Here is a 144,179-nt window from a genome sequence, read left to right as displayed (position 1 = left end):
ATTGGGCATAATTTTGTTGTTGCTGCCTGGTGAAGCAGTCATTAAAAGAGACGATCCCAAAATAACCTTGCTGAAGTAATTAGGACAAGTATCACCATATTGGTCTAAAAACAAGCAATTTATTTCCCAAAATCTGACTTGTAAAAACTTTAACATTGGTGTTATTTTTCCTCACATGACTACATTCATCCTTGCAAAGAGATTTCATTTTACAGCTATGGACTCTGTTTGGGAATGGACTATATTTGAACCAATATGGTATAAGGGTTTTACAGATGAGGAAACATATATAAAGAATAAATGACTTGGCCAGAGTCACAAATCTGGCTTATTTAATTTAATGAAAGAACAAGGCTTTAGATCTCCTGACTCAACTCCTATATACATACATACACATATATAGATAGATAGATAACTTGCCCAACATAATTGGCTTCTTTGTAATTCTATGCATTTTATTTTCTGTAAATGTTCCAAGAGTTGCCCACAGGTTTCACTAGACTGCCAAAGGAGTCCATGACCCAGAAAAGATGAAAAATTCCTGGTCTCCAGCATCATCTGTGGCAGAAATGACACTGGCAGCTGAGTCGGTGCCCTTAGCATGATGTATGACAGCACTGAGCAGGATTGATATAAAATGATGGCTTTCATTGGGTGACTTTGCAATTATACATAAATGTATATGTACATATATAAATAATGTATGTGTATATGTGTATATATAGGAATGATTGATTAACTTAGAAAATCAGATCATTCTCATGATCAGAATTTGTGTTCAGCAGTCTTCTCTACATTTGGTAACAAAAACACTTTAATTCTATAATTTTCTTATTGCAGCTGTTGGAAAGGTCTTAGAAATTACTGAACTACCTGATGGGATAACCCGTGTAGAAGCTGAGAAGCTTTTTGGAGAACTCTTTAAAATTGGTGCCAAGATCCGCTGGCTCCGGGATCCCCAGTCTCAGACACCGCTGCGCCACCATTCTCTTTACTGTGGCAGTGGAGATGGCACAGTGAAGACAGAACAATCTAAACCTAGTGACTTGGCCTCCACATACACAGTTCTAGCAACATTCCCCTCCATTTCAGCTGCCCAAAATGCATTGAAGAAACAAATTAACTCAGTTAACAAGTTTAAGCTGAGGACAAGCAAGAAGCGCTATGACTTTCATATCCTAGAAAGGGCAAGTTCTCAGTAGCAGATCTACTACTGGACCGTCAGCCTTTATGACACCTCTGTCTTCTGCCGTCCTTGATTAGCTTGATGTTTGGAGCTTCTATTAACATTATGGAGGCTCCTGGGACAATTGGTCATGGTGTGATAGCATTCGAAGAAAGGCCAGTGATCCAGTAAGGGGGACAGAAAGAGATACACAGTCGACCCCAAATGACCAGAATTCATACCAACCTGATACAGAGTAGCAGCTTTCTCTGAGAAATGCTGTTAAAATGCCGCTAACTTTTATAGTTGTTTTGTTTTATATTTCTGAATTCTTGTATCAGATCCAAAGCTCTATTGTACAGCAAATTTTTCTTCACAACAAATAGCCGTATTGGAAGCTGAATTTCTTCTCCTTTTTGCAGCCAGGACACTGTGACCTCTCTTGGATGTGGGAAGGATGCAAGAAGTAGACTATCTGAGCCAAAACTATTCGTTCTTTTTTTCTTGGTGGGTGAATGAGAAGAATCCTCACATAGAAGATTCCTGTTCCTCTGAATTTCCAACCACACATTTTTCAGTAATGATAGAATTTGTTCACAAAGTCCTTTCCTTATTCAATATATTCAGACAATGTGAATGTTAATTGTAAATAAATTATGTTCTTAACTCATTTTAATCAAACCATTTAGCAGAGAGATTCTCTAAGGGGAATAGGAATCCTTCTTAAACAGGAAGAAAGTAAACTAAAATCATTTCTATTTTTCTTTTTTTTTAAGTCAGAGAGTAAAAATGATGAATCTTAAATATATGTCCCCCAGATAACTGTGCCACTTATTTGCCTTCCCCTCCATATGGATCTTATCTCTGGTCACTGTAAGGAAATACATTTGTCAAGTGCTAGAAAATCCTTCAATGGTTTAAATTTGTTTTCATTGTTTGCAGAGAATCACTGGACATCAAAGATTCATTGCACTGCAGAACGAGAAACCTTTTTTTCAATTTCTGTGTAATTTGCAAGGCTGTACAATGTGTGCTGATGCAAGCCTTTTTCAGTTCAGAAGAATAAATGTTTACAAATATAAAAGTACTGTGCATTTTAATGAGGATAGCCATAACCTCCTAATAGCATTAATGAATCTAATTTTTATAAAACATATGCCATACATTTTGGAAACTACCTCAAAAATCATCTTTTTCTTGTTTCTTTGTATGTCATTTAAGTATCACCTCCTGCAATATGATTCATGTAACTTCTTGTCCTCAGCAAATGAATTCTAATCAAAAGTGGAAAATTACAGGGCTTCCTCAGTGCTCCTGTGATTCTGTAATAGGAACTCCCTACAGAGGTAAAGGATGCAGTCCAGCCATGCCATTTGCATCCTGTGGTCTCCTCTCCATGTCCTCCCCTATATCTTCCACTAGAAGTACCAACGAGACAGAGTCCATCCATTCATTGTCCCTCATGGTCACTACATAACCACCTCATCTCCTTTTTTGAGTCATAAAATATGTTTAACACCACTTCTATTGTACAGTCCTTTACCAATAAATATACACATGTGCATGCACACACGCACATTTTATCCCCAGTGGGTGTCTTTCCCTTCCCATTTGCGTAGCCTGCAACTTGTAATTCTTCAGATGCTCTCTAGCAACCCAGCGAAAGAACAATATTAAAAAGATAGAAATCGTGTGAAGACCAAAAAAAAATTTTTTTTGTTTTGTTATTTTGTTTTTTGTTTTTAAGAATTTGGTGTTTGCACACAATCTCTTTTGGGTTAATTATTTCATTTGTAAATTATTTGCTCCATTTGTAAATATGTTGACACATGCCTTTTAGCTATTTCACTACTTGTTCTTAAAGTAATTTAGATATCACTAACATAGAAGATCAATTATTGCCCACCCTAACTTCCCTGGGGACTAGTTTGGTTCCAGGCCATTCTAGGGGGTTCAGATTATGAAGTCACATGTTCTTCTCTAGTTCAGAATATCAGATTCATACTATGGCAGGCCTGAGGTGACTCAAACAAACTGACTCACATCTGAGCAGAAGCAGACCTAAATGAAAGGTAGCCCAGAAACTACCTTGATCCCAGGAATCCCTTGAATGTAGACTGATGATAAATATTGACCTCCCAGCATCTAGAGAGTAGGATCTCTAAATGTTAGCTATCATGTATAAACTTGAAATCTTCAAAGGATTTGGAAGGGAACCACTCCAAGAGGAAGGATTTGGAATAAAAATCATGGTAATCATTTATTGATCTTATACTTGCGGGGAACACTTTTATTCCATTCTGTCCTGTATTTGTATGGTCATTTAAGCTCTGACATTAATCTTTCAGTTGCAAGGACAAGAGGTGGGAGCTTAGATAGAAGACAGCAAGAATCATAACTGTAAGGCCAACAAAACAGACTTGAGTTCCCCTATGACCTCCAGCCAGCACATGAGATACATGATTCTGTTTTATTTTAGTACCTTTCTCTGAATATTCTCTTTAATCCCTCTTTCCCAGAGTCAGCCCTTCTGAAAAGTCTTAGGATTATAAAAATCAGCAATTTTATAAACATTTATCCTCAAATCATAGATTCAGAGCTAGGAGAGGCTTTGGGGATCATCTGGTATAACTCCTTCATTTTACAGATGACCCTCCCCAAGGCCCAGAGAAAGGAAGGAACTTGACTATGGTCATATAAGAGGTAAGTAGCAAATCCAGATACTCCCAATTTCAGATCCATTGCTTTTCCCACTATAATACAGTACCTCCATGCTTTAGGAACTCCCATGGAGCAATTATTCAAGGGGCCAGATGGTCCTGGAAAAAATGGCTCTACTGATGATTAGTGCTTGAGAAAATGTGTTAAAACACCTGAGGTTTTTATACAATTAAGTCATAGCACCCAGCCTCATTAAATAAAGCAACTAAGACTTTCTCTTATCTCACTGTAAGCATATGGACAGTGCATTAGCAGTAGAGAGTAGGCACACAGTGTGACCTATTCAAAGCCCCTGACCTCTAGGAAACACCAGAGCAAACTTCCAACACTTCCACTATCTACCTTTACCAAAGTCTCCACTACTTTCTCACAAACTAAGATCTTTTACCCACAAGCATGCAGTCTCCCAGATCTGTTTACCACATTGATTTATTTTGGAGTCAGTGTTGTGTTTATCATTAAAGCAGTCACTTCCCTAACATCTCAAGCATATATCAATTGACTGGCCTCTTCCTTAGGCTAAAAGACTGAATAATAAGCAGAATGTTTTAACATCCTTTTTAAACAGCACTTAATATTTTTTAACCAGTCAATGGTTTTAAGAAACATCACTGATTACTTGTTTCAAGCCTTTAGTATGTTTATTCATTAAATATTTATTGAACACTTAATATGTGCAAAGTGCTATGAGCAATGCACAGGTGAAAAATGCACTCCATGCCCCAGTAGAGGTAATAGTCTAGTGGAAAAGGTAAGATACTGAACAGAATATGAAAGTACATTAGAGGATTATAAAGCATTATGAGAGTTCTGGTGAAAGACTATTTGTAGTTATGGGCGCATCAAAGAAAGCTTTTGCTGATTATCTCCAATTTATCCCGGATATATCTTATCTGTACAAAATTGTCTGAGTGTTGTTTCTCCGCTAGACTCAGCTTTCTTGAGAGCCTTTCTTTGTATCCCCAGTGCTTAGCACAGTGCCTCACTCATGGTTGGCACTTAATAAACACGTATTGACTAACTTTGGGAAAAGGTGACATTTGAACTGAGTTTTTTTGTATAGCTAGAAATTACACAGGTGGAGCTGAAGGCATTCTATAGAGGTTATAAGGACCTGGAACAGATCTAGGATGAGAATGGAAGTGGAGAGTTACTGTAGAGGTAGAATCAAAAGGCCTTGGGAACTGACTGGATGAGTCCCTTTTGTCAGTATTGATTTACCTTGATTTTGCTACATTTGATACTACTGACCAGTGATGCTTGTTAATTGATTGGCCCTGCTTCTTTCTGTATGCCCTGCTCCATTGGCTTCCATGATCAGATTCTTTCCTGGTTCTCCTATTGCTTTTTTCTCTTTGCTGGTTTCTTCCCCAAAAAACATAGGTGTCATACACACCCCCTCCCCACCTCAGTCAAGATTCTGTCCGTGGCCCCTGTCTCTCTACACTTTCTCCTTCGCCCATATAATCTCCAATGATTTAAATTATCAATATGTGCACCTGACTCCCAAATATATATTTATCTCTAGCCCCTTCTTCCCATCAGTGCCAGTCCTACATTTCCAGTTGCCTGTTTAACATCACCTAGATAGATGTCCTGCCACACCTGACACTCCAATGTGACCCAAACTGAATTCTCTCCCTCCACTTAGTCCTGGTTCTTTTCCTGGCTTCTATATTACTGTTGATGGTACCATCATATTCCCAGTCATTCAAGGCTGACATCTCATCTTTTGACTTTTTCGTCTTCACTCCCACATCCAATCAATTGCCAACTCCTCTATTTTATCTCCACAGCATGTCTGCCATCATTCTACTCCTCTTTCCTCATACTGCCACCAACCTAGGTCAGGCCCTCACTACCTTTTAGTTCAAGCATTGTTATAGACTCAGTGACTGCTCTGTTTCCAGTTTCTTGTCTCTCTAATCCATCCCTCACACAGCTGCCTAAATAATCTTCTAATGCACAGGCCTGACCTTGTTACTCCTCTGTTTAAAAAAAAGAAAAAGAACATTATTAGCTCCCTGTTGCATAATGAGCTTGAAGCGCCACTGTCTAACAGGCAGTTAGAAATAAGGACTGTAATTTTGAAAAAAGGCTCAGGGCTGGAAATAAAATGATTTAGGATTAGTCAGACAATAAAAAATTATTACGTTCTTACCATGTGCTTGTCACTGTGCTAAATGCTGGGGATGTAAAGATGACCATCATTGAATGAGAGAGACAACACACAAAAAATCACGCATGTAAGTTGTACACGATGTAAATGAAAGGTGATGTCCACATAGAAATGGTTTAAGAGACCATGGAGAGAGATGAAATGGTCAAGAGATAAAGATCAGTGAGAGAAGAGCCTTAGGGAACATTTTATCTACATTTAAGGTATGCAGCAAGAAGGAGGAGCCTGTCAAAGAAGTAAAAGGATAACCAAGAAAGTGTAACTAGAAGTTGGAAAGTTTCAAGAAGGGAGATCAGTGTCAGAGGCCACAAAGAGAAATGGAAGCAAAAGGACTGAAAAAAAGTCTAGTGATCTGGCAACCAAGAAGTCTATGGTGACCTAGGAGGGAACTATTTCAATAGAGTAATAGGCATGCAAAAGGTTGAATAGAGGAAAGGTTGAATTAAAACACCAGAAGACAAACATAGACCACAACCCTGTAGTTATGGACAACAGAAATAAAATCACATTATACACACAGTAAAGAAAGCCAGGAGGGGCAGCTAGGTGGCACAGTGGATACAGTACCAGCCCTGAAGTCAGGAGGACCTGAGTTCAAATTAGGCCTCAGACCAAACACTTGACACTAGCTGTGTGACCCTGGGGAAGTCACTTAACCCCAATTGCCTAAAAAAAGAAAGCCAGGAAAACAAGAGAAATACGGTCTTCTACCTTCCCTACCAATCCATATAGTCCTAGCCCTACTCTGGGTGGGGCACCTTCTCAATTGGAGAAAATAAAGGAGGAGAAGGGTTTCCCCACCCTCCCTGTATCTGCAAAATTCACCTGATAATACTAGTGAAAGATGGGATCTTTGCTCCTTTTAGTGACTACCTCATAGTTTTTTTTCCCTCTCCAGCAGCTCCTAGTTTGAAGCAGGTCCATGGCTCATTTTCTGGTTTTGTTTTGTTTCTGTGTGTGTCACTAGCACCTAACAGTGTCCTGCATGTCCTAGGTACCTAATAATTACTTATAGTATTATACTGATCCAAGAACCCCAACTCTGGCAGCTCATGTTCTGTAGTGCCCAACTTGAACCAGGAGCTTATCACTGTCTTCATCTCTGTCCACTGCTTCCCTGGGACTAAAAGCTTCCATGTTATGGAGAGGAGGAAAACTACTGTATGATTATGCAGTTTTCTTTCCAGGAAATGGCATCCATGTCTGTATCTCCTCTCTCCTATGTCTGAACTCCTTTTTCTCCATCTCTTTCAGTCTTTCTTCTCTCCATTTCCTGGAAGGATATAACTCAGGTATAGAGACTAGCCATGAACTTGTTGGTTCAACAAGTTCATGTTGGTTCAGCAACTAAGACTGTATCAGGAGGAGACAGAGTCAAGATGGCAGGGTAAAGGTAGGAACTCACCTAACCTCTCCCAAATTCCCCTCCAAACAACTTTAAAGTAACTCCTCAAAACAAATTCTTCCCAGCAAACCAGATGTGAGGCCCCACACCACAGTGCAAGCCTGCAACAGGCCTTGGGGGCAACTAAATCTGTAGCAACTACTTCTGGAGCTCTCAGCCCACAGATAGTAAGGAGGTCGACAACTGCTCAGGAGAATACGAGAGACCTTTTGCTGGCACTGGGTGCAGGGCTCTATTGCATTGCCTCTATTGCATCCTCAGTTCCAGGTCACAGTCACAGGGTGAGGAGGAACACTAGCACACTAGAGATCCTAGCTGCAGGAAAGCAGAAACTGGTCACAGTTACAGAGCAGAAAACAGTATTTGTGCTTGCTCACAGACCCAGAGAGCAGTTACTACAGCTTTCCCAGCATAGCATCACTTTGGAACTAACTCTGAAAGCAACAGCATGAAAAAACCTGAACTTGGCACAGTGCCTCCACACCCTGAGGTGAGCAGAGTCCAACTTTAACATAAAGTTAAAAGTAAAGAAAGAGGCTGGAAAGATGAGTAAGCAATAACAACAACAACAAAGAACCTGACCATAAAAAGTTACTGTGATGACAGGGAAGATCAAAACAAAGACTGCATCAATGGGGCAAACACATTGTCTAGGACACGCAAGGAGGAAAAGGGTTCCTGGGTCCATTTGGACCTAATTTTTTCCCTGACCATTTTCTGCCCATCTGCCTACAAATTACCAAAGATGATGACTGAATGGGCAGCTACTAAGTGCTGATTATGTGTCAGGCATTGTGCTAAGCAAAGGAGTTGCAATAAAATTTTTTTAAAGAGTTGCAATAATAAGATAGTTCCTATGCTCAAAGAGAATATATTCTAATAGGCAAAGACAACACCATAAAGGGAAGCTAGCATTGGAAGAGGGTAGTGGTATAAGAATACATCCATTTGCATGGCTTGATCTGAAATAACTACAATCCAGGGGAAATAACATGGGAGAGAAGCAAATGTCAGACATGTCATTCATGCCACAAATTACTTGGAGTCAAACCCTCGGAGGTTGTAACCTCATTAACACCAACTCCTCCATAAGTGCTCACATCCTGAACTTTTTATAACCATGTCAGTGGCTGGAGGCAGCTGGGTAGCACAGTAGATACAGCACTGGGCCTAGAGTCCAAAACACCTGGTTTAAAATGAGCCTCGGACTCTTACAAGTTATGTGACCCTGGGCAAGTCACTCAATCTCTGTTAGACACAGTAACTTCATCTGTAAAATGGCGGTAATATCACCTATCTTGCAGTTGTCGTGAGGATCAGTGAGATGATATTTGTAAAGTGCTTAGCACAGTGCTATATAAATACTTATTCCTTTTCCCTTTCCTCATCTGTTCCCCAGTGTACCAGTATTCCTCTTGTGCACATGAAAAAAACAAAAAAGGCAAGGAAGCAGGCAATGTTTGCCCCACTTGGTGCAGCCTTTGTTTTGAGCTTCCCTGTCATCACCATAACTTTTTACGGTCAGGTTCTTTGTTGTTGTTGTTATTGCCTAGTCATCTTTCCAGCCTCTTTCTTGACTTTTAACTTTATGTTAAGTTGGTCTCTGCTCACCTCAGGGTGGGGAGGCACTGTCCCAAGTTCAGGCTTTTTCATACTGTGCTTTCAGAATTAGTTTTGAGGGTCTGCAAGTTTTCAGTGCTTCCAAAGTGGTGCTATGCTGGGAGAGGTGTAGTAACTGCTCTCTGGCTCAGTGTCTTTTTTTTTTTTCAATAAGATAATATAGTTCTTCAGTTATGTGTTCTACAAGGTCGGCTATTGGGCAAGTCACTTAACCCCAACTGCCTAATTAAAAAAAAAAAGAATACTCCATGTCCCCACCTATATTATAAACTCTTTGAGGGCAGAGATTGTGTTATTCATATTTTTGTCTTCAATGCCTAGAACATAGTAGACTTTCAATAAATGTTATTGATGACCTTCCTCCAAACACTCCAGTGTCTAATTGGAGGTGATCCTGGGTTTCCTGAAAGCTTTGTCATCAGAGCTCAGGTTCTAACATGTTAATCCTAAAGCTGAAAAGGATTGAAATGCAGCCCTAACAGGGAGAGTGGCTGGCTCTTGTCCAAAGAGCAACTAAGTTAAATTTGAAAAAGCCACAGAGGGATCAGTGTTTTTACCCACAGAGGTTCATTAATCCATTCATTTGTCAGAGTGTGGAGGGGTTGTAGTTATGTTCAGGAAAGGGAATATCCACACAAAGTCACAAATCATTTGAAGTGTTAAAGGAATTAAGGTAATAATAATGCATGCTGTTCTTCTATAATTTATTGGCAAAACCAACCACTCTACAATGTTTTTAACTCAGGGTTACTCAGGTAACTCAGGGGATAGAGCCTTGGACTTGGAGTCTGGAAGACCTGAAAGTCAAATTCTACCTCAGACAATTGGGGTTAAGTGACTTGCCCAGAGTCACACAGCTAGTGAGTGTTATGTGTCTGAGGTCGAATTTGAACTCAAGTCCTCCTGACTCCAGGGCTGGTGCTCTATCCACAGTGCCACCTAGCTGCCCTCCATTTAGCTCAAACATTTTACCAGCTATGTGACCCTGAGTAAGTCACTTAACCTTTAGGTGCCTCAGTTTCTTCATCTGTAAAATAATAGCACCTACCTCATAGGATTGTTGTGAGGATCAAATGAGATAATGTTGTAAAGTACTTTGCAAAACTTAAATGGCCTCAGTTTTTTCTGTAAAATATGAGGCAATGTTCTCAGCTGAGAGGATGGGGGAAGGGGAAGCCATGGTAGTTTTGAGAAGGGATGAAAAGGTTTGGAAGAGCTATTGTGAAGAGTGGGATAATAAGTTGATGAGGGAGATTTTGCCTGCTATTTATTCTACCCACTCATTACAATCTTCTGAGTTCTTCCTGGAGTTTATTTCCATGAATGAGACATTCACTGCTTGGAAAAATTGGTAGAGAAAGGTGGCAACTCCAAAGGGGCAAGACTGAAGCCATAATGCAATCTTGATCATGTAAGATCATGTTTTTTGCCATCTTGACTCCTTGGTGAACTAATTCAACTCTGCTGTCCTCTTCTCTTGAATCTCTAATCCCTTCATCGTTCTGATCATTACTCCCTGCCAAGTGCCAGGCTTGGATCACTCCCACCATCGGCCTCCTTTGCTCCTATACATATGTTGCTGAACAAAGGTGGAGAAAATCATGCAACCATTCTGACTAGGTCCACTACAAATTAACATTACAGCCTCAACTGGGCCCTCCCTCTTGCTAGGCAATCCTTCTACATCCCCCTCATCATCTCATTATCCCCCTCTCCACAGGGGCTCTTCCAAACCTTTCTATCCATCCTCAAAGCTACCAGGCTCTCTATTCCCCGATTCTCTCAGCGGAGATTCTTGCCTAATATTTTACAGACAAAGTTAAGGTCTGCACCCTGAGCTCTTCCTCCTTTCATATTAGTCTTATGCCTCAAATCTCCTACTGCCTTTCAGACATCTCCAACTGGATGTCCAGTAGACATCTTAAACTGAACATGTCCAAAACAGAACTCATTATCTTTTCCCCTGAGCCATTCTCACCTCCTAACTTCCCTATTAGTGTAGGAGGTAACACTATCTTCCCAGTTATTTAGGCTCACAACTGAGGTGTCATCCTACCTCCTCACAATCTCTCACCCTCCCCATCCATATTCAACCTGTTGCCAAGGCTTGTTGATTTCATCTTTGCAATTTCTGCCAAATATGCCACCTTCTCTCCTCTGACACTGCCGCGAGTCCGATGCAGGCCTCCATCACCTCTTGCCTACACTACTGCAATAGCCTGTTGGCGGGTCTGCCTGCCTCCAGGTTCCCCCCATCCATCCAATTTGTCATCCATTCGGCCACCAAAACTATTTTCCCAAGATCTTTCCAAGATCTTGTCACCCTAAACTCCAGTGGGTCCATATTGCCTTCAGGATCAAATATAAAATCCTGTTTGGCATTCAAAGCCCTTCAGAACCTAGTCCTACCTTTCCAGTCTTCTTATACCTTAATCCCTGCCATGTGCTCTTTGATCCAGTGATAGTGACCTCCTTACTATTCCAAACAAGGTACTCCATCTCTTGGCTCTGGTCATTTTCTCTGGTTATTCCCCCCCTGCCTGGAATGTTCTCCTTCCTGATCTCCACTCACTTCCTTTAAGTCCCAGCTAAAGTGCCATCTTCTATAGGAAACCTTTCCAAACCCCTCTTCATCCTAGTTCGTTCCCTCTCTTAATTATTTCCTATTTATTCTGTATAACTTGTTTGATGATAACAATGATAAATAATATGTCTCAGAGTCCGCTGCTGGTGGCTCCTTCACAGTTTATGCTGGAGCTGGTGAGCCCATGAGTCAGGGCAGCAACATCTTGCATCTGGAAGAAGGCCAAGGGATGTATCAAAAAGGCTGTAAAGAAGCACTCACTTATCGGCTGTCTCTTCACACTCTAACTGGAGAAAGAACAAAAGAGAAATCAATGATGAACAAACAGATAAAAAAGGAAGAATCAGTTAAAGAAGATGTAGTTGATCTGAGGTACCACATTACACCTATCAGAGTGGCTAACATGACAAAATAGGAACATGACAAATATTGGAGAAGATGTGGGAAAATTGGAATATCAATGCATTGTTGGTGGAGTTGTGAACTGATCCAACCATTCTGGAGAGCCATTTGGAACTATGCTCAAAGGGCTATAAAAATGTTCATATCCTTTGACCCAGCAATGGCACTTCTAGGGCTGTATCCCAAAGAGATCATAAAATTGGGGAAAGGACCCACATGTACAAAAATATTTATAGCAGCTCTTTCTGTGGTGGCAAAGAATTGGAAATTGAGGGGATGCCCATCAACTGGGGAATGGCTGAACAAGTTGTGGTATATGAATGTAATGGAATACTATTGTGCTATAAGAAATGATAAGCAGGCAGACTTCAGAAAGACTTATATGGACTAATGCTGAGTAAAGTGAGCAGAACCAGGAGAATGTTGTACACGGTAACAGCCATGTTGTGCAATGACTAACTTTGATAGACTTAGCCCTTCTCAGCAATGAAAGGATCTAAGACAACTCCAAAAGTCTTAATGATAGAAAATGCTATCCACATCCAAAGAAAGAACTATGGAGTTTGAATGCAGATTGAAGCATACTATTTGCTCTTTTTTTTCTTCTGCTTTATTTTGTTTCTTCTTTCTTGTGGTTCCTCCTATTGGTTCTAATTCTTCTTTACAACATGACTAACATGAAAATATGCTTAATAGGAATGTACATGTGGAGCCTATATCAGATTGCACACCATTGTGGGGAGGGAAGCAGGGAAAGACGGGGAGAGAATTTAAAACTCAAAAGCTTATGGAAGTGATTGTTGAAAACTAAAAATAAATCAATTAAAAAAAAAGAAGTTGTAGTTGAGGAAGGTGAAAGCAACGAAAACAAGAAGAAAACCAAGATCAAAATGAAATCTATCAATAAGGAAGAGCTATGCAGGACCAGACCTATCTGAAGCTGCAACCATGATGGTATCAGGCAGGAGGACACCAGTGGGTAAATACGAGCTTCACCAATGATTGGGAAGACAGCAAAGTACAGTTCCCTGAAGGGCTACCTGGAATCCAAGATTCTATTGCTCATGTCTCGCTGAAGTCCCTCTGACCTGTTGGATTCAGCCCAAATCCCACCTATTGGGGAAATACAGGAGGCTTTTCCCAGTGTACCCCTTCCAACTCTCACCACCACTGTCAGTTCCTTCTCTCTGAGATTACACTGTATATATCTTGTATGCACAATTTCTTCATATGGTGTCTCTCCCATTAGAATATGAACACCTTGATGACAGATGTCTTTTTGTGCCTATATCCCCAGACCTTAGTGCAGTGCCTGACTCATAGGAAGAATTTCATAATGCTCGTTGATAGATTGGTTAATTTAAAACAAGCAAAAAATCAAGTTGTATGTACTAGGTGTGCCCATTGTGAGCAATTGCATTGAGCTTCTTTCTGAGTATCTCAACTTTATCCGTGATATGGTGGACTCTAAGAATCTTTCCCTTAACCAAAGGACCAAAGGAACATCAATTTAGAGGTGGCAGGGACCTTCAAGGTCCTCTAATCTAATCTCTAAACACCTTTGTTCTAAAGATATAGTAAATGTCCTTCTGGGCATCCTTCACTTGGGACATAAATTCTGACCATGAGCTATCTTGTGATGTGTGATAACAGGAGATCAGACAGGCACCACCAGTTGGTTGAGTCTTCATTAATTACAAGCTTGAGGATTTTTAGAAAGGACACACAGCACTCGTGGTTCTCTTTGTCTCCAGCCAGCTCAGAGAAGAGCTGTAGGTACCTCCTAAGATCTACTCTGTAGGATCATCTCTCCTCACACAATGTGGTACAGATTCAGAGGCAGAGGAGACTACCTTTAGAGTCACAGGACCTAGGTTCAAATCTTGACTGCTTCTTACTACCTATATAACCTTGGGCAAGGCATTTTTTCTCTCTGGGCCTCAGATTCTCTAACTGTAAAAATGGCTAAATGAAGAGGACACTGTGTAGCATCTCAAGGAATTGGATGGGTAGACTTTTGTGTCTGTCACTAAAAAGGGGCCAGAACGCCAAAAGTTGAAGAAGAGAAAAATAAAGGGCAGCAAGGTAAAATTTTAATTCCTGTGCAGCTAATGAAGGCAATCCAGGATAAAAAGGTGGAGAAAGTGACAGTGTCCAACCAGTTTCTCCTTGTGACTGGAATATGTGACTATATATCATGAAGATACAGGCAATGAGGGACAACTATTGGGTTACATTTTGGGTAAGAAGAACCTGGAGATGAACCCTGGCCATCCCATTGAAGAGTCTCTTAGAAGGCTGGTGATACCAGGAATGACAAAACTGTTGACAATCTAGTGTTGCTGCTCTTTGAGACAGCTTACTCTCTTCTGGTTTCTCCCTTGTGGATCTCTAGACCCACTCAAACCGCATTCACAAATGATTAATCTGGGTCTTGGCAATGACTAGAATGAGGTGACAATGGAGGAGCCCAGTTCCTGATAAGATTGTCCCAAAGGAAGGAGATAAGGTTGTGTCCAGCATGGCGGAGATAGGCTGGGCCGCCCTGCATTACCCTCCATCCTTACCTAACCACGCTTTCCTTGTATAGTCTCTCACAGCAGCAGTGGTGCGCATTCCTGGCCTAACTCCACTTGTCATTGTCTAGTATCTTGCCCTCAAGGGTGTAGAGAAGGGTTCTCTGTCCCATCCCTTTTTCTAGGAAGTAAGGTATTATGTTTTTTGGGTTATTTATTTTTGGAGGACTGGCCTATGGAAAGCACAATCCTGGTAGTGTGCACATAGGGGTTTGGTGAGCCTGCTTTGGGAACTATATAATGATGTAGAATGGAAGGACCTGGCTCTCTGCTTCACAGCACGTGCAGGTATCCTGTCAATTCATTGCTTGGGAAGAAAAGACCTCTTCAATTGGCTCCTGAGCCAGAACTGAGCATAAATACCAAAAGACTCTCTTTTGGGGGCCAGGGATAGGGAGATGGAAGGAAGGAAACAATGTGAGTCTCTTTTTCCTAGTGATGGCTAAAGGAAGACATGACATGTTTATCTGGGTGGGGAGAGAGGCTTCTGGCCTTTCTCTCAGCCGCTCTTGACTCCGGAGAACACCTAGAACACTAGTGTTTCATTCTCTATCGTATCTATTCTTTCTGCTCTGAGGTGAAGGAATATTAGCAACTGCTATGATCTTGTGAGCTTTTATTAGGGTTTTTTGTTTGTTTGCTTTGGACTAGGCAATGGGGCCAAGTGACTTGCCCAAGGTCACACAGCTAGTAAGTGTTATGTGTCTGAGGCTGGATTTGAACTCAGGTCCTCCTGAATCCAGGGGTGAGCTTTTAAAGGAAAATCCACACTAGAGTTGGAAAGCAGCCAAGTCACTTGAGGCAAAAATCAACCTGCTTGAAGACTGAAATGCAAACGCTCAGGAACTAGGGTTCATAGCAAAATTTGCTAGCAGCTACACCCAGGGAAAAATAATCAGTGGCAGAAAGTCCAGAAAAGAATCAGATGTAGAAGAAATGCTGGTTTCTTCAAGCAAGGGAGTGATTTGTCCATCAGCTATGCTGCATTCAGATGTAAACTTGGTGGAATGAATGTTTTGTGGTAACCACTTTAAGCTTAAGCTCATTCTCCCCAGAAACTGAGGTGGAGAGGAGACAATGTGTGCTCCCAGCTCGGGTGAATCTGTCTATATGTATGTTCTTGCAATATCTTCTCAGTAAATATCTCTTCATAAAAGCTAATTGATGTCACTTGGTTAAATGTGAGAACTAATCCATATTATTGATGATACTGAAGAAATATTAATGGGCACTGGTTAGATGATATTAAAGAGATAAATGGTGATTAATATTGGGGAGAACCCACCAGAATGGAAATTTGAACCAACCCCCAACTACTCAAGGGTACTGAAAACCCAAGAGAGAAATGTAGTCTCACTCTGGGGAATCAAGTTACGAGTGAGAGTGAGAATTTAGCCATTACACTAAAATTAAAGTGTGTAAAATAAAGAGCTCACAAATATGAATTGTAATCTTGGGAGATTTAGGAGTTAACTTCATAGAGTTAAGCCCTGAAGTCATGGAGGGAGGGTTGCAGAATTACACCACTAGGAAACTGAAAATAGAGAAAAAGGCCAAAAACAGACCCCTAGGGAACACACATTTGGGATATGGGAGGAAGATGATGAAGCCAGGGAAGAAGGGCTCAGATTGGAAGGAGGACCAGAGAACATTGCCATGGATGCCAGGGGAGGAGAGCATTTCAGAAAGGTCTGGTTGGTAGGGAGCTGCAGAAAGGTCAAGGGACATGTTCTCTTGAAGAGAACAACTTCAGTACAGTAATGGAGTTCAAAGCCGCAGACTGCAGGGTTTGAGGAGTGAGTGGGTGATGATAGCATCAATTATTATATTTAGAAGTCTGTCAACAGAGGAGAAAGATAGGATGATAACCTGAAAGGTGAGCGGGGGAGGAAGGTGTTTGCAGACTAGGTGAAACTTGAACATATTTCACAGGCAGAATGGAAGTAGCCAATAAAGAGGGAGAGGGTAAAGATGAAAGAAAGTAAGAGAGTGATTGATGTAGCAAGTTCTGGGGGGGGAGGGGGTTGGCAAGGGATAAGATGAGGGGCATGGATGGAGGGCCAGTTTTGGCAAGGTAGAACTCAAGAGGGTCATAGGATTATACAGCGAGAGCTAGAAGGAACTCAGAAGCTGCTTCATCCAACCTCCTCATTTTATAAATTAGATGAGGAAAATGAAACTTAAGGTTAAATGATACCCCTGCCCTAGGTCATACACATGGTTGTTGTCCTTCGTTCTAGAAGAGGACCAAAATGGCACCACTTATGCTAGTGTCAAGTTTCAGTGTGTCCAACTGTGGCTGATCAGATCAATATGAGCTTGGAATGCTCTACCACAGGTCGGGCATGAATAGTCTATGTGAACATTTGGGGTGGATTCTTTAAATTTGAGCATCTTGTGTTTCTCTTGCAGTATTTCAATTCTGCTTGGCTCATACGGCACAGCACCTTCTCTGATGAGGGTATGCCATGCTGAGCAGTCCTGTGCCAGTGTCTCCTATGTCATGCAATCAATTCCAAAGTTCTTAAGAGAGACCTTGAGAGGGTCCTTGGATTACTTCTGACCACCATGTGAATGCTTGCCCTGTGTGAGTTCTCCACAAAATAGTCTTTTTGGCAAGCGTATGTTTTGCATTCAAACAATGTGGCCAGCCCATTGGAGCTGCGCTCTCTGAAGCAGAGTTTGAATGCTTGGCAGTTTAGTTCGAGAAAGGACCTCAGTCTCTGGTATCGGATCCTGCCAGGTGATCTTCAGAATCTTCCTAAGACCATTCAAATGGAAGCGATTCAGTTTCCTGGCATGGCACTGGTAGACTGTCCAGGTTTCACAGGCATACAGCAATGAGGTTAGCCCAACAGCTCTGTAGACCTTCAGTGTGGTAGTCAGTTTAATACCTCTTCTACTTTCCTTCAGAGCCTCTCAAACACTGAGCCAGCTTTGGCAATGCATGCGTCAACCTCGTTATGAATGTGTACATCCCTGGAAAGTACACTTCCAAGGTAAGAGAACTTATCCACAGCATTCAAAACTTCTCCATTTGCTGTAACCAATGGTTCCACGTATGGACGGTGTGGTGATGACTGATGGAGCACCTGTATTTTCTTGGTGCTAATTGTTAGGCCAGAATTAGCACAAGCAGCAGAAAACTGATCCATACTTTGTTGCATCTCAGCTTCAGAGGCTGCATTAAGTGCACAATCATCTGCAAATAGAAAACCATGCACCAACACTCCCTCCACTTTGGTCTTGGCTTGTAGTCTTTTCAAGTTGAAGAATTTACCATCAGTGCGATAGCTGACCTTAATGCCATGTTCATCTTCATTGAAAGTATTTGACAACATGGCTGAAAACATCAAGCTAAAAAGCATGGGAGCAAGCACTCAGCCTTGTTTCACTCCACTGGTGACTGGGAAAGCACGAGAGCACTGTGCATTATCCAGAACCTGCGCCAGCATGCCATCATGAAATTGAAGTACAATGCTGATGAACTTCACCGGACAACCAAATTTTGACATAATTCTCCATGAGCCCTCATGATTGACAGTATCAAAAGCCTTGGTCAGATCTACAAACATTGTGTACAAACCTCTGTTCTGCTCCTGGCATTTCTCCTGGACTTGTTGGGCAGCAAACACCGTATTAATTGAGGCCATATACATAGTTATATATCAAAGATGGACTTTGAACTCAAGTCCACTGATTCCAGAGCCAGTGATCTCCCCTGTACCAGGTTTCAGGTTTGTAGGAAAAGAGATGAGGAAAATGTTGAAATCTGAGAAAGATATTGGGGAAAAAATCTTCAGGAATAGAAAACTAAAGCATTGGGTATGCAGCTAGGTGGTACAGTGGATAATGTACCAGCCCTGGAATCAGAAGAACCTGAGTTCAAATCTGACCTCAGACATTAGCTGTATGACCCTGGGCAAGTCACTTAACCCTGTTTGCTTCAGTTTCCTCATGTATAAAATGAGCTGGAGAAGGAAATGGCAAACTTCTCCAGTATCTTTGCCAAGAAAACCCCAAATGGGATCACAAAGAGTTGGACACAACTGAAAAGAAGATGTTTATTTTTAGCTTAGGGAGACCTAAAAGAAAGGTGCTTCAAGGGACAGAGCTTAAATTTACAGAGGACAAAGAGGTCTTTGCCCAAAGGCACTGACTTGGGCAGGGGGCATGCTTTCCTCTCCAGGAAAGGCACAATTCCATGCTTCTTCCCCATGGTGATTGCCAGCTCTTCCCCTTGGGGTCCTCTTAACCTTTTTTTGTGCCATGCACTCCTTTGGCAATCTGGTCCAGCCTACGGATCCCTTCTCAGATTATTATTTTTAAATACATAACATAAATACATAGAATTATAAAGGAAACCACTTATGATGAAACACAGTTATAAAAATATTTTTGAAAAACAAGTTCACAGATGAAAGTAAAGAACTCCTCTAGAGGCAGAAGTGCAACTTCGACCATCAGGACACTCTGTCCCTTCCTGGCACAACTGTACCTAAGGTAGAACTGTCCTATATGCCACCTTACCCACCCGTCCTCTCCCCTGGACTCTCCCCCAGACAACCCACTTGTTTAATGGTACGATTTTAGCTAACTTTGACTGAGTAAGGATGGTGAAGACAAATGATGTGTGCCACCACACTGGGTGAGATGGGAGTGGGCCTTAGGAGCCCTCTTTACTTTTCTGTAGCCCTCCATACTCCTGGGTGGCAGGGACCTATCTTATCCTTCTTTGATTTCTGAAGTATCCTGTACTACATGCCTACTCCATAGTAAGTACTCAATAAAATATGATTAGCTGATAGGACACAGCTAAAAGGCAGTATATAATTAAGTGCTACCAGCATTATAATTTTGCAAAGGAAAGCAGTGAGAATGGAGTGAAAAGAGCTTACCTAGGGTAGTTGTGAGGATCAAATGAGATAATATTTATAAAGCATTTAGCATAGTACCTGGCACATAGTAAGTACTATATAAATGTTGTTGTTGTTGAGTTGTTTCTAGTCATGTCTGACTTCCTAACCCCATTTGGGGTTTTCTTAGCAAAAATACTGCAGTGGTTTGCCACTTCCTTCTCTAGGTCCTCTTACAGATGAGGAAACTGAGGCAAACAGGGTTAAGTGACTTGTCCAGAGTCACACAGTTAGCATCTGAGGTCACATTTGAACTCAAGTCTTACTGACTCCAGGCCTGGAGCTGTATCCACTACACTGCCTAGCTTCCCTATGTAAATATTAGCTATTACTATTATGTAAATATCATCATCATCATCATCATTATCACCATCATCGTTAGTTCATTTGGAATCAGAAGACCTGGGTTTGAATTTCAGCTCTTTCTACCTGTGTGATCTCTGAGGCCAAATTTCCTTATCTACATAATGAGGACAGTTGGACTAGATGACCTATTCCAGCTCTAACTCTCCTGGTTCTTTGTCTGAAAGGACTAGACTGATCTCACACCCCCCCTTAGCTGTTGGCATGTGTGAGTGGTGCCACTGTCAAACTCTACAGATCTAGCAGGTCCTAAGGCGCACACATTCTAAGGGGATATTCACCTGGCAGTCTGGAAAACCTTTCTGGACTTCCAGTGCCAAGATGGCGGAACAAGGAAGGAACTCTCCGAAGCCCTCCCCAAATCCCTTCCAAACAACTAGAAAAATGCCTCAGAATTGATCTAGGAGCAGGGAAGCAGTTTACCAGCATAGCAGGAAAGGCCGGCCTTACTGAGTGGGAGGGGAGCAAGGTCTAGGAGCAGCAGCAGCAGCAGCAGCAGCAGCCAGCCTCACAGCAGGGGGCCTGCATCAAGGCTCCAAGCCTGGGCAATACACTAGTGAAGCCCCGCACTGCAGCAGGCCAGCAGTCCCCTAGGCAGGTGAGCAGTCTGTGCTGCTCAGCAAGGCCCCACCCCAGCGACCCCACCCCTAGCACAAGCCACCACAGAGGCCTTGACCCCACTGCTGACCTGTAGTGAAGCCCCGCCCCAGGGCTGGCCATCAGTAAGACCTCACCCCTAGGACCTACCCGCAAAGAGACCCTGTTTCCGTAGCAACCCAGCAGGAGGGCCCCACCCCTGGAATAAACCAGCACCAGGATTGCTTCTCCAGGGCCAGCCACCAGAAACTCTGTAACCATAGCAACCCAGCAGCAAGGCCCCACATAAGAGAGGTCAACAGGGAGACCCCACCCCCTAGTCCAAGCCATAAGGGAATTCTACCCATACAAAGAAAGCAAGCAGCTAAACCCTGAAACCCAGTGAAAGCCAGCAGTAAGACCCAGAGCCCCAGCACAAAAAGCCTGGTACAGTGCAAGACCAGAGCCCAACTCTCACATAAAAACACCAAATCACAAAAAGGGCAGAAAAAATGAGCAAAACCAAAAAAGAGCTTGCCTATTGAAAATTAATATACTGATAGGGAGGATCAAGGCATAAACATAAAAGAGGACAGTAGTGTCAAAATGGCTACATGTGAAGACTCAAAGAAAAATGTAATTTGGTCTCAGGCTCAAAAAGAATTCCTGAAAGAACTTTAAAAGCATTTTAAAAAGCAAATTAGAGAAATAAAAGAAAAATTGGGAAAAGAAATGGGAGTAATGCAAAAGAATCATGAAAGACGGACTGGCATGGGAAAAGATATATAAAAATTTACCAAGGAAAACAATTCCCTGAAAAATAGAATTGGCCAAATGGAAAAGGCGATACAAAAGCTAACTGAAGAAAATCATTCCTTAAAAATTAGAATTGAACAAGTGGAAAATAATGACTCTAGGAGACATCAAGATACAACAAAACAAAATTAAAAAAGTAAAAAATAGAAGAAAAGGTGAAAATTCTTATTGGAAAAACAAATAGAAAATAGATTCAGGAGAGATTATATGAGAATTATTGGACTACCTCAAAGCAAAAAAACTTGGACAACATCTTTCAAGAAATTATCAAGGAAAACTGCCCTGATATTCTAGACTCAGAGGGTAAAATAGAAACTAAAAGAATCCACCATCACCTCCTGAAAGAGATCCTAAAAGGAAAACTTCTAGGAATATTATAGCCAAATTCCAGAGTTCCCAAGTCACGGAGAAAATATTACAAGTAGCCAGAAATAAACAATTCAAGTATTGTGGAAACACAATCAAGATAACACAAGATTTAGAGGCAGCTAGGTGGCGCAGTGGATAGAGCACCAGCCCTGAAGTCAGGAGGACCTGAGTTCAAACCCAGCCTCAGACCAAACACTTAACACTTACTAGCTGTGTGACCCTGGGCAAGTCACTTAATCCCAATTGCCTAAAAATTTTAAAAAAAGATAAGATTTAACAGCTTTTACATTAAGGAATCAGAAGACTTGGAATATGATATTCCAGAGGTCAAAGGAGATAGGATTAAAACCAACAATCACCTACTCAGCAAAACTGAGTGTAATCAATGAGGGGGAAAAATTGATATTCAATGATGTAGAGGAATTTAATGCATTCCTGAGAAGCCAGAGTTAAATAGAAAAATTGCCTTTCAAATACAAGACTCAAGAGAAGCATGAAAAGGTAAACAGGAAAGAGAAATCATAAGGGACTTATTAAAGTTGAACTGTTTACATTCCTACTTGGAAAGATGATATTTGTAACTCATGAGACCTTTCTCATTATTAGGGTAGTTGGAGGGAATATATATAGACAGAGGGCACAGGGTGAGTCGAATATGAAGGGATGATATCTAAAAAATAAAATTAAGGGGTGAGAGAGAAATGAACTGGGAGAAGAAGAAAGGAAGAAGTAGAATGGGGTAAATTATCTCACATAAAAGAGGCAAGAAAAAGCTTTTACAGTGGAGGGGGAGATGAGAGGGAAATGAATGAATCTTACTCTCATCAGATTTGGCTAAAGGAGGGAATAACATGCACACCCAATTGGATATGGAAATCTATCTTACCCTATGGGAAAGTAGGGGGAAGGGGATAAGAGAGGGAGGGGTGATAAAAGGGAGGGCAGACTGGGGGAGGGGGTAATCAGAAGCAAACACTTTTCATTTTTTTTTTGGCGAGGCAATTGGGGTTATGTGACTTGTCCAGCGTCACACAGCTAGTAAGTGTCAAGTGTCTGGTCTGAGACTGGATTTGAACTCAGGTCCTCCTGACTCCAGGGCCAGTGCTCTATCCATTGCATCACCTAGCCACCCCAGCAAACGCTTTTGGAAAGCGACAGGGACAAAGGAGGGAATAGAATAAATTGGAGCCGGGATAGTCTGAAGGGAAATATAGTTAGTCTTTCACAACATAACTATTATGGAAGTGTTTTGCATGACTACACATGTATAACCTAAGTCGAATTGCTTGTCTTCTCAATGAGGGTGGGTAGGGAGAGAGGAAGGGAGAGAATTTGGAACTCAAAGTTTTAGAAACAAATGTTAGAAATTGTTTCTGTATGCAACTGGGAAATAAGATTCACAGGCAAAGGGGTATAGAAATCTATCTTACCCTACAGGAAAATAGAAGGGTAAGGGGATAAGAGAAGATGGAGGGGGAGCAGTGTGATAGAAGGGAGAACAGATTGGGTGAAGGGGGAATCAGAATGAAGGCTGTCATGGGGTGGAGGGAGGGAAGAGATAGGGAGAAAATTTGGAACTCAAGATCTTGTGGACGTGAATGTTGAAAACTAAAAATAAATAAATCAGGGAAAACAAAAACAAAAGCAAAAAAAGAAATTATCAAAGAAAACTGCCTTGATCTATTAGAACTAGAGGGCAAAATAGAAATTGGAAGAATCCACCAATCACCTCCTGAAAGAGATCCCAAAATGAAAACTCCCAAGAATTTCATAGCCAAATTCCACAGCTCACAGATCAAGAAGAAAATAATTGCAAGCAGTCAAAAAGAACAATTTAAATATCATGGAGCTGCAGTCAGGATTACACAGGATTTGGCAGCTTCCACATAAAAGAACCAGAGGGCTTGGAATATGATATACAGCAAGGCAAAGGAGTTAGGATTACAACCAAGAATCACCTACCCAGCAAAACTGAATATAATCTTTCAGGGGGGGAAATGGACATTTAACAAAATAGAGAACTTTCAAGCACTTCTAACCAAAAGACAATAGCGGAATAAAAAATTTGACCTCCAAATACAAGATTGAGGTGAAACATAAAAAGATAAAAAAGAAACAAGAAAGAGAAAACATAAGAAATTCAATCAGGTTAAACTGCTTGTATTTCTATATGGCAAGATAATATTTGTAATTCTTAACAACTTTATATATATAAGAGCAATTAGAAGGAGTATATGTAGACAGAGGGTATGGACATAAGGTGACTTTGATGGGATGATACCCCCAAAAAACAAAATAAAGGGGTGAGAAAGAAAATTGCACTTAGGAGAAGGAGGCGGGAGATTGAGTGGGGTAAATTATTCCATGCAGAAGCGGCATGAAAGAACTGTTATAATGGAGAGGAAGATGGGGGGGGGGGCAAAGCTTAAACCTTACCTTCATCAAAATTGGCTCAAAGAAGGAATAACATACACACTCCATTGGATAAAAAAAAATCTATCTTACCCTACAAGGAAATAAAAAAGAATGGGGATCATAGAAGAGGGAGGAGGGACTGATAAAAGGGAGGGCATATGGGGAAGATGGTGATCAGAAGTAAAACACTTGTGAGGAGGGAAAGGGGGATAGGTAAGAGAGAGGGCAGGGATAAACAAGGAAAAAAAATAGCATGGAGAGAAATACACAGTTAGCTATCACAACTATAAATGTGAATGGGATAAACTCACCCATAAAATGGAAGCGGATAGCAGAATGGATTAAAAAACCTGAATGTGACCCACCATCATGCTTTTAGTAGTGTACAGTATCAAAGATGACCAACTGTGAGACTAGAAGAAAGAGAATGACAGCTAAAATGAGAAGACATAGCCAATAGCAAAGAAATCCATTTATCCCAATCATAGTAGAACAGAGGAGGGCGATCCTTGCTGGCAGGCCATGTCACACACTATTTGATCATAAGATCAGAGATTTTAGATTTAGAGGGACCTTAGAGGTCACCTACTCCAACCCCTTCATTGTACTTTAAAAATTATTATGACCTTGACAAGTATAAAAAACCTGAACATTTCCGTGTACGTAGAAGAGCCCCAAAAGAGGATTGTATATGAAACCATGACTCTCTATTATTTCCAACCCCCTCACTTTATAGCCAAGATCCAGAAAAGTTAATAACTTATCCAAAGTCACACAGATCACAAGTAGAAGCTCTCTCAGCTTTAAATGCTTTTGCTGTTTTGACTACACCCTGTTCATGCCTTGGACTTTTATTGCCAGCTCCTGGAGCAGTCTCACAATACACAGGTTTTGTAAGAGTGGTTAGACCTAATCTCCTATGTGCAAAGGATCCCTGGGGCAGTGACAGTAATTCAACCTGCCATTTATTAACTGCTTTCACTGCCTGTGGTGTAAGTGGCAATCTGGCCCATGTGACATTTAATTTCCCTAGTCATTGACTATGAGGATTATGACATGCAGTGTGAGGCAAAGGAAAAAGACAGGAATGAAAAATCATAGTTACCTTTGAACTGCATCATGATAGAATTCCAGAGTGAGCATTAATTTTGATAACAAGATGCTGTTCTATTAGGTGTCCAAATTCTAATTTTTGCAACCCAGCATCTGTTCACAGATTGCAGTATTCTGGAATATAAGTGATGGTGAAGTTCCTTCTATTAATAGTTAGCATTTATATAGTTCTTTAAGATTTGAAAAGCTCTATCCACTGCGTCACCTCGCTGTCACGTCACTGCCCCCTCCATTCTAATTTTTAAACAAGTATATTCTTCAATGAACTTTTGGACTTCCTTTTCCATTTGGCTAATTCTGCTTTTTAAGGCATTCTTCTCCTCATTGGCTTTTTGGACCTCTTTTATTATTTGGGTTAGTCTGAAATAGATAATTTCAAAGATAAATAGAAAGACTTGTGGGAACTGTTATAGAGTGAAGTTAGCAAAACCAGATTAATTTATATTATAACATCAATATTATAAAGTTGAACAATTTTGGGGCAGCTAGGTGGCGCAATGGATAGAGCACCAGCCCTGAAGTCAGGAGGACCTGAGTTCAAATCCAGATCAAACACTGGACACTTACAATGTGTGTGACCCTGGGCAAGTCATAACCCCAATTGCCTTAAAAAAAAAAAATTGAACAATTTTGATCATTTATATAAACTAATCAGGAATGAAATGAGCAGAACCAGATAATATTTACAGTGACAACGTTGTAAAGATAAACAATATTGAAAGCAAATATGAATACAATGGCCATTGATGATTTCAGAGACTAAGAGACTAATAATGAAATATAGTATCCTCCTCACAACAGAGATGATGGCTTTAGGGACAGAAGAAGCATATTTTTGAATTCAGCTGATGAGGGAATTTGTTTTGCTTCACTGTAAATATTTATTAAAAAAGGAATTTTGTTTTCCCCCTTTTTTTCAATCAGGTTGAGGTGCTTTTTTTTTTCAGTTGTTTCAGTCATCTCTGGCTCTTCATGACCCTATTTGGGATTTTCTTGGCAAAGACACTGGAGTGGTTTGCCACTTCCTTCTCCAGATGAGGAAACTGAGGCAAACGAGGTTAAGTGACTTGTCCAGGGTCACACTGCTAATAAGTATCTGAGGCCAGATTTAAACTCAGGTCTTCCTGACTCTTGGTCTATTGCTCTATCCACTGTACCACCTAGCTATCCCGGGGTGGGGGTAGAAGGAGAGAAAATAAACTTCTGTTAATTAAATTTTTTTTTTAGAAAAACATTGAGGTGGGTAGGTTCTACAGATGTTGGATGTTGCATATACTTCCAAATGAGGTAACTGGGTTGTTAGTTTTGCTTAATTGCTTTATTTTGTCACAAGAAACTTCTCAAGGAGTGGGAGTAATAAGTAAATGTTTGTAATATAAAATCAATAAGACTTTTTTTTAAAAATTCAGTTGGGGCAGGCAGGTGGCACAGTGGATAGAGCACCAGCCCTGAAGGCAGGAGGACCTGAGTTCAAATCCAGCCTCAGACCAAACACTTGATACTTACTAGCTGTGTGACCTTGGGCAAGTCACTTAACCCCAATTGCCAAAAGTAAAAAAAGATTCAGTCACTCCTTCAGGTTGATGTTACTTTGTTCTATTTGCTTTAGGTTTTTCTCTTCCTCCTTTAGTGCTGCCTGAATCACTTTTCTTGGATACTTTATGAACAAGGTTGACCAGTAATACCTCAAAAGTCATTTAAGTACTTGAAGGTCTTCTAGAACAGAGGTGTCCAACATGCAATCTGTGGGCTCCCAATATAGCCTCAACCAGATTAAAATGTAATTGAGAGGCTCAGATTCTTAAAATCTAGCCAAAGGCTCAGATTTTTACAGTCTAGCCAATAACTCACAGATGTTCGGATTCCTTAAGAGTCTGGCTGATATGGTGAATCTTTAATAAACTTTGTCTCTGGCTGAAAGAAGACTTGGATCGAATTCTTTCAGGTAGGACCTGCGTTTTTTTTTGTGATTTTAGGGCCCCAGCACTCCTAAACCTCAAAACTTCAACATTTTGGTGGCCCATACGGGAAAGCTGCCTAACCCCAAGTTCTTCTCCAGCCAAGACTGGAAGTTATGTAAGCTCCCCCCTCTTTCTTGCCCTGAAGTTGGAGTCACTCTCCAAGCACCTAGGAAGGCTTGGAGGTGCTTTTTGGGCAGACAGGGCAAGGCTGTCTTGCATTTGGCCTGATACTCTCAGGTTCTCAGTCCACTGGTTCAGTTCAAGGCCATAGACCTGGGTACACTTTCCACAGCAGAGAGGACAAGGATGGATGCCCTTCCTGGAAGCATATGCCCAATTCTGTCAATTCTCTCAGTGCTTGGGAATTGACAAAAGTGTAGATACTTTTTGGTTCCCTGAGGCTTACTTACTCCCTTCCCTCTACACCCCTGAATCCTCCTTCATGGTGGTTACAGGGAAAAGTTAGAAGAGCTAAAAACATCTTAGCAGATTCTGGAAGTTTTGTGATTGATCATTAAGGAATTTTGAAACACCTCCTTACAACCCTGGTCATTCCCTTCTCCTACTCCCTCCCCTTGAGTTAAGAGGGTAGGTGTTAATCCTTCTCATAGGAGAAGGGAGTTTCACCCTCCCCCCACCTCTGAATTTGCCCTCTACAGTATGGGCCCCACTGGAAATGGCCTTGAGCCCTGGGGCAACCTTTGCCTGGAAGCATCACCCAGGTTCAGCACATCCTGCTCAAGGTAAAGAAGCTAGCCTCCAAATTTGGGTAAGCACACTCTTTTAAAGTAGGAGTTTTAGGGGCAGCTAGGTAGCCCAGTGGATAGAGCACTAGCCCTAGAGTCAGAAGGACCTGAGTTCAAATCTGGCCTTAGACACATAATACTTCTTAGCTGTGTGACTCTGGGCAAATCACTTAACCCCAATCACCTCAGAAATAAAATAAAGTTGTAGTTTTAACTGTTAATGATGAGATGTTGATTTTCTGTGTAAAGTAATTTGGAAATACATTTAACAAAATTGAAGTCACCTGATTGGTAATGGGTTTGTTTCAAATTGGTCAACTTTTTGTATCAGTTATGTCAAGCAACTTTTCATAATTTGGTTACAGCTAAAACAATTTGGCTATTGTTGGTTATTGTTTTAATGTATAAACTTGCCAAAAAGCTTGTTTGGGTTACGGCTTGCTGAGAATTTGCAAGTGTATGTAAATCTCTGATGACTGGCTTTTTACACTAGGACAAATGTAAATTTGAGAAGTAAATCCTGGAAAAGTTTTTCCTAAGCTGTGATTAGTGAAACTTGCTGTTTGAGGTAAAAGCTCATGGGACCATAAATATTTTATTTTGAGTTGTCTGATGGATCATAATAATCCATCAATAATCAATAAACCACCATGTGAGAGAAATGCCACAAGCCACTCAGAGAGAATGTGATACTGGTGTGAAGTCAGCATTGGGAAAGGCTGAGAGGACAATTTTAGCCTCAGTCTAAGATGGGATCCTCCTGGCTCAGTTTCCCCATTATGTTCCTTTGAAAAGAAATGCTACCCACCTGGCTATTCCTGAGTCTGGCCATGAGGTGGATTTCATCCTGCATGGTTGGAAAACTGTGAATTATCTCCTGAAATATTTGGGCCCTAAATCTAGTCCCTGCTTTATCCTTTTATAGCAAATTTCTATAATCAGAGCAAGTGGTCAGTAAAAGATCAATGCAAGTGTGTGAGATCTTGCTGTTTTGAACTGAATGTGTAGTCATTCAATACCCCCAAACAACTGAAATTAAATCAGAAACATCCTCGGTTTGGGAAGGAGAGTTTGAGAAATAATTGAAGTGAAAGTCAGCCTCTGGCAAATTCATTTGTATAGCTATTGAACCCAGGGGTAGAAAACTTCTACCTGCAAAAGTGTTACTTAAACTTTAGAAAAAGTAACAAGTTCAGATAATCCTGCAGGTCAAATGTAAATGATTTTAAGGGGGCTCTTACACTTTTACTTCTCCCTTTATCTGGGTCCTGCAGATTTGTGTCTTCCAGACTACAAGCCATTCACCTACAGTTGGTAGCAAACAGTGGGTACCAGCCAATGTCCCCCCATCATCTGCTGGATCAACCTCTTTGGGACCCCGTCCAGGCAGGGACAGTTTCAGAAGCCAAGACTTTCGTCCCTTACCCCAAAAGAATTTGGGTACCATTTGTTTGAGGGGGGAATGATGGGGATGGAATCTGAACCCCTAAAAGGAAAAGACCATGACTTTGGGATCTGGACCCCAAAACAGAAAAACCCTGAACTATCCCACCTGGCCAAATCTCTGGCATTCACCTGAGGCTATATTCTTATCAACTGGCCTTTCAGCATGGGTACACTCAATCTCCCAATTCTATTCTGTTACCTCCCAATTGCCCTTGGCCACTTCCCACCCTTAATCCTATCTAGACTCCATTTTCCCTTGGCCACATAGGTGTTCTGTTTACCCCAGTTTACTGGCCACTCCCATCTAGATCCTCCTTGGACCCCTCCTCCAGTCACTCTAAACTGCTTAGCCACTCCTAGATCCCTCCCTCAGTCTTTCTGTATATAAGGTCCATCTTGTCTCTATTAAGGTGTTCAGATTCTTAAATATCTAACCAAAGGCTCAGATTTTTACAATCTAGCCAATAGCTCACAGATGTTCAGATTCCTTAAGAATCTGGCTAATATGGTGGATCTTTAATAAACCTTGTCTCTGGCTGAAAAAAAAAGTAATTGAAAAATATTTAATAATAAAAATATAATACAACATAGATAATAGTATTGTGTTGTCCCAAGTCAATATGCTGTACATAGGAATCTTTATGTACAGTTTACTGGCCATATTTCAATTTGAGTGTGACACAACTGGTCCAGAAGATGTTACCACCCAGAGGTGGAGTGTGATAGAAATAATTATCCTATTTCCCTCATGTAAATTAGGTTGTTTTTTCATTAAAAAGTATTGAGACCATCTTCAAGAATTTGGTTGACTGAGAGGATTAAAGGCTCAGGCTGCTGACACCACTTCCTGGTTACCTGAGAATAAAATGGTCACAAGTTGCTCCAGGAATTCTCTTTGATGCTTGGCTGGTGTTTGCAATGGGAACCTTAGGCCAGGGTGCTTCACTCATCTGAATCAACTCCAGGTGTCTTCAATGCTGATCCTTGTTGAATATTCCTCTCTTGCTATGGCTAAGGAAATCTTTTAACTGTTGAATGACCTATAAATGTCTCACTTTGTTCTAATATAAAATCAAAATTACCAAGGGACTGGAATGAATCAGGGCCAGCCCAGAATAGTGATTTATAGGTTGAAATTTCTCTTGAAAAGCTGTTTAGTTTTTATGACCATTTATCTATTGAGCAATGGCTTTTGAAGAACCAAAAGGACAATCTACCTAATTACAACTATGTAAATAAAAATAAGGTTAAATAGCAACAAAACTCAAACAAAAAAACAATGGACAACACTGGCACTAGCTTATTTTTGAATAAATCATTAATTTTTAAGTAAATTATCTTTCATTTTTGCATTGCCTAAGTTTCCTCCTATATCCCTTCTCCTCCCTCCTCCTCAAGAGCCATCCCATATAACAAAGAATATACAACTTTGTTCCCAGTTCTTTGCTCTAAATGTACATATAGTTTAATGTATATAAAGACTTTCTTTTTTTCAATGATCTCTTTGGGATTTATGCATTAAAGTGGAATATCTGGGTCATAGGGTATGGGCATTTTAGTCACTTTATTTGCATAATTCCCAAATGCTTTCTAAAATGGTTGTATTAAATCACAGCTCCACTAACAATACACTAGTGTGCCTATCTCCTGAAACACACTAACTTATAAAATACATACCCATCCTTTCTTTGTAACAAACAGAAAAGTATTAAAGTCTATTAATTCTACTATGTCACAATTACTTCTTTTGTATTTGTTTTATTGATTTATTTTTGAAGTGTTGCACAAAGATTTAACAGGGAACACACTAGAGGTTTGTATAATATATCAAAGCAAAATTTGTCAATAAAATTTTTTTAAATAAATAAAGTGTTAGGTACATGGGAATCCCTAACAACCTGAATCAGCTCCCCTGTCAGGAAGGACTGCCACTGTGTAATATCACTAGCTTCTAAAATATCCTTAGAATGTACAAATGGCTCAGTCTGTAGACTCTATAACATCAGACATATATATCCCCGGCTGATATTCCATCCTTCACACTCTAACCTTATCAGGTTTATCTGGGCCACAAAAAATAAATCTATGTTATCACTCGCACTATTCTATGAAGATGTGTGTGCTGCCCCTTAGTTGAACCAAACATCAGCTCTTAGGTGTTATGACATATGTTAGCTTCACGCCCAACTTATTGTCACATCCTAGTCCAAGAGCTGAATTAATTATTCCAGATATTATATCTCTGTAGATACTAATTTTATATCCCTAACCAATCTAAATCCTACTTTGGCAGTAATACTAGGTATAACCAAAGTCCCAAAGTCCATTGAAGTGGGACTCTTTCCTTATCGGTGGAGATCAATACCCTGTGCCTGTGTGAAGAGAGGGGCAGAATTGATGAAGGGAGATACGAGCTTTGGTCTCTTCACTCATAGCAGTCTATTCATGTTTCTTGACTCTCCTCTCTTGGAGGCTCTTCCGGCTCTTTGGGTTCTGCAGCCACTTTGGAATTTTCTGGCTGGATCCAAGTTGGATATATAGCCTCCATACATTATGGAGGCTATTAATTAATGTAATTAGATTTCCTGTTGAATTAAAACCAAAAGTAGAGTCTCCATACAATTGATACTCAATAGCACTTCACATCTGCTTAAGGTCATCTTCAAGGGTAATCCTCAGACATTCCTCCATACTGGGGGTGGTCACCTATATGATGTGGCAACTCAAACTCCAACAACCAGAGTAGTTCTCTTGCTATAGAGGAATTAAAAGAGGGGACCAGATCCAACTCCATCATCCATGGAATGCCCCAGTGATTTTCTTCTTTGTTTCCTTTCCAAGGGGCCTAACTACTACTTTTAACCCATCAACTGTCCAGTCTAGAGCCATTTGGAACATAGACTAAGAACCTTGGCACCCAGTATGATTTTATCCCTGGATACCACAAGAGGATCTTGTATAGCTGCAGAATCTTCTTCTCTTTGAGATGCCCATAGTTCTTGTTAATTGTATAGCAGAGATTTAGTGATTGTGAACTGAGGCTTTTAGTTATTTATTGGGCCTTACAAAAGCTGACATTTCTCTGTACTGGCCAGCATACCATTGAGTGAATGCGGCACAATCTGCCAGTTTTAATCTGGAGTCAGGATTGCCTTCTCATGAGTCAGCTAATAGTCAACAGTGTTTATAACCAGTAATCCATTTGGAGTCACTTTAAATTCTTAAAGCCATCTTAATACCACAGGTTGATAGATTTCAGATATGGTGAATAAGTCAAATTTCTGTGGTAGGCTTCACTGATTATGAAAATCAGTAATATGTCCTCATGGTCTTTAAAAACAAACTAGCACCAGCCCTGAAGTCAGGAGGACCTGAGTTCAAATCTGGTCTCAGACCAGATACTTGACACTTACTAGCTGTGCTACCCTAGGCAAGTCACCTAACCCCAACTGCCTCACACAAAAAAAGGCAAACTGAACCCAGTTTTCAGAAATGGACTTGGATAGTTGATATAAATAATGATTGGTAACCTCCCCTTGATTAAAGCCAGTATTAGAGACTTTAACTTGTTCTAGGCAACTCGACCTTCTATTAATAATAATAACAGCTAACATTTATAAAGCTCTTACTCTGTTCCAGGTACTGTTCCAGGTACTGTGCTAAAGCACTTCACAATTAATATCTCATTTAATCCTTACAACAACCTTGTGCGATAGGTGTTATTATTCCCCCGTTTTACAGATGAGGAAACAGAGGCAAATAGGGGTTAAGTGATTTGCCCAGGGTTACACAGCTAGCAAATGTCTGAGACCAGATTTTAATTCAGGTCTTCCTGACTTCAGGACCAACACTCTATCTACTTCACCACCTAGCTGTCCCTCTCTACCAATTGAGAGTTCTCTTCAGTCAGATGGGCAGCTTTGCAGATACTAATGAAAGTAAAATTCTCCAGACTGAAGCCAATAAACCCCAACAGTGATTATAATACTTTGACTAAGGAAGATAAGGGTGATAAATTTTGTGGTGTCACTACAATTCCCTCCAGACATTACCACTCCTAGAAAGGTGATAGAATCTAGACTCTATTGATTCTTATTCCTATACAACTTTAATCCAGAATGAGCCAGGATGTTATCATCCTTACCCATTTGATTGCTATGGCTCCAGGTAAGAATGTTTTCAATATAGTGAACATGTAGAATTGTACAGAGTTTTAAACTCATATTGTGGATCTGATGGAATAACCCTGAAGTAGATATGATCATGTAAATAGTTCATTTTTTATGTGAAAATGCTTGTTGATTGATCTTATCCTAAGATTCAGGTGTCAAAGGGATACTGTTACCTCAAGAGCCATTAGCAACTCCAGGACCAATCCAATTAATCAATCAGCATTTAAGGTACTTTATGGTACTTGTATCCAAAATGTCTAGCACAATGCCAGCACATAGTGGATGGTTAATAAAATATTGATTGATTGATTGACTGGTAATTCAAGCTATATGGACTCATTCACCATCCTTCATTTCTTGGGGAGAAACCTCAATCTATAATATAGTTAATCAAGTCCAGGATAAAGTGTCTCAAAATTAGTGCTGTCATTGCCTGACAGGTAGCTCCCAGTAACATTAGAAAGGCAGCACGGTACAGTGGATAGAGTACTAAATTTCACATCAGGAAGACCTTAGTTTGAATCGCACCTCTAATACATTAGCTCTGTGACCATGAGCAAATCATTTATTGCTTTGAGACTCGTTACTCATCTGTAAAAACAGAGATAATATCTGTAGTATCTATCTCATTGGGTTGTCGAAAGGCTTAAGTGAGATAATGCATGCAGAACACTTTGCAATTTTTCAAGTCCTCATTATTGTCAGTGGTGATTAGACAGTCACTCATTATTTACATAGCTTATGGCTCTACTGGGTGACTTATATGTGGCTTCCTTCCTCCTGTTCAGTCCTGTTGCCCTACTATTCTCTGAGCATGTGGATTGGATGAGTCAGTATGAGCACTACCAATCAAAATGAAATAGGGTCATCTGACCCATCTGACCCTTGGATCTGAATCCAAGACTCACAGATAATCCGAGAGGCCTCAAGTGGTGGGCTGGGTCTCCCTTTGACAAATTATTTGGGGTGATTAAGACTTTCTTCTCTTCAAATTGCCAGTGCACCCAATTTTCAGCCAGCCATTCAACAAGCATTTATTAAACATCTATTATGTGCTAGACATCATGCTAAGGGCAGTTTTGAACTGTCATACTTAAATACTTAATGTATCATGACTCCCTAGCAAAATGGCTAGTGACACACTGCCCCATGGGACATAACACCTAATCAAGAGATCATGGGACCCTTCCTCAGGAATTTTGCCTGAAGGTTGTCAGTCTCTTCTGGCTGATCTCAGAAAATATCACAGGATGTACCCCCATTGTCTGCATATCAAACTTCTCATTATATACCACTCCCTACTGGAACAGGACAAAGGACTCCCTTCTGGAAAGAGAATAGTAACTCATGCCCAACCCTAGCCAAATAATAAATTGGCCATAGGCCAACTTCTTAGGTTTCCATTTCCATGACTTGGACTCCTCTGCCAAATCAAAACTGCACATAAGAGGTCAATTGCATCTTCAGGGCTCTCTCCCTTAATGAGATCAATCTGGGGCTAGCTCTGTAATAGTCAATCAGACAACAAGCATTAAGTGCCTACCACGTGCTAGGCATTGTGATAGGTGCTAGCAATTTCCAAAAAAAAAATTCCTAGATGAAAAGGAAACAGGAATGGAGATGTGGGAATCTGTTCTAAATTAGAACTGCCCATGTCATCTTCACCCCTGATCAGTCTTAGTGAGGATAAGTTTTTTTTTAATGGGTCTTATCTTTCATCCCTGAAGTTTTGCACATCATTCCCCTTCATACGTGCTCTGGCCCAGTCAGTCTGGCCTTCTTACTGTTTCTCATATATGGATGGCATCCATTTCCTGTCTCCACATCTTTGCACTAGACAATCCTCACACGTGGAACACCTTCCCTCCCTCATCTTGGGCTCTCAGAATCCCTAGCTTTGTTTTAGAATCTGCTCGAGTGGCACATTCTAGATTAAGCCTTTTTTGATCCCCTCCTCCAAATCACCTTGTATCCTCCCCTAACAGAATGTAAGCCTCTTGAGGATGAAGTCTATCTCACATTTGCCTTTGGATCCCAAGTGCCTAGTACAGTGCACACAGTAAACCTTTAATAAATAAATGCTTGTTGATTGATTGGCCCACCTAGCCTTCCAGCGGAGCAACTTCATGTGACTGATGAGTCAAAGCCTGGTTTTAATCCTCCATATATCTCAAGGAAGTGTTCTCCCACATGAAAGATAGCTCAGTCCATAGGGCTTCTGTGCTTCCTACCTAACGTTAGAGAATCACCCCTTTCCTTTTCAGCTGATCTTGGGATCAAAAATGTTCTAATCTATTCCAACCCCCACCCCAAGCTCTTTTCAAGTAACTTGTAACTACTTCTCAATAAAGGAGCTCAGATACTTTCCAACACTCACCAAATATATCATCACACTAGTGAGCAATCTATGACGCTAGCAGGAGTTTCCCCTAGACAATATGGCATTCCATGAACACACATATTGACCAGATATCCTGCCAACTGTACCAGGATGTTGATCCTAGCTCATCCCTTAAATCATGGTCACTGGAATTATGGAGTAACATATGAATACCTGTAATTATCTAAGTGTAGTCTTCCCTCCACCTTTGGCATATGCTCAGCTGGTATTCCAGACAAACTATGTAAACTTAGGCTGGGTCTGCTTCTGGGCATGTGTAATGGAAACTCCCTCCTTTGTCCCCCACTTCCCATCCCCCCACTTGAGTGCAGGCACAGATATCCTCTGATTGCTTCTTGGTGTCCATGAATTCTCAAGGATTCATTATATGATGACAAAAGAAAATTCTTTTAATTGCTTGCTAATCCAAACCTCTGTAATAATATACTAAGGGATTGTCCCTGCCCACTGGATTTCTGGGATGAAAGAATATATACACACTTTTAAGTTTAATAGGCATTATTAACATTTTCTATCACTTTCTGGTCTACACAACCAACCAAACAATAAATCAAACCTTGATTGTAGTGTTTGACAATTTCCAAGGTACAAGTGCTCACATTGAAAATTTAACAATTGGTTCTGTTGAGCTAGCTCAAGGTGGCTCCACCACACTCTTGCCCCTACCCTCTAGTTCTCATCTTCGTTCTAGCCTTTTTAAGGACAACTCTGAGCTCTCTTGGAGAAAACTGTGGGAGATGTACTTCCCCTAGGGGCAATAGAGCACTGGGCCTGGAATCAGAAAGACCTGAAATCAAATTTAGTTCCAGCCTAGCTGTATAACCCTAGTCTCTCAACTGCTGCCTGCCTCAGTTTCCTCAACTATAAAATGAGGAAAATAATAGCACCTGCCTGCTAGACAAATAAACATACCAACTATGCCATTTCTTAGGTAGAAAACACAGGAGGGCTTCTAGTACCTCTCTCACTAGCGGGTTAGCTTTTGATCCCATTGGACAGGAAGACAGGAATGGAGTCACAATAAACGGTTAAATAAGCTCACTTTATTCTAGTCTAGTCTTCTCAAAGGGAGTTTGCTGATAATGGCAGCACCAACTCTTACAGCACTCCCTAACAACCCTTCTTGCAGGGGCTGGCTTGAAGGGGGGACAACTACCCCTCCTTCTAGATGGGGTCAATCGAGATGGCACAACTTATGCACTCCCCTAAATCCCCTCAAGCCTCAGTGGGGGCCAATTGAGGCAAACACACAGATTCCCCCTCCCAAGCCTTGATGGGGGCCGATCAAGGCATGCACAGCATTCCAGCTTGTGCATTCACCCCTAAGGGGGTCCCCAGTCACTGACCAGTGCCCACTTGCTTTGTAGGGCAACAGACAAAGAAGGCATGTTGCCAGCAACAGCCTCACAATTCTACATCACTTCATCCCTACATCTACTTCGACTTCCCAGTAGAAACTGTTTTGAACCATACTCATGATAACTCATATCTAACACCTGGGAAGTAGAGATGGTTATGGCTATGGATCCTGGGAAGAAAACTCTTAAAAAAGAATAACAACAATCCACCTTACGCACACTAAAATTCACCTTACTTACACTACCTCATGGGGTTGTTGTGAGGATCAAAGTACATAATATTTGTAAAGACTTAGCATACTGTAGGGGTTTAATAAATGATTATTCCTTTCCTCCTCTCCACCCAGATGCAAATCATGAGTTAATGGCTTCCTAGATAAACCTAAGCTTCCAACAGGGCAACCTCCCACTTGTGTCTTTTTTCCTGTGGTCCTAGGCCTGGGTGGGGAACCATTAGGCCTAGTGAGATCTCAAAAGGTAGCTGGCATCTTCCCCCCAAGCAGCAGGGTGATAGCCACTGGAGCAGTGTTGGTAGCAATAGCAGAAGAGGGAGACTAACTAAAAGGCAGAGAATGGCCCATGAAGAGAAAGAGGCCATCAGAAAGATTCCACTTGACTATATTCAGTAAAATATAAAATAGATAATTAATATCCTTTCCAAAGAAACTCTTTGCAAATGTCCCAACAAGGCCTGAATATTAACCTGTCAACTGAAATGACTATACTAATAACCACAAGTTACTGGATTCTGTTCTAATCATTTTATAATACTTTATGGCTTAGTATTCCATTTTCTTCATAGGAATAAAATTACCTGTTCCAGACCTGATTCATATTTGTACTCTGAGGGTCTTTTTACTTTCTGGGGAGAACTTTTAGACTAGAACCAAAAATAGAATTATTGAATGGAAATACAAGGTGCAGTAGAACTGACACACTGAGGAGCCTAGTTCTTCTATTGAGAAAATAGACAACTCCAGAACACTGAACCCAGGGCAAATAGAAAGGGTAGGGTAAAGGATAGGGATTGTCACAAGCTGTTAGCTCCTGTGGCCTCACCAGAATCACCTGGAGAGTACTTGCACTAGATAACCATTTTATTAAGTTTGCATAGCACTGGCTTAAAGCTATGGGGAATAAACAAGCATACCTGTGTATGCTTATACATACACAACTTAGGTCTAGCTTCTTATATGGTATAGGCCAGCTAGTGTACCTTGTATTCAATAAGCCACAACTTCCTAGCCTTCCACTCCCTTAATTATATATGTGTGTGTATGTGTGTATATGTTTCTCCTTCCTTCCCCTTCTCTAAATGTCATTGAACAGTCCCAGATATTTTGCATCTGTTGTTTATTGTAATTTGTAGCCTTAAACATGTTAGTTCTAGGTGATGGTGTTGGGGGCTGTGGGAAAAGAGTGGGGCGTGGGGAGAGATGTTCTCTTGTTTAGGTAACAATTCTAGTATGCTTATAAATCAGTGACTCAGTCTATTCTGCCCACTGAACTAAGATGTTGTTCCCCTGAAGTTTGAGAAATCATCTCTTCTGCTGTGGCCAAGAGGGTTTCTGATAAACAAAGAGGTTTAGACTTACAAACATATAAAAAACTAATATTGAGCTTGCATAGATCTGGCAAAGAACTATAAAAAGTGTTTGCTGCATTTTGCAGCCCAAATGTAGCTTCTCCTCTGGTCAAAAAACATTATATTCACTAGGTCATATACTTCCTGATCTATACAGGCATTGTTTCTCCTCAATCCCTTCCCAAATGTCACTCAATAATCAGTTGAAAGTATCATTGTTATTTACTCTCATTATGATATCATTAGCATGTATTAGCATAGTCCCTGTTAGTATAGCCTTTAATAATCAGGGTCCATTTTTCAAATATCTCTTCTTTCCATGGTCTATTGCTGCTTCTTTTTATTTAATCAGAAACTGTACTGCATTGAAATAACATGCAGGCAATGATATGTTATTTTTCTTCCCTATTAGTCATATTGTAAAAGAAAACACAGATTAAAAAAACCGAAAAAATAAAGTGAAAAGTAGTATGCTTAGATCTGCCTTCAGTTCTTTCTCTGGAGGTGGATAGCATTTTTCATCATGAGTCTTTCAGAATTGTCTTGGATCAATGTATTGCTGAGAAAAGCTGTCATTCATAGTTGATCATCATTCAATATTGCCATTACTGTATACAATTTTCTCCCAGTTCTGCTCACTTCACTTTGCATCAGTTCACGTAAGTCTTTACAGCTTTTTCTGAAACCATACTGCTTGTTATTTCTTACAGCACAATTGTATTCTATTACTATTATATACTGCAACTTGTTTAGCCATTCCTCAATTCATGGGCATCCTTTAATTTCCAATTCTTTACCACCAAAAAAAGAGCTGCTATAAATATTTTTGTACATATAGAACCTTTTCCTTTTTCTTTTATCTCTTTGGGATATAGACCTAGCAGTGGTATTACTGGGTCTAAGGGCATGCATAGTTTTATAGCCCTTCGGACATAGTTCCAAATTGCTCTCCAGAATGGTTGGATCAGTTCACAATTCCACCAACAGTGCATTAGTATCCCAATTTTCCCACATCCCCTAAGATGGTACCTCAGAGTTGTTTTAATTTGCATTTCACTAATCAATAGTGATTTAAAGAATTTTTTCATATGACTAGAAATAGCTTTGATTTCTTCTTCTGAAAACTGCCCATTAATATCCTTTGACCATTTTTCAATTGGTGAATGACTTGTATTTTTATCAATTTGACTCAGTTTTCTATATATTTGAGAAATGAAATCTTTATTAGAGACATTCCCTTATAAACATTTCCCCCAGTTTTCTGCTTTCCTTCTAATCTTGGCTGCATTGGTTTTGTTTGTGCAAACCCTTAATTTAATATAATCAAAATTATCCATTTTACATCTTGAATACTCTCTATCTCTTGTTTGGTCATAAATTCTTCCCTTATCCATAGATCTGACAGCATCTGGAGCATTCCATGCTCCCCTAATTTGCTTATGGTATCACCCTTTATGTCTAAATAATGTACCCATTTTGACAGTATCTTAGTATCTGGTGTGAGAGGCTATTCTATATCTAGTTTCTGCCAAACTGCTTTCCAGTTTTCCTAGCAGTTTTTGCCAAATAGTGAGGTCTTTTCCCAAAAGCTTAGATCTTTGGGTTTATCAAACAGTAGATTACTATGGTCATTTACTGCTGTATTATGTACCTAATCCATTCCACTAATCCACCATTCTATTTCTTAGCCAATACCAGATTGTTTTGATGATTACTGCTATAATACAGTTTGAGAGCTGGTACATTTTTTTTATTAATTCCATTAATATTCTTGGCCTTTTGTTCTTCCAGATGAATTTTGTTATTATTTTTTCCAGCTCTATGAAATAATTTTTGGTAGTTTGATTGGTATGGCACTGAATAAGTAAATTAATTTAGGTAGAATTGTCCTTTTTATTATACTGGCTCAGTCAACCCAACAATAATTTACATTTTTCCAGTTGTTTAACACAAATACTATTAAGGACCTTTTACTTCATAATCCCAGTCCTTAGACAATTTAATACCTTTGGTCATACCATATAAATCTCATACTCCTGTCAAGTCCCTATGACAATATGCTCAAGACTTTGTCTTATTTTTCCTTTTTGGGTCTAAGTGAAAAAAAAGAAAGGAAAGAGAACAAAAAAGACAGAAGAGGAAGCTGTTTTACTTCTCAAATTTCCCTTTTTATTGTTGGCAGTTTAAACCCCTTAGAAGACATTAATAGTATGTTTGCTTTGGGTAAAGGAATAGGAGTTATGACTTCTTCATTGTACAGATGACAACTTTGACCCAGAAAAGCTAGATGATTTGTCCAAGGCCATATAGTTAGTTTAATGGTACAGTGAAAACACATATTTCAATTGGAAGAGTTCAGGGGTTTTAGAGATTAAAAAAGTTCATTTAAAGTCAAAGATAAAAATCCAGTTAAGAAAACAAGCCACCAAAAAGGGATACCTCATGTAAGAAAGTACTGTTTCTATAAGCAGCATTACATTTCAATTGGTAAATATCAATTGGAGACCTTTCAGAAAAACACAAAATGTTGGAAATCAAATTGGGATATAGTCTGTTAGCTAGTTTAGGGTAAACTCCTAGTAAGGAAGAAATTTTTTTGGAATGTGTTAGCTTCTTATCCCTATAAAGATGATGTTATGCTGGAAGACTGTTAAATGATCACTCTATTCCAAGAGGAATTTAATCAATATAGAAAAAATTAAAATAGCTAATAGCTATGGGATGAATAGCAACTTAATGAAGCTAACTTGAAGCTCATGCCATTCCATGAAAAGCCTCAGCTAGAGATAGAAAAACTTTTCCTAATGGCAACTAACCACAAAGTGCTTCCCTTTCCTTGATTACAAAGCAACTGTTATGTAAAATTAATTAGAAAACAAATACGTTTGTACATTGCTTTTGTTTTCTCTCAAGAAAAATAGCTGCAGTAACATGACTAGCAATTGATGTTTGCAAATGATCAATACTAAGAAAACAACTTTGTGTCCTGTGATCCAGCAACTCCTAGCACTCAGGTACACAGGATACAACTTGAGCTGGAAGACACCTCAGGGTCCCTTCCCAACCCCCTCATTGTACAGGTGAGAAAAATGAGGCCCAAGGAGGTTAACTGATTGATTTACCCAAGATCACATGGTTAGTAATTATCAGTGGCTACAGGGAAGCCTAAGTGCTCTAACTGTGGGATTAGTGTTTTTTCTACTGTATTAGATTACCTCAATATTCATAGTTGTTTTCATGATTTTCTTTCCTTCTCAAATCTGGGTGAAATATATGTATAACAGAATGTTAAAAAGCATCACTTTTAGCTGAAGAATGGTTACACAAATTTTGGTATCTGAATATAATGGTATATTCACTATACATTGCACTATTAGCAAGGATAAGTATGAAGAATTCAGAGAAACTTGGGAAACCTTGTATGAACCAATAAGGAGGTAGAAAGAAATAGGTAGAATCAGGAGAACAATGAAAACAACAATAACTACTACTATTCTTACTGGTGCTACAGCCACATCCATTGAAGACCCAGAAAAGAAGGTTCTTGTCACCAAAGTCCTTGAAACTGAAAAATGGTTCAACATCACACACTGATAGGATTTTATCAATGAAAGTGATGTTAAAGAAGAGGAGGTACTATTTGTTTTGTTGCTGCACCCTATGCACCATGGGGCCTTTCCACGTGACTTGCCCTGGAAAACTTCCATGTGTATTCTCCTGCATAGAATGTGAGCTCCTGGAGAGCAGGGTCCTCTTATTTTGTATCCCGAGCTCTTAGTACAGTGCTTTGCACATAGTAAATGTTCAGTACATACTTTAATTTAATCACTTAATAAGGTAAATAAAAACATGAAAAGACACAAAACTCTGGCTAATTTTAATGATCAACCTCAGCCTCAGAAGACATCTTCTTTCAGCTGAGAGGTGAGGGACGATGGATGTGGAGTGTGGTATCAACTATCAGACATGTTTTTTGCGTCTGGTTTTGCTGACATGTTTCCTTTAGTTTTAAGGAAGGATTCAAAGGAAGGGGATGCAGTTCAGAGGAAATAACTTTGGTATAAAAATAAAAAGCAACAATAAAGCTTTAAAAATCTTTAAAAAAAAAAAAAAACAACAGTCTAGATGAGTAAATTCAGTAGTTTGTACCAGGATAAAGGAAATAAAATAAAAGTTATGGGTCAAACCCTTGAAATTGTTTCAGACAAGAAAAATAATATTTATAGCCATAGACTACATCCTCTGCTCCATAATATATAATACATAATTTACATATCGCTTTAAGGCATGCATGATACTTCCCCAACAACCCTATGAGGTAGGTACATATAAGCATTATTATTCCGATTTGACAAATGATGAAACTGCAACTCTGAGAGGCTAAGTGACCTACCCATAGCCAGAAAGGGTCTAAGAGAAGATTTTTAAAATATGCTGTCAGACAAGTCCAAGTTTAACATTCTACTCATTACACCATTGTACTTCTCCATTCCATACGTGTGTACTACATAAAGGGAAAAAGTGAAAGCATTACTGATCCAGGAAACCCATCACCTATACCAGGAAAATAACTCAGTGCCTAATATAATTACAGTTATCAAATTAACAAAACCAAAAATTAGGACATAAGGTGTGACAAAGAATTTTTCCTTTTGCATAGTCTATATGAGAAGTATACTTTCTTTTCTTTAACTTAAGAGTGTTCTAGAAAACACTGGATTGTATGATTACCATAAGTATTGTATAATGGTATTAAGTCCTAAGAATAAGTAGTATCTATAACGGCATGACCCTCGGGCAAGTCATTTAACATGTTTGCTTCAGTTTTCTCACATGTAAAATGGGGATAATAATAGTAAGTACCTTGCATGGTTGTTGTGAGGATCAAATGAGATTATTGTAAAGCATTTAGCACAGTGCCTGGCACATAGTAAGCATTATGTAAATGCTAGCTATTATTATTATTGGAGGAAGAAAGACCTACTTCTTGAGATGCTAGCTGTTGTGACCCTGAGCAAATCATTTAATTTCATTGTGTCTCAGTTTACTCAACTGTAAAATGAAGATTTGATGGCTTCTAAACTCCTTTCTAGCTCTTAATTTATGATCCTATGAACTTTATGAATAATAGAACCTTTCTTTTTCTGGTATGTTTCCTGTATTCCAACAGATAGGTTTTCACAAATTGCGGCATACAACAAACACCTTTTACAAAATTACTTAATAATTTTATATTTTAATAATTTATTAATTATTTAATAATTAATAAGTTACAAAAAGTTACTTTAATAACTAATAAGTTACAAAATTACTTAATAAATGCTTTATTTATTAAGTCAATAAGATAAAGAAAAATGTTAAAAGACAGTAGAACTGTAATTAGTTATAATGACTAACCTCAGCCCCAGAAAACTGATGATGCTGATGATGAAACACACCTCCCTTCTTTCAGAAGACAGGTGGGGAACTATGAATGAAGATTGTGATATATGCTATCAGATAAGTTTCTTGTGTCTCTTGGTTTTGCTTACATGCTTTCTTTAGTTGTAGGGAAGGGTTCAATGGGGATGCTACAGTTAGAGGAAAGTAACTGGTATAAAAATAAAAAGCAACTAATGCTGCTTTTTAAATTTTTTAAAATAAGTCTGAGGTGAGAAAGCCCAGATCCTGGTAGGCATATTTTTGGTTGACTATATAAAAATTAAAGAAAATGTATTCTTAAAGGTTTCCTCTAACAAGGTATCTTCCATATATATGTCAAAATCATAAAAAAATTACTTGAAAGATGAAACAGTAGAGGTAACTTCATCCATCCTCTCATCATTGATTTCAAGCAAGGATGTCATGGAGGACATTCAACCTAGAGTCCAAGTAGAAGAGGGTTCTGGCCTCTAACTGAATGTTCTTGTTTGTGGATACCATTGTGCTAATTATATCAAGTAACTAAACAGGAAAAAACCAAGTACATTAAGACTAGTTCTCAGACCACGGCTGTAGTTAACCAGAGAGCTGGTTCATGTGTGCTGTGTGTGTATGTGTATATGTGTGTGTGAGAGATTGAGACACTAGATGAACAACAAACTAGCTCAGAATTGTGTAGGAAGAGAAGAAAGAAGGCTATATGGCATTTGGGGAACTGAACTGTGCTTTCTCCATGAAACAAAAACTCATTTTTTGAACACCAGTAATCTTCCTCCTACATCACTATAAATCACAGCCTCAGCAAAATCAGATGGTGAGTTACCCGAAGGGCAACCCAGTGACACGTTGATGGTGAAAACAGGCTGTAGCCTAACCCCAGAGATGACTTAAGAGCACGAAACTGCTTGAAAACATAAGCCTGGAAAGGTCAGGAGCCAATGTAACGAAAGCCAGGAAGGACAGAGGGGCAGTGGAGAACTCCAATAGTTGGCACCTATACAGTTGACACCCCACCACCTCCCAACATTTTGGGGGGTTCTCCTTGGAGCATTTCTGGGGGTCATGAACCAGGGCAGCAAAGGATGAGGCTTGGATGGGTTGCGATATACTCTGTCAGAGGGACTATCCACATTGATGATATCACAGATCCAAAGTCAGTCCTCCCCACCCCATCAGGCCAGGAGGTCCCCGTCACCATACCGGGAGCTCCCTGAGGGTAGGGGAGACCCTGTGTCTCCGGCTTCCCCCGCTCCCCTTCCCATGGTGGTGACCAACGGCTTCTGCTCCCTTCCTCAAGGCCCTTCGGGAGGGACCCCGAGAGGCCAGGCACCCCTCAGCCACCGCGCCATGCCCCTAGTCTAGGCAGATGAAGGTTGTGAGGCCCAGGGAGGGCAGAGCCCTGTGAGGGAGGCCTCCCAGAAGACGGGAAGGGACCCAGCGGGGGGCAGACCCGGCAGAGGCCACCCGCTTCTGACAATGAGGGAAGCCGCCTTCCCTCTCTTCCGCTTCATCCTAATTCCGCTTCACGCCGGCTGTTTTTATAGCGAGACAAATCTGCGCTGATGAAATCACGGTTACCCCCGACTCTCTCCAACATGGGCAGAGCCCCTCTCAAGACTACAATTCCCGTGATCCCTTAGGGGAAGTGGGGAACGAGTCGGGACGTGCGAGCGGCTAGTCATCCTTTCCAGCTTCCTACCTCCGCTCCCTCGGTCCCCCGCCCCCCTCTCGGCGGGCACGCGCGCGCCTGTACGTGTCTACGCGTCTACGCAATACGCACTCGGGCCCTCCCTCTCCCAGAGCCCCGGACGGGTTCCGGTGACTGGGACAAGACCTGAGACGGCAGAGCCGTGCGCGCGCCCTGGGAGACAGCTGAAGGGAGTGTGTTGGTGTGTGTATATGTGTGTAGGGGGGAGTTGTGTGTGTGTGTCAGGGGGCGGGGTACGCGGGGGCGAGAGGACGGCTGCGGGGCTTCTGTCCATCTGATCGTCCGTCCGTCCGGGCCGAGCGGGACGATGCTGTGGTTCCAGGGCGCGATCCCGGCCGCCATCGCGGCGGCCAAGCAGAGCGGAGCGGTCTTCGTGGTCTTCGTGGCAGGTGAAGGGGCGTCCCAGGCCGCAGCACCGTCCCCTACCGCCATCCCCTATCCCTTCACCCGCCGAGGCCCCTAAGCCCCGCGGATCGTCCCCGGGCCCGCGGCCCAGCCGCGGAGGGCCCCCGCCTCCCCTCGGCCCTTCGTCACCCCCCCCGGGGGACCTTCTCTTCTCCTGGGCAGATCCCTGCTTCTCACCCCACCCCAGTCACTGCCCCGCCCCCCAAAACCTCCCAGGGTAGTGTTTCCTCGGGCCATCCTGCCCTCCCCCGCCTCACTCTCCTTCTAACGTTGCGAGAGACTGAGGCAACCTTCCTCCATTCTCTTTCCCTCCCCCACCGTGTATCTCCCCCCAGTCTCTTCCGCCCCCTTCGGTCTCGTCTTCCTGCTCAGATACACCTGACCTAGACACCCTCAGCCTCCCGCAGCCCTTGGCCTTATCCTGCCTGGGTAGGTGCATCTGGCCTGGCTCTCCAGCACCCCCTTACCCAGAGAGAAGCGGGGGCGGGGGGCGCCAGACTGAGTGTGTGGGGGGGTACCTCCATCCCTTCCCTGCTCTTCTATCCTGTCCTCCTCCTTCATCCTCCCAGCTGTCTGGGTCAGAGGAAATGTCACTTCCAAGCCAAACCACGGTGGTGATGTGCACTACAGATCCTGATCCAGTAGCTAATGATAGTTATCGGGGAAAGAGCTTTCTATTACAAAGAATTTTAGAATACTTTAAAATACACACTTAATTTCAGAGGTTTTAGATAGAGTTAGAGACTTACTGTTAACTAAGTGATTGTGTTCATAATTAGTTATGGAAGGTCGGGAAGAAAGCTGTGTCATTGGTAAACAACAAAGAGAAACCACCTGATGATCTTAGTTACCGTTGTTAGTTTGGGAAGTCCAAAACTTTTGAGCAGTGTAAGGTGAAAGTGTTACTTATGTAGAATGATTATTTTAAGTTAAGGTTTTTAAAAAAATCCTTTCTGCTTTTTTAACATTGTATGGATCTTCAGGACTTGTTCCCCCCCCCCTTTTAAACGTCTCAGCCATTTGTCCCAGTTGTAAATGTGGCTTAACTAATTTTTAAAATTTTGCCACAGATTGCCTTTCTCTGGGTGCTTTTACTCCACATTCTCACATTTTATTGTTGTCATCTGGGTTTTCAGTGTGCCTTACACTAATCTCTGGTTTTTTCAGATTTGAATTATGTGGATCAGATCAGAATATCTGTGTCTACTATTAGACCAAGATTTATTAGTTATTTTTGTTTAATAGCATTGCATATATTCTCCATTTTCCCGTTTCTCTTTCGGACAGTATAATACAGCACCAAAATTGCATTTATAGCAGTGAAGATCAAGGTGGAAAAATATGAAAAACATTGTATTAAAATCTAGTTTTCCTGAGGAAATAAAATATTTTTTAAAATTTAGTTCTAAAGCTCTGGCAAATGAAAGATCATTTTAACTTATCTTGAATATTTTAATTGTCCTTCCATGCCATGTTTTTGGAAGTTATGTAGTGTCTACCGTTCTGGATATACATAGATTAAATTAACATTGTTATAAGAAATGTGTCAGAAAAGAGGAAGTCATAAGGCACATAATAATTTTTGATGAAATGATACTTAACACTCTTATAGTACGTTAAAGATTTCAAAGCATATTCACAAACATTAATTTGATCTTTACAGTAACCTGTTGTCAGTAGACAAGGCAGGTGTTATTAAACCCTGTTTTACAGATGAGCCAGCTGAGTCAGAGGTTAAGTAATAAGCATATAGTTAAGTGGTAGAGCTGGAACTTTGATTCTGGTCTTCTGACTCCTTAGTACAATGTCAGTTTGATGGTATAGTTAAAGATTTAAATGGCTTTAATAATATAAAATCCAGTAGCCTTTTGTTCATATTTTATAAATAAAATTACCATTGGGGGTTAAACCTCTCAGCTTTGGTCTTAACCTAGAAATTAAGTTTTTATAGCAGTTTTGTAAAATGTACTCTTTTATTCTGTAAGAGCATGACAATTTTGTGGAACAAATATGGACTCCTCAAATAGTCACTTAAATTGCACAAAAATTAAGAAATCCAGCATTCTGGAGTGTTATGGTGTGTGTTCACAACAAGCAAACAAGTATCTTTTACAAGAAAATGCCCTCAGAAGTTGTGCTAGATTTAAAATGATGTGTCAGAAGTTAGGTTAGATTTAATTACATAGATACTTAGGAATCTAGTCAAATATTAATGAGATATATTTATAATAGGACAGAATATTAAGTCTTTTGCATTTGGGTTTTTTGTATATTCGGTCCTTTTTAAATTAACTGTACTGATAAACACATATTGCATTCATTTAGCATTATAATAATGACTGTTTTGTTGGAAGGTTTGTACATAGATTATTGGCAATCTGACAGAGTGCCTATCTAATAACCTGTTTCAAAAAACTGTTGGCCTTCCTACAATTACAGCAAATTAGCCCTTTTGCTTAGTCTGGGATTTTCAAAGTAGGATTTGTAACTCCTCTACAAATATGTAGGCAGTGGAAGTAGGAAGTTATGCCCCTAACAGCCCTCTGGAACTATGTCTATGACTTTGAAAATTCCAGTCAGGGTTGAGAGTTTATCAGGATTTGGGGCCATGATAGCAATATACGTATTGCTGCATGAACAGTACTCAGGCCAGTGGAAAGCTGAGAAGACATTTTCACAGCCTGAAGGAATTTTGGTCTTAGAGGTAGATTCTGATTCACATAACCTTTTACCTGTAAAGATTTTATAGACAACTCATGCTTTTGACAAATTTTCATGTGTAACTTAAAGAAATCAGAGAATTGTTATTGTTACAAGACTGAGACTACATTTCACCAAACTTAGAGACTTCCAAGATATTTTAGATATATCAAAGAGAATATGTGAAACTACAAAAGAACTTTTTATTTTATACTGAGGAAAATGAACAAGTCCAGTGGAAGTGGCATAGGAAGACTCTCTGGAGTCATTATACTGGCTATACTGTTTACTAGCATAGTGATTTTAGGCAAGTCATTCTTACCTGTAAAAGGAGAAAAAAACACACTTAACACTTTTCTACCTTGTTGCAATTTTGAGTGAACAAATGTGCAATTTTGTTGAAGATTGTTGAGCTCCTTTGAAGAAAGGTATTCAACATATTAAAATCTTACTTTTTTTAGAGCATTTGAAAGCACAGTACCTGTGAACTTCTTGGTCCTATCATACATTTTCCTTTATATTTGAGCATTTGTTTCAGGAAAATAACCTTATACTCAAAAATATCAGCACTTCAGTTTTAAAATATAATTGATATATACTTTTCCCCTTAATATTTTATGAAGATTTCATTTTTTAAATTTGGCATGAAAAGGTAATTATAGCAATTATACTTTTAAGGAAATGTCCTTTTTTCCCATTCCTTATCCCCAGAAAAAAAAGAATTTCACATGAATAGATTAGAATTTGGGATTAGTAGACCTTTAGGTTCTAAGAATTTTTTAACTATTTTACAGGTGATGATGAACAGTCTACACAGATGGCTGAAAGTTGGGAGGATGAAAAGGTCACAGAAGCTTCCTCAGACAGTTTTGTGGCAATTAAAATTGATACCAAAAGGTTTGCTCACATCCTCATACTTTTTTCATTTTCAACTTTTCTAGTCATAGTTATTGCAGGCTGTGATTCCACATTGTCGTAATATACTTTGGACTGTAAAAATATGAATTTGGCAGATACTAGAATGCTTTAATAGTCTAGGAAATTATATCCAGTTACCTTTTCTACATTCATTGGTACATTTGACTAAAACTGTTTAAACTTTTAAAGAATAAAAACTGATTTATCCAGTATTCTAACCAATAGCTTGCCTTATGTGCCTTTACATATTTATAGAACAGTGATAATTGATCTTCATAATAAAAACTCTAAGCTTCTGGAAGATTCTAAAGGGTCTTCCAGATCATAAAAGAAAGATTAAGTTATGTACTCTGTGCATTGATGTCTCAATTAAGAAATACTCTGGGAACAAAACTGTTTTGACACAGTTGTTGGTGAAAGCTTTCAGTTGTGCTAGCACTAGATGAGGTAATAGAGAAATGAACTTAGGTGCAGGCCTCTTCAGTTGGGCCAAGGCCCAACTCAGAGGAGGGACCATAGGTGTTTTCATGGCTCACGTAGCTTAGCCGTCTGTGAGTATGGAAGTTACTGTCTGCCCTGTAGGCATATTCACTTTCTGTGGATATGTGTGGAGAAACCCTCTTGAAAGTATGTTCCTCAGTTCTTGAGGAACAGCCTACTTTGCCTGGAGGAGGAAAGGAGTTTTCCATGGAGATTTGTTGGCTTGGTGATCTGTGTCCTAGAACACATCCGTTTGCTTGCTGTATTATTTCTACTGCAGGTAATGAAGGTAATACAACATATTTTACTGCAACAAAATGTATCTTTGAGCCACGTCCTCTTTGTTAATAGAAGTGTATTTCATAGTTAGCATGCTTTCTCATATTGTAACTCTTTAAAAATGGGCCATTTATGTATACCTGGGACATACAGTAGCCTTTTTACCAGCTATTCCTTTCTCTGACCTTGTTGGTTAATATATTTTACTGGATAGAAAATTGAATGGTTGATTATTTCTTAAGTTTTGGAGCGTTCAATGGCATCCAATAGAATATTGTATTTAAATATTGATGTAAAGTTAGGAAAGAACTGAAGTAAATTATCATATAGGATACTTGAAATTTTAGATAACCAGCTTCAAGATATCTAGGTCCTTTAGATTGGTTTCTAAGCTAAAATTCAGTTTAAGTCTCATGCTTTTGAAATCTGTTTCTAGGTATTTTTGACAGCTTAATTTTAGAGACTAACATTAGTAGTATAAGATTTAGAGATGGTGAGGACCTCAGAGACTGTCTAGTCTAACCGCCTCATTTTATAAGTCAGGAAACTAAGCCATCAAGATGTTAGGTGATTTGTCAGATCACATAGATAGTAAATAGTGGAACCAAAATGTGAACCCAGATTTTCTGACTCTAAATTCACTGCTCTCTCCCTTAAACCATGTGACTTCTCCTTCCCATGATGATTTTGAGGCATTGACAATAATGCTGCCTGGAAATGGAAATTGGCCTATTGTGCAAACCTTGTTGTTATTGGGTTTGGGAGAAATTGTACCTTGGAAAGAAGGTAATATTCCAGGTGACTTTCCATTTCCTCTTAATATAACTACCTTATATTTATCCCTAAAAACTGACTCCATTGATACTCACAACCTCTGTAGGGATTGACTGGTGGGAGTGTAAAATGTTAAAATGTTAGGTATTTTCTGCTTCCCAAATAAAAAACAGGAAATTAAAGTGATGTCAAATGGTAGTAATTGTAGGACCTATGAAATAAAAGCTTTGAAAATGAAACAAACTGTATAGTTCTTGGAAAAGAATTAATTTGTTTTTTGAAGCAGTTACCATAATCAGTCAAAACCTGTTGTTTGGAGGAGAGGTATGTGTTTGATGCAATTCAGCACTGTTATGTTACCAGACCAGTTGGTGGGTGGCCAGTGATTGTATTCATCTGAAAAGAGTAATATAAATCACTCCCAAATTAAATGTAATAAGATTGGTGTTTTTTTTTTCTTTTAGTTGATTGTTGTATCTTGGAGCAATAGATGTGTTTAGGATACTTCATAAAGTCTCAATCTGGAAGGGACCTTAGCAAGTATCTGGTCCAACTTCTTTGTGTTGTAGATAGGAAATGGTGGCCCAGAAGTTCAGTTTTTGCTTAAAGGCACATAGGTCATAAGCAGAACTAGCTTCAGCCCAAGTCCTGTGACTCCAAACCCAGTGTTTTTTCCACTAATAAGTTTTCGTTAAAAAAAACTAGTAGTTGGAAAACATTTATTAACAATCTATTGACTATGTATTTGGTTTTGTTTTACAGTGAAGCATGTCTACAATTCTCACAAATCTGTATCCTTTGAATGGAGAAAAATTAAGTTGTATAAGTTTGAGAAGAATGACTTAACCTTACTGAGTTGAATAATTCGTGAATTTTTTTTTAAATCACACACTTTTTTTCTTCTAAGAAATCATGTATTTTTATTTATAGTGATATACCTTAATATTTATGATAATAACAGTGTACCATGTGAAATCATGAAAGTTGTAGTGCCAGTTTCATTGTGTGACATATTCTGTGGGTGTCAGGAAAGCCAAGCAAGGATAACTAGTTGTAGTTTTTAGAAGATAGATATACAGGGAAGAGAATGAAGGGGTAAGTTGTCAAGAGAAGAGAAGCAGTACACTTGATCTCTTTACTCAGAGATATGGTTCATTAAATCATACATCTTTAGGTACAAGATTATAGTTTGATTTAACTTACCTTAGAATACTTTATAAAATCATAGATTGGTTAGCTAGCCTCACCCCTTTATGTTTATAACTGAAGAGACTGAGGCCCAGACATGAGTGATTTGTCCAAGGTCTCACTAGTCTAGTAGTAAGCGGCAGTTAAAATGGAACTGCTGTTATCCTTTTTGGTATACTACCAGTGTTTTATAAAAATAACCAATTGTTTCACAACATGAATTTGTTAGCCTTTATTTTACGGCACAGATCCTGTAGTATGTGTTCCATCCAGTTTCTTTATAGGAGACAGTGGAATTCCCTTGGAAGTAATAGCCGGAAGCATTACAGCAGAGGAGCTTGTTAACAGAATTCACAAAGTCAGACAGGTAAGAGGCAGCAGAATTATACTTTCCATAAAAATAAGAAAATGCTATGGCAGGGGTTATTTTTTACTCAGTACAGAAATGCTTTTGAAGCCCCATGCCATATTCAGAGCCAGCCAGTTACATTGAACCTTTAAGATAAGTAACCTGAAATCAACAATAAGCCATGTTTTATTTTTGCAAGCTGTTCATGTGAAGTAACCTTTAAAAATACTCATGCTTATACGCGGAAGAAATGTGGCTTTTGTGTCACCCCATTCTGCATTTTTGCCCCTGCTCTTCCTTTCCCCGTGGTTTCAGTACTGCATGCTCAATGTTGTTTTACTTCCTTCCTGTAAAAAGTCATATTTATTCTTTGCTCTTACTGCTTTCTGTTAGAATGAAGAGAAACTGAACAAGCGAATACTGCATTTTATACCCTTATTTTCTTTAATTTTAAGATTGATTTAAATGAAACTCAATGTTATGTTTAAAGGGTCTTCTTTCTGTGCTGCAAGAAACAGCAAAAGTATCTGATACAGTTATGGCATAGTTTATAATTAGAGATTATAGATTTATTTAAGCTAGTTCAAATGTGTTTAGGAGGTCTTAGCATACGCCTTCATCCTACATAATAAAAATCATCTGGACTTACATTTCAGGCTTATTTATTAATACAGGCTTAGAGCATTATGTGTTGATTAAATTCTCATTTGTTTTTCCCCAGATGCACACACTAAAAAGTGAAGCATCGGTTGGAATTGGGAGCCAATCAGCTAATCTAGTTTCTAACCCTTGTTCTTCTTTTGAACATAACAACACTTCAGAAAATTCTCAAGCCAGAAGTGTAGAGCTCTGTGAAACACCATCCACATCTCCTGATACACAATCAAGCATTTCTATAGGTAATTTTAATATTACTGCTGTTCAACATGCCCATCCAGATAATAATACTGTATAATGAGTAATGTCTTTAAAAAAATACTTGTACCATAATTACCTAAATGGCTGAAGGATTGCTGCAGGATAAGAAGTCTTAATCCAGATAGTCAAAATTCACTCACTTGAAAATTTGTGTGTTATACCATAATTCAGAGAATTCCATCACTACTTTTTTATTTTTTAAGTTTCTTTGAGTTTCCTCAGCTATGTGAACTGTAAAATGGCTGATCATATGGGAGATAAGAGGTACATGTTCAAAGAAGAATATCAAAAGGTATAAAGGGAAGTTAGTACATTTTAAAATTCTTGTTGGTTCTGAATAGAAGCAATTATGCTTTCATCCCTGAATATATTTTTAAAAAATATTATAATAAATATGTATATATAAAATAAATATATAAATATAAATGTATTTTTTTAAAAGTAGCATGATGGAACGTGCCTTTTGTATTAAAATGGCATGTATATGACTAAATAAATTTAGAAGTTAGAGTTATAGAATATAATAGTTAGAAGTGACCTTTGTCATTTAGTCCTGCTTAATCCCTTCTCTAGCATAGTTGATGTTGTCTAGTATCTGCCTGAACATTTCTAATATAGGACGAGTGACAGCATGATTACTTGGTGAGGCAGTTTGTTCCTCATCATTGAGTATATCTTCTCCCTCAGGAAGGGAACACCAACCCTCCTCAGCATTAGTTAGGCTTTGTATATCCTCTGTTTCACCCCTCCTCCTCCCACCCCTTCCACTCCCACTGTACCCCCACCATTAAATTGTAAGGTTCTTAGTAGAGTATCTGTTTTTTCTTTCTTCATCAGTGTTTAGCTCCTTGTATAGAGTATGTTATTAATAATAATATTTGTTTAATTGATTTGAATAGTTTTAATTGTTAGAAAGTTCTTCTTAAGTTGAAATTTGCTTCTTTTTAACTTCCTGCTTCTCCTAGGACAAGATAGAACCCAAGTTCATTAATAACACCCTAGGTCTAAGACACTATGCCCTCTTTTAAAAAATAATTTTATTGATGCTTTTTGTTTTTATTTCACCTACATTTCCTATATTTATCACTCACTGCATATCCTTCCCCACCGAAAAGAACCGTCCCCTAAAACAAAAAGAGAAAAAAAAACAAGCCTAGTAAAGCCAGCTAACACATTAAATAAAATTTGACTTTGTATGTAATGTTCTGTATTTATGGTGCTCACTTCTTCAAAGGAGGAAAGAAGATGTATTTTCATAACTCTTCTTTGGGGCCAAGCTTAGTCCTTATAATTTCACAACATTTAATTTTTGTTTTGCTTTTTTTTTTTTCCCCAGGCAATTGGGGCTAAGTGACTTGGACACTGTTATACACCTATTAAGTGTCAAGTGTTTGGTCTGAGGTCAAATTTGAATTTGGGTCCTCCTGACTTCAGGGTTGGTGTTCTATCCACTACACTACCTAACAACATTTCATTTTGATTGTTTTGTTTCTCTTTCCATTTACATTGTTGTATTCATTAGGTATATTGTTCTACTGGTTCTGCTTACTTTGTGGTTCATAATCTTCCAGTTTTTCTCAGTATTCATTGTAGCCATTGTTTCTTACGATGCAGTGATATTCCATTACATTCATGTGCCATAGCTTACTTAGCCAGTCTCCAGCTGACAGTATACCTTTCCGACACCATAGACCAAAAGAACCTTAGCTTTTTTGGATGCCATGTCACACTGCTACCTTATTGAGCTCATTGTCCATTGAAACCCTGAGATCAGGGGCAGCTAGGCAGCACAGTGGATAGAGCTCTGGCCTTTGAGTCAGGGGGACCTGAGTTCAATTCCAGCCTCAGACACTTGACACTTCCTAGCTGTGTGACTGTGGGCAAGTCACTTAACCCCGACTGCCTCACCCAAAACCAAACCAAAACAGAACAAAAAAAGAAGCGCCCAGATTTTTTGTAGACAGACTTCAATCTAGGCCATGCCACCTTTGTCTTTAATTGTGAAGTTGATTTCTTTTTTCTGTCATCTAACATGTTAACTATTCCTTCTAGCTTTTCATCATATAAATTTTATGTGTACCATTTATGCCTTTATGCAATTCACTGCTAAAAATGTTAAAAACAGAATCTAGCACAGATCCCTGGAGCATTCAACTGGAAATCTCTTTTCAAGTTGACATTGAACTGTTAATGACTACTCTTTCGGTCTAGTAATTCAGAATCTAAACTATCCTTTCATCTGGCTCACATCTTTCCATCCATATGAAAACAAAGGGTATCAATTTTAAAAAAAAATAGGTCAGTGGGGCAGGTAGGTGGCGCAGTGGATAGAGCACCAGCCCTAGAGTCAGGAGGAACTGAGTTAAAATCTGGCCTCAGACACATAACACTCGCTGGCTGTATGACTCTGGGCAAGTCATTTAACCCCAATTGCCTCACCCCCCTAAAAAAAAAGTCTTGAAAAAGAATAGCTCACACCAGACTAACATTACTTATATTTTTGACAGAGTTATTAGACTGGATGAGATATTTGCCCTTTAATCCTGTGGCTCTTTTCCATAATCTTTGGAATATCGGTAATAGAGTCTTAGCAATCATATTTGCCAATTCTTTCTGGACCCTAAGATGTTTTTCTTCTGGACTTGGTGACTCGAACTCATTAAGGATAGCTAGATGGTCTCTTACTTACTCCCTATGCATCGTTTTGGTTTTCAACTCCGTTTTAGCCTTTTTTGGTTCTTTTTTTTTTCCAGTCCTAAGATCATTTTCCTTAATAAGGAAAAAGACAGCATAAGAGTCAAATAGTTCTGCCGTCTTTCCATGGGTAGTTATCATCCCTAGCACCAATCCTGTGCATTCTTTGAGCTTTCTGTCTTTATCAGTGTATGGCTTAAAATACTTTTGTTTTCATTAGCTTTCCTCACTAGCCTCAGCTTATCCCATGCTTTAGGGCTCCTTATATTATTCTTTTTTTAATCCTGAAATTATTCTCAAAGGACCATGCCATATTTTTAATATTCACATTCTCTTACTTGCGTTGTTTCTGTCTTTTTAAGATAGAAGTTGGTCATTGAGTTTCCTGTGTAATCATATTGTTTTCTTTAAGCAGCTCTTCTTTCTCACTGTAGTTACTTCAGCTTCATTTTTTGAGAGCTTCTCTTTCCTCCTAGGCTGACTTCCATATACAAATTTTAGACTGTGGGGTCCTACCTATACTTTGTCCAGTGCTTTAGAAGTCTGTTCTCCAAAAATTGAGGGTTAACATCAGAATATGTCTGGCTTTCGTCTTCTTCTCTGTCATAAAATGTAAGATGGAGTGGTCATTTCTCCCTAAGGTGCCCATCATTTCTGCTTCAGCAACAAAATCTAAAATAACATTTCCACTCATTGGTTCCTCAACCTATTAAAAGAACAAACTGTCATTAAGGCAAGCCAAAAAACTATTAGTTGCTCTGTCTTTGGTAAAAGCAAATCTCTAAAAATAATTCGATAATCAGAGTCTCCTAACATTATTATATTATACCTCTGTAGAAGTTTGTGATCTGTTTCCCAATTCTCTCATTAATTTTCTTGTTCTGTCTAGGTGGACTGTAGTATGTGTGTGTGTGTGTTTTAGGCAATCGGAGAATGTCTGAGGCCAGATTTGAACTCAGGTCCTCCTGACTTCAGGGCCAGTGCTGTATCCACTGCTGCCCCTCTACAGTGTATTCTGATGACTTCAGGGCCAGTGCTGTATCCACTGCTGCCCCTCTACAGTGTATTCTGATGAAACTATCACATCTATTTCTGCCTCCATCGATCTTCACCATGCTGACTCCTTCTGGTTCCCAGATTTGTCAAAGATGAATGTATCTTAATGCATAAGCCCATTAGGCCCTCTCTTTCCTTCCCTTTACCTATCCTGTTTCTCTTGAATAAAGTATTCCTTGTCAGTGCCATAGTTATAATGAATCCCAAGTCTTAGTGAAACATCTGAAATTGAATCTGCCCCCTCAGATTAGAACCTTTGTTTCACCTTGCTTGTTAACTATACTTTGTTCATTTGTATATAGATACCTGAAGCTATAGTTTTCATTATTGGCTCCTTTGCTAGAATTTATTTCTTATGGGTTTTGGAGCATCCCTATTCCTTTTTTTTTTTTCCTACATTATAGTCTGTATAGCTCAGTTGGTCAATATAAATAGGTAATTTTCTGAATTCCCCATCATTTTCAGCTTAACAGTTGAAATATAGGTAATTTTCTGAATTCCCCATCATTTTCAACTTAACAGTCTTTTGATTACATTTGTAAGTTGTAAACAAATATGTGTTTACCAGCCTTTCTCGGATGTGCTCCATTTCAAATACCATCATTCCTATATTAAAAGCTATAGTCTAGAAATCCAAGTCTTAATCTCAAACCACATCTTCTTAACCAGTTGTGCATCTCCCAAATCTAACTTTTTCTTCTGAAATAGTTAAATTTCAGATCAGCTATAGCAATGAAAACACCACTTATGCCAAAATTCTTCATTTGTTTTGCCTAACACTTTAAAATCCTTAAAAATGTATTCGGATTCCTTGAGAAATAATCACTTATGCCCTCATGAATGACCGGAAGTATGAGTGAATGAAAGAAAAAGCATTTATTAGGCATTTACTATGTACCAGTCACTATGCTAAGTATAAAATATAAAATTCAAATATAAAAAGTAAGACAGTTCCCACCTTCAGGGGCAGATGACAGCATGGCATGGGTCAGTGGCTGGGTGGGATATGAAGGTGAAGCATGGTCTGGGGTCTGTCAACCATTGGATATAATGGGCTAGGTAGGCTTGTGTTCACCCTTTTATTAATCATGACAGCATGGTCTCAGGGTGGAAGTTCCAAAGATGAGTGGATTAAATTCTCCAAGGACTAGAGGAATCTGTTCTGCTAAATTTTGAAAGGGTCTCCATCATAGCCTAGATACATGCTAAGGGAAGACAGCAGATCTTTGTTGTTATTGTCAAGTTGACCTCAACATCCCTCTATATTGAGACAGCAGTCACCACAACTTAGCTCCTCCTGGGATGATTACAGGATGATAACAGGATGATACCTTAACCTGACAGCACCTTGGATTCCCATTCAACATTTATTGAATGCCTCTTATGTGCACAGCAGTGGACAGGGTGTTGGGGATACAAAGACAAAAACAAGAAATAGTGGTTACCTTCAAGGAGTTTACATTCCACAGTGGAATACAACATGTAAATGGATATATTAGTTAGATAATTGAAAAGGCAGAAAGCACTAACAACTAGAGAAATCAAGAAAGGCTTCCTATAAGAGTTAACACCTTACCTGAGTTTTTAAGGAAGCTAGTAATTATCAGACATGTGAAGAATATATATACTTTCAGACTTGAGGAATCCTGTGAAGGACTGGAGACAGGTAAAATGCTAAATTTGGAGAGAAGCAAATAGGACGATTTTGGTAAAATGTAGAATGAGTAAAGGAGAGTGAAGTGAAATCAGTCTGGAAAGGTTGGTTATCATCAGTCTTTGGAGGGCTTTGAGTGCCAAGATAAAAAATTTGTAGCCATAAGGAGCCCTTGAAGATTTTTGAGCAGAAAAGTGATACGCTCAGATTGATGCTTTGAGGTTATTGTTTTAGAAGCTTTGTAGATGATTGGAGAAGGGGGGAAAGACTTTAAACAGTGGGACCAACTGGTAAAAATTTATTGCAGTATTTCGGGCAGGCAATGATATGGGCCTAACCTAAGGTGGCAGCCCTAGGAGTTGAGAGAAGGGAATGAAGATGTGTGCTCCTCTCATCCACTGTTGAGCTCCAAGCGACTTTCTTCCATTTCTCTCCTGTCATGTTATTTCATATTTTTTTTTCTCTTTTTACAATGATACTTTTATTTCCCTTTTTGGGGGGCATAATAGGGGAGTAGACTGCATTCTCTCTGAGCTAGAGAGTAAAAAGCATTTTTCTCTTCTTGGAGGGAGACTAGCCTTCACTCTGATCATAGATAAAACTTTGTGGTTGTGGCAAGGAGGCAAATATTGAGCACCTTATGTAGGTTGTTGTAAATTGTTGCTTTTTTTTTTCTTTTTGAAACAAGATCTTCAGTCCTTTGTTCTTCCTAGTAACTCTTTTCACCAATGGCTGTGGTACATGTGTGTGTGGGTCTTCTACTCCGAATTTGTTCACCTTCACCTCATTAGTGTCTTCTCACTTTGTTAGCATTTTGATAGACATACTCTATTTCTTTTCACTTGTTTTAACAGTTAACTTCTTTTTCTTTCTCTCCCCTGCCCAAGTGAAGTAACCTTCTGCATAACCTAGAGTCTTTTTCAGGTTCTCTTCTCTGACCGTCAGAAATCACAAATTGTCCAAATCTTCATAAAATTATTTTCCTCTCTACCTGGCCTCTCCTAGGGTTTGGCAGTACAGTATGTCATTTGAACAATTTTATGAGTTAGCTTGACATTGGTCAATGTTTTTTTGATTATAGGGCATAGCTTCACAGACTCTTAAGAGTTGGAGAAAACTAGGATGAATACCAAAAACATTAATTCCCTAAGCAACAAATTTTGGTCAAGTCACTTTCAACATCTGTGAACTTCACTTTCCTTTTCTTGAAAAGAGGGAATTGGTTTCTTTTGCTCTGAATTTTATGAAGCTTTGACTCTCAACAAGTATTTGTCAAGCTTCTTCTTGAACATTTTCAGTGATTCTTTAGTTCTTAGGAATTGACCTGGGTAGCCAGATGGTGAAGTGGATAGAGCTCCAACCCTGGATTCAGGAAGACCTGAGTTCAAATCTGGCCTCAGACACTTGACACTTACTAGCTGTGTGGCCCTGGGCAAGTTACTTCACCCCATTGCCTTACCAAAAAAAAAAAAAAAAAAAGAATTAACACTTATGTTAGGTTAACTATTTTGGCCCATATTTCCCCATCCTGTCTGCAAAGCTATGATTATTTTGTTAAATGCTTTGCTGAAATCAAAGTATATGCTATGTTTGGGGACTTCTGATCTCTTAGTTTAGTAAAAATGTGAAAATAGGATGTTAGGTTAGTTTGTTGTGGCTCATTCTCATCATGACTTTATTTCTTAATTACTCATAAGCCAATTTCCATTCTGTTCTATTCTAGAAATTTTGCTGAAATAAGAGAAGAAAAAGAAATTAAAGGAATTAGAATATGAAATGAGGAAATAAAATTGTTGTTTTTTGCAGATGATATGGTGGTATACTTACAGAATCATCTGAAAAACTACTTGAAATAATTAACAACTTAAAGTTGCCCGATATAAAATAAACCCACATAAATCATTAGCATTTCTATAAATTAGCAACAAAGCCCAGCAGCAAGAGATAGAGAAATTCCACTTAAAATAACTGTAGACACTATAAAATACTTGGGAGTCTACCTTCCAAGACAAACCCAGGGACTATCACATAAATAAAGTCAGATCTAAATAATTGGAAAAATATCAATTGCTTGTGAGTAGGCCGAGCCAATATAATAAAAATGACAATTCTAATTAATTTACTTATTTAATACCCTACCAATCAAAGATCCAAAAAATTATTTTGTAAAGCTAGAAAAGATAATAAAATTTATCTGAAAGAACAACAGGTCAAGAATATCAAGGGAATTAATGAAAAAAAGTACAAAGGAAGGTGGCCTAGCTGAACCACATCACAAACTATATTATAGAATGGAAATCATCAGAACTGTTTGGTACTGGCTAAGAAATAGAGTGGTGGATCACTAGAATCACTGGTTAGATATACAGGACATGAAGTAGTAAATGACCATAGTAATCTAGTGTTTGATAAACCCAAAGACCCTGTTTTCTGGGATAAGAACTCATTATTTGACAAAAACTTTGGGAAAATTGGAAAACAGTATGGCAGAAACTAGGTATAGGCCAGCATCTTATACCATATACCAAGATGAGGTAAGAATGGATACTTTAGACATAAAGGGTGATACCATAAACAAGTTAGGAGAGCAAGCAACAGTTTATGGAGAAGGGAAGGATTTCTGACCAAACGAGCTAGAAAGCATTACAAGATATAAAATGGATAATTTTGATTATATTAAATTTAAAAGGTTTTACACAAACAAAACCAATATAATCAAGATTAAAAGGCAAGCAGAAAGCTGTGAAACAATTTTTTATAGCAAGTATCTCTGGTAAAGGTCTAATTTTTCAAATATATAGAATATAAGAATACAAAGTCATTCCCCAGTTGATAAATGGCCGAAGGATATGAACAAGCAGTTTTCAGATGAAGAAATCAAAGCTATCTCTAGTCATGTGAAAAAATGCTCTAAATTGCTATTGATTAGAGAAATACAAATTACAACAACTCTGAGGTACCACCTCATACCTATCAGATTGACTGATATGACAAAAGGAAAATTATAAATGTTGAAGGGAATGTGAGAAAATCAGGACACTAATGCACTGTTGGTGGAGTTGTAAACTGATAAACCATTCTGGAAAGCAATTTGGAACTGTGCCCAAAAGGCTATAAAACTATGCGTACCCTTTGATCCAGCAATACCACTTCTAGGTCCGTATCCCAAAGAGATCATAAAAAAGGGAAAAGGACCTACATGTACAAAAATATTGATAGCAGCTCTTTTAGTGGTGGCAGAGAATTGGAAATTGAGGGGATGCCCATCAGTTGTGGAATGGCTGAACAAACTTTGGTATATGAATGTAGTAAGAATCCTATTTGTTCTATGAGAAATGATGAACAGGCAGATTTCAGGAAAAGTTGTAAAGCCTTAGAGGAACTGATGCAAAATGAAGTGAGCAGGACCAGGAGAACTTTGTACACAGTAACAGCAACATTTTGTGATGATCAGCTATGATTGACATAGCCCTTCTCAATAATACAATGATCCAGGATGATTCTAAAAGACTCATGCTGGAAAATTCTATTCATCCATGTCCAAAGAAAGAACTGATGGTGTCCGAATGCAGATCAAAGCATACTATTTTCACTTATTTTTTTGTGTGTTTTTTTCCTCTTCTACTATTTCTTCATGCACAATATGACTAATATGGAAATAAGTTTTACATATTACACATATATAACCTCTATCAAATTGCTTACTGTTTTAGTGAAAGGGGAGGGGAGGAAGGGATAGAGAATGTTTGGAACTCAAAAGTTTTTTTTCCTTTTCATTTTATTTATTTCTTTTTAGTTTTCAGCATTTGCTTCCATAAGATTTTGAGTTCTAAATGTTCTTCCCCTCCTTCCCCTCTCCCCAGGATGGCATGCAGTCTGATTTAGGCTATACATACGCATTCATATTAAACATATTTTCACATTAGTCATATTGTAAAAAAGAATTAGAACCAATGGGAAGAAACATGAGGAAGAAGAAACAAAACCAAAAAGATGAGCAAATAGCATGCTTCCAACTGCATTCAGACTCCATAGTTCTTTTTCTGGATGTGGATAGCATTTTTCATCATGAATCTTTTGGAGTTGTCTTAGATCCTTGCATTGCTGAGAAGAGCTAAATCTATCAAGGTTAGTCATTCACAGTGTTGCTGTTACTATATACAATGTTCTCCTGGTTCTGCCCACTTCAATCAGCATCAGTTCATGTAAGTTTTTCCAGGTTTTTCTGAAGTCTGTCTGCTCATCCTTTCTTTCTTTTTTTTGTCTTTTAATTAATTTATTTTTAGTTTTAAACAATCACTTCCATAAGCTTTTCTGAGTTATAAATTTAATTCCCCTTCCTTTCTGCCTCCCTCCCCAAGATGGCATGTAATCGGATATAAGCTCTACATATACGTTCCTAATTAAATATACTTTCACATTAGTCCTGTTGTAAAGAAGAATTAGAACCAATAGGCAGAACCACAAGAAAGAAGAAACAAAACAAGGAAAAAAAAGAGCAAATAGTATGCTTCCATCTGCATCCGGATGTGGATAGATTTTCCATCATGAGTCTTTTTAAAAAAAATTTATTTATTTTTAGTTTTCGACATTCACTTCCACAAGATTTTGTGTTCCAAATTTTCTCCCCATCTCTCTCCTTCCCCCACCCCAAGACAGCATGCATTCTGAAAACCCCTTCCCCTGATCTGCCCTCCCTACTATCACTCCCCACCCCTTCTCTTATCCCCATTCCCTTCTATTTTCCTGTAGCGCAGAATAGATTTATATACCCCATTGCCTGAATATCTTATTTCCCAGTTGCATGTAAAAACAGTTTTTACCATTTGTTTTTAAAACTTTGGGTTCCAAAGTTCCTTCCTCCCTGCCCAGCCGCCCTCATTGAGAAGGCAAGCATCTCAATACAGATTATACATGTGTAGTCATGCAAAACACTTCCATAATAACCATGTTGTGAAAAACTAACTATATTTTCCTTCATCCTATACCACCCACCATTTATTCTATTCTCTCCTTTGACTGTGTCCCTTCTCAAAAGTGTTTGCTTCTGATTAACCCCTCCCCCAACCATCCCTCCCTTCTATCATCCACCCCTCTCTTATCCCCTTCCCCCCTGTAGGGTAAGATAGATTTCCATACCCAATTGAGCATGTGTGTTATTCTCTACTTAAGCCAAATCCAGTAAGAGTAAGATTTATTCATTCCCACTCACCTCCCCCCTCTTCCCCTCCATGGTAAAAGCTTTTTCTTCTCTCTTTTATGTGAGATAATTTACCCCATTCTACTTCTCCTTTTCTCCTTCTCCTGGTACAACCCTCTCTCCCTGCTTAATTTTATTTTTTAGGTATCATCCCTTCATATTCAACTCACCTTGTGCCCTCTGTCTATATATATTCCTTCTAACTACCCTAATAATGAGAAAGATCTCATGAGTTACAAATATCATCTTTCAATGTAGGAATGTAAACAGTTCAACTTTAATAAGTCCCTTATGATTTTTCTTTCCTGTTTACCTTTTTATGCTTCTCTTGAATTTGAATGTCAAATTTTCTATTTAGCTGTGGTCTTTTCATCAAGAATGCTTGAATGTCCATTTTTTCCCCCTGAAGGATTATACTCAGTTTTGCTGGATAGGTGATAGTTGGTTTTAATCCTATGACCCTTGACCTATGGAATATCATATTCCAAGCCCTCCGGTACTTTAATATAGAAGCTGCTAAATCTTGTGTTACCCTGATTGTGTTTCCACAATACTTGAATTGTTTCTTTCTGGCTCCTTGCAATATTTTCTCCTTGACCTGGGAACTCTGGAATTTGGCTGTAATATTCCTAGGAGTTTTTCTTTGGGGATCTCTTTCAGGAGGTGATTGGTGGATTCTTTCAATTTCTGTCTTACTCTCTGGGTCTAGAATATCAGGGGAGTTTTCCTTGATAATTTCTTGAAAGATGATGTCTAGGCTCTTTTTTTGATCATGGCTTTCAGGTAGTCCAATAATTTTTAAATTATCTCTCCTGGATCTGTTTTTCAGGTCATTTGTTTTTCCAGTAAGATATTTCACAATGTCTTCTATTTTTTCATTCTTTTGGTTTTGTTTTTATAATTTTTTGATATCTCATAAAGTCATTAGCTTCCGTTTGTTCCATTCTAATTTTTAAGGAATTATTTTCTTCAGTGAGCTTCTGGACTTCCTTTTCCATTTGGCCAATTCTGCTTTTGAAGGCATTCTTCTCCTCATTGTCTTTTTGGACCTCTTTTGCCATTTGGGTTAGGCTATTTTTTGAGGTGTTATTTTCTTCAGAATTTTTTAGGGTCTCCTTTAGCAAGCTGTTGACTTATTTTCATGATTTTCTTGCATCACTCATTTCTCTTCCCAGTTTTTCCTCTGTTTATCTTACTTGCTTCGCAAAATCCTTTTTGAGTTCTTTCCATGGCCTGGGACAGATTCATATTTTTCTTGGAGGCTTTGGATATAGGAGCTTTGACTTTGTTGTCTTCTTCTGGTTGTATGTTTTGATCTTTTTTGTCACCAAAGTAAGATTCTATGGTCTGACTTTTTTTTTTGCGCTGTTTGCTTATGTTCCCAGCCAATTACTTGCTTTTTATGCTCTTTGTTAAGGTAGGGATCTGCTTCCAACGTGGAGAATGTACTGTCCCAAGCTTCAGGGGTTTTGTGCAGCTGTTGTCAGAGATACTTCTAGGGACCTATAAATTTTCAGTTTTTCCAAGGTAGTATGATCCAAGGTGAGGTGTCTACTCTTTTCCTGGCCTGTGCTGTGGTCTATGAGTGACCATAAGCACTCTTTTCTGCCTTGGAACTGTGAGGAGGATTCTCTCTTCACTGCTGCCACAAGCTCCACCGCCAGCACTCTTCCTTGTCCCAGGACCGCTAACCTGGACTGCAACTCAGATCCAAGTATGGGCAAAGCAAGATAATCCTGCCTCAGCACCAACAAAAAGATCCCTGCAATCCTCCTCTGATCAGCCACTTGATCCCCGCCCCCGCCTGTGGGCAGAGAGCTCTGGAAGCAGCCACCACCCTGGGGCTGTGCCGGGACTGAAGCCAAACCAAGCTCCTCTCTCACCATGGTCTGACAGACCTTTCCTACCAACCTTCTAAATTGTCTTTGGCGTCTGTGGGTTGAGAAGTCTGGAAACTGCCACAGCTCCCCTTGATTCAGTCCCCTGAGGTCTGCTCTAGGTTCGCTGAGGCCTGGTCTTTGCTTTTGTGGCCCATGCTGAACTACACTCCTCTCCCAGTCCGGTGCGACAAACCTTTCTAATCAACCATCTGGGTTGTCTTGGGCTGGGAATTTGTTTCTTTCTGTCTTTTGGTGGGACTTGCTGCTCTAGAATTTGTTTGAAGTCATTTTTTACAGGTATTTGGAGGGGTTTGAGGGGAGAGCTCAAGCAAGTCACTGCTTTCACTCCACCACCTTGGCTCTGCCCCCTCCATCATGAGACTTTTGGAGATGTCTTAGATCATTGCATTGCTGAGAAAAGCTAAGTCTATCAAAGTTAGTCATCGCACAGCATGGCTGTTACTGTGTACAACATTCTCCTGATTCTGCTCACTTCACTCAGCATCAGTCCGTGCAAGTCTTTTCAGGTTTTTTTGAAGTCTGCCTGCTCATCATTTTGTATAGCACAATAATATTCCATTACATTCATATACCACAACTTGTTCATTCCCTAATTGATGGGCATCTCTTCAATTTCCAATTCTTTGCCACCACAGAAAGAGCTTCTATAAATATTTTTGTACATGTGAGTCCTTTTCCCATTTTTATGATCTCTTTGGGATATAGCTTTAGAAGTGCTATTGCTGAGTCAAAGGGTATGCACAGTTTTATAGTCTATGCCTTTGGGCATAGTTCCAAATGGCTCTCCAGAATGGTTGGATCAGTTTACAACTCCACCAACAATGCATTAGTGTTCCAACTTTCCCACATCTTCTCCAACATTTATCATTTTCCTATTTTGTCACGTTAGCCAATCTGACAGGTGTGAGGTGACTCCTTAGAGTTGTTTTGATTTGCATTTCTCTAATCAGTAGTGATTTACAGCATCTTTTCATATGACTATGGATAGCTTAAATTTCTTCATCTGAAAACTGCCTGTTCATATCCTTTGACCATTTATGAATTGGAGAGTGACTTGTATTGTTATAAATTTGATTCAGTTCTCTGTATATTTGAGAAATGAGGTCTTTATCAGAGACACAGGTTTTAAAAATTGTTTTTTTCTGTTTGCCTTCTAATCTTGGTTACATTGACTTTGTGCAAAAGTTTTTTAATGTAATCAAAATTACCATTTTTCATTTAATAGTTCTCTATCTCTTGTTTGGTCATAAATTCTTTCATTCTCCATAAATCTGACAGGTATACTATTCCTTATTCTACTGATTTGCTTATAGTATCAACCTTTGTATCTAAATCATGTACCCATTTGGTATATGGTATAAGAAGTTGGTCTGTGCCTAGTTTCTGCCATACTATTTTCCAGTTTTCCCAGCAGTTTTTGTTAAATAGTTCTTATCTCAGAATGTAGAATTTTTGGGTTTAACAAACAGTAGATTACTATAGTCATTGACTAACTATTGTGCCTTACCTATTCCACTGATCCACCACTCTCTTTCTTAGCCAGTACTAAGTAGTTTTGATGATTGCTGCTTTATAATACAATTTAAGATCTAGAATGGCTAGGCCATCTTCCTTTGCATTTCTTGTCATTAATTTCCTTGATATTCTGGACCTTTTGTTCTTCCAGATGAATTTTGTTATTATTTTTTTCTAGCCCTATAAAATAATTTTTGATAGTTTGATTGGTATGGCACTGAATAAATAAATTAATATAGATAGAATTGTCATTTTTATTCTATTAGCTCAGCCTACCCATGAACAACTGATATTTTCCCAGTTATTTAGATCTGACTTTATTTGTGTAAAAAGTGTTTTGTAATTGTATTTATATAGCAACTCAAAATTTTATTTAAAAAAATGAATGTTTAAAATTGTCTTTACATGTAATTGGAAAAAATAAGATATTATTTAAAAAGAAATTTTGCTAGGAAAAAAAGTTTTAATTCTACTCTAGAATTTTTGTTAGATATCATCAAATTTACTACACTTAGTTTCCTCAAATATTTTCTCTCTTTTTGAAAATTAGGATAACATTTTCCTCCTTATAACATTTTGATACCTCTACCATTCCCCTTGATTTCTTAAAGATTATCAATGTATTTCCTGCATCTTCAGGTTTTTTCAGTGTCTTAGATGTGCTTTCTCTGGGCCTGAATAATTTGAATTTTAAAGAAATGATTAATTGATCTTTTACTGTTACCTTCCTAATACTTTTGGCCGGAAATTCCATTTTAATGATGTTCTACTTTTTTCACTTTGAAGATCATTCTCTTTAATAGAGTTTATTGAAGTAAATAGAAGTTGAGTAGTTCCTTGTTCTCTGGCATCTGTTAATATTATACCAAGCAATGAGTCTGTCTCTTCTTTATTCGTATTTTTATCCCAGGCTTCAAAAACGCTTTTATTATCCTTAGAGTTTTTACAAGCATTAGCATATTCAGCATTTTTTTGATATTGTACTTCACAGACTCCTAGAGTTTTAGCTAAAGGGTCTAAAATGTTTCAGATTCCATGGATAGAACTGAAATGATTTATTTTAGTTCAAGGCATAGTGAAGATAATAAACATAAAAAAATTGAATAAACATCAAAAAATAGAAAACAGGGAGATGAAATTGTGTGGGTGAAGCATAAAAATTGAAAAACAATCATAAGAGAAGAAAAAGAAAGTAAAGGCCAATTCTAAGTGAAAGGTGTCATCTTCATTGTGCATTGATTAAAAAGTATATAACAATTTTTTTTCAATGAGAGCTGTTGTCCCTTTAGGTTCAGAGTAATAAAATGTGTTGGACATTACCAATTATATCCATATGTTCGTAGCTTATTTACAAAATGTATATGAAATGTGGAAACTATCTAGGAGACTTATACTAAGGTAAAGGGAAAGACGACATAAGAAAGCAATGTTGCATAACCTGGCAGGATTGTGATGCAAAAATATTTGAAGGCATTTAAAGCGAATGCTTAGCTATGAGTGTGAGACCATATTCTCAACTTTTGAGTCCAGAACTTGGGATTGCCCCAATGCATATTGTCCATTCCAGACTCTACCAGATGGTCTCTTTTTAGGTCTACCAGAGTCTTATTTGAAGAATCTCTTGAATGATCAGATCCATTCAAAAGTCACATTAGAGATTTGTTTCCATTATTATTTGTTACATGGGATATGGTCTAAGGCATAACTCCTTTCATGTGTATTTTTAGAAATAGTTATCTGTCCTCCTAGGGAGATGGATTAGAGAATGAGTAGTGTAGGTCTGGACAGATTTCCTAAGCCCATTCTGTATTATATGCGACCTACCTCTTTAAGGTATTCTTAATTCTGATATGGAATAGGAATATTCATGACTCAGCTTTGTGACACTTGCTTTCTTAGAAATTCCAAGTAGTAGAGACCAAAGCTTTGACTATAAAGTTTTAGAATAAGGAAGTAGTTTTAGAAATATAGAAGAAATTAGGATGTCAGTGAAAGCCAGCATGATTATCTGCTAAAATGTTGTGTTATATGTGTTACACATATAACAAAGTATGTAAGTGTATAATATATAATAAGTATATAGTATATATGTTTATATATAATATATAATATGTATACTTATAGCATATATAATAATTGTATAGTATATGTAAGTATATAGTATATGTAGTATAAGTATATAAGACGACTAAGAAATAGGAATATTAACAAATGTTAAAATATACATTTTTATACTTTAAAACTTGTTATTAAAATACCGTATTTTTCCTGTTTGCCTTTCTTCCTCTCCCACCTTCCCTTTTAAAGGTGGAGAGAATTCAGGTCATACCAGTCCCACTCAGGAAGCCAGTTCAGATGAGAGAGTGATGGGTCACCAGGCTGAAGAAGACCTCACAGTTAAAGTGGAGAGGTTTGCCCTTTTAAAAATCTGTTTAAAAAAAAAATCTGTTTCATAAAAGGGATTTAAATTTTCAGTTATTTACTGTTTGTTCTGGAGAATTTGTAGAAAGAACAAAAATGATTGATAGAAATGTTTAGTTGAAATTTTTGATTATTTAGTTGGCTGATTTGTATATTTACAGATCATATTCATGTTAGAACATTCATAATTTCTTCATGAAAACTTTTTTCTCTTTTAAAGTATTTATTGATAACTTTTATTTTTATATTGCCTTCATTTCTATACAGAAATGTCATCCCTTTTAACATAGAATTAAAAAAAAATAAGAAAAATAGCAATTCAGGGAAACTAACCAACATATCAAATGAGTCTGACTAAATGTTATACATTTATAGTCCCACCACCTCTGGGAAGAAGAAAAGGAGGTAGATTTTCCTTCATCTCTTCAGGGCCAAGCCTGGTCATTATAATTACACAACATTTAGATTTTTTTTTCTTATTTCTTTTCCATATACATTATTTGAATCATTCTGTATATTCTTGTTTCTTCTTTACTTTATTCTGTATCAGCTCATATAAGTCTTAAATTGCTCATGTTTATTTTTTTGTAATAATATATTTTATTACATTTACATCCTATAATTTGCTTAGATATTCCTAATGAATGGACATCTACCCCCTGCCTTTTTTTTTAGTTCTTTGCTACTACCACTGTGAATATTTTGATGTATATGGGTCTTTATTATATTAACCTAGCAGTGGGAGCTCTCGAGTCAAAGATTATGGATATTTTGGCCATTTTTCTTATCATAATCATGAAGCCTTATTGACTAATTTTACCTCTGTCTAGTCATACCAGGCATTTGAACAACCGTGTGCAGTTGTAGTTGGTTGGACATATATTTCCATACCTTCTGCCTATATTTTCACCTTAATTTTTCTGTTCTTTAGGATTGTAAACAAACACCAGATGCATAGGAATTCCTATTAATTGTGTAACTATGGACAGAGCCTGGTATTCTGCATACCGTGAGTGCTCAGTAAATGTTATTTCTTGGTTTACTTTTCAGACAAATGTCCAGCATTTTGATTTTTCCAATTACACAGTCTCCATTTTCTCTTACTATAATAGTGCTTCTTAAGTGGACATAGGAAGAATTTCCATCATGCTCTTTAGACTAAATTATTCTCAGTTGAAATCCAATTAACATCAATAGTCAGGAATACTTTGATTAATTGTAACTTTTTTATGCCATGTAGAACTTGGAAAAGCCCTGGGAGAAAGTTCATCACAAAAAAAAAAAATCTCAACTCCATCTCTCAGTATTCTACAACCAAAAGAAATAAAGAACTATTTTTTAAGTGGGGTTATAAAGCAGAGACGGCTTAAAAAGAGGGACTTCTTCAGCTTTTAATAAAAGTTGGCCCCTGATCCTGAATCACATTCTTAATATTAACTTCAATAATCTGTTATAGGTAAAAGTAGAAAGATTATTCCGTTTTAATCCCTTCAATATGAAACCTCAAGTTTTTATCATTACACCTTTTGGTTTAAGAATACCCACTTCTCAAATTGTGTTCCAAAAGTTTGTTTGCAGATTGGTGGTTTGGAATTTTTTTGTTTTTGTTTTTATTTCCCACAGAAAATCCTATGAACAGTAATTAGTTTTTGAGGCCAGCCTGAAAAATGTACTTTAGTTCATCATGTGCCCAAAGTGTAGACCGAATAAGGAACACACCTGCTCCTATCCCTTTTTTGCTGTATCCCTGGCAGGGAAATTGTTAACTATTCACCTGCTGAAGAATAGACTTTTACCTAACTCCAAGCCACTGGTGATGGATGTTGTAGTGGGGCAAGAGTTCCTGCATAGTTGACATTTAACAGTAGGTATTGCAGAATTTCAGGCTGGGAAACAAGACTTATAGCTTTTTAGTAAAAATCTGGGCTAGAGTAAGTTGTGAAAAATAGGGATTGAATCCTACTGTTATTATTATTTATTTATTTATTTTTTGCCTTTTTTTTTTGGTGAGGCAATCAGGGTTAAGTGACTTGCCCAGGATCACACAGCTAGTCCTACTATTATTATTAATAAAACCCTAAGGAAATGTTTCTGTCCTAGGTTGGGTACCAACTTCTAATGAAGGCTGAAAAAGTTCCTCTCTTTAGGCACTTTGACCCTTTTTGCTTTATAGCCCCACTTATATAAATGAATATGGCTTAGAACAGCTTATTTCTTTTGATTGTAGAATGCTAAGAAATGGAGTTGACTCCTTTTTTGTGATTCCTATCTTTTCTTTTCTTTCTTAGATCTTAGGATATTGATCTACCTGCTTCTTCCCTTTCTAATGCCACCATATGTTGCTTCTAACCAGGATTTCAACACTGGTACACTATGTGAAAGAATAGAGTATCTTGTTTTCTATGCTATTGTCTTATCCCTGAAGAAAATACACTATCCTCCCTTCCTTGCAGGGCATTTTACTGTTAGAAATAGTGGAGAGATGTATGGGAGAGAAAGGCCTCTCCTTCTTTTCCCCACTCCTCAAAAAAACAAACAAACTGGCAAAGGCTTGTTACTAATCTTTAGATACTTGAAGGATTCAAGTAAAATGCTACCAGGATCAGGACTGTAGCTGGAAGAACAGAAAAGACTTTGTCAGGGCTTTGGATGGAAAAAGAAAGTTCTTTTGGCCACTAAATAACCTTGTTAACCTAGGTGTCTCTTCAAATGTAAGAAAATTACTGAAGTTAGGGGCTACCTCTATGTGCCTTAAAAGTGTCAGATGGAAATACAGTTAAGAGAGTGTTAGGACAGGGTGGGTCTATAATTGTTGAAATTCTTTTCCTTAAATTAAAAAAAAAATTCCTGGATATTTTGAGAAGAGGGTGTGCTGAGGTTTGGGGGCATATGTTGTTAAAGCTATGAGAAGAATTCAAAGGTATGTGGGTTGGGTTTGTATATGAGAGAATAGATTATTCCCTAAAATTGTACTCAAACTCCTTATAATTCAGTAAATTTTTGTTCTGGAAGGGATTTTTTCACTGTCAAGGTAGCCTTGATTATTATATAAGGTAGATGATTATTTGTTTAATATCTTGTAAGATCTTCAAGTTTTTGCAGAAATGTGTTTAATCCGATTCAAATATTTCGCTAAAATAGTCAGGTTTTCACTAATCTTAATGTATGAGTTGTGGAAATGGCTGCTAGTCTTTACATGTATAAGAATTTGACTGGGGAAATTATCTTTGAAAATAAATTACTATGAGATGTCCAGGAGGTTGTTTGGGGTAGAAAACTGCCTCTTGTGTATCTATAAGATTTCCCAAGTATTTAATAATATTTTAGAAGAAATAAACATAGAAATAAAGATGACCTGAAAACTTAGTTATGGCTGCTTCTGGGAATAGAATGTGATGCTTGATAATATGTGATACAGAATCATTTCTCTGCTTAGAGTATAATTTTGTTTGAGAAGAATCAGGTGGTTTGTTGGGTATAAGGACCATTTTGATGTTTTTGTGGTCAATATTTTTGCTTTCAACGATCTACATTTCTGATCTCATTTATTTGATATTCTGGGAGAATTCGTTAATTTATTCAAATGCTATACTTGCATGTGCATATTGTAGGTTGCAGATGGAATGAATCTTGAGAAACTCAGTTATTTAAACAAATAACAAAACCCCATCATAATTCAGGAAAAAACAATCCCACACATGTAGAGTTAGTAGAATTCCTGGAAGCGTATCTTGGAACTTGATACTCGTCCCCCTTTTTGGGCACTCTCCAAAGTGGTCTTTGTTGACCACTAGTTTTCAAGAGGTTTTAATTAGAAAAGTGTGTATGCCTTATGAATGAATGAGGGCTAAAGTGACTCCCTAGAATCCAAGTGTTTTGTTTTGTTAGTAGTTAATGTCCTTTATAGGTAGCTTTGATGTTGTCAAGTTTAAAAAAATTAGCATAAGTTTTGAGTTCCAAATTCCCTCTCTGCTCCTTGAGAAGGTAAGCACTTTGATATATATACTAAACATGAAGTCATGCAAAACATGTTTCCACATTTGCCATGTTGCAGAAGAGAACATAGACCAAAAAACCCCCCAGAAAAATAAAGTAAAAGTAAGTATCCTTCAATCTGCATTCAGATTCCATCACTTCTTTTTCTGGAAGCATATAGCATTTTTCATCATAAGGCCTTCAGAATTGTCTTGGATCATTTCATTGCTGAGAACAGCTCAGTCATTCACAAGTTGTACATTACTGCTATTACTGTGTACTTTTGGCTCTACTTAGTTCACTTTGTATCAATTCATATGTCTTCCCAGGTTTTTCTGAAATCATCCCGCTCACTATTTCTTATATATATTCCTTACTGTACAATAGTATTCATTCACAATCATATACTACAACTTGTTCATCCATTCCCCAATTGATGGGCATCCCCTCAATTTCCAATTCTTTGCCACCACTAAAAGAACTGTTATCAATATTTTTATACATATAGATCCTTTTTCTTTTTCTTTTTATCTCTTTGGGATACAAACCTAGTAATGGTATTGCTGGGTCAAAAGGTATGCAGTTTTATATAGCTCTTTGGACGCAGTTCCAAATTGCTCTCCAGAACGGTTGAATAAGTTGACAACTCCACCAGCAGTTCATTACTGTCACAATTTTTTCACATATCCTTTGACATTTGTCTTTTTCCTTTTCTGTCATGTTAACCAATCTGATAGGTGTGAGGTACTGCTTCAGAGTTGTTGTAATTTGAAATTTCTTTAATAGTGATTTAGAGAACTTTTTCATCATGACTATGGATAGCATTGATGATTTCTTCTGAAAACTGCTTGTTCATATCCTTTGACCATTTACCAATTGGGGAGTGACTTGTATTCTTATAAATTTGACTCACTTCTCTATACATTTGAGAAATGAGGCCTTTATTAGAGACATTTGCTATAAATGCTTTTACCCCCAGCTTTCTGCTTTCCAATCTTGGCTGCATTGATTTTGTTTGTGCAAAACCTTTTTAATTTCATATAATCAAAATTATCCATTTTATATCTTGTAATGCTGTCTGTCTCTTGCTTGGTCATAAATTTTTTCCTTTATCCATAGATCTGACTAATATTCCATGCTTCTCTAATTTACTTATGGTATTATCCTTGATTTCTAAATCGATTTTGACCCATTTTGACCTTATCTTGATTTCTAGTGTGAGATGTTGGTCTATACCTAGTTTCTGCCAAACAGTTTTCCCAGTAGTTTTTGTCAGATAGTGAGATCTTTCCCAAAAGTTTAGATCTTTGTGTTTATCAAACACTGTACTATGGTCATTTACTACTGAGTATTGTGTACCTAATCATTTCCACTGATACCAGCACTCTATTTCTTAGCCAGTACCAGAGTGTTTTGATGATTAATGCTTTGTAATGCAGTTTGAGATTGGGTACTGTTGCCTGTCTTCCTTCACAAATTTTTTTGTTTGATTCCCATGATATTCTTGACCATTTGTTCTTCCAGGTGAATTTTGTTAATATTTTTTCCAGCTCTATAAAATAACTTTTTAGTAGTTTGATCAGTATGGCACTGAATAGGTAAATTAATTTAGTTAGAATTGTCCTTTTTATTATACTGGTTTGGCCTACACTGAGCAATTAATATTTCTGTACTTTATTTGTATGGAAAGTGTTTTTAATTGTTTTCATATAACTATATGGAACTCCTGAGTTTTTCTTGGCAGGTATGTTATTTTCTGCAGTTATTTTAAATAGAATTTCTCTTTCTAACTTTTCCTGATGGACTTTGTTGATAACATATAGCAATGTTGATGACTTAATGTGGGTTTATTTTATATCCTGCAGCTTTACTTAGCCATACTTTTAATAGGTATTCTTAGGTTGCTTAGTGTCAGACACTACGAAATGACTCTAGAAGAGTATTGTTACTGTGTAAATGTTATATACACACACACACACACACAGAGATAAGCTTATGTAATTTGTTGGAAAATGTCACACTAAAATTTCAGAATAATCATTTACTAGGTTTGTCATTTAATGGAAACTGGAAATAAGTAAGAGGTGTTGAAATTACAGTTGAAGACATGAATAATGGATTGGGTCACAGCATTCTTTGGAGGCCAAACATAGAAGTTGTTGCCGTGGCTACTGGGGTTATTCTTTTATGAACTAAGAGGGGCACTTCTATTTATCTATTTTTTGTCATTTTCTTAACTGAATTAAATTCTCCTAAGTTTATTTCATATCATACCATGACTCAGTTAACCTGCTTTTCTTAAATGTAGACTAACAAAAAAACTTGAAGAAAGACGAGAAGAGAAAAGGAAAGAGGAAGAACAGGTAAAGTGCTCACAGATTGATGGCTATCCGATTTTTATAGCTCATTTATTATGCTTTTCTTTAAGAAGAATACTTTTGTGAGTTCTGTTTAATTTGTGACTGAACCCAGAATAACTTGCTGATATGGTTTCGTTGAACTAGATGATTTCTCAGGTACTACCTTCAGACTCTAAATCCCATCATATTCTGCAGCAGATCTTCATTTTTCTTTGTTATGTGGAAAATTGTTATGCATAAATTAGAGTAGGTTCTTTGTGGCTTTTCCCTTTGCTTCCAAAATTAAATCTTGCTTTCCCACTGAGAATAAAAAGGCGCAGGGAAGATCTACAGCTAAAAGTGGGTAGTTTGTGGCAGCACACATCATCCCATTTCCTTTTGTTTTTTGAGCTGCATATGCTGTCACTTTTAGATCTATCTCCTGTTACTGCATTTCTACAGAACTGTACCATTTTCTTTTTGGAACTAAATTATTCCATTATATACATTTTAACAGGGTGGTAGTGTGGCAGTAGAAAGAATCTTAGATTGAAAGTGAAAAATCCTGGGTTCTCCTCTGTACTCTGTCACCAACCAGCTTTTTGCCCTTAGGAAACTCATTTAACCTCACTTTGGTTTACCCCACCTGTAAATTGTGCATAAAATTCTCCTGTTCTGGCTCTTTTACAGAGTTTTTACAACTAGCAAAGTTTATAAACTACAAATATAATGTGCTGGTATTATTTCTTTATCCTTATTCATGTTTTCATCAAGTATTTGATCAGAAAAGTCACACTTTCAAGGCCTGATGTTAAACAAGTTTTCTGTTGCCCCTTTATATCTTCCCGCATTCCTTATCCCTGATTATTAGACAGTCTAGAAACTGAAGACCTATAAGCAAGCATGCTATTAAATAACATTGTCTACATCATAATCACAGTCCAGCTGTTGACAAAAATTCGTAAATAATTGGCATTTGAATAGAAATCACTGCACATAAAACGCATAGTAATGTAGAAATAATATTTTTTACAATCCATATATAACCTATAATTTGTGAAAGAGATTTGAAATGTTTGTTTTTGACTTCTATAGCTTATTTTCTCTTCAATCCAGAAAGAGATTAAGAAGGAAATTGATAGAAGGAAAACCGGTAAGGAAATGTTGGACTACAAAAGAAAACAGGAAGAAGAATTGACAAAAAGAATGTTAGAGGAGAGGAGCAGGGAGAAAGCGGAAGATAAAGCAGCTAGAGAGCGGATAAAGCAGCAGATTGCTCTGGTGAGTTTTATTATTTTTAAGAAATGTTTGTGTATAGATTTATTAACCTCCTGGTAGACTGCAAAAATGGAAACCACATGGGACAGTGGAAAAAGTACCATACCTGGAGTCAGAAGAGACCTGACTCATCACTGACACTTAGTAAGTGTGTGGCCCTGGAATAGTTCTTTAACCTCTCTGAGTCTCATTTTCTTTATCTATAAAATGGGGATAATAAACTACCAATTTCTTCATCCTTCTTAATTTTTGTGACTCATTTGACACTGTTGATCACCCTGTCCTGTATATTCTCTCTTCTCTGGGTTTTGGTGACACTGCTTTCTCTTTGTTCTCCTACCTGTCTGATTGTTCCCTCTTGGTCTTTGCTCGATCATCATCATCTACAGCATGCCTCCAAGGCTCCATCCTGGTATTTCTTCTTTGTACTCAGGGTGACTTCATCCACTCATATGGGGTTTAAGTATCTCTACTGATGATACCTATTTTATTTACAAATAAAACTTATATTTTCAACTCCAGTCAGTCCTGCATTACTCACTACTCAGTGGACATTTCTAATTGAACATCCCATAAATATCTCAAATTCGGCATGTCTAAAACTGAACTCATTAATCTTTCCCTTCAAACCCACCCCTCTTCTGAACTACACTGCTTCTATCCAGGGTATCACTAACTGTCCACTCACCGAGGTTTACAGTGTTGGTAGCATTCTCCAGGCTTCACTCATCTCATATATCTATTTGTTTGGTAGATCTTGTCCTTTCTGCCTCCACAATTTTTTTTGCATTACTGATTTTCCTGAAGCACAAATCTGACCATGCTGTTCCTTTACTCAGCAAACTCCTGTGGCTCCCTATTAACTCTAGGATTAAATACAAACTCCACTGCTTTACATTTGAAATTTTCACAACCTGGTACCAAGCTAACTTTCTAACCTCATTTCACATTACTTCCCTCCACACACATTGCAGTAAACCATATTGGCCTTCTTGCTAATTCCTCATATATGGCATGCCATCTTAATAGCTATGTGCCTTTGCACTGGCTGCTAATTATTCCATAAGCCTGGTATAAACTGCCTTCTGACTTCTGTCTCTTAAATTATCTAGATTCCTTCAAGGCTTAGCTAAAGCACCACTAACTTCACATGGCCTTTCCTGATCTCTCTCTAGCTGGTAGTTAGGCCTTCTCCTCCCCAAATCAGCTTGTATTAATTTTCTATGTATTTATATAATTCATGTTGTCTCCTTGGCTAGTTAAGCTCCTGAAAGGCAGATAACGTTTTCACTTTAGTCTTTTTGCATCTTAAGCACCTAGCACAGTGACTGGCAGATAATTGCACTTAATAAAATGCTTATTGATTGATGGATTTCTTTTCTCATATCATCATTGTCAGAGGGAATGCTTTATAAACCTTAAAGTGCTACATAAACATGAGTTATTTGGATTTATAAGGGCTTTGATTCACTGCAAGGTAATATAGAAAGAGTACATATAAAGTAGCTCTTACAAAACATTTTAACATTAACCAGGTTCTTTTGTTACAAATTTCAGTTGGCAGAGACTTCAGATGTTATCTTGTTCAGCTTATACTTTGCCACCTTAATGTTTTCGAAATATTTGGAAAAATAGCTTTGATACTCTAGAATCAAGCTCACCATTGGTCACGTAACGTTCTCTTGAAACCAGAAGGAGTCTTTGTGGGGAAAAAACATCTAGTCAGATGATATCAGTCTGGGACAGCTTTGAAATAATTTCGAGCAGAGTTGAATAGAAAATTTATTAAGAACCAAAACTGCCTTGGGCTTATTTTAAATACCTTCTAATTCCTTTAAAAATGGTATGTAGGTAAAGTTTAAAATGCTAACACCAAAATGAATAAGTCTCAAGTCAATACATTTGATGTGAAAGGACTTTGTTCTATACATATATGTTGCTTCTGTCTTGAAACTTATGATTGTGGATGTAACCATGTGGCTGTGAATTGTAACTGGTGTTTGATCTTTTAAAGGATCGAGCAGAAAGGGCAGCACGTTTTGCAAAGACAAAGGAAGAAGTAGAAGCTGCCAAAGCTGCTGCTTTATTGGCCAAACAGGCCGAAATGGAAGCTAAGAAAGAGGCTTCTTCACGAGAAAGAAGGTACTTTATTATGTACTCAAAAATATTTGTGTAAAGGGGATTGAGGAAACGGAACAGATGTGGGCTACTTTTAGCTTTGATGTGGCTGGTTTTAGCTCTGGTGGCATAGTGTTGTGGCCATTACCAACACCATGCTCCAGATATGACAGACTGATTTGGCAAATGGCAGTGATATCTGTCACTGAGTAGTGCCCTTTGCAAGTGTTGGCACAAATTCCTTCCTGGAAAGAACCTTAAACATCTGTTTTGAGTAACATCTAGTACTCATGAGAACATGTAATTAGAACTCTTATGTTGACTTTTTCTGGTATTTTTCTTAGTGCTATTGCAAGAATTCAGTTCCGCCTTCCAGATGGATCTTCCTTTACGAATCAGTTTCCTTCTGATGCTCCTCTAGAAGAAGCAAGACAATTTGCTGCACAGGTAAGTTGGCATCTCAGTTACTAAAGAACCAAAACTATAGGTCTTTATTAAAAAGAGAAAAATCCCAAGGTTGGAAAATAGGAGTAAAACAGGAAGTTCCACCAGAGGGCAGTGTGAAAGACCTTGATGATGGGTATGGTTGGTTAAGCACATGCTTCTGATTAGAGCTACATAATTGTATCTAGAGCCTTTTTCTGGTTCTAGATGTACCATTTGGTTGAAAAAGAGAGCAAAGTATTATTAGCATTCAGCTTTTTTCTTATTTTGTGAAGGAAATTTGGTGCTGTTTTGCATATATATAATGAAGATGTTTCTTCCTACCTGTTAGTACAAACTATGGAGTGACAAAGTGGTTTCCCCAGAGGATGTTCTCATGTGGCTAGTTTCCAAGTGAAACTGGACTGCTAAGTATCCCCAGGAGCTTTGCCACCTTCCTGTGGTGAGCTGAGCTGCTGTTCTCTTTACTTAGTGGGTTGTTTTGAGATTGCAGTGGGGGCAGGTCACGTTTTCTCATCTAGCATCAGCCTGAAATTAGCTCATCTTTATTTGATCTCCTTTCTTCTGGAAATACACATGTTGGTGGTCTTTCTTAAGATCTTATTTTTAGAAAGCTATTGCAGCACTGAATAGGTGTAAAATAAAAACTCAGTTCTTAGATTAAAACAAACAAGGGTTTTTCTAGCTGGCCTCTTAGTTTCTAGATTACTACTTCATTGATGGATTCAGAGCATTCAGGTATTCATGAAGATAAAATGAGAATCTAGACTTTTAAAAAGGTTCTTCCTATTTGCAAGACTTAATGAAATACAGATATCTGATGCCATAAGAGGTCAAGGAAGTCTTATTTTCTGGATGCTTTTGATCAAAGAGTAGAACTCTGTAGTGATTTAAGTATGCTTTGCTCATATTATGAAGGTGATGATTGATACTGATATCTTATGGTTCTAGAGGAGTTTAAAGGAGCTAGAGGAACTTAGAAAACTTGTTGAATTTCTTGAAGACAGGTATATGTAAATTTGAAGGCAATTACTGGTCTTGTGCTTAACACTGTAATTTTTTCATTGAGGGTTTAACAAACACCAAAATGAACACTTCCATATACAAAGCAGAATTGTATATGAAAATGTGAATCTGTGTTCTATTCAGATTATTTTTTTTAAAGTATATAATAAATTTGACACGTTAATTTCAAATCTGTCCCACTTATTTGAACTTCTTTCTATTCTTTTCCTCACATTTAAAAAATTTCCCAAAATGCTCCTCTTTTTTTCTTTTTTCTTTTTTTTGCTAATTCCACTCTCCTTCACATCTCCCCAACCTTATTAAAATAAAAAGAAAAAAAAATCATTTACAACAAATTAGTCAAGCAGAACAAATCCACATGTTGGCCATATCCAAAAATGTATGTGTCTTTCTGTATCTTGAATCTATTTCCTCTCTGTCAGGAAGTGGGTGACTTGCTTCATCCCTCATATCCTCTGGAGTTGTAGTTAGTCATTGCTCTGAATCAGAATAATTAAGTCTTTCAAAGTTATCTTTCTTTACAGTGTTATTGTCATCATATAAATTGTTCTCCCAATTCTGTTCACTTTACCCTGCATAACATCTTCTCAAGTTTCTCTGAAACTGTCTTTTATATCTTTTCTTATAGCATAATAGTATTAAATGAGTTAGAATACTACTTGCTATCTAAGGCCACTTCCAGACTCTTTATCTGTAACCATCACTCAGTATCCTTTTCTTCTTTGAGATTTATTCAGTTCATATTTATTACCCTATCAAGATTCTAATAGCTATCATCTACTATCCCCCAGGTTACACTCCTTTCTTCCTCAATAAGTTTATCACCTTCCTGGCTCACAGTCGTCTCTACCTTAAGACCTGCCTTTATACTAAAGGACTTCCAACATACATATTGATATTTCTTTGAATACCTTAGTTTCCCAGTTCCTCTGTTTACTCATTTTCCATGACATATTCCATTCCAGCTAAGCTACACACAGAAATGGTCATACCCTTGATTTGCCATGAACTTTGAAATTTCTTTATCTGATCTTAATCTTTTAACATGCTTTGCCTCTGCCAGGTAACTACTAACCCAGTTCTTTGTCCTCACCCTGATCTCTAATCCCTTTACCCCAAAGTTCTTTCTTAGGCCATCATCCATATGTGGAATACATACTCTTCTCCTTTTACCATTTCAACCCCTTGGTGAACTAGTTAAATCTGTACACTGCCCTCTATACTCAAGTCTCTTGCTCCCTTATCCTGTTGTCAGTCATCTCTTGCATAGCTCCAACCATGGATTACTGCTGCCTTTGCTTTGCTTACATTCACATGCTACTGTAATGAGCTGTAGAAAATGAGGAAACTGTGCTGACTAGGTCCACTACAGATTTATGTTACATAAACTTAACTAGATCTTCACTACAGCAAGGTAGTCTTTTTATACCTCTAGTCAATTCACTATCCCATTTACCACAGTGGCCATGCCATGCTTTTTCTTTCCTCTTCAAGTCTCCCATTAGCCTCCCTTTCCCCACCCTCCTAGTTAAGAACCTTACCTCATACTTAACTGAAAAATTGAGACCATTCACCCCTTTTCTTCAACTCACTACATTCAGTTGTCTTTTTCTACTATCTCCTCCTTCATCTCTATCTCACATGAAGAGGTAGAACTTCTCCTCGCCAAGGCGAACCCCACCACATACACATCCTTAATCCCATTCTGTCCCAACTTCTCCAACACATTTTGCCCTCTCTTCATCCCCACTCTCTGACAAATCATCAGTCTGTCTCCCTATTTATAAACATATGCATGTCTTCCCTATATTTTAAAAAAAATCTCTCAGGCAGCTAGGTGGTGGTACGCAGTGAATAGAGCACTGACCCTGAAGGCAGGAGGATCTAAGTTCAAATCCAGCCTCAGACACATAACATTTAACTAGCTATGTGACCCTGGGCTAGTCACTTAACCCCCAATTGCCTAACAAAACAAAACAAAACAAAACAAACAAAAAAAAAAAACCAAAACTTCTCATTGGAATCTGTCATCCCTGCTAGCTATCATCATATATCTTTTCACCCTTTTGTGGCTAAACTCCTTTAGAAAATTGTCTATATTTAGTGTTTCACTTCCTTTCCTCTCACTCTTCCAAAAACCTTCTGTGATCTGGTTTCCAACTCATCATTCAACTGAAACTACTCCAAAATTCCTTCTTAATTGATAAATCTAATGGTCTTTTCTCAGGCTTCATCCTTTTTGACCTGTCTGTGGCCTTTGACACTATTGGTTACCTCATCTCTTGGATATTCTCTTCTCTCTGGATTTTTGTGACACTGTTGTCTTGCTTGTCTGACTACTTCTCTGTCTCCTTGCCTGGATCTTCTTCTAGGTCACATCCACCAACTGTGGGTGTCTATGAGTGTCCTTGGCTCTTTTCTTTCTGTATACTGTCTCACTTGATGATCTCATCAGCTTCCATGGATTCAGTTATCATCCCTATGCAAATGATTCTTAGATCTACTATTTATCCAGCCCCCCTACTCTCTTTTCTGATCTCTGGTCTCATATGACAAACTGTCTCTTAGATATCTTAAGCTGAACATGTCTAGAAAAAAATTAACTTATCTTTTTTTCAAACCCTCTACTCTTCTGAATTTCCTTTTTACTGTTGAGGGCACTACCATCCTCCCAGTCATCCAGGCTCACAACCTAGGTGTCATCCTCAACTCTTCACTTGCATTTCATATTCAATTTGTTGTCAAGTTGTGTCATTTCTACCTTCCTGATATCTCTTGTATATCCCTTCTCTTCATTCACGTAGCCACCACCTTGGTGCAGGATCTTCTCATCTCATCATCTCAAGTCTCTCCCACTCCAGTCCATCGTAAACTGCCAAAGTGATCTTCCTGAGGCACAGATCTGACCATGTTACCCTTGACCACATAAACTTCAGTGGGTCTCTATCACCTCCAGAATCAAAGATAAAATCCCCTGGTTGGCTTTTAAATCCCATCACAATCTGACCTTTTCTATCTTTTTGTTCTTTACACTTTACTCCCTCTATGATCCAGCAACACTGGCCTTCTTGCTGTCCCCTGCACAAGATACTCCATGCCTGGAATGCCCTCCCTCTTCACTTGCACCTCCTAGCTTTTCTGTCTTCCTTCAAGACTCAGCTCAAATTCCACCTTCTGTACGAAGTCTCCAGCTCCTACTACTAGTGCCTTCCCACTGTGATTACCTCCCATTTACATTGTATTTATCTTGTATATATACATAATTTTTTGCAAATTGTCTCCCCTATTAGAAAGTGATTTTTTTAATCAGCAGGGACCATGTTTTTGCCTTTTATTATATCCATAGCCTTTAGTACAGTAATGTGAACATAGTAGGTACTTAATCAATATTTGTTTGCATTCATATACCATAATTTATTTAACCATTACCCAATCAATAGGCACTTTCTTAAGTTTTTTTTTTTGCTACAACAAAAAGTGCTCTTTATAAATATTTTTGTACATGAGTACTTTTCCTTTTTATTTAAATCTTTTGAGTGAGGAGGGGGTTTTCTAAGCTTATCACTGAGTCACTGAGTATGCAGTATAATTCCAAATTGCTTTCCAAAATGTCTAGCCCATTTCACAACTCCACCAAAAGTGTGCTACTATGCCTGGCTTGTCCTACAACCCCTCCAACAATGATTGTTTTCCCTGTTTGTCATCTTTGCTAATCTGATGAGTGGGAGGTGGAACCTAAGACTTGTTTTAATCTGTATTGCTCTTATTATTAGTGATTTAGTGCCATTTTTCATATAGCTGTTGGTACCTTGAATTTAATCCTTTGAGAATGTTTGCTGATAATGTTTTGACCATTTATCTGTTGGGTAACCTAAAACACTTCAACAGGAAGTCTGTAGCTCTAACTCTTGATCAAGGTATCATTTTCACAAAATGGCCAAAAAATAGTGAAAACTCTAATAATTGAATATGACGACTGGACACTTTAAAGGAAGTTATAAGATTAAATTCTTAAAGAACAGAGTACCTGACTATTAAAAGGTTTCATGAACTGTTATCATGTCCTTGTTTTTGTTTAAGTTATGTAGTTCTTGGAGCTGTGATTTATCATTTTTTTAAGCTTACACAGAAGTCTTTTTCTGATTGTTGTAGAAGAGTGAATTTTCCATTAAATTTCAGTGTGACTGCAGAAAAGTTATATGGCTGTGTTTAAGAGGACAATTACTTCATTTTGGTTAATTTTAAAAGAAGAATTGACAAAGGCAAACAGTAATTTTGCATATACCTAAAGTAAATTTTATCATATAATATAACATACATTTCTGAATGCTTTTATGTTACAGATGGTTGGTAATACTTACAGCAACTTTTCTTTGGCCACCATGTTTCCAAGGAGAGAATTTACCAAAGAAGATTACAGAAAGAAATTATTGGAACTTGAGCTTGCACCAAGTGCTTCAGTGGTGCTCTTACCAGTATGTGTACATCTATCTGTCTAATCTGTCTATCTACCTTTACTATTTTATTCCTCTTAATCTAGAAACGTATTTTGGCCTTATGTTGTTGGTGGGTTAGTCCACTCTCAACTGTCTCTGGTAATATAGAGGTAAAGCAAATAATTGAATTCCCAATGATCAGAAATTTCAGATTTCACCCAGGGCTCAAGAAATATATTTTAGCTGTAAGAATAAACACGGATACTTGAAAATCAGGAAAAAAAAATTCAGCTTTCAAGGAAACAATAAAAAAAAAAAAACTAAAGGGCAGTATATTCCCATAAGACATTGGTTCTCAACTGCTCAGGTTCTGTAAAGCTCCTTAGAGAACTTTTGGGAAGGCTCGGAAAGGACCAGGCTACTTTCTGAGCCACATATTCATAAGCAAAAGCCTTGTTGGTCAGTGGCTCAGCTTGCCTTACATCAAATACTCATAGAAAGTGATGTCTGACTTGGATCAGATACTGGATCTGTGGTGCTTGAGAGAAAGCTGAAGGACCCCTCAGGTAGAGCCTTTTTCCTGCACCAAGTGGTACTTTTCAGTACTCCAGACATCTTCTTTTCAAACTGTTTTGATAGTGAAACTTGAATGCATGTGAGAGGGAAGAAAAAAATGCACTTCTGTGACTTGGGGTAAGATGGCACTGGAAATTTAAGTACTACCATGGAATTTCTGGTCACCATTGTGATATCTAGTGCTTGGTTTTTTTTAAGCCCTAGATTGGCCCATAATTCTTTGCCACTACAGTTTTTGATCAGAACAGCTTGCAAGAAGCAAAACAGAAATGACTGGAGTTGTCATCAGAGCGGAGAAGTAGAAGGCAAAGTGTCTAGATAGTAACATCTAGCTTTCATAGTGCTTGCATGATGCCAAGGTCATCCACTGCATCCCAGGCCACCGCCAGTCATCTTGACTTTTGTCTTGCCACTAGATTTGGATAACTCTGGAAGAGAGAGTGAGGCTGATGACTTTGCAAAACTGCCTCACTTAAATCCAATTCACGAGAAAGTCAAGACATAACCCATGATGTCATTGGTCCTCTTCGAAAATGAAGGATGAACAGTGCTTTATGGTTTGCAAAGTGCTTTACATATGCTGTCTCATTTTGTCCTTATGATAGGTCTTTGAAGTGTAGGTACCTATTATACGATTGAAGAAACTGAAGGTAAAAAGGTTAAGTGACTTGCCCAAGGTCACATAGCTAGTAAGTGTTTGAGAGAAGATTTAAACTTGTTTTTTCCTGACTTCAAGTGCAACATACTATCTATTGTCCCACCTAGATGCCTAGATGATTCTTTAAATCTTGTATAATCAGGAGCTTTTATGATCTAATATTTGAAATCTTTCTATCTAATATTGGTCAGGACTACTTATAAGTCATTACACTGCTTTTGCATCACAGAATTTATTTGTTTTTCTTAACGACTCCATGAAGTCTTGCCTTTCTCATTTGGAGGTGCTTTCTTATTTTTTGTGCATTTTTGTTGTTGTCTGCCAGCCTTTAGACAATGCAGGATCCACTATTGCCTAGCTATTTAGAGGGGGGAAAAAGACAAATTTTTGCTGCTTTATGGTAAACCAGAGAGGCAGTGTAATATGTCAGATGGTATTTATTAACTACTGACTGGTTGCTAGGCCCTGTACTGCACACTAAGGATACACAGAAAGACATAAACATGGTCCTTGGTCTCAAGGTGCTCACAGTCTAACATGGTGGATAAAAACAAACTGGCTCTGGGGAGTCTGGAAGGCTTGAATGCCAAATTCTGCTTCCCACATAGTGGCCATGGACAAAACACTTCACCTCTCAGGGTCCTCAGCAACTCTGTAAAACTATAAATTATAGAGAAGGGATAGAAGGTGCCTGCTGTGGTAGAGAGAATATCACCCATACCAGTGAAAATCTCAAATCTAATTCTTTTCCCTAAACCAGAAAGATTTTCTGTATATTTTCTTGTACATATACAAGGGTCATTTATTATTTCAGATGTAATTTTGTTTATAATTCTCTATGATATACCTAAAATGCTATACTTAACCATGTTTTTGTTTTTTAATTCTTAGGCCGGAAGACCAGCTACGTCTGTAGTACGGTCATCAGGTGGAGAGCTCTGGGAGTTTTTGGGAACAGTACTTTACCCATTCTTTGCTATATGGAGATTGATTAGCAGCTTCTTATTTACCAGCCCTCCTCCTCCTCAGACTTCAATAAGATCAACACCTTTGGAGCACACAAACCCCACAGCATCTGGCAGCTCAGAAAACAGGTATTTAATTTTTCCTTGTTTGCAGTGATACTTAGGGAAATTTTACAACATTAGAAATGCTGTATCTTATAAGAAAGCATCAATATGACTGTGAGTTCTTTCTTCCATTCCTTTGTATTTCTGCTTCTGGGAAGAAAAAGAAAAATTTCAACTTTTGCTGCATTTTCTTTTTAAAAAATATTTATATATACATATCTATATATGTATGTCATTGATGTATTTGTCTTTGTAGTAGCCATTTTAGCCCTCCCCCTCCAGATTGAACTTTCTGTCCTGGAGGGCATTACCATCTTTTCTCAGCCAGGTCCACAACTTTGGAGTAATGTTTACCTCCTTGCTGAAACCCTACATTGCTTCTCCCTCTACAGTGTCTCTTGGATGTGTTCCCTGCCCTCCACTCACATAGCCATTTCCCTAGTCAAGGCCCTTGTAACAGCTCATCTGAACTATTGCAGTAGCCTCCTCATCAGTCTCCCTGTCTCTGGTGTGTCTCTTTTTCACTGTATCCTCCACACAGCAGCAGAGGTAAAAGGTCAAGGCACTTGCCAGTATTTCTAAAGCACATGTCTGGCCATGTCACTCTCCCTGCTCAGCAAGCTTCAGTGGCCTTTTGTTCACATTACAAACTTGAGTCCCTTCACATACTAACTCCAGCCTATCTTTCCAGGCTCATTATTCTCCCCTCATATATTCTTAGGTCCTGCCAAACTGGCTGATTTGCTGTGCATTGCAGGCAACATTCCTTCTTTTGTTTTCCTGTCTTTGCATAGGCCATCCTCATGCCTCTGCTTCCTAGTATTCCTTTCGACCTTCAAAGTTCACTTTCATGAGTATACTTTATACAGATGACCTTTCCCAGTCCTTCCCGAAGTCATTCTATGTTCACTTTGTATATCTTTTGTATGTACTTATACGTATACATGTTAATTCCTGCCAGTAGGATGGAAGTCCTTTGAGGCTTTTGTTCTTTTTGTCTTTACTTTTAAATTAGTAGGTACTCAAAGAATGTTCATTGATTGATTGTGACAAAACAATTAAGCAAAAATATCCAATCCATGCATCCCAGTTAATACAGTAAACAGCATATACAATATTCTTTCCTAGCAGTGTCCTGTCTCTCTGCTGGGAGGAAGGAAGGATGTCTCATTATTTCTTCTCTAGGACCTTCATTGGTTTTTCATTTCCTCAGTTCAACTCCCTTGTAGTGAGCTTTTCATTGTTGTGGTTATTGTATAAAGCTGTTTACACTAATGTTTTGTGTAAATCTTCCCTGTTTCTCAGAATTCCTCATCTTCATCATTTTATAGCATAATGCTATTCCATTACATTTCTTTATCATGATTTTCTCAGCCATTCCTTAGTTGATGTGTACCCACTTTGTTTTTCAATTCTTTGCCACTAGAAAGAGTACTGTGAGGGATATTTTGGTCTGTAGTAGACCTTTCTACCCTTGATTTACTTGGGGTATGTGCCCAGTAGTAGGCTTGGTAAGTCATAGAATATGGACAAGTACAGTCACTTTTTTGCATGATTTCATATTGAAATCCAAAACAGATGAACTCAGTCTTCAGTGAATCACAGCCCTTCCAAATTGATCCCTGACTTTTGTCATCTTTTGCAGTTTATGTGTTGTGAAGCAAAATTTAGAGTTGTTTGGCTTTTTCCTTATATTTGCCTTTAATTTAACACCATAGTCATTTCCCTCTGTCCCACACCCACTTGGAGCCTTCTTTGGAGCAAAAATATTTAAGGAAATCCAGCCTACACAACCCCACATCTGACAGCTTATACTGCATTCTACAACAGTAGTCCTTCACCTGTCTAGACTGTCACTTCTTCATACTGAGAAGGGGTATATGTGCTTCATTATCAGCTTTCCAGGACCAAGATTACTCGATACACTTTTCAAGGTTTGCTTTTTAGTTTTGTTGTTTCTTAACATTGTGGTAGTCATACATTGTTCTCTTGGATCTGCTTTCGTCATTCTGTATCACTTGATTGAACTCTTCTTATTTTTCTCTGAGTTTTTGTCCTTTAGACAGCATCCTTTCTAAGAAAGTGTTAGCATTCTTATTATCTTCAATATCTTTCTGAAATCTCTTCTATGCGAAATATCTTCACTGCTCCATTGATTCTCATCAACTCTGTACATTCTTTGCCCTGTGAGTATAAAAGCTCATGATTTCTCTAGAAACTCTTTTCTGGCCATGGGATATGCCTGATTATGATACTTTACTCTTTTAAATTTGTCTTCACCTTTCCTATTAGTGCACCAGGGTATTTGCTAACATTGGCCAAGTTGTGCCCGTAGGTATACAATAGTAGAATGTTAGAGCAGGAAGAGGGACTTTAAAGATTTTCTAGACTAATCTTACTTGAACCTAGATGCTTCTTTCTATATCTGATTGACTGTCTTCTGTGTTACTGAAGACTTTGAACTACAAATATCAGTGCCCATTCCCTGACTGTCTAATATTCCTTAGGATTGTTCTTTCACCCAGGTATGTAACTTGTTTTGTGAAACATAGGGGGTAGTTAAAATGCCAGAGTAAACTACAGTGACAGTTTGAGCTTTTGCCTCTGAAGTCAGTTAAAAAGTATGTCATTTTAAAAGAGGCCAGATTTTCTTCATAATGATTGACAACTTTAGAAAATTCAAAGCTATACTAATTACAGGGACTATATCCTATTGATACATATCAAGCAATCTCTTTCTAGACGTTAAGACTGAAATCTATAGTTCTATCCTATAATGGAAGATTCTGTTGTTGGTTGTCATTGGTGTCTAATTGAAATCTCAGAGGATGCTTTTTAGTTTTTATATTATTACTCAAGTAGTACTTGTTATAAATAGCATCTTCCTTTTTTTTCTTTTGGAATAACAGGGAAGGGGTCAGGAAAAGAGTGCTAGAAAAACGTGGAGAAGACTTCAAAAAAGAAGGAAAAATATATAGATTGAGGACTCAAGATGATGGCGAGGATGAAAACAACACTTGGAATGGAAATTCTACCCAACAAATGTAGTTTGACAAGCTACACATGGCAATAATCATTGTTTCTCTTATGATTTAATTCAACTAAAACTCTACTGGACAAGTGGGGCTGCTGTATGTTTTACTGACAGGTCTCTATAATGTGTCTCTTTATTCTTGCTTAGAGGGTATGGGTTCAAGTTGCCTAACTCAGAAAAGTCAAGAGATAGTATAGCTGACAAATAAGATTTTGCATATGGTAATCACCAGCTAGCTCAAAGAATCAAAAGGATTCATAAAATCTCCATCAGCTTTCAAATTCAGTATTTCATACACTCACAAGCCCAACTATGCTGAGAAGGTGGCACTTTATAGATGGTTTGCTCCTAAAATCTTGGAGCCCATGCACCTGGTAAGCCACAGAATAATTTGACTTTGTGTCAGAAGCGGTCTATTCTAGTTAACCAATCAGATGATAATTTATGTTTAACTTTTCTCTATTGCTCTGCAACTGCAAGCCAAACCTTGTAGTTTTTAATCTGTTATTCAAATGCTAAATAAAAATCTTTTCCAAAAAAATTGATTGCTAGTATTTCTGTCTAAAAGTTTTTAGTCATCAGGGCTTTTGTGTTTACATGACTTCCCTGTCTCTTATCTACCAGTCTTAATAAAGTGGATAAACTTCTTTTCCTTAAACATGTCTAGGGGAAGAGATTCATCAATGGCCATGGATAATATCTCTTTGTTACAAATCCCTTTGCCTGCCATTAATTATAGACCTTTTAGTTTTATCCTCAGCACATATGCAACCATTTGTTTTTTTAATTATTAGCAGTTTCTTTAAGTTCTTCCTTTTGGCTTCCTATAATTCATTTAAAAAGTTACTTTGGTAGAACAAATATGGCCCATGGAGTAATAATTGGGCCCAGATACCCTGTGAACTTTATAGCTGTATAAGGATAGGTGCCAGCATTTAGAGAATTGTCTAGCTCAGGGGTGGGGAACTTGTGGCCTTGAGGCCACATGTGGCTTTCTAGATCCTTGGGTGTGGCCCTTTGAGTCCAAGTTTTACAGAAAAAATCCTTTTATTAATGGAATTTGTTCTGTGAAGTTCAGATTTAGTCAAAGGGCCACACTTGAAGACCTAGATGGCCACACGTTGCCTCCAGGCCACAGGTTCCCCACCCCTGGTCTAGAATTGTTTTTTTTTTCTTTTTTAGATTAAATTACATTTTTTTTTTCACTTATCTGTCACTTTAAATTACTGAGACACTTTATCTGTCTTTAACCTTCTTAGAAAACACTACTCTTGGAACTGTATCTCTTTTGGTGATAAATGAAAAGGGAATTTTCTTGTGCTTCCCACTAAATAAATTATTTGTCACAGAATACATCTTTACTTTCCTTTTCCTCACTAGAATAAGGAGATGGTTTCTGTTGTAATTCTATTACTAGTAGATATCTGGGAAAGTAGAAGGCATGTGGAAATATCTACAATTGCAATTGAGAAATCAAATTTCTCTTTAGAGAAGTTAAATTTCTGCTTGAGATCTGGAAGGGCTCCCAGTAGCTCAAACCAACACTTAAGCATATATCTCTTAAATATATCCTTTAGTCAAATTTAGCAAATAGATACTGATAACTTGTATAAAACAATATGGAAGACAGAGCCAGTTACATGGTTGTGTGTATTAATTAGTTGAGACAAATAATACTTTTAACTTCTGAGGCTCTTCCAGCTCTGAATGTGTGGTTCTAACATTTCTAGCAGTTTTTATGTCCGTGATTTCATGTAATTTATTTCCTTGGGTTCTGGCCATAAGGAGTAAAATAATTTAGAAACAAATTATTGAATATCTTGTCTTTCCTATTGGGTATTAATGAAATTATTTACACTGGGTGGTCAATTTCTTGGTGCTCCTACTTTCTGCTTTTCTTAATGTTGTGTAGTCAGTCAATGAAGTGTAACATGTAACTATTGGCCAAATCTTAGCAGAGAACTTCATCTGTTAAACTTGGCAACCACTATATGTGAAAGGAAGATTGTTTCATTTGTTGTAACATCAGTAATCTGAGATTCTAAAAAGTATCCTATCACTTTAAATTCTTTTTGATGCAAAAGGAATATACATTAAAAAGATGACATTGCAAATTCAAATAGTCTTGCCTTTAGGAATCATTTCAAATTTCTGAATGCATTTCAGAAATCTTAATTATAGAGTCTGCATTGACATCGGAGATATAAATTCTGTATCAGCATTAGAAAACTCTGGGTTTTAATCTTACCTCTGACACTATGTTTGTGATCCTGAAGAAGTCACTTGACTCAGTACTTTTTCTTCCCTCCCCCCACCCTAGCCCCACAAAAAAACACCTCAAGAACCCAGGACTGTAAGTTGCAAAACAACTTTGCTGATTTGCATTGTGAAAGAAGTTTGTTTGCCAGGAATTCCTTAAACCAATGAAATTACACGTCTATACATTGCCACCATCCCCTATCTAAAAAATTACTCTAGTACAAATGGGGGTTTAAAAGCAAGTGGATTTAGTCTGAGATTACAGACAAGCAGTATAGAAAAAATGTTAGAACTTCTTGTAATAGTATATGGAGCTTTTTGATGAGGATTAGCTATTGAAGACAACAGAATTCCTGTCAGGAATATTTAAAACATTCAGAAAGATAAAATCATCAATTTTTGAAAAAGAAATCATTGAAATAGGCCCTTCGTCCTATCAATCTATCTGATACAAAAGAATACACATGAAAATAGAAGATACTTTTCCTTTAAATAATTTTGCCTTTAAAAAAAGTGTTTCAGAAACAAGACTAAATGGAGTTTCAGAAGCAAATTATTCTGTACAGGCTGTCATTTGGTCTGTAGGTGTAACATGAAAAAAGTTCAGGTAATTGCAAACATTTAGAAAATGCTTTTCTAAATTTCTGGGAAGGATCAATTTAAAGTCACTTGTTCTTTCTTGGGTTTCAGACTGAGATAACAGTTGCCTCATTAATACATTCAAGGTGGCATTGCTAGAGCAGTTTATTTTGCTTTATGTTCACATGTTGCTCTAGTTCTAAGTTTTGTTCATAGGTGGGCCAGTTATTAACTCCTTTGATACCAAGGATGGGGTCTCTGTATGCCTACTTTTCCTAACTGGATAGAGCATAGGATTTTGCTAAATACAGTAAAGAATATCTACTTGCTATATCATGTTTCTTTCAGTTTCAATAACAAAGAAAGCCCTTGGCCTAATGGCACATCTTAGTTGAATCAGATGTAAGCACCCAAACCTTTGCAGAACCTATGAATTGTAGGTAGAAACATTTTTGTTATTTCAAAAAAGCAATAGATGTAAACTCCTAGTGGGCAAGGACTATCTCACTTTTGTATTTGTGTACAGTATATAGCATGTAGGTGTGTTGATTTGTTGACTGATAAGAGGAACATGATGTCTAATTCACAAGTAACTTTTTTATTTTTTACCAGAAAATAGGGATGGGGAGAATTTTTTAAAAATTAATTTATTTTTAGTTTTTAACAATCACTTCCGTAAGATTTTGAGTTTTAAATTTTCTCTCCCTCACCCCTCCCCAAGATGGCATGTAATCTGATATAGGCTGTACATATGCATTCATATTAAACATTTTCACAATAGTCATATTATAAAGAAGAATTAGAACCAATGGGGGGAACCATGAGAAAGAAGAAACAAAACAACAAAAGAAAAGGAGGGCAAATATGCTTCCATCTGCATTCAGACTCCATAGTTGTTTTTCTAGGTGTGGATAGCATTTTCCATCATGAGTTTTTTGGAGTTGTCTTAGATCCTTGCATTGCTGAGAAAAGCTAAGTCTATCAAGGTTAGTCATCGCACAACATGGCTGTTACTGTGTACAACATTCTCCTGGTTCTGCTCACTTCACTCAGCATCAGTTCATATAAGTCCAGGTTTTTCTGAAGTCTGCCTGCTCATCGTTTCTTCTAGCACAATAGTATTCCATTACATTCATACACCACAACTTGTTCAGCCATTTCCCAGTGGGTGGGCATCCCCTCAATTTCCAATTCTTTGCCACCATAGAAAGAGCTGCTATAAATATTTTTGTACATGTGGGTCCTTCCATTTTTATGATCTCTTTGGGGTACAGCCCTAGAAGTGGTATTGCTGGGTCAAAGGGTATGCACAGTTTTATAGTCCTTTGGGCATAGCTCCAAATTGCTCTCCAGAATGGCTGGATCAGTTCACAACTCCACCAACAATGCATTAGTGTTCAGTTTTCCCACATCTCCAACATTTACCGTTTTCCTGTTTTGTCTTGTTAGCTGATCTGACAGGTGTGAGGTGGTACCTCAAGAGTTGTTTTGCTTGCATTTCTCTAATCAATAGTGATTTAGAATATTTTTATATGACCATAGATAGTTTTAATTTCTTCATCTGAGAACTCCGTGTTCATATCCTTTGACCATTTGTGAACTGGGGAGTGACTTGTATTCTTATAAATTCAGCTTGGTTCTCTATATATTTTAGAAATGAGGCCTTTATCAGAAACACTGGCTGTAAAAATTCTTTCCCAGCTTTCTGCTTCCCTTCTAATCTTGGTTGCAGTGGCTTTATGCAAAAACTTTTCAATTTAATGTAATCAAAATCATCCATTTTGCATTTCATAATATTTTCTATCTCTTGTTTGGTCATAAATTCTTCTCTTCTCCATAAATCTAACAGGTAAACTATTCCTTGTTTTCCTACTTTGTTTATGGAATCAGCCTTTTTATCTAAATTGTGTACCCATTTTGACTTTTTATTGGTATAGGGTGTAAGATGTTGCTCTGTACCTAGTTTTTGCCATACTGTTTTCATTTTTTCATACTGTTTGCATTTTTTGTTAAATAGTGAGTTCTTATCCCAGAAGCTGGAGTCTTTGGGTTTATCAAACAGTAGATTACTATAGTCATTGACTTCTGTGTCTTGTGTACCTAGCCTATTCCACTGATCCACCACTCTGTTTCTTAGCCAGTATCAAGTAGTTTTGATGATTGCTGCTTTATAATATAAGATCTGATCCAGCTAGGCCACCTTCTCTTGCATTTCTTTTCATTTTTTTGATGGGGAGAATTTTTAAAGTGTTAGGGGAAAAGACCCAGTCAGACAACTCCAAAGCTAAGGCACGCCACTCAGGTTTGTGTTTTGTTTGCTCTTTAAGTTTGATTATGTACAATAGGATTATGGTGGCTTTTGCCCATGTCTGCACTTTTAAAAATAAATAGTAAAGAGGAGCACCTTTTCTTAGGTGAAACATAGGCCAAATTGGGGGGAAAATTTTTTGTGGCCCTCCTTCTTCCCTTCTCTCCTGCCCCAAATGTCTGAAAAAAAAAAAGAGAAACCCCTCAAAAGTAATTGGTGCATAAAGTCTTAGGATATGACACTCCCATGACTGTCTGGCATTTTAATAAATTAGAAGACTGAAAGGTCTTAACAAAAACAAAAATATTTTAATGGTAGATTATCAGTCAGTTGGAGAAAATTAGGGGAAGTATCTCAGATGTCCCAGGTAAACTAGTTACTCATAAGCCCACTCTGATCCTTTATTGTGTTCTGTTTTCTCAAAATTGTACAGGCAGTTCAATATAAAAGCAGGGAGTTGAATAAAGCAGTATTATGCAAAAACTCAGCAGTTACAAGTTAGCTTCTCTAACTTGTAGGGCATACAGCAGATTAAAATTTACTTGCTGGATGTTTTTTAGACACTTTGAAATATTTATATAATATCAATGCCAGTCCACAGACACGAATAATCAAGAGAGAGAAGAGTATGTATAAGGCTGTTTCTGCATTGGTGGCATCTAGCGTCAGCCCCAAGAACCAAACTTGCTTGTCTGTCACAGATTCAGCGGTGGGAACAACATCTAGGAGAGAAGCACATACCAAATGGTTTATTCCCCAAGTTTCAACTATTCTTATTTCCCAAAGCACCTTCAGTTTAAAAACTCAAATGTAGTTTGAGTCACAGAAGATGGTCTTATCTTTACAATGAAAACGTTTGTTTTTCATTATCAGTACTAAAACTACATATTCCACTCTCCTGGATTATATTAATTTAAATGCATATCAATGAGCCATTAGTATTATTTGAAGTGTATTCTAGGAATTAGTTTGAACAAATATATCAAGGTTTATGAGCTCAAATGAGATTATTTATAGATGTAAAGCACTTAGCAAATTTTTTGAAGTATGTAGATATGAACTATTATTATTGACTCTTTAAAGTCTTTCAGAGAGTTGATCTACAGTGATAGTATAAATTGAATAAATAATAACCCCTAATGATGGTGATTTATATTTTTAAAATGTTTTCACACTTGTTATCTGATGATCACAATAACAATATAGGTAATATAATAATGACAATAGGTAATATAATATCCCAATTTGATAAGTGAGGAAACTGAGGCCAAGAAAATTTGAATAACAACCCCAAATTATCTAAAAAGTCAGTGGTATACCAGGGACTAGAAACCTGGTAATATTAATAATAGCTAACATTTATATAGCATTGTAAAGTTCATAAAGTCCTTTATGTCTATCATTTGGTACTCACAATCACCCTGTGAGGTAAGTACTAGTATTTTCCCCATTTTATAGATGAGGAAACAGAAAAGTTGTGATTTGACTAGGGTCACACAGCTAGGAAGTGTTTTGAAAACAGGTTGTTTGGCTCCAAGTTCAGGCTTCTTTCCATTAGGCTCCCCTGGCTTTCTCTGAGTACCTTCAATTTAGAAAACTCAGAATGCCATTAGTTCCATGACAAGAATCCCCTGGAACATGTGTCACATTGGGCTTTAGGGATCTAGTGAGAGACAGAGACAGAGTACACCTTCCCTTTTCACCCAGCCCCTTATTTTTTCTGATTTTAGGCAGCTGCTCCTGCAAAGTCTCACCTTCTGACTGGAGGCAGGGGTGTGGCCCATTGGCTGGGTCTGGGAAGCCATTGCATCTGATTATAGAAGCATAAAACTTGGCAGATTCCTTGGGGATCCTTGGGATGGAGGGGTCACTGTAGTTTGTGAAATACATGCCAAATCTCTCTGAAAAGCCAGTGGCCCATTCGAAATTGTCCATCAAACTCTAAAGAGTATAGCCACGTATATCCACGTTATCCTGGATAGCTGTAAGAACACAGAAGCCCAAGTATGAGGTTTCCTGTATGATGTTGTCCTTAATAGCACCTCAATATACCTCTCCCCCTTCCTCCCATAGAAAACTTCATATTCTAGAAATTCTTCCCAAAATCCTTTCTGCTCTTAATTATCCTCATATCTCCACCCTATTTCATTTGTCTTGTGCTTATTTTACAAACTGAGATTGCAGAACAGGGAGACAACCTGTCCTGTCCTACCAATGGGAATATAGGGTTATAGACTGAGAGCTGGAAGAGAGGTGATAGGAGGATTCTGCCACTTTGCTGTCTAGGAGTGACTTGGCCTTCTACTTCACTTTGATTTGGCATCTCCTCCTATCTCTTAGGGCTTCCTATGTCAGTCAGTGTGTGGTGTCTTATCATCTAATTTTTTTTATACAACAGGCACTACACACAAATAGGAAATAAATGGAAATTCATTTCGGTAATCATTAAGCAAGAGTTTGATTTGTGTGTAAAGGTTTTCCCAGAGTTTTCAACAATCTAAGGTCTTGGTCACTTTCTTTGACAACTAAGTAGGTAAATAAAATTCTCTTGTTCTCAAAGCACAACAGTTTTGGTGAGCAAAGGTTCTAAGACCCTTTTCCTCTGCTTGTTAACTCAGTAGAATCAAGATCTAAGCTCCTCGGAGTCTGGGTTTGGTTTTAACTCTAGGCTGTCCTGCAATTTGGACAATTTGTAAACTGCTTGCCGTAGTATACAACTGTCCACTGGAGCTGGTCTTACGAAGCTAAAGGTCTGGAAGGGCCTTGACCATTTGCAACCTTTTAGGGCCTGAATTATAAGAATTATGGGAACAAAACAGAGGACCAAAAAAAGTGAGACATGTTTTGAATTCAACAAATGCTTTTCTGACCTTTTTCTCCTCACTTCAAGTGAGCTAATTATTAAAGGGGAACAAAATCCAACTTTCATGTAATATCATGGTTGTTATTAAGATCAATAAGACCACTTCAGCACTCTTGTTCCATAGCTGAATAGTGATCACTCTTTTCTTCCTACATTTGAAGGTTCCTTTGAAAAGGCCAAATGGCCCTACTAGCTCTCTAGGACTGACCCTTGTCCTACTGGCCCCAGCTTAATAAATGAGAAGAACAGGTTCATTTTTTCTGGAAATACCAGTAAGCGTTCTCAGCAAGGAATAATTTATGGTAGAAACCAAAGTTTCTAGTCATTGTCATGGTTCAAAGGTTAATTACACAAAGAGACAAAGCTGAAAAACTGAAGTAACTCACTTCAGGCAACTGGCTGTTGTCCAAGAGGGTTTAGCCTAGAGAGAGAGAACTCAGAGTTAAGAGGGGACATCTGTCCTCTATGAAATGAGTGATTTACCAGTGAACCACTGTCTTACAAATCTGCCCTAAGTTTTAATGGTCACTGACTTTTATCTGTGAAGGTCACAAGCTGATGATATGCTCAAGTACCTTTAAGAACTTCATCAATGTTAAGTCTGGAGGTAATAGATTCTTACGGTGTCATTGAGGCTTGAGGTTTGTCGCTCAGAAACCCCATTCTCTGTAATATAAATTGTAGGGTTGTTGTACTCTTCCTTTAACCAGTTCAAGATTCTTCTAAAGCCAAAAGGAGTAATCTTCAATCAGAAAGAGCATGAATCTGGCCAACTGCTATCTGCTATGGAAGCCACTCCCCTTGGGACAAGAATTAGACTTAGTGAGAGACAAAAGCTTAGATCTCATTTTGCCAAATCCCCATCTATATCCCCCACCTATCCCCAGACTGTGTACATTTTAAATAAATATATATAAAATATGTATTTTTTAAATTTATGGAATAAAACAAGAATTTCCATAACATAGTATAATAAAAAAGATGATTGCATATGAAACTGCAAATTTATTACATACAACTTGCTATTCCTTTTAAATATATAATAAAGTTATCATGTAAATATCAATAAGTCTGAAATCTGGACATAACTGGGAAGAATAATTTGTATCTCCAGAGCTTAGTGCGCTGCCTGTCACACAGTAAATGCTTAATAAACACTAGCTGATGAAGAGGAGGAGAAGGAAGTAGAGATTGACTTCCTTCTTAGAGCAGGGCAGACAAATTTCCAAGATGTTGTATGGCTAGGCTGAATTTCCAAAAAAAAAACAAATAAAAAAAAACAACAGCATTCCATTTAAAAAAATTACCTCTTTCCCCTCAAATTAAAAGCTAAAAGTTAAAAGATTGGTGGTGCAGTTCTCTCAAGGCTACTGAGCAGATTCCTAATTGCCCTCTTGGATTGTTCAATTCTGTACAGAGAATATGATTAGTACAGAAAATCCCAATTCTTTATGGATTAAGACATAAACCCAAGTGTAACATTTACCTTAACAGGGTAGGATTATTTCTTGTTGCAAAGCAGGAAGCCAATATGGACCTCACTAGTCTGAAATTCCTTAAAGAGGCTTAGGTACAAGCAACTACTCACTTTTTATTCTTCCTTCCCTTGAGAGCAGCACATTAGTGCTGCTCAGAAAGTGAACTAGTATAAAGCTATTTTGTCAGGACGTTGGGAGTTCATACCCTGGTCTACGAACCATTTGCATAGTTGTCCTTTGCCATTAGACTACAAGTTCATTGTAACAACTTTTGTCTCTCTGGCACCTAGCACACTGCTAGATGTTTGATCAACGCTGGCTGAATTTGAATTTGCATGATTTGCCTGAGTGGAAGGGACAGGTTAAGAAACCAAGATCACTGACTTTAAATATTTATAACTTGAGTGATTTTTACTAAGTGCTTTTGTTTTCAATCCACCTGACCTGACTTTCTCTGGAAATACTGGACCAGTATTTGAAAGTCTGCCATAGGGAAGAGATAGTGGACTTGTTCTTCTTGGGCCTGGAAGGCAGAGCCAAGACCAAAGAATGATGGTTGCAAAGAAACAAATTTAGGCTCTGGGTCAGGAAAAACTTCTTTTAGAGCTGTCCAAAAGTGGAATGGGCTGTCATCAAGTACAAGTTGGACGACCATTCACTGGGTCAGTTTTGGAGAGAATTTTTAAGTATAAGTTGGATTAGACAGCCTCTGACGTTTCTTCTAACTCAGCTGTGAGTCTATAACATTTGCCTCAGCCCACTTCCCTTAGTGGGACCAGATATTTTAGTCAAGTCCAAGAAACAAAAGAAAACAAGCATGGCAAATGTGAGACACAGACTTCCTGTCCTGCTTCCTTCTTACCCGACAGGCAGCTGAGGCTGTACCCCAGACAAAGCCCTTAGGAAACTCTCCACACAGAAACTCATTCTCCTTTTCCATCGGCATGCCATTGTCGCTGATAACTTCTGTGTGGTACCTAGCTGAAGCTCTTGCAGTCCAGGCTCTGTTGGTATCATTAAAATCTACCTGGAAGAGTCCAAACTTGACACTGTAGCCATTCAACCACTCAAAATTATCCATCAGGGACCAAGCCACATACCCTCGGAGGTTAACGCCATCCAGACTGTAGGCTGATAAAATTTCAGAGGGAGGAATATTCAAGGAATAGTTTTATGCTGTGAATTTGAGCTGCTGGGTGGTACAGTGGATAGAGCATTGGGCCTATAGTCAGAAAGACCTGAGTTCAAACTCAGTCTTAGCTGCTTACTAGCTGTGTGACCCTGGGCAAGTCACTTAATTGTTGTCTGCCTCAGTTTCCTCAACTGTAAAATGGGGATAATAATAGCACCTATCCCCCAGGGTTATTGTGAGAATTAAAAAAGATAATATTTGTAAATAGAGCTTAGCACAGTACCTAGCCCATAGTAGGTGTTCAATAAATGCTTGTTTCCTTCCTTTCTTCCTAGTATCTTGAACAGAACTAGACATTCTACTGGATCTTTAGTATTATACTAAAAAACAATAGTTCATCAAGCCCAAGAAGCCAGCTCTGATTAATTGAGCAGATAATGTACCATTTGGGTAGATTAACTTTGTGAGAGGAGAAGGTGCAGGTACAAGGTCTACAGTATTGGGCATATAGAGCTCTGAATACCCTCAGAAACATTGAATTTTAGTTATGAAAAAAAAATTCCAATAAAATAGAACTTGGCGGGGGGAGGGAGCTGTTAAGAGAAGTCAAATCATTTTGCCAAACAATCCCAGGCATGTGACCCATGGGACATCCGACATTTCTATCAGCTATCTGACAAGCCCACATACCTTTCAAAGCTTCGTTGATGTGAGTTTTGTAAAAAAATATCCTATTTGTGTCTTCAGTCTCAGATGTCTCAAATCCCACTCCATTTTCAGTGACATAAATGGGAATGTCACCATATTCTTCTCTGATCCAATTCAAAACCCTTCTCATCCCCCAGGCCACTACTGTGTTGAGTGCAGAGGCAGGCATAGAAGTATCCTCTTCCTCTGTTCTCTCCTGATCACTTTCATAAGAAGGAGGGTTGAGCTGGGAGGTTATGTGTGCCACAATTCTGGAAGAGTAGGTGTTGAGGCAGAAGACATCTGCTGTGTTTCTAATATACATCTTTTCTTCCTCTGTGAAGCTGGGGAGGTGAGAAGTGACCAGATTTTGTAGCTCACTCCTGTTTCCTACTTTCCACTTCATAACATCTGGGTAGTCTCCGTTTTTGAAGATGGGATGGGCAAACCAGCCCAAGTTAAACTGCAGAGCCCTATCAGCTGCCTCAACATCTCTTAACAAGTTAGGTAACTTGGGTTCCATCCAGAGTGTGCTGAGGCTCAGGGAAATGACTACTTTCTGACTCTGCCTATACTTCTCATCATATGTATGGTAAACTCAGGCATGAGCTTTGATAAGGGTATGGGCTATTCTATAAGGTGTATAGCCAGGATCCTTCACATTTGGGGGAAATACCCCTTCACCATACCCAAGTCATGCCTGGTATACAGGTTCATTAAATGTCATCCAGAATTGGACCCGATCACCAAAAGCACGGAAACAAAAGTCTGCATAGTTATCAAAGAGCTCAATTAAGGAAGGGTTTTCCCAACCACCAATTTCCTGCAAGGCTTGGGGTAGGTCCCAGTGGTACAATGTCACCATGGGAATGATATTGCTTTTCACCAAGCCATCAATAAGTTGGTTGTAGTAGTTAACTCCATTTGTGTTGACAGAATCAATTGTCCCCTTTGGGAAAATTCGAGACCAGGAGATAGAGAAGTGGTAAGCCTTGACTCTCAAAGCTCTCAGGATATTAAGATCCTCCTCCCATTTATTGTAGCTATCACAAGCTACATCTCCATTGTCATTGTTTTTCACATTATTCCCTGGTGTGTGAGTGAAGTTATCCCAAATTCTGGAGCCCTTCCTATCTGCATCCCAGCCTCCTTCAATCTGATAGGTAGAAGAGGACACACCCCATATAAAATCATCCAGGAATGTTCCCTGGTAGAAGAGATCTCTTTCAAATTTGGGTTCATTGGAGAATTTTTCCCAAACTATCTTAGCCTTGGAAGGAACCTCTGAGGGTCCCAGAGTAACTGAAACTTTGGGGGGAGGACTATAAAGGAATGGCCGAGAAGATCTGTCTGTCTCTTTAGTCAGGAAGCCATTCTTTTCAATGAGTCTAGAGAAAAAATAGGCAGATTTCCTGGGGGTTCTAGGTCTGCTGCCATCTTTGAAATTCACGTAGTGTAGCCCAGATCTTTGGTTGTAACCTGATAGGCCTTCAAAGCCATCAATGAGGGAACGAACAATGTAGGACCGAACATCCACAGAGTTCAACTTGATAGCTAAGAAGAGAAAACAGAGAATTGATGAACATTAAAATCCTTTTCATCTTTTCTTTTTGTTGTTTTTTAAAGTTTTCTTTTTCATGTGAAAGATTTGGAAGTGTTCATACTTCAAAAAAAAGGTAGCTAACTAATATTTTCACCACTCCAGATTAAAGAAAGACACATATATTTACCTCTTGCATACAATCAATAGCAATAAATTTCAAATATGAACAGTATCTATAGCTTTAGAAAAGCACTCCACTGGTACATATAATCCACTAATTTCTATACTACAAATAACTCATTATTGTTTTACTACTTTACTTATTGACCTCAGGTATCACCAGCACAAAATTACTAAACTTTTTTTTATGCTAAAAGGATAAATAAACCAAATATTCTAGGGGTTATTCTCTCTCATGGAAGAACCAGATAGCTAATTCCCTGGTTTGAATCATCAAACAGGTATGAATCAAGTATTATTCAAATAGCACCTGAACATTTAGAACTATTTGTTGTGTTTGGGAGTATCAAGTCCTGATTTAATCAAGTTACACTACAGCTCAACAACTCAGGTAACTATGTAAAAATTAACCCATGATTGTGTGACTAAAAAGCTTTAGACTTAGAAGAAGAAGACCAGGGTTTGATTTCCAGTTCTATCATCTTTTAGTTGGATGAGACTGATTAAGACACTTAACCTCTCTGAGGCTCAGTTTCCTCACTTGAAAAATGGGTGGAGTGATAAGGAAAGAGTACTTTGGAATCAGAAGGCCTGTACTAAAATTCTACCTCTGACACTTAGCCCCTGTGTGATCTTAGGCACTCACCTTCCTAGGGCCTTGGTTTTCTCATCTATAAAATGAGGGGGTTAGATTGGAGACCTCTAACATCTCTTCTTACTCTTAAACCCATGATTTCAAAAGGAATAAATCATGCAAAATACTTCATAACTTTTGGAGCAGCTAGGTGGTGGAGTGAATAGAGTGCTGAGTCTGAAATCAGGAAGACCTGAGTTCAAAACTAGCCTCAGACACTTACTAGTTGTGTGACCCTGAGCAAGTCACTAAGCTATGTTAGTTTCAGTTTCATCATCTGTAAGATGAGATTGAAGGAAATGGCAAACCACTCCAATATCTTTGCCGATAAAACCCCAAAGGAAGTCCCAAAGGGTAGGATGTGTCTAAAAATTACTCAACAATAATGACAACAAAAACCTTGTAACTTTAAAGTGCTATGTAAATATAAACTTTTTTTTTTTAAATTTGTGAAAGGCATCATTGGAAAGGCACTATTGGACTTGGATATTTGTCTCCCACTCACTAGCTGCTTACTAATGAGATTGGTCAGAGCAATAACTAGCAACTTCTGTATCCAGGACCAATAGCACAAAATGTGCTCTAAAATTTACCTTTTAAAACAATTGAGGTGATAAGATATATATATGTGTGTATATATATATATATATATATACACACACATATGTGTGTATATATATATATACACACATATGTGTGTATATACAGATATACGTCCATGTATATACATGTGTATGTGTATATATACATGTATACATACATGCATAGATGAAATAGTTAATCATTCACTGTCTTTCATTGTTATTTAAGTACCCAAATGTGTGATAGAGACAGTAAGTCAAATAGAGATGGGGGTGGGGAGGTGTGTGAGAGATGAAAGTGGGCTGGAATGACTGGAAGGGCTTCATTTGAGCATTGGGATTGGGTTGGATCTGGAAAGGAAGAGGGTTAAGAGGAGGGATTCCAGGTTGAAGAAACAGCCAGAACCAGGTGATGGATTGGAGAAAGACAAAGGGACAAACCCTGTCCTTAGAGGTTGCAGAGTGTAGCAGAGAAAATGCTGGACTTCGAGTCAAGAGGTCTAAGTTCAAATGCTGACTCTGATTCTTTAGCCACTAGAAGCCTCAATTTCCTCATCTGTAAAATGGGGGTGGCAATGCTGGTTCTGCCTTCATCCCTGGGTTGTTATGAAGGAAAGTGCTCTGTAAACCTTCAAGAACTAAAGAGATGAGTGAGTGCTTACCTTTGAGCACCTCATTGATATAGAGATTGAAATAGTTACTTCTTGCGGAATCATCAAGGACCCTGCCTTCTTCCAGTGGCAGGCCATTGGCAGCCAGGTAGATTGGAACATTCCCTTTGGTATATTCCAAGGACACAAACTGTAAGAGTCTCCTGAGACCCCAAGGCACCACCCGAAGCCAAGGGGATGATGTCCGGAGCCAGGTGGGGTCCATGTGCTGGGAGAAGCCCCAGAGGTTGTCATAGTCCAAGACACAGGAGCCATTCTGGGCATCCCTAATCAGGCGGGCGGTATAATGTGACAGGCCGAGAAAGTCAGAGGAACCTTTCCAGAGAAGCTTCTCTTCCTCAGTTAAACTAAGAATCTGGGCGACGAAGCTGCCACACTGTCTGTTTTTCTGCCGGATTTGTTCCTTCAGGGTGTCAGGGTAGTCACCATCCATAAAGAGCGGGTGGGCAAACCAGCCCAGCATGGAGTGCAGGTAGCGCTCAGCGGCCCTCACATCCTCGGCCTCCTCTGGAGAATAGGGCTAGCCCAGTCGGAGTTCAGCACGATCCCTAGCTGCCCCTGCTGCTGCCCATGATGGTGGCGATCATAATGATGCCAACCCTTGGCATGAGCCTTGAGGATGGAGCGAGCCACCTTTGGGAAAGGAGGGAAAGAGAGAACAGAATACAGGCTTGAGGGATGCTTATTTATTTTGTTCCCTATACCTGTGATCTCACTGGTACAGAGGACTCCAGAGAACTTCAATTACACCAGTTTCACAACTTCTAGACTTAGTGGACTGCCTCAGGGCATCTAGGTGGCCAAACAGATAGAACACTGGGCCTAGAGTCAGACGATCTGAGTTCAAATCCTATATTAGACACTTGCAAGTTCCCATCACTGCACATGTTACTTAGCCTCTCCGTGCCTCACTTTCTTTGGCTGTAAAAATTAGGGAGTTGGGCTCTATGGGCTCTAAGGTCCCTCTTAGAGGATTGCTTGGGGTGTTTAGGTTGCGGCAGACACAATGCTGGGTGTGGAATTAAGTAGATTTGAACTCAGGTCTTCCTGATTCAGTTCTCTATTACCCCACACTGCATCTTTGAATCTGATATCTCAACACCTGAAATCTCATCCCTCTGCTAATTGGCTCAATTTTTGGTAGACAACACCTCAACCCCCTCAGCCTCCTCTCCCCTCTGACTGGAGGGCAGGAGACTCCTTCCAAAGCCTTCCTTTACAGAGGGCTCAGACATTTCCAAACTTTCCAAGTAACTCTCCATTTTCCATCAGAGGCTCTGCTTGGTTTTGACTCTATAAAACATCATACCCTCCTCCCTCTCCACTCCCCTCAACCTTTTTGTAAGTTGCCTTCCCCCATTGAATTGTAAGCTCCTTGAGGGCAGGAATTGTCTTTCTTTTTCTTATTTGTATTCCCAGCACTTAGCAAAGTGTCTGGCACATAGTAGTTGCTTAATAAATGGTTACTGAATTGAATTGAAAGAAGAAAAGGACCCAAGTAAAACATTTACCCAAAACAAAAACATTTAGAGCAGCTCTTTTTGTTGTGGGAAAGAATTGGAAAATGAGAGGATTCCCATCAATTGGAGATGGACTGAATAAGTTTTGGTAAATGATTGTGATGAAATACTATTTTGCTATAAGAAATGATGAAGGGAATAGTTTCAAAAAAACTTGGGAAGACTTGTAGAACTGATGCAAAGTGAAGTGAACAGAACCAGAACAATTTATACAATAACAGCAAGATTGTATCAACTCTGAAAGCCTTAGGAGCTCTGAACAACACAACGACCAAAAACCACAATTCTAAAGGACTCATGATGAAATATGCTATCCACCTCCAGGTAGAGAGGTGATAGGGTCAGATTACAATTTAAAGCATATTCTTTCCTTCCTTCCTTCCTACTTTTCTTCCTTCCTTTCTTCCTTTTTCTCTTTCTTTTTTGACATGGTTTATGTGGGAATTTGTTTTGCATGAATATATACATATATGCATATGTGTGTGTACACATACATGCATATCATACATACACATACACACATATGTATATTGGTTTGCTTAGCTCTCTAAAAGACAGAGAGACAAAAGTGCTGGGCTTTGAGTCAAGAGGACCTTGGTTCCATATCTCTTTAGAGTTTCATCTTCCAATAAGATACAGGCATCTCAAGGACTATATATTGCCCCATAGCATCTTAGTGTGATGCTTAAAAAAAAATCCTTTTTGCATGTAATTGTATTACTACTCTACTCCACTCATTTAAAAATTTTGGTTGAGTTATTGTGGAGTTGTTTTTGTTTTTGTTTGTTTTTAGCTATTTCTCTTTTCTTTGGTATTTCTACCTGTTAATTTTTTTTGGGGGGGGGGGCTAGGCAATGGGGTTAAGTGACTTGTCTAGGGTCACACAGCTAGGGAGTGTTAGGTGTCTGAGGCCAGATTTGAACTCAGGTCCTCCTGACTCCAGGGTCGGTACTCTATTCATTGCACCACCTAGCTACCCCATTTGTTAATTTTTGAGGAATGTGTGAGAAGCCTGATTCCACTAGATTGTCTCACTCTGCCATCTTGCCTGGAAAACTCTGAATGGAATTTAAATGAAAGCAACGAATAGTAGGAAAAACTATAGTGTAATATTAATAGCTACTCTAGGACACATTGCCATGGAAAGAAGATTTTATAGAAGAAAAGACAACTCTTGCTACAGTGGAAAGCATGTTGATTCTAGAGTTGGAATATCTGAGTTCAAATCCCATTCCTGGTGCTTACTCCCTATGGTTGACCACTTATCATCATAAGCCTCAGTTTCCTCATATATAAAATAAGAGGGTGGCACTAGAAGTTCTTTGAGATCTCTTCCAGCTATAGACCTCTATGATCAGTCAGAAATGGTATCTGTACTAGCTGAGGGAAAGGGGATTAGCTCAATGTCCTTTCCTAATATTCCATTAGAATGTGGACTCCTTGAGCACAGACTATGTTTTTGCTTTTCTTTGTATCCTCAGCACTTAGCACAGCATTTGGCATATAGTAAGGCCTTAATAAATGCCTGCTGATTGAGAGCTTGATCAGAACAGCATAATTAAATGAGGCGATTAAATGAGGGTCAGAGATGCCCGGGGCATGCTGTCCAGTGCCATAGCCTGCGTAGCTTATCACCCAAGGTTCATGAAAGGTCACCCATAGCTTCACCCGGTCCCCAAAGGTGGCAAAGCAAAAAGCAGCATAGTCCACAAAAGCATCCACCACACTCTCATTCTGCCAGCCTCCATGATCCTGCAGGGCCTGCTATAGGTCCCAGTGGAACAAGGTCACCATTGGCTCAATGCAGGAGGCCAGCAAACTGTCAACCAACTTGTTATAGTAGGCTACACCCCGGGGGTTGATGCTGCTCTTGTAGCCTATGGGGAAGATCCTAGACCACGAGATGGAAAACTTGTAGACCTGAGGCTGGAGGCCACGGAGGAGAGCGACGTCATACTCAACCTTGTGGTAACTGTCACTGGCCACATCAGGGACTGCTTTATTCTCGGCATGGCCCTGATGTCCGAACCTGTCCCAGATGCTTTCTCCTCTTTCACCTTCTGCCCACGCTCCCTCCACGTTAAAGGCTCCTGTGGCAGCACCCCAAAGAAAACCTCTAGGGAAAACATCATTCAGGAATGAGTCTCTGTCTGCCACAGACTGGTTAGCAAACATCTGCCAAACTTGCCAGTAGGCTGAGGCAGGTGTCACAGAGAGGGGTGCCACTGGGTTCCTTTCCTGGGTTTGGCCAGCCAGATTGTCAGGTAGGGAACAATACCTGCTAAAGCATAAGAGAAGGAAGGGATCATTTGCTTTGTTTAATTTGCATTGATGTGGTTTTTTTATACCACTTTCATTTTCAAATATATCCCCATCCACCCCCCTCCCACTACTTGAACAATTCCTTGTAACAAAGAATAAAAAAGGGGGGGAGGCAGGAAAGCAGCAAACCAAATAACACATATACAATACAATGCAATATAATAATCATTTATTAAGCATATGTGCCAGGCACTACATTAAGCACTGGGGATACAAAAAGAGGCAAAAGACAGTCCATGCCCTCAAGGAGCTTATAATCTCATGGGGAGGGGGGAGGGAAGGCAGTTAACAACATGTTAAAAATATATATATATATATGCAATGCAAGCTATATACAGGGTGAATAGGAATAATTACCAGAGGGAGGGCACTAGAATTAGGAGGGGTTGGGGAAGGCTTCCTGTAGGAAGTAGGATTTTAGTTGGGACTTAAAGGAAGTGAGAGAGGTCGGTCATATCTACTATGTCCATAATCTGTTCATCCCAAAAGCTATTTTCCTCTATCTCTCCTACCTTTGGTGGCTAAACTCCTTGAGAAGACCTTGCTATGTGCCAGATACCGTGCCAAACACTGGAGATACAAAGAAAGGACAAATAAACCTCCCCCCCCCAAAAAACAACAACAATAACAACAACAACAGTAACAACAACAACAACAACTAGTTCCTGCCTCTCAAGCAGCTCATGGTCTAGCTTCCTGTGCTAGATCTTCATACAGGTCGTTTCCACTAACTTGGGTGTCTCCCAAGGCGCTGTCCTGGGCCCTCTTCTCTTCTCACTCTATACCACTTCTTTTGGTTAACTCATCAACTCCCATGATCCAATGATCATTTCTGTGCAGATGGTTCTCAGATCTAATTATCCAGCCCTAACCTCTCTCCTAACTTCCAGTCTCACAGGTCCAACTGCCTATCAACCCTCTCAAACTGGATGGCCCATAGACATCTTAAATTTAACAGGTACAACACTGAGCTCCTTCTCTTCCTCCTCATCAAACCATTTCCTCTTCCTCATTTCCCTGTTTCTGTCAAGGTCACCACTATCTTACCAGACATCCAGGCTTGCAAACTAGGTGTCATTCTCCACTCCTCATTCTCTCTCTCACCTCTCATATTCAATCAGTTATTATGTCCCGTAGATTCCATTTTTGTAGTATCTCTTGTACACCACCCCCACCCTCCTCTGACTGCCCCCACTGGTCAGCACCTCATCATGACATGCCCAGTAGCCTGCTGGTGGGTCTACCTGCCTCGGGTCTCTCCCCACTCCAGGCCATCCTCCACTTCACTGTCAAAATGATCTCAACATCCAAGTCTAAGCATGTCATCCCCTACACAATAAACTTCAGTGGCTCCCTATCATCTCCAAGATCAAATATAAAAACCTCTGTTTACCTTTTTAAACCCTTCACAACCCGGCCCCCTCCTCTCTTCCCCAGTCTTCTTACATCTTATTTCCCTCCATGTACTTTGCAATCCAGCGACAGTGGCTTCCACACATTCAGTGCCTGGAACTCTTTCCCTCTTCCTCTTTGCCTCCTGACTTTCCTGGTTTCTTTCAAGTCTCAGCTAAAATCTTGTCTTCTATAATTAGTCTTTCCCAATCTCTCTTAATCCTAGCATTTTCCCTCTGAAATTATCTCCTGTTGTTCCTGTGTATATTTTGTTTGTACATAGTTGTTTGCATGTTACCTCCCTCACTGGACCGTGAGCTCACTGAAATCAGGGACTCTTTTTTGTCTTTTTTTATACCCCCAGGTCTAACTCAATGCCTGGCACATAGTAGGTGCTTAATAAATGCTTATTGTCTTGACTATCTGCAGTACCCCACACTCACAGGCCCCACTTTCTTGATCCTCCAATGGCCAAATTTGGCTGTCAGAACCACAAAACATTCACTTTATTTTTTTATTGCTGTTCAGAAAGTGATAATATGATAACTGAGAGGCAGCCTGGGAGAATGGACAGAATCCTCACCTTGGAATCAGGAAGACTGGGATTCCAGATTCTGACTCACATTGGCTGTGTGACTTTGGGTAAGTAATTTAACCTCTCAGTGTACAAAGCAACAATCTAAAACTCTAACATTTAGGACAGTTACTGATGAGCAGTGGGAGAGAAAGTTTCCTCACAATTCTTTTTTTTCTTTCTGGCAATTGGGGTTAATTGACTTGCCCAGGGTCATATAGCTACTAAGTGTCTGAGGCCAAATCTGAACTCAGGTCCTCCTGACTCCAGGGCTGGTACTCTATCCACTGTACCACCTAGCTGCCCCTTACAATTCTAGCCAAAAAGAAAACAACACCAACACCCAAAATGGTAGCATAACATCCAGAATGAGGGAGGGAACTGATTATCCCAGGTATTCTGTCCTAGTCAGATCATATCTATGCTGTGTTCTGGGCACCACATTTTAAGGGGGACATTGTCCAACTAAAGGGTGACTTCAGTCAACCTAACAACTTTCCTGTAAGTTCTCTTGTCGTTTTTGTTGTTGAGTCATCTTTCAGTTGTGTCCAACTCTTCGTGATCCCATTTGGGGTTTTCTTGGAAAAGATACTGGAGTGGTTTGCCATTTCCTTCTCTAGATAATTTTACAGATAACAAAACTAAGGCAGAGTTAAGTGACTTGCCCAGGGTCACACAGCTAGTAAGTATTTGAGGCCAGATTTGAACTCAAGTCCTCCTGACTTCAGGGCCGGTGCTCTGTCCACTGTGCCACCTAGCTGCCCCTATAAATCTTATGATTTAGAAAAGTTTTTCTAAAATCTTACGATTCTGTAATTAGAGTCAATTCTCAATTATCCATTTGAATGGACGAGAACAGAGGAAAGGATGTTCTGGAAATGCCTGCTAAGCCAAAGATCACCCGCATTTGGTTCTGGAGGATAATGAGAGAAATACTCATTCAGCAACATGTGAACAAGCCAGGTTTTCGCTCACTGAAGCCCTTCTTTCTGTGCCCATTCCTGGCCTTTTGCAGGATGGTGTAGTAGGACACTAGACTTGGAGTCTTGGGATCACAGATCTATTGCTGGAAGGGACCTTCAGAGACAACAAGATTCCAACCCCCACATTTTACAGAACATGGAGAGTTGAAGCGACCAGCCCAGGACGACATTGCTGAAGTGGGATGGGTACCCACATCTTCCAGATGCCAAGTCTAGTGAGCCATGCTCCGAGGAGTCAGAAGACTAGAGTCTTAGCTCTGCCATTAGTCATTGGGATGATTTGGAGTCAAGTCATTTCTCAGAACCTCAGTTTACCTATCTGTAGGATGGTGGCAATAATATTGACATGATTTCTTCCTGGGATTGTTATGAAAGCATCGGCAGTTTGGGAAAGCTGAGAATGATTATCATTGATACTCCCTGGTGCAGAGGCAGAGGTCAGAGATCATCTGCCCAGCAGATAAATCCCTTTATTGTGAATTGCGTCTCTCCTTTGGTTGACGTGGCATTGAGCCTTTCTCTAAAAGTCAGAGTTCAAGGTATTTCAGAAGTTATTTATGCAGCCTACAATACTCCTGAGGCCTCCAGAACCAGATTAAAATGTAATTGGAAAATAGTTAATAAAATAAATAAAAGTACACTAGAACACATTACATAAACATGTGATTTTTCTATATTAATATGGAGCAAGATTTAGTGACCCCCCAATCCTTTTTGGGTTTGACCCCACTGCTTTATGCAACTGTCAGGTATGAAGAAGGTGATATGATAGAGAGAGTCTTCTCATCCAGGATGCCTTATACCAATAAAATCCCTGGTCTAGTCCTTATTCTTCTAATGTCTTTACTTTAAAGACAGAGAAATTGAAGCTCAGATAATTACGCTCTTGGAGCAAGTTAGAGAATCTAGGCCTCCTAGTTAAGAGCTCTCTCTATCAGACTACCATTAGATTGCTTAGACCTAGAGATCTAAACCAAAACCACAGCTGATTTCTGGCTAGTTAATATAAATGGCATAGGACTGAAGTGCACGTGATCAACGTAAGCTGTTTGTGCCACCTTTGGCCACCCGGCTGCCAAAAATCCTAGGATCATAGATTTAGAGATAGGAGAGACCAGAGCACCCAACTCCCTAATTTTACAGATGAGGAAACAGAGGCACAGAACGGTCAAGTGACTTGCCTAGGATCGCACAGCTAGTGAATGTCTGAATTCAGGTATTCCTGAGTCTGCACCTAGCCGTGAGTCCCAGCTACCTAGTCAACAATACCTAGCTCTCCAGAAGAGAAAGGAGATGAAGCTGGGGAGAGAAAGACAGAAGCCACAAGTATTTAGGCTCATATGGCAGGCACCAGGTAGCCTGCCAAAAAACCTGTGAGGAAGGGCAATGGAACCAATGGAAAGAGGTCATTATTCAGGCTGATCTGGCTTAGGAAAAGAAAGGGCCCTTCCCTGCATGGTCTCAAGTGGGCATAGGTGGCAGGAGAGATTTGAATAGAACCAACACTGAGCATGATTCTGTGGTACAGACCCCATGTGGTACTGTGCAAAGCATCTTGGGTTAGGGCTGAGGTGATCTGGATTCCAACCCAACACCATCTGTAAAATCTTAGGTAAGTCATTTCACTTTTCTTGGTCTCAGTGTCCTTATCTGAAAAATGAGATTGGTGATGAGTGGTCCTATCTACCTCAGAAGGTTATTGCATCTATCGAATGAGATGATGTTTCTGAAAGCAGCTTTGTAACTAATTGATAACAATAACTAGCATTGATATGACTCTTTAAGGTTTGCAAAGCACTTTACAAATATTATCTCATTTTATCCTCACAGTAACCCAGGGGGGTAGTACTATTATTATCTCCCTTTTACAGGTAAGGAAACTGAGACAGACAGAAGGTAAGTGATTTGCGACGTCACACAGCTATTAAGTGTCGGAGACTGGATTTGAACTCAGGTCTTCCTAACTTCAAGTCTGGTGTTCTAGCCACTGTACCTCCTAGCTGCCTTAATAGAATAGTAAAGTCCTATTCAGATGTAAGGGATTATAGAAGCAGACAAATAAATGCTTGAAGAGAGTGAAAGGAGCGTATTTGAAGGCCTGGGAAGCCAGTCTCTGTCTTCCAGTTTGCTCTAGGAGAAGCCATTTGCAAAGTCTTATAATAATATCCCCATCTTCAAGTGACTTTTCATAGGCCATTGAAAATGTTTTCATGTTGTTTTCTGAACAGCCTTTCCCACATTTTACAATTGAGGGGAAAAAACTGAGAGATAAAATGAGATTTCATCCATTTTTATCTCATTTATCAGAGAGATAAAATTACTTGTCCAAGGTCACACAGATATTTAATGGGAGATACACTCCCACACCAAGATCATCTAGCCTTAAATGGAAGAAAATTGGTCTTACCTTTTCTTGTCGTTGGAAAAACACTGTAGGAATTCATTGATATCAAACCCAATGGTCAATACTTGGTCTTTATTTATGGCTGTAAGATCAGAAGTTTGTTCAATCACACATGCAGACGGCCTGTCAGGAGATTTCTTTGTGCCTAAAAAGAGCTTCATAAAATCAAAATTCTAAGCAACAGACTAAATGCTCTTTCACAGGTGGAAAAAACGAATCTCACAGAGACTCAGTCTGAGTCTGGCACACCTCTACTTTTTGTTTTTCAGTCATTTCAGTTGTGTCCCACTCTTTGTTACTCCATCTAGGGTTTTCTTGGCAAAGACACTGGAGGGGTTTGCTATTTTCTCCTCCAGCTCATTTTACAGATGAGAAAACTGAGACAAACAAAATTAAGTGGCTTGTCCAGGATCACCCAGCTATTAAGTATCTGATGCCAGATTTGAATTCAGGAAGAGTCTTCCTGACTCCAGGTCTGGCACTCTATCCACTGTACCACCCAGCTGCCCCCATCCCCCTACTTTGGAGTATTTTTTCAGTAGGACATTTGGCCAAGTCATTGCTAGAAGAACTAGAATATATGGCTAAACAATCTGACTCTTCCTTTGAGTACATGCCTGGTACACACATTTAATAATTGAGCATCTACTTTGGACACACATGCCTTTCGAAGTTCCTCCAGTGCTGTTGAATAGATCTTATTCATATTATCCCAATAAGAGTTAGGGTGATGAAGGGCAAAAAAAGACTGGTCTTGGAGTTGAGTGAGCAGAGATCTAGTCCTGGTTCTGATACTTACTCTGATACTTGTGAACCTTGGTATGCCCCTTAAAAATCTCTCTCTGCCTCTGTTTCCTCATCTGTAATTTGGGTAATGATACCTTGCTGCCTATCCCCCAGGAATGGTATAAGGATAGCACTTTGTAAAACTTAAGGCGCTATGTAAAAGTGAAATATCTTCATCATAGCAACTCTGTGAAGGAGATAGGGTAGTTATTATTCTCATTGGATAGTTGAGGAAACAGGTTCAGTATGAGTTAAAGATGAAATGATGTTGGATCTTAGAGTCAATAGAGAATCATGGGGGTTAACTGAGTAGGGGAGTGGCCTGGTCAGCTGTAAGGAGGATAGAAAGGAGTAGGCAGAGACCTGAGGCAGGGATAGCAATTGGGATGCTATTGTAATAGTACAAGCTTGAGGAGATGAGGGCCTGAGAGAGGGTAATAGCTGTGTGAATAGAGAGAAGAGAATTGGTATAAGAAATGTTGTGCAAGTCAATTGACAGGATTTGGCAAATGATTAGATACATGGGACGAGGGAAAGTAAGATGTTTGGTTTGCTAATCTGGAGAGACTAAAAGAATAGACACGGCAGAAATAGGAAACTTCAGAAGGGGAGATGGATTTTAAGGAGATCTCTGAGGGAGACTATGACCTATCCATCCATGCTTCTCCTGAGTAGCTCACTCTGTCCCACCAAAAAGGAGATTGGAGAGAGTGTCATATCAGCCACTGCCTAGGAGGAAAAGGGGACCAGCAGGGAGGGCCTACACTGGGGGTGGGGAGGAATTTTTGCCTGAACAGCTGCTGGTGCAGGTGCCTGGGCTGTGGTTAGGTTTTATCTGCCCTAGGGACCTCTACTAAGAGCAGAAGGGAAGATTTTTGGAGAGGGGGGGAAGAAGGGTTCTTCAGCAATAGTGACTAAAGGGGGTGGGGTGGTGGCCCGATCGACTGTCATAGGAAAGGTGAGATGGAACCCATCCTTCTAACTTCTGGCTGATTACTGCCTTGGGGTCAGTGCACAGCCTACTGGAGATACAAGGTCCTTACTTTGGAAACCGCTGGTCTATCAAACGAGTAAAACCAAGTTTGTGGCTTTAGGTGACACATAAACCAGATTCAAATTCAGTTCACACACAAACTTTCACAGATCCCAGTGCTGGTCCCTCATGGCTCAGATCTGGTCAGTCATGTCTCATACATGAAGTCTATTGATTATAGGGAGATCAGATGAGAGGGTGAAAATGCTTCACTATAGCTCACCTCCACCACTGGAATAACAACTCAAATATGCTTTCCTACTGATGGTGAGTCAGAAGTATCATCTTCTCATACAAAGGAGAGGATGTTTTCTGTCATGGATACATCCATTATCTTGACTGACCTGCCTGCCTATGCTTGCAGTGATGCTGATACTTGTTGCCGATGGAGAGGTAAGGACAAATACATGTGAACCAGGGCTGGTTTGTCATTTATCAGTTTATTAATTTTATTTATTTATTATTTATTATTAGGTGAGCTGAGACTCTGACCCTGTGGGTCAGGAGGGATCTGATAAACCAGGACTTTGATTTGATAACTTTTTTGACAAGTCATCACCTTGATAACTAGAGGTGGTAAAATATGGGACAAAAGGCATATATACTTGTCTTTGCTTGACTAATGTCCCACAGGGACACAGGTAGTCAACAAGGGGAAGGTTGGAGCTTAAACCAAGAAGGAGAAGCTAAGGATTAAGGATGATGAGAGTACAGGAGGTGAGGATCAGGCAAGAGGCAAGAAAAAGGCCCAGGAATAGGCAGCTGTCTAGGGTCCCAAAAGGTCAAAGAATCAGGGATGCAGTAAGTCAGGAGAAAGTCCAAAGTATAGACAATATACACGGACAAGAATAGGTGCAGGTCTAGGAATCTAGGAAGACAAATAAGCTAGTCATAACACCAAAGTTCAGAATATAGTATATTCTTAATATATTTCCTATCGTGAAAGGGAATGGGGCTAGAGTAGGGGCAAGCAAGAATGGGAGAACTAACATGGACATTGAGCCCACTCCCCTCCTTTTACAGATGGGAAAACAGAGTCCCAGAGAGCTAAGTGACATGCCCAAGGTTACATAGCTATTAAATGCCTGAGTTAGGATTCAAACTCAGGTGTTTCCAACTCTAAATCCAGCACAATGCAATATATGCTATTGCTGTTGTTTGTTGTTCATTCATTTTCAGTTGTGTCTGACTCTCCGTGACCCCATTTGGGGTTTTCTTGGCAAAGATACTAGAGTGGCTTGCCATTTCCTTCTCCAGCTCATTTTATAGATGAGGAAACTGAGGCAAAGAGGGTTAAGTGACTTGTCCAGGGTCACACAACTGGTAAGTGTCTGAGGCCAGATTTGAATTAAGGAAGATGAGTCTTCCTGACTTCAGGCCCAGCACCATTCAGCTGCTCCAGTGCCAGAGTGTCTCTAAACATAAATATTATAATTATTACTGTAATGTCTCTACCGTCTAAATGAGAGCATTACTAGTGATTCAGTCACTATCACTTCAAGAAGATGTCTTATTTAGAAATGAGAAGCCCCCTTTGTCAGTGAAAATTCAACCTATGCAGCTAAGTGGTACAATGGAAAAAATCCTGGTCTGGATTCAGGAAGACCCGAGTTCAAATTCAGCCTCAGACACTTACTAGCTATGTGACCCTAGGCAAATCACTTAATCTCTCTTTTCCTCAGTTTCTTCAACTGTTAAATGAGGATAATAATAGCATCTGTCTGGTATGTAGTAGGTGCTATCTAAATGCTAGTTGTTATTATTATTACTATTAATACTATACATTAATTGAAACCTTAAATATCTAACACACTCCCAGAAACCCACTCCATTCACCATCAGAATGGAAAAGGACTCAAATTACCTGCAGTTTACTCATCTCTTGGGGTGGACTTGCCTCGTTCTGGCAATCACATAGCAGATCAAGAGAGAGGAAATCAGTAGAGTCCTAGAAACAAATAAATAGAATCATTACCATTCAAACACTTGAAAAACAAAAGTATGCTTGGAATTGTTCTGCTTTTCTGCTTCTGTGTAGAGCCCTAAATGCTGGCAGAGGGGAAGGGGGAAAGGGAGGAAAGTGGGGGCAGGAGGCACAAACGAGAGGCGGGAGGACTTTGACCACTTCCAATGGACAATAATAGATCCCAGACCATTGATCTGGGTTTCATCAGCTAGGGAATGGCTGAACAATTAGTGGTATAGAAATGTAACAGGATATTATTGTGTCATAAGAAATGACGAAAGGGACAGTTTCCCTTTAAAATTTAATTAAAAAAAAACTTTTCATAAAAAATAAAATTAGCTAGCTGTATCCCAGACACCAGGAACCTCAAAGAGTAATGAGTTCTAGGGCCAATGGTTTCAGGAGCCAGTGCTGGTGATACTCGCCCCTTCCAGTGGTCACCTTTTTCAAAGTGTCCCGTTAACATTTCAGAATACAAATTAAGGCCACATCTTGTAGGAAGCCTTTCCTAATTAATCCCACCCCTCTCTACTCCACCTCCCCTTCAGTCCAAGAGTACAGCACTTGATCCCTTGCCTTTCCATGAACTTGTCAAATACTATCTCTATAGATCTTTATAGATCAGATACTTCTCTGGATTGCTTTGATTATTAGATTAGAGGACAAAACTAATCTTGCTTAATTAGTAAGTAATCTTCGTTATATACCCCAGGTACCAATTCAGTTCATGTCCTGTGAACCCTAATAATATGTTGACTGACTCCACATTGCTTTCTAAATTAAATTTTATCATCAGTATTTATGGAACATCTGCCATTTGCTATCTTGTAGCTATCTGTTATGATGGCCAAGTCCAGATTTAGCCTTGTTCCCTTTATGTGTTTCTCTTACTCCTCCATTTGTATTTTTTTTTTAACTCTGTACCATAGACTTGGGGTCAAAAATCTCTTTATTGTATTTTCTAACAAAATACAGTTAAGTGGATCTGGAAATAATTGGCTGACCAGACCCAAAGCATATTGACTAATTGATTAATGTCAATGTGGAGGTAGGTCATTGAGTCAGTTATATGACTTTGTCATTGACCTGATTCTGTTTAATATCCAATGGTTTGGATAAGGCAGGCTTATCAAATTTACAGATGGTACAAAAGAGGAAGAGAGAGTTAATACATTGAGTGACATTGTAGGAAGGGAAGGAAATAAGTATTTATTATGTGCCTACAATACACCAGGCATTGTACTGAGGGTTTTATAAATATTATTTCATTAGTGTAGGAATTCAAAAGGAATTGGACTGGTGAGGTAGAAACAAATAAGATTTAAGAGGGATAAATGTAAAATATTGCAGTTAGATTTAAGAAATCAGTTACATAAGTAGAGAATGAAAGAGACATGGATAAAAGTAGTTCATACTAAAAAACAAACAAGCAAGCAAACAAAAACCCATCTTGGGGTTTTAAGGGATTGTAAGCCCAATATAGCAATGTTATGTGGAAACTGAAAACCAATGTGTTCTCAGGCTACATCAATAGAAGAACATCCAGAGCAAGGGAAGCAATAGTCCTGTTTATTCTATCCCCATCAGACCACATCTGGAGTACTTTGTCTAGTTATGGTCACCACATTTTAGAATAAACAAGTCACTTTGTATAGTGCTGAAAGGTTCATGAAACACTTTCCTCCTAGTCACCTTGCCCCATCTGTAAAATGGGAATAAATGGCATGTGTACAACCTACCTCACACTGATTCTTTAAATAGTACTTACATCTATGAGCCCTAAGCCATCCACAAACCACCCAGAGGCCTGACAGTTTCATTTTGGGGTTCTGGCTTTTTTTTGTTTTTCTAAACCACAAGATTTGAGGAAGTGAGAACTAAGTTGTTTAAAGAACACACATTTAAATAACCATTAGAGGAAAAGCAGCTCTACTCTGAATGGACCTTATCTTCTCAAGTTCAGTTCAAAAAGCACTTATTAAGTACCTTCTACCTGCCAGGCACTGTGCTAGATGCTGGAGGCATGAACAGAAAGACAAAGAACTTATATTCTATTGAGGAGAATAACATGTATAGAAATTAAATATATACAAAGTACAGAGTTCGGTAGGAGGAGGCAGGGAGGGAATCAGACCCCACTTAAACTGGGCTTTGAAGAAAGCAATGCAATCAGCCCTCTTTTAGTTGAATGCTTGGCCAAGGCAGACACAGGCTCTTCAAGTAGGCTAGTTAAAGTTTCAAATGAAATCAGGGCAACCAAGGTGGCACAGTGGATAGAGTGGTGAATCTAGTGTCAGGAAGACCACTGAATTAAAATCTGGCCTCAGACACTTACTAGCTGTGTGACCCTGGGAAAGTTACTTAATCTTGCTTGCCTCAATTTCTTCATCTATAAAATGAACTGAAGAAGTCAATGGCAAATCACTCCAGTATTTTTGCCAATAAAAACCCAGATGGGGTCATGAAGAGTCTGACATGACTTAACAATAACAACAACAATAACAACAACAGGACTTTATAAAATCACAATGATCAATCTTCTTGGACAACATCAACACAACTTTTAATTTTTAAAAAACTAGCATTTATTAAGTACCTGCTATGTACCAGACACTGTGCCAAGTGTTTACAACTTTTCATTTTATTCTTGTGACAACTCTGGGAAGTAAGTACTATTATTACCCTCATTTTACAAACAAGGAAATTGAAACTGACAGAGGTTAAGGGACTTGCCCAGGTTATACAACTAGTAAGTCTCTGGGACTAGATTACAACTCAAAGTCTACCTGATTCCAGGCCCAGGATTCAGTCTCCACTCTGTCACCTAGCAGCCCCTATCATCTTTTGACATGGGAAATGAAGCTCACTGGTCTTACCTTGATAAGATGACACCACTAGGAGCCCAATAAGTACTCAGAGGTATCGTCAGCTCCTACCACAATGGACGGTTCCCCACCTGAAAACCAAACAAAAAGAAGGGAAGATAAACACAGGATAGGCATTTAATCCAAACCTCTCCTTCCTCCTATTGTCTCAGTTGTGGACCTCGCTTCTTCCTTTAATGAAAAAATTGAGACCATTCAACGTGACTTCCCTCTTTTCCCTGTTCTTCATTTCAAAACCTTTTGAAATCATCTCCCACATTGTCCTCCTGTCCTTCAGTGTTTGACGATGAGGTTCCTCTTCCCCTTGCTGGAGCCAATTCCTCTACACATGCTCTTGATCCCATTTCCTAGCATCTTCTCCAGTAGATTGATACCTCAATCATCCCCTGTAGAATTCTTAATTTCCTCCCCCTTCACTGGTTCCTTCTCTACAGACTTCAAGTATGTCTTTCTCATTTATCCTTAAAAACAAACAAAACAACAACCAAAAAAAAAAAAAACTACCCTCTCCTCTTTCAACTTTACCATTTTAATTAAGGATATCTTGAGGGTACTATCCTTCTAATCTCTCAGATTTGCAATTTTGCGCCCTTGGCCTGTATCTTACCAATTGCCAAATCTTGCCATTCTACCTCACCAACATCTTTTGAATCCAACATCTCTCTACTTATACAGTCACCACCTTAGTTCAGGCTCTTATCCCCACTTGCCTAGTTAGTTGCAGTGACCTCCCAGACTCGACACTCTCCCTGGTCCACTCTTCAATGCTACCAGTGATTTTCCTTAAGCATAGAAGTGATCATATTACTTTCCTAATCAATAAACTCCAGTAGCTCCCTATCGTCTTTAGGATAAAATGTAAATTTGTTTAGCTTTTAAAACTGTATACCCTCTGGCCCCAACATATTGCTAGCCTCATTGCATTGTGTATTGCTTCCTTTGCCCCACTCTGTGATCCACCCAAACTAGCCTTCTCTCTGTCCCTCACACAGGGCAATCTCCATCTTTTATCACCATACCTTTGCACTAGTCACCTTCCTGAAATGCACTCCCTCTTCATGTTTACCCCATAGAATCTCTCCCTTTAAGATTGAGTTAAGGTACCTACCACCTTCCATGCTTCCTTACCCCCCCCCCTTCTATGTTACTCTGATACATGTTATCCTTTGTTCTCGAAGAGGACCAAAATGATGCTATGTTGGGGTCAAGGTACAGTGTGTCTGACTGTGGCTGATCAGACCAATACAAGCTTGGAAGACTCTACCATAGGTCAGGTATAAATAGTCCATATAATACATTACTGGTAATTTGAAAGATAATTTTAAAAAAAATTCTGAGGTCTTTCAAACACTTTTCCTGTATATTTTACACTAGTTAAAAGAAACCCAAGTGGATGAATCCAGGTTGTATGTAATGGACAGTAAAAATGCTCATCAATGTACCTGTAATATAATTAATGATTTAAAATATACTTAAGTATAAAATAAAATTCGCCATTATCATGTTTAAAATAATAATTTTTTAAAAAATATAAAGCCTTTCTAAATCCTCCCAAAAGCTAATGCTCTCTGTCTCCAACTACCTTGTATTTAAGTACTTAGTATTTATTTGTAAGTATTCGCTTTATAGCCTGCATACATTTATACATGTGCTTATCTCCTTCATTAGAAAGTAAACTCTTGAGGCAGCTAGATGGTGCAGTAAATAGAGCACCAGCCCTAGAATCAGGAGGACCTGAGTTCAAATCCAGCCTCAGACACATAACACTTACTAGCTGTGTGACCCTGGGCAAGTCACTTAACCCCATTGCCTAGCCAAAAAAAAAAAAAAAAGAAAAAAAAGTAAACTCTTTAAGAGTAAGGATTCTTATTCTTTGTATTTGTGTCTCTAGAACCAGCACAGTGTATGTGCTTAATAAACGACTATTGATTGATTGATTCATACTTTTAACAAAATTCCCCACAGTGCATATCACAGTACTGAGTAGATAGTGAGCATTCAATAAATAGTGTTTGAATGAACACGAAGTATTTAATCACTGAAACAGAAACAGAAAGATTGAAAGAAAATGACTTTTAAAAATCTTTAAAAGGTTTCATTGAAGTAAGAATATGGGGGGCAAATGAAAGATAAAAACTGAGGCAAGAACATTAAACAAATGGCTAGTGAAATACCAGATAAGGTCAAAGGAAGGAGAATAGATACTTAGCCTTGGTCAAGTCAGAAGGCCCAGGTTTGAGTGCTGACTGACTACCATTAACACCTACATAACTTGTCACTTCACATCTCTTGATTTTAATGTCCTCATGAAAAAAATGAATGTCTCTGACCAGATAATCTCTAAGGTCCTTTGAAATACAATTTCTACTGTCCTAAGTAACACAGTAATACCTGAGCTACCAGGGCACAATCACTAAAGAATTTGTGGATGTCAGTCAAGTGTATGGAAAATTATGTGGGGCCTTGTTAAAGGGATTTGGGTGAAGGAAGGAGAAGATTAAGAACAAGTCATTAGAGTCTAGACAAGGGGGCTAGGAAGCAGGAAGGGAGGGAGTGGGGGGCGCCAGGCAGGGGTGTTGACATTGCTCCCTTGCCCAGAGCCCACCTGCCTGCTCTGTCCCCTTCTTCCTTCCTGTGATGTGTGTTTTCCTGGGGGACCAGCTTCGGGAAGCCACCATGGACATCTTTGGGGACTTAAGGAAGATGAATAAGCACCAACTGTATTAGCAGGTTTTAAACTTTGCCATGATTGTATCTTCTACTCTTATGATATGGAAAGGCTTGATAGTTGTCACTAGGAGCAAAAACCCTATTGTGGCGGTTCTGAATGGCAGTATGGAATCAGCATTTCATAGAAGAGACCTTCTGTTTTTAACAAATTTCTGGGAAGATTCTATTAGAGTTGGTGAAAAAGTTCACAGAGTCATCAAAGTTCAGGAAAAAGACAATGGAAATGTCAAATTTCTGCTTAAAGGAGATAATAATGAAGTTGATGATAGAGGTTTGTACAAAGAAGGTCAAAACTGGCTAGAAAAGAAGGATGCTGTAGGAAGAGCAAGAGGGTTTTTGCCATATGTTGGGATGGTTACCATAATCATGAATGATTATCCAAAATTCAAGCATACTCTTTTGGCTGTAATGGGTGCATATGTGTTACAGAAACGTGAATCCTAAAATGAGAAGCAATTCCTGGGTCTGGACTGAAATAGATTCAATTGAAAAAAAGAAAAACTAATATATCTGAAATGTTTTACTTTCTATATAAAAGAAAACAGTGTGCAGATTTTTTTGTCTTATCCAAATAAATGGTTCATCAGTAAATAATTTTAAAAAAAGAACAGATAATTATAGGGATCTAAAACTGAGCAGATGTTGTTCTGGCAGAGAATCAAGAGGATCTCGCTCTGCTCCATATTCCTTAAAAATTGTACAAATTATATCCTAGTCAGCCAAGGGAAGCAATGTTCTACCTAACACCTCAACTCCCTTAACAACTTTGTAATTAGTAATAGATGCATTCAAACACAGAGAATAAGTTTTATGATGACCCCAAAGAGAGGTTCTGTTCAACCGAATGGACTACTGGCTGCCCTCAGGAAGTTTGGAGGGTGGCTCAACCTCTATCCCTCTTACTTGTAGCACTGTCCTGGTCCTCTCCAATGAGCTCAGAGGTTATGTCCAATTCCTGTCTGAAATATGGATCCACTTCCATCTTTTGGTAGCCTTAATAGCTCTCTCCTGGAGGCCTAGTACAATACCCTTAATCCAGTTAATTTTAGGTATCAGCAAAAATAATGTGAAATATGAGAAAAGGTCAGGAACCCCTTCTAGAATTCTAATCCCTGTTTTACAGATAGGAAAGTGAATCAGCTTGCCCAAGGTGACACACGAAGGTAGTGGTAGAACTAAAGACTATAGGTTCTTGCTTCTAGTCTGCTTTGGCGTTCTACAGGCTATCCTCTGTGACTTTGTACGCTAGTTGTACATTGTTTCTAGACTGATTAGAGGCAGCTAGGTGGTAAAGAGGATGGAGTGTTGCAGTCAGGAAGATCTGAGTTCAAATCCTACCTCTGATGCTCACTAGCTGTGTGATCTTGGACAAGTTGCCTAACCTCTGCCTGCCTCAGTTTCCTCAACTGTGAAATTAGGGTTGTGATGAGGGTCAAGTGAGATAATATTTATAGAACACTTAGTACAGTGCTTGGTACATAATACATGCTTAATAAATGTGTGTTCCCTCCCCTGATAAAAATATTATAGCTAGAAGATCATAGGATCCTAGCTTTAGAGCTGGAAAGGACCTTAGCCATCCTCTAGTCCAAATCCCTCATTTCCACATAAGGAAACAAAGGTCCAGAGAAATGACTTGACCAAGTCCATACAGGTAAGTGGCAGAAGTGGGATAGGAACCCAGGTCCTCTGACTCCAAATCCAAAGCTCTTTCCTCTGTACCATACTGCCTCTAAAGTAACTTAAACCAGTAAGAAACATCTTTCAAGCCTATTCATGATTTAAGAAATTTAAACCTTCTTTGTTTGCACTATGACCTCCAATGGCTCTTCCAACCCTGCTCATTTCATCTCTGTATATTATATATACATATATTTGTACCATATATTGTTGTAATCAACGTTCATTTAATCATCAAGATGCACATAATTATAAAATCATAGATTTAGAATTGTAAAGGACCCTTCAAAGTCATCTAAGCCAACCCTTCTGATTTTACCATTTGGAAAACCAAGGTCCAGAAAGGTTGTGACTTGCCTAAGGTCATCGGTTCAGTCGTTTCAGTTGGGTCTGACTCTTTGTGTGTGACCCCATTTGGGGTTTTCTTGGCAAAGATAATAAAGTGATTTGCCATTTCCTTCTCCAGCTCATTTGACAGATGAGGAAACTGAGGCAAACAGGGTTAAGTGACTTGTCCAGGATCACACAGCTGCTAAGCATCTGAGGCTAGATTAGTCTTCCTGACTCCAGCCCCAGTGTGCTAATCCACTGCACTGAGGTCATATAGGTACTTAAATGACAGATAGCTGATTTGAACCCAGACCCTCTGGTTCCAGCATGACCTCCTTTCCACTGTACCACGCTGCCTCTTAATCCTTCCTCCCTCTCTCCCCTTTGCATTCAACCTCACTCATTTTACAACAAGAGAAGCTAAGAGCTAGAAATGAAGTGATTTGCCTAATGTCAAACAAAATCACCTGGGTGGGTTTATTGAATGCCATATTAGCTTTCTCATTGTAGCACAAGAATTCAAACCCATTTTCATTCACCTTGAGAAGCGAAATTTTCATGGTAGACATTATAGGCTTTTCTGTGGGCATCGGCAATGGCCTGAAAACGAGAAGACCTTGACTCCTGGCGGGGAAGATCCTCCATCACTGCTGCCAAGTCACTAAAAGTGAACCAGATCTCAACCAGGTCCCCAAAGGAGTGGAAGGCAAACAAAGCATAGTCTGCAAAGAGGCCAACAAAGAGGTCACTTTTCCAGGCCCCCGATGGGGAGGCTAGGGCTTGTTTGGGTGATGTTTGATGGTGCAGGACCACCAATGGCTGAAGCTGAGAGGCCCTGAGCACCTCAAGACGTCTTCTGTAGCATTGTACTGCGCTCTGGTCTGGCTCCCAGGAGCTTCCTGTTGGGAGAAGTTGTGCCCAAGGAAGAAGGACTTTACAGTGGGTCACCCCACTGGCATAAAGGCTGCCAAAGTATTCAGGCAAGGTGGCAATCAATGGCTGACTGCAGATGGGAGAGTCCAGGTCAGGTGCGACAAGGTTAGACCCCTGCTCACTTAATGGATGATTCACATCCTGAATCACATCGCTGGGAAGAGGGCCAGCAGCTGCAATGAAATTCCGGGTAAATTCCCAGTCCATTGCCCAGCAGGGAAAACCGAACAGAAGAACAAATAGTATATTCCAAGCCAGCTCCATTTCTAATGACAAATTCTAAAGATGCAGGGATCTTTGGTATTTATACACAAAATCTGGAATTGTAAAATGCTAAAGGATTGTGAAAGGTAATGATTAACGCAGATTATCTGTAAAAATAAACTATAAACTATGTACTCAGCAGAAAGAAAGAGAACATACTGTAGTCTATGGTAGTAGCTAGGTGGCATAGTGACTAGAGCACTGAGCCTAGAGTCAGGAAGACCTGAGTTCAAATTCACCTTCACATACTTACTAGCTGTGTGACCTGGGCAAGCTATTTAACCTCTGTTTACCTTAATTCACTGGAGAAAGAAATGGCAAACCACTCCAGCATCCTTGTCAAGAAAACCCCATGGACAGTATTGGCATGCTATGCTCCATAGGGTCATGAAGAACTAGATACAGCTGAGTGACTTAAGAACTACAAGCAGTCTATGGACCATGGAGGGTACGGTTCATGAGAACCCCAAAATCTGAAATAGTTTTAGAAAGAAACTTATTAAGTTATTTGATGGAGAACAAGCCAGAAAGAAGGTATGGCACCCTCTCATCCAGTCTTTGGAAGGTTTACGTTATATAGGATTTAGATAAGGGTACCCATACACAAAGTGCCAGAGAAGGCAGCTTGAAAATTAGATAGATTGACATGGATAAGCATTCAATAAAATTCAGGTGAAGCCAAATACTGTCTTGGGTGAACCTAAAATAAAACCCAGGTGAGTGATGGGTCCAGGACCTGAGGGAACTCAAAATTCCTTCTCCAGCATTCCTGGAGAGTTACTGAGGTCAGGGTAACATTCTGGGTTCAAACAATGTCTAATCATATAAAGTAAGATTTACAGTATAATAATTAAAAGATTTTCTGAACAATATAATAAACATTTTCCATAAGGGCATCTGCCACCTTCAGCATCTATGGTCATATTACCTCAGGATTCAGTATTACTCATTACATTTATTTTGCATTCAGTTACCTTTTTGTGTTATTGTTATTTATACTATTATGCTCAATTTGTATAACATTCTCCTGGTCCTGCTTACTTTGCTCTGTTTTAGTTCATACAAATTGTCTTGAGTTTCTTGAAATTACTGATACTGATATCTTATGGTTCAATAATAAACCAGTAATCATTTAATAGTAGCTAACATCTGCATGGTGCTTTAAAGTTAACCTCTGTTTGCCTCACTTTCCTCACCTGTAAAATGAAGATAATAATAGCACCTACTTCTCAAGGTAATTGTGAGGATCAGATGAGGTAATATTTGTAAACTGCTTTGCAAATCTGAAAGTGCTATATATAAATTGTTAACTTATTACTATCATGAATATGCATTTTTTAAATTAGAAAGTCATCACATAAACTTAAAATATCACAGAAGAGGAAATATTAAGAATTAGAGGAGAATAGATAAACTAAAAACAAAAACATATAGAAATAATAAAACTAAAAGCTGGTTCTTTAAGAAGACTATTAAAATTTATAAATTTGTCAACTTGATTAAAAAAAGAGGGCAGAAAGTCAAATCAACAAAACAATAAACCAACAAAGTGAAAACTATCAAAGCCAGAAGAAATAATAGCTATTATAAGAACCTATTATGCACAATGGTATACTAACAAAACAGAACATAAAAGAATTAAAGAAATCCCTTCAAAAATATAAAATACCCTAATAACTGAAAACCAGACAGAACTGGTAATTGAATAACCCAACATCAGAAAAGGAAATAAAACTATCTGTAAAGGAATTACCAAGGGAGTGGGAGATGTGAGACTGGTAGTGATAGATTTACTGGAGAATTCTATCAAACTTTTAAAGAAAAATTAGTACCAATAATACACAGATTATTCTCAAAAGTTGAGAAAGAAAACATTCTACCAAACTGCTTTTATGAGACAAAGATAGTTCAAATACCTAAACCAGAGAAGGATAAAGCAATGAAGGAGAACTATAGACCAATATCATTAGTGAATATTGATTCAAAATTTTAAAATAAAATCCTACCAAACAGACTACAGAGATTCATCCAAGAAATCATTCATCATGACCAAGTTGGATTTATAACAGGGAAGCAAGGATGGTTAAACATTATATAAATGATAAACATAATTAATTATATTAAAAACAAAAAAATTCAAAACCACATGATTATCCAATCGATACAAAAAAATCTTTGACAAAGTACAACATTCATTTACATTATAAAATATAGGCATAGGGGAATTTTTTAAAATGTCATATGAAGTATCTCTCTAAAACCACAGGCAAGCATCATATGTAATGGAGAGATAGGAGAAGTATCGGAAAATATGAGATATATTCCCAATAACTCCAGGAGTAAAGCAAGGATGCCCAATTCCTCCACTATTATCTAATATAGTTCTGTATGTACTAGCAATAGCTATAAGACAAGAAGAAGAAATTAAAGGCATGAAGGTGGGTAAAGAGGAGATAAAACTATCCCTAATTGCTGATGATATGATGGTTTACTAAGAAAATCCCAGAGATTCAGCAAAGATACTGAGTCAATTAATAGTTGGGCAAAGTTGCAGGCTACAAAATAAACCCTCAAAAATCAACATATGATGATCTCCAAGATGCAATGCTAGAAAAGGAAATTCCACTCGAAATACTTACAAAATGCATAAAAGAGAGATCACTCTACCAAAACACACAAAATACCTATATGGATTCAATTACAAAGTGTTCCTTTAAAGAAATAAGGAACACCTTAAATAGCTGAAAGAATGTTAATGCTCATCATCAGGCCATGCCAATATAATAAAATGACAACATTAGAAATACACATTTATAGTTTTAATGCTATACCAAATTATCAAGAGGATACTTAGAGAACTTGATAAAATAATAATAAAATTCATTTAGAAAAAGAAAAGGTCTAGAACAGAGGTGGGAAATCTGAAGCTTTAAGGTAACACGTGGCCTCAGGCTCCCCACCCCTGGTCTAGAATATCAAGGAAAGTAATGAAAAGTTACATGGAAGTTGGGAAAATATCAGAGATTTCAAACTATATTAAAAAGCAACACTAATCAAAGCCATTTGATATTGGCTAAAAGGCACAGAGGTAGATCCATGGAACAGCGTAGAAAAGGGAGATTCAGAAACAATGAAAATAACCCAGCAGTTGATAAACAGGAAAACATAAATTACCTAGGGAAGATCTCCTGATTGGATAAGAACTGCTGGGGAAACTGCAAAGCAGTCTGGTAGCAATTAGACTTAGACCAATTCCTTAAGCCACCATATTCCACAATATATTCTAAATGGATACATAACCATAATATTAAAGATCATATCACAAAAAATTAGAAGAGAACAGAAAACAACTGCTGTGGCACAGAGGCTCTGTGGCTCTGTTTAGGTTTTGAAGGCTTAGAATGAGTGTAAATAGCAATTTTTTTCTGTTCTGGCCAAAAACTTTGAGGAGTCTTCTGCTCCCAGACTGATATTTTTGTGACGGTAAATTAGGCCATCTTTTGTCTCAATTCTTAAATAGCCCTTAGTCATGAATGGGCATGGCCTCAGACAAACTGAAACCTGGGAAAGACCTTAATTTAGAAAGGCAAGGTCACCCACTGCATCCTGGGCCATTGGCTGTCATCTTGACTTTTGTCTTGCCACTGAATTTTGATGATTCTGAAGGATAGAGTGAGGCTTTAGGAAGCTCTGACTCACTTAAATCCAATTCACTTACAAGTCATTGCATTCACAGGGGTGATATCATTGGTCCTCTTTGAGAACAAAGGACTAACCAGAAGAGACATAGATCATATGCCTTTCAAAGCTACTGTTAGGAGATGTGTTATTAACCAAACAAGGTTTAGAGGCAACTCCAAAAGATAAAAAAGATAACTTTGATTACATGAAAGTGAAAAATTGTGCAAATATATAAATATATGCCTTTACAAAATGGCAAAGATGACAAAAGACATGAACAATCAATGGTGAAAAGGATGTGGGAAGAGAGGCGCACTAGTGTGTTGTTGGAGCTATGAATCAATATAACCATTTTGGAAAGTAATTTGGAATTATACAAATAAAATGACTAAAATTTCCACATCAGACCAGTGAAATAGATTAGGTGTACAATACACAGTAGTAAATGACCATAGTAATCTAGTGTTTGATAAATGAAAAGATCCAAGTTTTTGGGACAAGAACTCTATTTGACAAAAATTGTGGGGAAAACTGGAAAGCAACTTGGCATAAACTAGGAACAGACCAACATCTCACACCAGATTCCAAGATAAGATCAAAATGGGTACATGATTTAGACATAAAGGGTGATATAATGCATACATAAATAGATAAATCATCAGCATTTCTATAAATTAGCAACAAAGCCCAGCAGCAAAAGATAGAAAGAGAGATTCCATTTAAAATAACTGTAGGCAATATAAAATACTTGGGAATCTACCTGCCAAGACAAACCTACGAACTATATGAACACAATTACAAAACACTTTTCACACAAATAAAGTCAGATCTAAACAATTGGAAAAATATTAATTGTTCCTGGGTAGGCTGAGCCAATATAATAAAAATGACCTTTCTAATTGATTTACTTATTCAGTGCCATACCAATCAAACTACCAAAATTTTATTTTATAGAGTTAGAAAAAATAATAACAAAATTTATCTGAAAGAACAAAAAAATCAAGAATATAAAGAGAATTAATGAAAAAATGCAAAGGAAAGTGGCAGATCTCAAACTATATTATAAAGTGGCAGTCATCAAAACTACTTGGTTCTGGCTAAGAAATAGAATGGTGTGTGGTGGCAAAGAATTGGAAACTGAAGGGATGCCCATCAGCTGGGGAATGGCTGAACAAGTTGTGGTGTATGAATGTAATGGAATACTATCGTTCCATAAGAAATGATGAGCAGACGGATTTCAGAAAAACCCGGAAAGACTTACATGAACTGATGCTTAGTGAAGTGAGCAGAGCCAGAACATTGTACACAGTAACAGCAACAATGTATGATGACCAACTTTGATAGACTTAGCTCTTCTCAGCAATACAATGATCTAAGACAATTCTAAAAGACTCGTGATGGAAAATGATATTGACATCCAGAGAAAAAACTATGGAGTCTGAATACAGATTGAAGCATACAATTTTCTCTCTCTTTTTTTTTTTTTGTTTTCTCTTTCTCGTGGTTTTTCCCTTTTGTTCTGATTCTTCGTTCACAACATAACTGAAGTGGAAATATGTTTAATATGATTGCACGTGTATAACCTATATCAGATTGCATGCCATCTTGAGGAGGGGAGAGGGGGAAAATTTCAAACTAAAAATCTTATAAAAGTGAATGTTGAAAACTAAAAATAAATTTAAAAAAATTATTTAAAAAGAAGAAATAGAGTGGCGGATCACTGGAATAGATTAGGAACACAAGACCACTGACTGAGGAATGGATAAGCAAATTATAGTACATAAATGTAAGGATTGTTACTATACTGTTAAAAATTATGAAAAGCCCCTCTTGCCCTGGGGTAAGGAGAGCAGAACAGAATGGGAGGCGACCCAGCAAACTAGCTGAAAGCCCCACCTCAACATACCAGGAGGAGATCCTGAAACCCAGGTGGTGGAGCAGGCAAACACTAACACCTGTGCCTCAGTGATGGCAGGGGAACTGGTGGAAACCAGCTCAGAAAACCACCAGGTGCCTCGGCATTATACAGCAGTCTCCCAGTGCCTCAGCAAAACTCTGTGAAGCACTCCAAGGGGCCCCAGGTGGATAAACATCCTGCAATATCCATCTGAAAGGAGCTGAAGAAAGCAAAAGGAAAGGAAAAGCAGGCAACATCCAGGGGCCTGACTACCCAATGCTACCCCTAGAGTTCCAGTGTTGCTGATTCCAGCCCAACACCAGGTAAGCTGATGGAACCTTGCAGCCTCTGACTGCCAACATCGGAGGCCCCAGCACACAAATCCAGTGACCAGGCCCTAGGTTCCCAACACAAGAAGTTTGGGTCAGTGCTCTCTGCTCCCCAGCAGGAGAGCTCAATCTCTTTAAAGGCCAGGAAATAAGCAAACACCATGAGTAAAAAGAAACGTACCACAGATTCACATTATGAGAACAGTGAAGATCAAGGCAGAAATTCTGATGAGGAAAACATTGTCAACAAACCCACATCTGGAACCTTAAAAGGGAATATGAACTGGTATGAAGCCCAAAAAGCTTTCTTAGAAGAGCTCAAGAAGGATTTTAAAAGTCAAATGAGAGAGGTAGAAGAGTCCTTAAAAAATACAATTGGTCAACTGGAAAAAAAAGTACACTGAAGAAAATAAAAATCCCTAAAAAATACAATTGGCCAACTGGAAAAAAAGTACACTGAAGAAAACAAGTCCCTAAAAAATACAATTGGCCAAATGGGCAAAGAGGTACAAAATCTAATAGAAGAAAACAATTTGTTAAAAATTAGAATTGGGCAAATGGAAGCTAATGACTTTACGAGAGAGCAAGAATCAGTCAAACAGAAACAAAAGAATGAAAAAATAGATGAAAATGTAAAAATTGTAAAATGTTTAGTAAAACAACTGACCTGGAAAATCGATCCAGGAGAGACAATTTAAAAATTATTAGTCTACCTGAAAATCAAGAAGAAAAAAAGAGCCTCGACAGTATCTTTCAGGAAATTATAAAGGAAAACTGCCCTGAGGTCCTAGAACCTGAGGGTAAAGTAGCCATAGAAAGAATCCACTGATCACCTCCTGAAAAAGATCACAAATTGAAACTGCCAAGGAATATAGTAGCCAAATTCCAAAATTACCAGGTCAAAGAGAAAATACTACAAGCAACCAGAAAGAAACAATTTAAATATCATGGAACCACAGTCAGGATTATACAGGACCTTGCAGTTTCTACATTAAAAGACCAAAGGGCTTGGAAAATGATATTCCATAAGGCAAAGGAGCTTGGATTACAACCAAGGATCAACTACCCAGCGAAAATGAACATGATCTTTCAGGGGAGGAGATAGATATTCAATGAAATAGGGGACTTCCAAACCTTCCTGATAAAAAGATCTGAGCTCAACAAAAAAATTGATCTTCAAATACAAAACTCAAGAGAGACATAAAAAGGTAAACAGGACAGAAAGATACAACATGTTGCTAATAAGGGCAAACTGTTTACATCCCTACAAGGGAAGATGACACTTGCAACTCTTGAGAACTGTATTGTTATTACACCATGTTAAAGGGGTATACATAAAGGGAGTGGATATAAGTTGACTTTGATGTAATGATAAAAAAAAAAAAACCTAATCAAGTGGGTTAAATGGATCCAAGTTGGTGGATTAATCTAATCTAAGAAAATGTACTGAGAGAAAAAGAAAGGAGGAGGCAGACAAGCGTAAATTACATTACAGGAAAAGGCACAAAAACCTATTACAGCAGAGAGAAAGAAGAGAGGGAGATGAGCATTGAACCTTACTCTCATCAGATTTGGCTCAAGAAGGGAATAACATGATCAGTTAGGTATAGAAATCTAATTTGCCCTATAGGCAGTAGGAGGGAAAAGGGGAAAGAAAAGGGGGGGGGGACAGAAGGGAGGAAAGAAGTAGTAAGGGTAAAGGGGAAGAAAAAGGAAAGGGCTGATAGAAGGGAGGTGGGACTAAGGGAGGTGGTGGTCAAAAGCAAAACATTTGTGAGGAGGGAAAAGGAGAAAGGAGAAAGAAAAGCATAAACGGGGGGAAAAAGAATGGAGAAAAAGACACAGATAGTAATCATAATTGTAAATGTGAATGGGATGAACTCTCCCATAAAACAGAAGCATATAGCAGATTGGATTAAAAACCATAATCCTACAATATGTTGTTTACAGGAAACACATTTGAAAAAGAGCAACACACACAGGGTAAAGGTAAAAGGCTGGAGCAGAATATATTATGCTTCAGCTGAAGTAAAAAAAGCAGGGGTAGCAATCCTGATCTCAGACAAAGCAAAAGCAAAGCGAGATCTTATCAAAAGAGATAAGGAAGGAAACCACATCCTGCTAAAAGGCATCATAGACAATGAAGTAATATCATTACTAAACATATCTGCACCAAATGGTATAGCATCCAAATTCTTAGAGGAGAAGTTCAGGGAGTTACAGGACGAAATAGACAGCAAAACTATATTATTGGGGGACCTCAACCTCCCATTCTCTGAACTAGATAAATCTAACCACAAAATAAACAAGAAAGAAGTTAAGGAGCTCAATAGAATATTAGAAAAGTTAGGTATGATAGACCTCTGGAGAAAACTGAATGGCGATAGAAGGGAATATACTTTTTTTCTCTGTGGTACATGGCACATACACAAAAAGTGACCTGTACTAGGGCATAAAAACCTCACAATCCAATGCAGAAAGGCAGAAATATTAAATTCATCCTTTTCAGATCATGATGCAATAAAAATTACATGTAATAAATGACCATGGAAAGATAGACTAAAAATTAATTGGAAACTAAATAATCTAATCTTAAAAAATGATTGGGTCAAACAACAAATCACAAAAACAATTAAAAACTTCATTCAAGAGAATGACAATAATGAGACAATATACCAAAACTTATGGGATGCAGGAAAAGCAGTTCTTATGGGAAATTTTATATCTCCAAATGCTTACACGAATAAAATAGAAAAAGGAGATCAATGAATTGGGCATACAACTAAAAAAACTAGAAAAAGAACAAATTAAAAATCCTCAATTAAACACCAAATTAGAAATATTGAAAACCAAAGGAAAAATTAATAAAATTGAAATTAAGAAAACTACTGAACTAATAAATAAAACCAAGAACTGGTTTTATGAAAAAACCAATAAAATAGACAAACCTTTGGTTAATTTCATTTTAAAAAAGAAGAAAACCAAATTACCAGTATCAAAAATGAAAAGGGTGAATCCACCACCAAGGAAGAGGAAATTAAAACAATAATTAGGAACTATTTTGCCCAGCTGTATGCCAATAAATTTGACCATCTTAGTGAAATGGATGAATATTTACAAAAATATAAATTGCCCAGATTAACAGAAGAGAAGTAAAATACTTAAATAACCCCATCTCAGAAAAAGAAATTGAACAAGCCATTGATGAACTCCCTAGGAAAAAATATCCAGGGCCAGATGGATTTACAAGCAAATTCTATCAAACATTTAAAGAACAATTAATTCCAATACTATATAGATGATTTGGGAAAATAGGGGAAGAAGGAGTCTTACTAAATTCTTTTTATGATACAAATATGTGCTGATACCTAAACCAGGAAGAGTCAAAACAGAGAAAGAAAATTATAGACCAATTTCCCTAATGAATATAAATTCAAAAATTTTAAATAAAATATTAGCAAATAGATTATAGCAACTTATCACAAGAATAATACACTATGACCAGGTAGGATTTATACCAGGCATGCAGGGCTGGTTCAAAATTAGGAAAACTATCAGCATAATTGATCATATCAACACCAAAACTAACAGAAACTACATGATCATCTCAATAGATGCAGAAAAAGCTTTTGACAAAATACAACACCCATTCCTATTAAAAACACTAGAGAGCATAGGTATAAATGGAGTCTTCCTTAAAATAATAAATAGCATCTATCTAAAACCTTCAGCAAGCATAATATGTAATGGTGACAAGCTAGAAGCATTTCCAATAAGATCGGGGGTGAAACAAGGGTGTCCATTATCACCACCGTTATTCAGCATCGTACTGGAAACGTTAGCTTTAGCAATAAGAGAAGAAAAAGACGTTGAAGGTATTAGAATAGGCAAAGAAGAAACAAAGCTATTACTCTTTGCAGATGATATGATGACATACTTAGAGAATCCTAGAGAATCAAATAAAAAACTACTTGAAATAATAAACAACTTTAGCAAAGTTGCAGGCTATAAAATAAATCCACATAAATCATTGGCTTTTCCATATATTACCAACAAAGCCCAACGGCAAGAGATAAAAAGAGAAATTCCATTTAAAGTTACTGTTGACATTATAAAATATTTAGCAGTCAACCTACCGAAACAAACCCAGGAACTCTATGAATACAATTACAAAACACTTCACACAAATAAAGTCAGATCTAAATAACTAGAAAAACATCAGTTGCTCATGGTAGGCTGAGCTAATATAATAAAAATGACAATTCTACCTAAGCTAATTTACTTATTCAGTGCCATACCAATCAAACTACCAAAAAATTATTTTATAGAGTTAGAAAAAATAATAACAAGATTCATTTGTAACAACAAAAGGTCCAGAATATCAAGGGAACTAATGAAAAGAAATGCAGGGGAAGGTGACCTAGCCATTCCAGATCTTAAATTGTATTATAAAGCAGCAATCATCAAAACTTCTTGGTACTGGCTAATAAATAGAGTGGTGGATCAGTGGGATAGGTTAAGTATGCAAGACACAGTAGTCAATGACTATAGTAATCTATTATTTGATAAATCCAAAGACCACAGCTTCTGGAATAAGAACTCAGTCTTGGACAAAAACTGGAAAACTGGAAAAGAGTATGGCAGAAACTAGGCATTGAACAAAATCTCACACCATATACCAAAATAAAGTCAAAATGGGTTCATGATTTAGCTATAAAGGCTGATACTGCAAGCAAACTAGGAGAGCAAGGAATAGTTTATCTATCAGATTTATGAAGAACAGAAGAATTCATGACCAAAAACAGGAAATAGAGAACATTACAAAAAGCAAAATTACATTTGATTACATTAAAAAGTTTTTTCACAAACAAAGCCAATGCAACTAAGATTAGAAGGAAGGTAGAAAATTGAGAATGAATTTTTACAACTAGTCTCTCTGATAAGGGCCTCATTTCTAAAATATATAGAAAATTAAGTCAAATTTATAAGAATACAAGTCATTCCCCAGTTGATAAATGGTCAAAGGGTATGAACAGGCAGTTCTCAGATGAAGAAATTAAAGCCATCTATAATCATATGAAAAAATGCTCTAAATAATTATTGATTAGAGAAATGCGAATCAAAACAACTCTGAGGTACATCACACCTATCATATTGGTCAAGATGACAAAACAGGAAAATGATAAATGCTGGAGAAGATGTGGGAAAATTGGAAACTAATGCATTGTTGGTGGAGTTTTGAAATGGTCCACCATTTTATTTGTTTGTTTGGGTTTTTTTTGGCTAGGCAATGGGTTTAAGTGACTTGCCCAGGGTCACACAGCTAGTGTTATGTGTCTGAGGCCAGATTTGAATTCAGGTCCTCCTGAATCCAGGGCTGGTGCTCTATCCACTGTACCACCTTACTGCCCCTAATCCAACCATTTTAGAGAGCAATTTGGAACTATGCCCAAAGGGCTTTAAAAATTGCATACCCTATGACTAAACAATAGCACTTCTAGGGCTATATCCCAGAGAGATCATACAAATGGGAAAAGGACCTACATGTACAAAAATATTCATTGCAGCTCTTTCTGTGGTGGCAAAGAATTCGAAATTGAGAAGATGCCCATCAATTGGGGAATGGCTGAACAAGTTGCGGTGTAAGAATGTAATGGAATACTATTGTGCTATAAGAAATGATGAACAGGCTGACTTCAGAAAAACCTGGAAAGATTTGTATGATCTGATGCTGAGTGAAGTGAACAGAACCAAGAGAACGTTGTATACATAAACAGCCACGTTGTGTGATGACTAATATTGATAAACTTAACCCTTCCTGGCAATATAAGGATCTAAGACATCTCCAGAGGCATTGTGATGGAAGAAAGAACTATGGAAGTTGAATTGCTATTCTTTTTTCTCTTCTGTTGAGTTTTGTTTCCTCTTTCAGATCGTTCCTCCTATTGGTTTTAATTTTTACTTACAACATCGCTAATGTGAAAATATGTTTAATATGAATGTAAATGTAAAAAAAAAAGAAAGTAAAAAAAATAGGAATGTATATGTATAGCCTATATCAGATTGCGTGCTGTCCTGGGGAGGGAGGTGGGGATGGAAGGGGAGAAAAATTTAAAACTCAAAAGCTTATGGAAGTGATTGTTGATAATTCAAAATAAACTCATTTAAAAAATAAAAGGCAATAGAAATTACAGATATGATTAACATAGAGAAGCATGGAAAGAGGTACATGAACTGATACAGAGTGAAGTAAACAGAGTCAAAAAAGCAATATAACAACGATTTTAACAATATAAACAAAAAGAACAACCTCAAAACAATCAAAAGGGAATGTTTTCCAGGCATAGAGGTGGGACAGTGGATACAGAGCTGGGCCTGGAGTCAGGAAGACTCTTGTTCCTGAGTTTAAATCTGGCTTCAGACACTTCCTAGGCGTGTGAGGAAGGGCTGTGCAAAGTCACCAGCCTCATTTTCTCCTTCACAGCCATCTGGGTCCAGTGGCAAGATATAGGTCAGGACAATTAGAGATGGCTCCTTCATACAAGCTCTAATCTATGTACACCATATCTATGATATATTCACTTATCTGCTATACAGTACTCTGAATACAGTACATTTGCAAATTATTGACAAACTTTGAAATGAGGGGGAGTTAACTACTTCCTCTCCACCTTCATCCAAGGTCAAACATGCTGCAAACACTGAAATGTGTAGTGAAGCGGAGGGGAACCTGAGGCCTTGAGGCCATAGGTGGCCCTCTAGGTCTTCAAGAGCAGCCCTTTGACTAAATCCAAACTTCACAGAACAAATCTCCTTAATAAAAGAATATGTTCTGTAACTTGGACTCAGTCAAAAGGCCACACTTAAGGACCTAAAAAGCCACATGCAGCCTCGAGGCCACAGGTTCCTCACCCCTGGTAGTGGTTTAGTTTAATCCAATGTAACTGAACAAGAATTTAAGTGCCTACTATGTAGCCAGATACCATCTAATCAAAGAGAATAAAAAAAAGTCCCTATCTTCAAGTAGTTTTCATTCTATTCTATTGGACATACATGCAAGTTAAATACAAAATATGTAAGAATAATTTCTGGAGACAGGCACTCATACTAGTACTTCCTACATAAATATATAAAAAATGTCTACACTCCAGCAAATCTGTGCTTTTCCTTCACCTATTACCACACCACCTTATTTTTCTTCATGTCTCACAAACAAGCATTAAGTTCACATGAATCCGTCAACCTCACCACAGCCATGAGCTCACTAGTATTAATGTGCATCAGAGATAGATCATGTGACCAAATTTCTAACACCTTAATCTTGGTAACACCTAGATTATCGCTCTGATAGACATGCGTATACTATTTGGCAAGGAAGTCTTCTGACTCTTCAGAAATCTGTTCCACTCTTAAGGCATTTTGTGGATTAGAAAAGTATGGCATTTCCCTGTTCTTTTTTTTTTTTTATTTTTAACATGTGTTTTTAAAACTTTGGGTTACAAATTTTCTCCTTTCCTCCCTCCCCACCCACTCTCTTTGAAAAGGCAAGCATCTTTGTACAGGTTATAGATATGTAGTCATGTAAAACACTTCCATAGTCGTCCTGTTGTGAAAAACGAAGTATATTTCCCTTCATCCTATCCTGCCCCCCATTTATTCTATTCTCTCCTTTGAGGCTGTCTCTCCTCAGAAGTGTTTGTTTTTGATTATCCCCTCCCCCAATCTGCCCTCCCCTCTATCAACCCCTTGCTCTCTTGTCCCCTTCCCACCTTACTATCCAGTAGGATAAGATAGATTTCCATACCCCATTGTGTATGTTATTCCCTCCTTAAGCCAAATCCTATGAGAATGAGATTCACTCATTCCCTCTCACCTTCCCCCATTTCCCCTCCACTGTAAAAGTCTTTTCTTGTCTGTTTCATGTGAGATATTTTATCTCATTCTATTTCTCCCTTTCTCCTTCTCCCAGTATAATCCTCTCTCATCCCTTAATTTTATTTTCCAGATATCACCCCTTCATCTTCAACTCACTCTGTGCCCTCCATCTATCTATCTATGCATACATATAATTTTTTTTCCCTCCCAGTACCCTAATACTGATAAAGGACTCATGAATTACAAATATCATCTTTCCATGCAGGAATGTAAACAGTTCAACCTTAATAAGTCTCTTATGAATTCTCTTTCCTGTTTACCTCTTCCATGTTTCACTTGAGTCTTGTATTTGAAGGTCAAATTTTCTATTCAGCTCTGGTCTTTTCCACAGAAATGCTTGAAAGTCCTTTATTTCACTGAACAACCATTTTCTACCCTGAAGGATTATACTCAGTTTTGCTGGGTAGGTGATTCTAGGTTATAGTCCTAACTCCTTGGTCCTCCAGAATATTATACTCCATGCCCTCCATACCCTTGATGTAGAAGCTGCTAAATCTTGTGTTATCCTGATTGTGTTTCCACAATACTTGAATTGTTTCCTTCTGGCTGCTTGCAATATCTTCTCCTTGACCTGGGAATTCTGGAATTTGGCTACCACATTCCTAGGAGTTTTCCTTGGGGATCTCTTTCAGGAGGTGACTGGTGGATTCTTTCAATTTTTATTTTGCCGTCTGGTTCTAAAGTATCAGGGCAGTTTTCCTTGATAATTCCTTGAAAGATGATGTCTAGGCCCTTTTTTTGATCATGGCTTTCAGATACTCCAATAATTTTTAAGTTCTCTCTCCTGGATCTATTTTCCAGGTCAGTTGTTTTTCCAATGAGATATTTCACATTCTCTTCTATTTTTTCATTCCTTTGGATTAGTGTTACAGTGGCTTGATTTCTCAAATCGTCACTAGCTTCCAATTTCTCCATTCTAATTTTTAAGGAAGTATTTTCTTCAGTAAGCTTTGGACTTCCTTTTCCATTTGTCCAATTCTGCTTTTTAGGGCATTCTTCTCCTCATTGGCTTTTTGGACCTCTTTTGCCATTTGGGTTAGGCTATTTTTTAAGGTGTTATTTTCTTCAGTATTTTTGGGCCCTCCTTTAGCATCACTCTCAGTTTTTCCTCTACTTCTCTTACTTGCTTCTCAAAATCCTTTTTGAGCTCTTCCATGGCCTGGGACCAATTCATATTTTTCTTGGAGGCTTTGGATGTAGGAGCTTTGGCTTCATCTGGTTGTATGTTTTGATCTTCTTTGTCATCAAAGTAAGATAATACAGTCTCTTTTTGCGTTGCTTGCTCATGATCTCGGTCAATTACTTGAGTTATAAACTCTTTGTTAAGGTAGGAGTCTGTTTCCAGTGTGGAGAATGTACTGTCTCAAGTTTTAGGGGTTTTGTGCAGCTGTTTTCAGATATTTCAAGGAAATATCCCAGAGATATTTCTAGGGACCTGTAAATTTTCAGTTCGTCCAAGGTGCTATGATAAGGGGCGAGGTGTTTATTCCTTTCCTGGCCTGTGCTCTGGTCTATGAGCACTCTTTTCTGTCTTTGAACTGTGAGGAGGGTTTGCTCTCCACAGCCACTACCAGCTCCACCATGCCAGCACTCCTCCTCACCCCAGGACCGCCACCCAGAACTGTGACCCAGATCCAAGCACAGGCAAAGCAAGGGAGATCCCTGCAATCCCCCTCTGATCAACCACTCGATTCCCCCTCAGTCTGTGTGCCAGAAGCTCAGGAAGCAGCTGCTGCCCCGGGGCCACACCTAGGGAATGGGGCTAGAAGCCCACCATCCCACTCTCTCAGCACTGCAGAAACAGACTTTTCCCACTGACCTAAGTTGTCTTTGGCATTCCTGGGTTGAGAAGTCTGGAAACTGCCACAGCTGCCCGCGACTCAGTCCTCTGAGGCCTGTTTCAGGTTTGCTGGGGCCTGCGTGCCCATGCTGAACTGTGTTCCTCTCCCGAACTGGTGCGATATACCTTTCTGATCAGCCATTCAGGCTGTCTTTGGCTGGAAATTTGTTTCACTGTCTTTTTGTGGTTCTGCTGCTTTACAATTTGTTTAGAGTCATTTTTTATAGGTATTTGAAGGGGCTTGAGGGAGAGCTCAAGCAAGTCACTGCTTTCACTCTGCCATCTTGGCTCCACCCTTGGCATTTCCCTGTTCTTAAAACAGAATAGTTGAAGCCTAATTAGGAACAACTACCCTC

General features: G+C 38.5%; 3 protein-coding genes and 1 pseudogene across 13 annotated transcripts in view; 3 read left to right on the top strand and 1 right to left on the bottom strand.

The window, feature by feature from the left end:
• The window catches only part of R3HDM1 (R3H domain containing 1), a 179,849-nt gene extending 177,600 nt beyond the window's left edge, over positions 1 to 2,249 (top strand). For all 9 annotated transcript variants that reach the window (XM_027835578.1, XM_027835576.1, XM_027835575.1 and 6 more), the window contains one exon: positions 841 to 2,249. In XM_027835578.1, the coding sequence (XP_027691379.1) occupies positions 841 to 1,202 (362 nt within the window). In that variant the 3' untranslated portion in view covers positions 1,203 to 2,249. The remainder of the gene's footprint in view (positions 1 to 840) is intronic.
• A 43,855-nt stretch (positions 2,250 to 46,104) lies between these two features.
• On the top strand, positions 46,105 to 91,969 carry UBXN4 (UBX domain protein 4). 3 transcript variants are annotated; one of them, XM_027835600.1, is made up of 13 exons: positions 46,105 to 46,199; positions 49,918 to 50,020; positions 52,337 to 52,365; positions 53,011 to 53,129; positions 53,833 to 54,010; positions 70,357 to 70,459; positions 76,754 to 76,808; positions 77,880 to 78,065; positions 80,077 to 80,204; positions 80,525 to 80,627; positions 85,994 to 86,125; positions 88,212 to 88,414; positions 91,300 to 91,969. In XM_027835600.1, the coding sequence occupies exons 2-13, from the start codon at positions 49,941 to 49,943 to the stop codon at positions 91,436 to 91,438; spliced, it is 1,455 nt and encodes a 484-aa protein (XP_027691401.1). In that variant the 5' UTR covers positions 46,105 to 46,199; positions 49,918 to 49,940; the 3' UTR covers positions 91,439 to 91,969. The 3 variants fall into 3 exon arrangements, with proteins under 3 accessions (XP_027691401.1, XP_027691400.1, XP_027691399.1); XM_027835599.1 differs by lacking the exon at positions 46,105 to 46,199 and adding an exon at positions 46,290 to 46,407 and having other exon boundaries at positions 77,901 to 78,065; XM_027835598.1 differs by lacking the exon at positions 46,105 to 46,199 and adding an exon at positions 46,290 to 46,407.
• Positions 91,970 to 96,974: 5,005 nt separating this feature from the next.
• On the bottom strand, positions 96,975 to 128,141 carry LCT (lactase). Its single transcript, XM_027835539.1, is given in 13 exon segments — positions 96,975 to 97,292; positions 98,325 to 98,552; positions 99,349 to 99,368; positions 100,030 to 100,233; positions 101,751 to 102,042; positions 102,734 to 104,284; positions 106,331 to 106,855; positions 106,858 to 106,972; positions 109,411 to 110,140; positions 115,538 to 115,707; positions 119,218 to 119,301; positions 122,196 to 122,275; positions 127,484 to 128,141. Coding segments are annotated over 13 exon segments (4,848 nt in total). The 3' UTR covers positions 96,975 to 97,101.
• LOC114023164 lies at positions 124,881 to 125,399 on the top strand (annotated as a pseudogene).
• Positions 128,142 to 144,179: the final 16,038 nt, after the last annotated feature.

The sequence above is a fragment of the Vombatus ursinus genome, unplaced genomic scaffold (genome assembly GCF_900497805.2).
Source record: "Vombatus ursinus unplaced genomic scaffold, bare-nosed wombat genome assembly UNPS02014816.1, whole genome shotgun sequence".
NCBI lineage: Eukaryota > Metazoa > Chordata > Mammalia > Diprotodontia > Vombatidae > Vombatus > Vombatus ursinus.
Note: the sequence above shows the minus strand (reverse complement) of the source record. Positions and strands in the feature narration are given on the sequence as shown.

What these genes read in the sequence shown, in the direction of transcription:
- UBXN4 (XM_027835598.1), top strand. Translation starts at nt 46,326, where the DNA reads ATGCTGTGGTTCCAGGGCGCGATCCCGGCCGCCATCGCGGCGGCCAAG. An exon ending in TCTACAATTCTCACAAATCT is followed by an intron (nt 52,366 to 53,010) that starts GTATCCTTTGAA and finishes TTTACGGCACAG; the next exon opens with ATCCTGTAGTATGTGTTCCA. An exon ending in AAAGGAAAGAGGAAGAACAG is followed by an intron (nt 76,809 to 77,879) that starts GTAAAGTGCTCA and finishes TGACTTCTATAG; the next exon opens with CTTATTTTCTCTTCAATCCA.